At 47.4% G+C, this 121,896-nt stretch overlaps 12 protein-coding genes, 3 long non-coding RNA genes and 1 pseudogene across 21 annotated transcripts; 7 read left to right on the top strand and 9 right to left on the bottom strand.

Annotated features, from left to right (window-relative positions):
* Positions 1–1,501: 1,501 nt before the first annotated feature.
* LOC120706154 (EEF1A lysine methyltransferase 2-like) lies at positions 1,502–4,521 on the top strand. Its single transcript, XM_039990728.1, has 7 exons — positions 1,502–1,929; positions 2,149–2,274; positions 3,004–3,138; positions 3,214–3,310; positions 3,505–3,608; positions 3,790–3,841; positions 4,158–4,521. Exons 1-7 carry the CDS (start codon positions 1,649–1,651, stop codon positions 4,350–4,352), a joined length of 990 nt encoding a protein of 329 aa, XP_039846662.1. The 5' UTR covers positions 1,502–1,648; the 3' UTR covers positions 4,353–4,521.
* Positions 4,522–4,802: 281 nt separating this feature from the next.
* LOC120706155 lies at positions 4,803–8,562 on the bottom strand. Of its 5 annotated transcripts, none has more exons than XM_039990732.1 (9): positions 8,167–8,562; positions 7,981–8,089; positions 7,008–7,261; positions 6,233–6,304; positions 6,061–6,128; positions 5,825–5,975; positions 5,648–5,728; positions 5,463–5,552; positions 4,803–5,282 (listed from the first exon to the last, which is right to left on the bottom strand). In XM_039990732.1, the coding sequence occupies exons 3-9, from the start codon at positions 7,254–7,256 to the stop codon at positions 5,274–5,276; spliced, it is 720 nt and encodes a 239-aa protein (XP_039846666.1). In that variant the 5' UTR covers positions 7,257–7,261; positions 7,981–8,089; positions 8,167–8,562; the 3' UTR covers positions 4,803–5,273. The 5 variants fall into 5 exon arrangements, with proteins under 5 accessions (XP_039846666.1, XP_039846663.1, XP_039846667.1 ...); XM_039990729.1 differs by having other exon boundaries at positions 4,803–5,265; positions 8,167–8,544; XM_039990733.1 differs by having other exon boundaries at positions 4,803–5,265; positions 7,981–8,081; positions 8,167–8,396.
* A 5,002-nt stretch (positions 8,563–13,564) lies between these two features.
* Positions 13,565–19,464, bottom strand: LOC120706153. Its single transcript, XM_039990727.1, has 9 exons — positions 19,124–19,464; positions 17,031–17,227; positions 16,133–16,305; positions 15,655–15,939; positions 15,376–15,434; positions 15,229–15,265; positions 15,071–15,142; positions 14,451–14,754; positions 13,565–14,288 (listed from the first exon to the last, which is right to left on the bottom strand). The coding sequence occupies exons 1-9, from the start codon at positions 19,272–19,274 to the stop codon at positions 13,914–13,916; spliced, it is 1,653 nt and encodes a 550-aa protein (XP_039846661.1). The 5' UTR covers positions 19,275–19,464; the 3' UTR covers positions 13,565–13,913.
* A 5,267-nt stretch (positions 19,465–24,731) lies between these two features.
* On the top strand, positions 24,732–26,137 carry LOC120706152. The gene is made up of 2 exons (XR_005688211.1): positions 24,732–25,531; positions 25,838–26,137. It is a non-coding gene; the product is annotated as an uncharacterized LOC120706152 (long non-coding RNA).
* Positions 26,138–37,614: 11,477 nt separating this feature from the next.
* Positions 37,615–37,726, bottom strand: LOC120710881 (annotated as a pseudogene).
* An 8,861-nt stretch (positions 37,727–46,587) lies between these two features.
* LOC120710493 lies at positions 46,588–47,448 on the bottom strand. The gene has a single exon (XM_039996166.1). The coding sequence runs from the start codon at positions 47,255–47,257 to the stop codon at positions 46,745–46,747; it is 513 nt and encodes a 170-aa protein (XP_039852100.1). The 5' UTR covers positions 47,258–47,448; the 3' UTR covers positions 46,588–46,744.
* Positions 47,449–50,991: 3,543 nt separating this feature from the next.
* On the bottom strand, positions 50,992–51,766 carry LOC120706151. The gene has a single exon (XM_039990726.1). The coding sequence runs from the start codon at positions 51,635–51,637 to the stop codon at positions 51,152–51,154; it is 486 nt and encodes a 161-aa protein (XP_039846660.1). The 5' UTR covers positions 51,638–51,766; the 3' UTR covers positions 50,992–51,151.
* On the bottom strand, positions 51,755–57,998 carry LOC120706150 (ABC transporter G family member 7-like). Of its 3 annotated transcripts, none has more exons than XM_039990723.1 (12): positions 57,596–57,998; positions 57,100–57,296; positions 56,870–57,020; positions 56,664–56,796; positions 55,909–56,110; positions 55,139–55,415; positions 54,513–54,644; positions 54,120–54,340; positions 53,800–54,012; positions 53,623–53,707; positions 53,058–53,271; positions 51,755–52,194 (listed from the first exon to the last, which is right to left on the bottom strand). In XM_039990723.1, exons 1-11 carry the CDS (start codon positions 57,806–57,808, stop codon positions 53,095–53,097), a joined length of 2,001 nt encoding a protein of 666 aa, XP_039846657.1. In that variant the 5' UTR covers positions 57,809–57,998; the 3' UTR covers positions 51,755–52,194; positions 53,058–53,094. The 3 variants fall into 3 exon arrangements, with proteins under 3 accessions (XP_039846657.1, XP_039846658.1, XP_039846659.1); XM_039990724.1 differs by having other exon boundaries at positions 51,755–52,191; positions 57,596–57,971; XM_039990725.1 differs by having other exon boundaries at positions 57,106–57,296; positions 57,596–57,968.
* Positions 57,999–63,264: 5,266 nt separating this feature from the next.
* LOC120710492 lies at positions 63,265–65,860 on the top strand. Its single transcript, XR_005689908.1, has 3 exons — positions 63,265–63,440; positions 64,696–64,881; positions 65,738–65,860. It is a non-coding gene; the product is annotated as an uncharacterized LOC120710492 (long non-coding RNA).
* Positions 65,861–67,896: 2,036 nt separating this feature from the next.
* LOC120709663 (E3 ubiquitin-protein ligase SINA-like 2) lies at positions 67,897–68,268 on the top strand. The gene has a single exon (XM_039995336.1). It carries the CDS (start codon positions 67,897–67,899, stop codon positions 68,266–68,268), a length of 372 nt encoding a protein of 123 aa, XP_039851270.1.
* Positions 68,269–69,028: 760 nt separating this feature from the next.
* Positions 69,029–72,683, bottom strand: LOC120706149 (beta-glucuronosyltransferase GlcAT14A-like). Its single transcript, XM_039990722.1, has 4 exons — positions 71,943–72,683; positions 70,265–70,340; positions 70,075–70,190; positions 69,029–69,994 (listed from the first exon to the last, which is right to left on the bottom strand). The coding sequence occupies exons 1-4, from the start codon at positions 72,442–72,444 to the stop codon at positions 69,480–69,482; spliced, it is 1,209 nt and encodes a 402-aa protein (XP_039846656.1). The 5' UTR covers positions 72,445–72,683; the 3' UTR covers positions 69,029–69,479.
* A 6,123-nt stretch (positions 72,684–78,806) lies between these two features.
* Positions 78,807–81,643, top strand: LOC120706148 (protein INVOLVED IN DE NOVO 2-like; the record flags this gene model as incomplete). Its single annotated transcript, XM_039990721.1, has 5 exons — positions 78,807–79,505; positions 79,632–79,712; positions 80,333–80,608; positions 80,743–80,955; positions 81,057–81,643. Coding segments are annotated over 5 exons (1,497 nt in total), but the record flags the coding sequence as incomplete, so codon positions are not given.
* A 53-nt stretch (positions 81,644–81,696) lies between these two features.
* Positions 81,697–83,240, bottom strand: LOC120709662 (putative E3 ubiquitin-protein ligase SINA-like 6). Its single transcript, XM_039995335.1, has 3 exons — positions 83,055–83,240; positions 82,656–82,939; positions 81,697–81,754 (listed from the first exon to the last, which is right to left on the bottom strand). Exons 1-3 carry the CDS (start codon positions 83,238–83,240, stop codon positions 81,697–81,699), a joined length of 528 nt encoding a protein of 175 aa, XP_039851269.1.
* Positions 83,241–92,784: 9,544 nt separating this feature from the next.
* Positions 92,785–94,098, top strand: LOC120710489 (putative E3 ubiquitin-protein ligase SINA-like 6). The gene is made up of 2 exons (XM_039996164.1): positions 92,785–93,026; positions 93,188–94,098. Exons 1-2 carry the CDS (start codon positions 92,934–92,936, stop codon positions 93,923–93,925), a joined length of 831 nt encoding a protein of 276 aa, XP_039852098.1. The 5' UTR covers positions 92,785–92,933; the 3' UTR covers positions 93,926–94,098.
* Positions 94,099–101,607: 7,509 nt separating this feature from the next.
* Positions 101,608–102,796, bottom strand: LOC120710488. The gene is made up of 2 exons (XR_005689907.1): positions 102,182–102,796; positions 101,608–102,078 (listed from the first exon to the last, which is right to left on the bottom strand). It is a non-coding gene; the product is annotated as an uncharacterized LOC120710488 (long non-coding RNA).
* A 9,733-nt stretch (positions 102,797–112,529) lies between these two features.
* LOC120706147 (E3 ubiquitin-protein ligase SINA-like 5) lies at positions 112,530–114,492 on the top strand. The gene is made up of 2 exons (XM_039990720.1): positions 112,530–112,961; positions 113,121–114,492. Exons 1-2 carry the CDS (start codon positions 112,689–112,691, stop codon positions 113,838–113,840), a joined length of 993 nt encoding a protein of 330 aa, XP_039846654.1. The 5' UTR covers positions 112,530–112,688; the 3' UTR covers positions 113,841–114,492.
* Positions 114,493–121,896: the final 7,404 nt, after the last annotated feature.

Genomic DNA, 121,896 nt, shown 5'->3' with positions numbered 1-121,896 from the left:
AGCCATGCCGGATTACTCCATTTGAAGTGCGTGTTAGCCGGGATTACCTTTAGGGTGATGGTTAGCACACTTGAGCCGGATTAATTTGGGCGGAGCTGCCACACCCCCCCTCTCTCTCCCGCGGCGGCGCACTAGGTCCCCGCGGCGGCGGCCACCAGGGCAGAAGGGCTCGATCCACCTGGCGGCGCGAGGCTGTGGGCCCCGCCCCTAGATCCTGGCGGCGCGAGGCGGCGGCCCCCGGCCCCCTGGATCCCGGCGGCGCGCGACGACCTTACGGGCCAGTCGATGAGGAGGAGGCCTGGAGGAGTGCTCCCACCGGAGATGGGCGGCGGCGGCGGAGCAGAGGTGGGCGGCCGGGTGGTCTATTTCAGAGGAGGGTAGGCTACGGTAAAGGGCAGAGGTGCTTGACGATGTCGCGAGGAACCTCCTCGTTGGTGGAATCGGCACACGACGCCCTGTAGTGGGCGAATTCCATGGCGGCGCAGACAGAGCAGAGAGGGGCGGAGCAGAGCAAAGAAGCGCACAACGCACAGACAAGGCCGACGCCGGCGAGCAGAAGCTCTGCTCCGCCCCGCCGCGCGCCCACTGCTCTGACACAGCTGCCCGCCCGCGCCTCCCTCCCTCCCTCAGTCCCGCCGCGCCGCGGCTGCTGCCTGGCGCTGCGCCCTGCTCTGCTCCGCCCCGCTCCGCCGCCCGCTCCGCGCCTCTCGCTGGGGCTCATCCCGCCGCCCCCGGGGCCGCCCGCCGGGGCTCCTCCCGCCGAGGCCCCTCCCGCGGCGAGGAGACCACGGCGGCGCCGCCCGAAGGGGTTCCTCCCGCAGGGAGCAGACCACGGCGGCGCACGCAGGCCAGCAAGAAGGAGGAGAGGCGGCGTGTGGCCGGCACAGGGAGCAGCGGCAGGGCTACCTTGCGGCGGCATTGCAGCGAGGGAGGCAGGGGAGGGGGAGAGAGAGGGAGGGAGGGGAGGGATAGGATGACAGGTGGGGCCAGTGAGCTGACATGTGGGTCCCAGTGCCACCTTAGCGCCACATTAGCGAAAACCATCTACAAAACCAGTCAGGGGGGTTATTTACCCGGTTTCAAGAGTTGAGGGACCTTCCATTCCTGGTTTCGTAGTTGAGGGGGTAATCCGGATTCTTTGACAAGTTCGGGAAGGGGGTAAAATGGACTTGTTCCTTCTAAATTCCCGATTATGTTTTTTTAGCGGTACCAGCCTACCAGGCCAATTATGTAGGAAACCGAAGTCCAGCTATTCTAAATTCGGCCCAGTCTAATTAAGAATAAAAGGTCGCCCAAGCCATTTCCTAAAAAAAAAAATCGGCCCAGGTCTGTCCCAGTGACGAACGGCCTTCAACCCAATCTCACTCGCACAGGAAAATCTACCCAACTCACTGACTTCTCATCCCACAATTGTTTGGCTCCACATTTCAGTAGCGAAATCTCGAGCCACCCGTCGTCCCTCTCCAAGTACCCGCGCCGTCCCAACGAACCGGGACACCGACACGTAGGCCAATATCTCCGCGGACCCACCTGTCATCTCCAAGCCGCCTCGCGTCCTTCGTCCCCGTCCTCCCGGCACAACCAGGCCAGCACGCCAGCGTCACGGGAAGGCTAGGGTTCCGGCGAGGCGACGGCGAGGGCTAGCGCCATGGCGGGGATTCGGTGGCCGCCGGAGGACCCGGAGATCTTCCCGTCCCGGATGGTCGGCAGCGGCGTTTGGGTGCCCGTCGGGCCCCCGGGCGAGATGGCATCGGACGACGACCGGTCGGTGGCCGCGGACTCGTGGTCGATCAAGAGCGACTACGGAAGCACCCTCGACGACGAGCAGCGCTACGCCGACACCGCCGAAGTCCTCCTCGCCTCGTCCTCCGCCTCCGCCGCGGCCGCGCCGTCCGCGTCGGTCGCCGCCAACCCCTCCTCCGACTTCAGGTGAACTGATTTCACTCCATTTGTCTTGTTCCCGCGCCGCGAAATGGCGAGCTTCTGTGATCTGATTCCTCGTGTTGGGGAAAGCGAAGGGGATCAACCATCTGCCCCCCTAAGCTTAATTTGGTCCGATGATCTCCCGGTTATTGCATTTTAGTCCAAATCATCTTATTCCTCTGGGCCAGTGCATTCAAAATTGTCTTTGCTGTGAATCTTGAACAGCTTCGACAAGGATGTCCCTGACTCCAGCGACGTGGAGCCTCCGTTGCTGGTTATGCAGAATTTCCAGGATGGTGCTTATGCTGAGGATCTTGCTAATTTCCATGAGCGCAGCCATGCTGATGACTGGTAACATTCTTCAAGCTGTTTTCATGTAAATTTGTTTGTCGTATGCACTAGAATTTAGAGTGGCTGGCCCTGTTGCCCAGATGACGAGTGCTCTGTTCCATGCGCATTTATAACAAAATTTGGTTTGAGTTTGAGCTTTGCTTGGAACATTTTATGAGGAATCAGGGGCATTATTTTAGGAATTTAAGATAGGGTGCACAGACTCTCTGTTCCATGCGCATTTAGGTTTGGCATTACAATGGCTTTTCAAAAGCACCTTTTCTCTAGATCCTAGTGTCACATTTAGTTAGAAGTATCTCTTTAGGATCTATAACAGCAAAAAACTTACTGGAATCAGCAAATATTCCTGTAACAAACTAGATTCCGCAGCCGCAGTGCAGCACACCACAATATGGCAGCCGCAAATTGTCCCTTAGACCTGTCTTTCTAAGGCAATTCACTTCAGGATGTTTAAAATAAATCTTCTTTTATCCATGTTTAAACTTTACCATCTTTACTTTCAAGTTTATCCGGATATCATATATGGTGATTATTATTGTCTTTTATTTTATTGGAGGTTTTGCTGTTATAAGCCATGTTTACCACCCATTTGTGGAATAAGAGTCAAATCTTCTGAGTAGCCATTTTCCCATTCAAGAATAGATGCAAATATATATTGTGTATTTTTTTCTATATTTTATTATTTCAATGCTTATACTGTTGTTGACAAAAGCTTGTGTGAGTTTGCAGGTTTGGTACTGAGGTCATGGATATCCGTGTAGGCTGGACCAAAAATTTGTGCTCAAGCAAGGATTTGCCCAGCTGCAGCGTACTTGACATTGGGACCGGAAGTGGTAGGCTCTTGCAGCAGCTTGCAAAGCAAGGGTATGCTAGGAAATGTGATACCTGTGATTTTTCATTGTTAGTACTGGTACTGATGTGTTAATATGTAATATACAGGTTTTCTGATCTGACTGGGATTGACTATAGTGAAGGCGCGATTGAGCTTGCACGAAATCTTGCAATTCGTGACGGGTTTGAGCACATTAATTTCTTGGTGAGTCAGTCAGTCAAACATATAATGTGTATTCGCATCAGCATGCATATCCATATTGCATGCCCTTCTCGTGCTTCAGTTTATATTATAATATTTTCCATGACTATATGGTTGTATGTTAGGTACAATACCAGCCTCCATATCGAAAAAGCAGAAAAGAACCATTTCAGCTTATATGAATGGTCCTTTTGCAGGTTGATGATGTATTAGAGTCAAAGTTGGAGAGAAGATTTGAACTTGTCATGGATGAAGGGACTCTTGATGCAATAGGGCTCCATCCTGATGGACCTGTGAAGAGGTAAATGCATGCTTACTGTGTAGATATTGATATGTCCATAATCTTATCATAAATAAACCTTAGGTTTTCACACCAATGCTTACATGTTTGTAATCGCTTAAACTTTTTTAACATGGAAAGAATGAGATCACTTGTTTGCACACATGTCTAAATCTCTAATCTGTTTTCATTTGCATTTCAGAATGATGTATTGGCAATCAGTTGCTAGCTTGGTTTCCCCTGGTGGTATATTGGTCAGTTCTTCCATCAAAGTTGAAACTGGAGTTTTACTTTTCTTTATTGCTTGGACATTTGTGGCAGAATTATGAACTGTCAGTTTTATGTTGATAGTGTCACTTTGTATATCCCTATGTTATCTACTTGAAATTGCTATTTGCCTATCACATGCTGCTCTATTGCTATAGTCCTTCTGCTAGTTGCCTTTTCCCTTTCTATTAACTATCTGTTGGTAATTTATATGACAGAATAGTCTAGCATATCCCTGTAAGAGAAATATAGCTATTTAAAAGATAACATCATCGTCTGATGTCTCTTCGACCTATCTTTTAGGTCATCACATCGTGCAGCAGAACCAAGGATGAGTTGGCGCAGGAGGTGGAGAACTTCAACCAAAGAAAGCTTGGTGCTATGGGCTCAGGAGTGCTAGCCATTGATGCTGCGGTGTTCAGCTACCTTGACCACGTTCAGAGTTACCCTAGCGTGGATAGTTCTTCCATCACGACCGTTGCCTTCCTGCATAAGTGAAACATACATGTACGCCTGATTGCCTGGGTTATTGCCCCCAGAAAGATATCGTACCTGTTACTATATTAACTATGTACCCAAATCACTGATGTATCTGGATGGCATTTTAGTATTTTACTGTTGGATTGGTTCTTTGGGGTTTACTGTTGGATTGGTTCTTTGGAGTTTAGACGTTGTGTACTGTTTTGGTATTGCTGGATGCCTGGATTGTTCTCTAAATCACTTTGGTATTGCTCTCCCTGAAAGCGTGTCCAGATGCAATCCAACATACAAATGTATCAGTGCGTGAAAATTGGGTGCAACACCTGACCAGAAACACAATGAACTGCATGTATATTCATTAGCTATTAAAGTCGTCTGGGCATGTATCAAAGTAGATACAAAAAATACACTCTGACTGCGATCATTGATGCAAAATGCAAGATCCTAAAAGAATAAATCGCCAATAGATAAATTCGGAAACTGAAAAATAATTCCTTCCATTTGTAAGTACTTTTGGCAACATAATATCTTCAGTATACAAGGGTAGGCCGAACTTTCTGTAGTAGAAGCTCGCAAGTGACAAGTTAGTCTGCTACTTTCTCATATGTACAGGAGTAACAGGGCCACTGCATTCTTCTCTATGCGCATAGAAGCGAGTGGCTTCGGACTATCTTACTATGTCATCATATACTCATTTTTTTGGGTTTCTTTTTCTTGTGAGCATTCTTGCTTCTGTCAGCTCCAGAGGCGCTGGAATTTCCTGTCAGATTGGAGGTTGGAAGGCATGTTCTTGGTCCTGTCAGTAGACTGGTATGATGCGAGGTTGCAAGTAATTTGATCGTGCAGAATTGGTAACTGTGTCGTCTTCTTCCTCTTCCCCTTCCTCTTCCTCCTCGCTTTCTGATGATGATATATATGTTTCCCGTCTTTCCTGCAGTGTTAATTGATCTAGATCCGAGAGTTATGCCTGACAAAAAAACCTAGTCTGCTACTACTACAAATGGAGAAATCTTAACAAGTGTGACGTGCTATTATGCAATTTATGCTGCTGCTAAACTTAGCAGGAACAGGATCACGATTGCAGTTGGCATCGTGGGATTGTAAGCAGAGATTGAGTGATGAAATTACCTGCTGCTGCCGTCGACGATGGAAGTTTGCCAAGGCTCTGACCATCAGCAGGATTGGGAATAGGATTCCAGCGGTCCTCAGCACAAGAAGCTTTATTTCCAAATCAGAATGCACAATAAGAGGCATCAGGTCAAAGAACAATAACGTGATAAAAGATTCTGGCGAGTGATGATCATCCATCTTACTGAGAACAAGGCCAATGAGTACTCCCCATTTCCACCGACCATGAGAGGAAGAGTGTGGCGAAGGACTAGGAGTGCCATGAACTGTTCAATGATTCAATCAAAATGATGGATCTTCATCAGAAAGGAGATAAGAGTAAACCACATCAACTAGGGTCGGATTTGATGTCAGAAACACACAATTACGGCGACTGTCCGGCAACACAGAGTGCTGCTTCTTGTCCTAATAGGAAGGTAGTCCTCATAACTGTTCATGAAATCACGCTCTGTCGGCACCATTGTTATTATCTGGGCATCATCGAGATCTTGATGGGCTATCTCCCAGTTCCCTCTGTACGGAGATGGTAAAGCATTATAGAGTAAACAAATCAACAAGACAAACAAATTTGCTTAAGAATGCTTAAAAGGATGAGTACCTGAAGTTCATTGGTATGCTTCCATAGTGGAAAAGCTGCTGCGGGGCAGTATAACCTGGCCTGAATTGCTGAAGAAATATAGCAAACTTAAGTCCATAGGCATTTGTTAAAGCTGTACCACAAGCTATTCTTTTAAACTACAACAGATCTGCATAAATCTAAGCAGTTTTACCTGCAGACATATTTCGCAGATGGTGTCGCCTTTCTCATTGCACCAACGCTGAATGCATTTCCGATGTGCGTACTGCAAGACGGGAGCTACTAATTTAATTTTGTTTCGATCGTTGTATAGCCAACTGAAATAATACATTCCTTGCATCATAGTATATGACCATTTTCAGAAACAAGAATATGCAATAGGATCAACTCCAGGGTGTTTGTGTTTCCTTGAAGTTCCAAGTTCCAACTAACATTTTGCATTGTATCTAGCATAATCACACTCACAAAGATAGCTTTATCCATTTCCCGGGAAAAACAACACCTTCACCTTCCCTAATCATTCAGCACACTATTACGTCGCTGTCCAATAGGATGGCCCAATACATATAAGGCAGTGCCTTCCAAGCCACATTGTGAAAAACACAGTTGATTTGGGTCACATCTCGTGTCCACAATGACTCTCAAGTTAACATGGAACTCCCAAGTCCTAATTGTACAACCAACTACATCTAACCCTAACCATAAACGTCAACAGTTTTCATGCCGAGTCAACGATACATTAACTAGTGTAGAATTAGAAGTAGTATAAACAGACCCTCAAATTACAATCCAGGGACCACTAGTCACTTTCCCATCTTCTGCTGAAACAAGTAACCAACTTTTCATTTGCAAACAGGAACTGAAAACACATTTTTAACGAACTCTGAGAAACAATTGTCAGTAGCCCATAGATCAGCCGCATAATCCAGACCAATTATTTTGGTTCAGGATAAAGAGAGCAGGATTACCTTGAGGCTGCCACAGCAGGCGCAGGGTGCCTCCATGCTGGAGTCCCAATCCTCCTCCTGGCAAATCCTGCACTCCACCATCTTACTCGCTGAGCCGCCGCCGCCGCCGCCGCCTACGCCGCGATGGCAGTACTCGACGGCCACCGCCTCCGGATGCAGATCGACCATCCGCTTCGCGCCGCCGATCGCTGCTTCCAGCGTCGACTCCGTCAGCAGCCGGTCCACGAGCAACGCGAGATGGTCACCCATCAGACCTGCGCGCGCGCAATCCATGGCTCACTGAAACGGAACCCAATGGCGCCAACTCCCAAAAATTGCAGACACTCGGAAGAAAAATAAAACGCAATCGCAACTGCCAAATTTTGTTTGAAGCATTGGTAAGGGTGCCGAGGTGCACACCAAGAATCAAGAATCCAATGAGGAGCATACGGTTGCAGGACTTGAGGAGAGGATCCAATGCACGCATGCAATTGTTCCCCTATGTTAGGAACTGACTGACTGACAGAAACCAACTGCTTAAAGATAATAATAATAATAATAATAATAATAATAATAATAATAATAATAATAATAATAATAAATTTTTTTGTCTAGAAAAAGAAGATAATAATATTTTTTTTGCAAAAAAAACTAAATTGGCAACCGCAAGAAATGGAGATTGAATTAGTGGAATTATTATAGCAGGCGCAACGAGAGGGACCAAAGATTATTTGCGGTGGATAGGCTAATCGGCAAGTGTACCAAGAACAGGTAGTAGAACCTCCACATTTCCGAACAAGTCATGAATGGACGAATGAAATTGCCACTTTTTAAAGAGAATTTATTGATGAGAGCCGGCAGAAGAGCATGAGGAAAGCGCAATTATTAGTGTTGGATCGAAGAAACGCCACGAAAACAACAAAAGCATATTGCTCGAAAGAAAAACAACAAAAGCAAGACAAACAAGATTGACCACCAAGAAACCGAAACTCACCCGGAAGAAGATAACAGGGGGACGACCCGGGAAAGAGGGTGGCTATGCAGCTGGTGAAGATGGCCAGAGCACTCTCAAATCGCAATCGCAATCGCAGTGCTCTGAACCTCTGACAGGTTAAATCAAACTGAATAACACAGCAGCACCGACGAGAAGAACCAGATGATGGGGAAAAAAAATCTTTACCTTGTCCTAAGTACCAAGAACAGAGCCCCGGGAGGAAGAGGAAGCTTCGAAGGCTGGATTCGGGGCGGGGTTAAGGCACGGAGGGGATTGGGTTGGATTGGGGGAGGGGTTAAGGGACGCAAGAGATGGAGTGCCCTCGGATGTAATGCAGCGATGGAGGGGAGGCCAAGCCAAGGCAAAACAAACCCCTCTGTGCCTCTCACCACCGCTCTCTCCCTTGGGCCAGATTTAGATTAGAAGAGAGGCAAGGTAATAAAGGGGTTGGGAATAAGCACTGGTATCATCCGGCAACAGCTTCACTGATACTGCCGATCTTTTGTAGGTTTCCCTGGAGTGGCCTCCGATTCCTTGTCACTTTCGAAAAGCATTCTATTCTATTTTCTGGAGGTTCGGAGGGGGTGAAAAGGCTCGACCTTTTCCTTTGCCTCGTTTCTTCTGAATGCAGCCTTCCTTTTTCATTGGAGCTCAGGATTCACAAATGTATCTTCTCTAGACACCACCAGTAATAGTTCTTTAGTTTTTCACCAGGTCTGTACTCCCCCCTAATGTTATGCGTGACATCCCGGCCCAACAAAGATGTATTTGAGCTGGTCCAAGTATGAGTGGCATGACATATGTGGGAAGTTATCCCACCTTACTAGTTGAGAGTGAATCTCACCAACATATAAACTCAAGTGCCAAGTGCATTTCAACACCCGGGTTAACCCTTTTACGCGAAGCGAGGACGAAAGCGTAAGCGGTGTTGGTGCGAGTGCGTGTCTTACTTCAACATAAGAGTATGACTTAGTCATATTTGGGACTGTGGCGTTACAATTGGTATCAGAGCCAACTCTTGCGGTTATGTGGCGCATGGGTGTGCGGGTATGTTGCCGATGAGGACGTCGGGTCCTTTAGGGGTGTATGTGACATCCCGGCCCAACAAGGATGCATTTGAGCCCACTAGTAGCCCACTCTCGCGGTGTCCTTTAGGGGGTGTATGTGACATCCCGGCCCAACAAGGATGCATTTGAGCCCCACTAGTGGCCCACTCTCGCGGTTACACATACGTGTGCGTGCTAAGGACGCGGACATGTGGCGCATGGCACGTGTGAATCCTTGTGTGGTCGCACGACATGGCATATGTGCCGGTATTAGGTGCATGGACGCCGTGTGCTAAGAGGGAAAGTTTCTGGTCGATTACTCCAGTGTGTGTGGGTAAGTTGTCGACGGGGACGTCAGGGTTCTTTAGGGGGGTGTATGTGACATCACGGCCCAATAAGAATGCATTTGAGCCCACTAGTGGCCCAAGTGTGAGTGGCATGGCATGTGTGGGGAGTTGTCCCATCTTGCTAGTTGAGAGTGAGTCTTACCAATATATAAATCCAAGTGTCAAGTGTATTTCAACACCCGGGTTAACCCTTTTACGCGAAGCGAGGACGAAAACGTAAACAGTGTTGGTGCGAGTGCGTGTCTTACTCAACTTGAGAGTAAGACTTAGTCATATTTGAAACTGGGGCGGTAATGTCCTGGCGTGAGATTAAGACTTAGTCATATGGCATGTCCGGCGGTAATGGTACAACTATGCCTGTCCCTTGGTACAGGAGCTGTCGGGAGGTATTTCGCCACACCTTTTCTTGCGCAAACTTGCCGATAGTTTTTTTTTGCGGGTGAAAGTATTTTATTCAGGCAGATGAACCTACATGTTCTGTGATTTCAGTTCAAAATCCTTTTTCTTTTTGCATGAGATGAGAGCTGTTAAAGCTAAACCACTTGATTAGGAACTAATAGACGGCTGAGTAGTAAATAGCTGCATCATTAGCACGAAGACTTTTTTCCTGGAAAGAAGTTAGCATGAAGATTCTCCCTGTACTTGGAAGAAGGCAACGCAAAGCTCGAGGGAAATACGGATTCCTTGTAGATGGCCCACCACTGCTCCAAGGCAGACGGGTGAAGGAAGTTACAGGAGTGCCCCTGTGGGGACTCGGTAGCTCCACTGCCCTAGGGCAGTAGGAAGCAGTAGGCTACCCGCTTTGCACACGTTTGCCGCGACTGCTACGCCCCCTACTCCGTTGCCGCTAAACCACGATGCCCACTCCGCTCCGCTCTCCCGGAATTCCTTTTCGTTCTCTCCTCATTTCCGGACACGGGAATCCTCTATCTCTATCTTGTGTGTGCAAATCAGCAAATGTGCAATGTTCGACCATGACGTAGTCTCTGTTGTAAATCAAGCAAAAGTTTAATGTACTAAAATCGTATTTTTCTTTCTTCGAGGAGCCTGAAATCCTTTTTTTAGCCAATAAGCGATGGCAGCTCGACAAGTAGCAACTTCAGAATCTCGCTTGATGTATCTGAAGTGACAATTCATCCATTCAGGTATGCCCTACCCTAGCAAAAGCTACATGGCTGGTTGCTTTGGCATGGCAATTGGCAATGCAGGCTTGCAATTTGGTCCTGTTCTTCTCGTGGTGAAATGATGCTGTCCAGTGCTAATGTACTAGTATAGCTAGCGCTAGGTATTTCAACTAGCTGCGTATTCAGTCCAATAACTCCAAGTTCAGACAAGAAAATGTGGCCGCTCGACTTGTCCATTCCACAACCAACTCTCCCGGGAACTTATCTGCAACGTGCCAAACCAAAGCCATCTCTGAGCTTTATCGGTCAACTGAGGTGACCCAAGCGCTGGCCAAAATGGGCACTCGATTTCTAAACCGCTGTTGCAACTAGGTCAGTCTGGTAGTACTTTGGTTGGAGTTGGGTTGGTGAACCCCACAACCAAGCCTGTTGTCTCCTCTCACAACATGCGGCTGCCATATGGAGTCGTGCAGAGAAAACCTAGTTGTTTAGGTGTGGGTGATCTGGTTTGGTTGGCCTATACTCTGTCTCCGTGATCTCGTTTAAAACAAACACATCTTCTGTACTAACTGATGGCCTTTGCATATCCACCCCGAACACAGGGACTGTGTTTCCTCAATTGAAGTGCAAGAACGTGCGATGATTTTCTTTGAAAGTTTGAATGGTAGTAGTAGACAGAATTTGTTGCACTTGTTTCCTTCACTTTGTATACAGGTTGACTGGATCCACATAAAAATGGTTAGAATACAGATGGAGCAGAAGAACATCACCTATTTGTCAGTGAAAAGAGGTTTGAGAGCAGCAGCTATATTTTGGCCATGAACTAATATTTGAGTAAACTTTTTTTTTAAAAAAAAAACTCGACATCTGTCAAAGCCCTAGGGTAAGAAGATAGTGCTTGTTTGCGTGGTTATCCACTTGGTTTCTCTTCAGGAGCAAAAGATACATATAAAAGATCTGTGTTGCTCATCAATTCATCTACATACAACACATACAGGCAATGCTAGAGTTTTCAAGATTGGCCAGATCTCCACGCCCTCCTGTTTCCAAATGGTACCATTATCTATACTAGGATATCTCACACCCATGGATCCATATCGACTTAAATGTCTGCTATGTTGTTTCCGGAACACAAACATGCACGCTAATTATACTCATGTGATGTGCTAGTACACTTGTCAATTCCATCCGGACCATTTCGCCTCACAACCTATTAGCTTTCTCCAGCGTCTTATTTATTTGCCTGGTCCTGTATTTGCAGCAAAGTAATGTTGTTAGGCTGCTGCAGGTTCCTCTGAGAACGCAGAGGTTAGGTTCTTTCTTTTATGAAGCTAGGCTGCTAGCTAATCATTGTGCAGTCTCGTGCACTCCCTTGGAACCCTCATGTTTTGGTGGACAAGCACTAAGGAAAGATCGAAATTCTGCACACTCTTTCGATGCCATTTACTTTCTTTTGTTTATGCTTCAGATTGCTTCCCAGTTCCCTGTTTTTAGGAACTGTGTCATCACTGCCTTGGAAAAAAAAGGGAAAAAAACAGTAATCTGTGATGCTGGATATATATGGAAAAAAAAAGAAAAACGAATCACTATGTTTTGAGAGGTTCTCAATCGGTGAGAAGGAAACATACGGTGTGGTATGTGGCAGTATCAAAAATGGAGTACAGATCGTGGCGGTGATCGATGTACGCGTTCTCCAGCAGGGTAGATTGCAGATGGAGTGCTCGAGTATTGCAGTATCGGCCTTCTCTAGGTAATGGGAGACATACGGTACGTAGAAGCTAACGCCAATGCCGCATGGGTATCGTCAGATCGAATCATGGTCTAGAAAAGAAGCAGAATCATTCGTGCTTGTTCGGTGATTCAGTGGAGCATACCATGATATGCGGACTGGATCAGTTCTTCATACACTGCATTATGTCAGTTGTTCGGTCTTTTTCTTTTTGTGCCGCCTTGGCAAAGTCAACGTCCAATATCATGAGCTGTGACTGCTCAGCACCCCACACCTTGGAAATCAGACAACACAGCTTTTTCATCTCCTACGTATTGCATCCAGCTTTATCGTTGACCTGAGGATGGAATCCATGCAAACACAGTCCTTGATCTCCTATGTATCACACAGGTTGGTCACTGTAAAAATTAAGACCTAGAACCACAGGCCACAACCATCTCGGACTCGGATCGGAGAAATAAAACAGAGTAGCATAAAGTAAATAGGTCATCATGCTTTTCGCAGCTTTTGTGAGCAAAGACCACCAAGGGATGAACTCAGTTGTTACCAACGTAAGTAGGACTCTACTTACACTGACACGCTTCTAACACATTCTATCCAGCGCTAATGCCTACTAGTTCCATGATGCAGCGCAATCACTTCAAACCGAAAGAGAGAGGAAGAGGAGAGGCATGCGCACTTGGGGCACTAAGATATGCAACCTTGCAACTCACGGAAGTAAATTTCTCTGCCACCGCTACAAGTGCGCGCTTGGTGGTAAAAATTGTAAAGGCGTTTTACTTAAAGTTTACGTAAATAATAAAAAGATCCTTATATATATATTTTAAAAATATTCTCTTGTTGTTGCTCCAGCTTTTTTTTTTTGGGAATGCATGCTTTCTTGATGTCAACTTTTCCATTTGCCATTTCTGTCCTAAAAAAAAGATTGCCAGTTCGGGTGGCAACTGACATGAATGATTGTGTGTGAAGCAAGAGTAGTGCTCTCGCAGACTCGCACTGAGCACTTTTGATATTCTCGTTTTTTTTGCCGATGGTTCTGAGCCGGTTACAGGCCCAATCGGCCCAGAGAGACAGAGAACCTGATAGTTTAAAGGAAAAAAAATTCTGTAGTAGCACAGTGAAATAGAGAGGATCTCCTTCTGTACAACCTAGACCCCTGTGCTCATGAACTGAATACTCCGGAAATGCTCCGTGTCTAGCCGATCAGGTCCAATCAACTCCAAGCAGTCATCACTGCCTAACAAGCACTTCTTTCTCCAACCAAGGGATGAAGGGAAACACCAACAAAGCGTTCTACACAAAATAGGGATATGCGGACTATACGCTACACAGAACATGTGCAGCTGAACATCCAGAATAACTGAACTGAACTATTCTCATTAGGTATTAGCCGTGTGACAGGGGACTTGCTCCCCCTGATCGCTTATCCCATCGCTCTTACTTCTTACACCGATATATCATGCGCCACATCATGCGCCACGGCATCAACAATTCAACATACAACACAGAAGGAAGCCCGCACTAGACCTAAACTCTCCACTGCAAAATGGGGCTTTGCCCCACAGTGCTTCCGTCTCCTTACTTCTCCTAACTATCTCCAGAACCCACTATATACCGATACTATTTTACATAGCCATGGAACTGTACTAAATCTTGGTTTACCATGGGCGTAAGCGGGCTCACCCACTTACGGTAGTGGAGAGCTGTCTACTGGTGTGATCCTCGACACTGAAGCCAGGTCAGACACCTCCTCCCTTTGGGGGCGGTCCGCCAAGAGCATCCAGACGAGGTAGAGAATGAGGCCTGAGGCAATGAGCGCCAGGCCCGCGGAGACTAACTCGAGGTCGCGCTCCACAGGAGGGCAGTACTGTGAGGCGATGGCGCTGAAGGTGGCACGGACAAACTTGCAGTCCTGGAAGCTGAGCAGGACTGGAGTGTAGTAGTAGAGCGCATAGCTTACATTTGCAGCCAAGACAAGTTGTCCATAGATTTCAGGAGTCAGGGTTTTGTTGCCTGAGCACAGGTCGGTGTCTTGGGTCGAGCATGTGTAATTCTGCCAGGCCTGCAAAAATTAAGAAGAATGCTATGAAAAGACTATTTACTTGACCCTAGTCGATTATTTTAGGATTTCCAATCAAAGTTCAAACAATCCGGATTATGACAGAAACCTTCAGTGGAAAAGCATTGACAAAAACTGAATTGTCAGGAGGATATCAATACTTACTGTTGTTGCGTTTTCAAAGGTGACCTCCCTGGACTTGCACTGACGATCGTTAAAGTTTGAATCATATGGAGAACATAAGTAAGGCATCAATTGCCCATGATGATTATGATGTGGTCTTCTGTTTGAAAGAGCAGATATAGCCCTATTGACTATCCTCACAAGCATCACCACAACCTCTTTGCTCTGGTACAAGGTCCGATTTGTTGTACTTTCATCCACACATGGAAGGATGTTGCTGAGAGCTGTCTCTGCTTGAGGATGTTGCGCCCATTGGTCCATTGCTTCACAGGTATCCTTTGCAGCACTGTTGTGAGAAGATTGTAATAATGTTAATACCAAAAAATAGTCCTTACGACAGCATATAGTTATCTAGGTGTTTGGCAGGGAAAGCTATTGATGCGAGTTGCTAACTTATGAGCACTCAACATCTATCGACTGATAAATAAATTTACTAGCATACTGGTCCTGCAATATGCTTCCATTTCCTTTGATGGTTGCATAACAAAAGACTGACAAAACTGAAAAGAGGTTCAGTAAGAATGGTACACCATGACTATAGTCCCACCACTCCTAAACACATTCACATCACACAAGGAAGACAGGTCAAGTAAACAATATACCTGTTTAGTATCAGGAAAATTCCTAGAAGAATGAACAGAGCAGCCACCATTTTGCAGCATAAGATAACAAATCTGTAAAGTTCAAATGGAAAGATGTTAAAATTGCAACAGTACAGAACTTCAACACACAGTACTTGGCAGATGGGCAGAAAGTTTACATATAAACTGTATATCTTGGTCCATATAGCTCTAACACTGCAGAAGGGAGACAAGCGTGTTTAGAAATTAGAAGATAGTGGCAACACAGATAATGTTACAGAAGGAAAAAGGAATAAATTTGGATGTTGACTGATAAGACTGCATACCATATCCAAGGAATGCAAGAACCGGTAGCAGCACAGCTATGCAAATCAATACAACAGACCTGCAAGGAAATATGATTTAAATTTTCAGATTGCAATTGCAGGCAAAACATTACCAATATTGCTAAAGCAACGGCATCACTAGCCCAATTGGTATGTGATTATGTTTCTTGTCAATATAGTGGTGTCATTTTCTAACAAAGGTAGTAGCTTTTAAAATGCTGATTCCAAGGGTCAAGGAAACAAGACAGAATCTAGTGAAAGAGCAGCTCTCAAACGTACATGATATGGATAACTTTTCTTATCCTTTTGTAGTTTTCTGCTGTCTTCTGAGATATGGTATCAGCTGCTTTATTTAAGTCCCCCTTTAAACTGTCAATTTGACCTTGAACGTCTGATGGAAGATACAGTGCTGCCACGGTGATTGTCTTTGCAAATGACAAGTATTCCGTAACGTTCCTTAGGGACTGGATGGTGAAATCAGATTGATTTACAACAAAATCCAGAGTCCGTGTAGCTTCTTCATGGAATTTACTCTGCCCATACAGAAGGACAATGCACCCAGATCTGGTACAAATTGGATAATTATAAGAAATCAGAACCAGTTATGATAAAAACTTAACTATGAAAGAAGAAATTATATCTGGACGAAAAACAGCCATAAAAAAAAGATAGAACAATCATATGCTTATAGCAATAATCACCCAAAAAAATTACAAAATTAAAGAAGAAACAGTTGCTGAAATAGTTGGTGCATTACATTAACGTAAGTGCAAAGACCACGAGTAACACAGGTTGTACTATATCTGCACGAGAAACCTTTCTTTTGGTCATTCTTGATCCAAAATAGCATCGTACAACTGCAGCCATCCCAAAAAAGATGAACCACAAGGCAGCAAGAAGAAATCCAGATACTCCTGTGAATGAAACAGACTGAAACAGACTTGATTCAGCTAACATGGCATTGAATGTGAGTATTCTGCAAATTAGAAAAAGCATGGATGGATTGAAAAATAGCAGCCAAATCCTAAATAGAAAAACTGAACACTAACAAGTTTTTTTTTGAAGAAAACACTAACAAGTTTTATTGCGCTTGGTGAATATAGAAGTTCAGGCTTTGGCCTAGTTTAACTAAAAAGTATGCTATGTCATCTCATGAAGGCATTGCCATTTGAAAATTTGCACTAATATTGTATTAACAAGAGAAAGTTCAAAAATATAAGACAGTCCTAAAATATCAACTGCATATATCTGAGAACAGAACTTCTTCAGTTATTTCTGAACTCTAGACAGCTAAGTATGTAACTGAGTATGGTTCATGGACATGTGTCATCAGCACACTGTACCATCAAGTGTAAACATTATACATTACTAAATTAGCCAATCATAAAGATATTGTATAGTCTTGACTCTTGGGCCATGCAGTGGTTTCCTCTTACATGAAGGAAAGAATCAAGATAGTCCAGCTCCTCGATCTTCTAGATTACTCAAAGTATCAGCAGCCTACTGAATCTCTAGTTTATATAAAGCTTGTACTAATCCTACCTAACCTGCTTCCATCAGCCACATAAATACTACCGGCATGCTACAGTAGCATCTCTAACGAAATTGAAGCTTTATGCGCATGAGACTTTATAAAGTTTAACAAGGACACATACCGCCCAGTAGTGCTTGTTGGTGACATTCCACCCTCCTTCATACAATCGGAGATGACGGAGAACGTCTGGCCGCCGCGTCCTGTCCTCGGCCAGAACCAGTGGATACTTCGCACTAGGGGCCATAGCTGCCGGCCCCGCTGCAGCGTCTGGCATCCCATTCAACAGCCCTTTTGCCCATGGCCCCAAGTTCTTCACCTCTAAAATAAGACAGATATTTTCATGAAGCACAACCCTTTACCACCAGCATGGCTGACATATTTGGTTATTTGCAAGAACTGAGAATTAAAGTCCTACTTGCACGGAAGGCAGAAAGTGCATCAAAGTGCGCATAAATAAATTATGAAGATCTGATGTCGATGGAACAAGTGGAACGTAGTCTAGGATTTGACGGAGGAAATAAAAAAAAGACAGTTTTCAGTCCCACGAGGAAATGCGTCGTGTGAGCTCAAGATGAGAATGGGCCGACCCGGCCCTGGCCTTGGACCTGGCCTCGAGGCCAATTCTAGGAGTCATGGGTCGACCCATTTCTCCTAAATGTTATGGCTTTGATGGCACATTGGGTATTATGGGCCGACTCAAATATTTTTCTATAATTCTAAACCATGAATACTATGAACACTTTTAGAAAAGATAAGATTCAAGATTAACATATATCACAATAATATGTTAAGATTGTTAGCAATGCATCAAATTAAACATATTTACTAGTGGTCCATGATTTTAATTTTATCCATTTTCACTTCCAACGTATGATATTCCTCACTATATTTTGAAGTATATAGAATCTAACAACTTACGACCAGTTGTATTTATTCAAAAAAATGAAGAAAACTAATAAATTAAATAAAAAAATTATTAATATGATAAGTGGGTCGATCCATAATACCCATCGGGTCAACAGGTACCGGCCCTATTGACCCATTTTGAAATTTAGAGTCGGCCCCTATAACCCATTGGCCCTATTTTTGTGGGTCGGATCCACTACCCAATGGGTCGACCCGACCCATTTCCATCCATAGTGTGAGCCTGGCCCAGGCGCATGTGCATCAACCTGTGAATGCGACGGGAGAGAGGAGGCCAGAAGGGGCAGGTGGATCAGAGCACCGACATGACTATTAACTACCGCAATCGAAACAGCCAGAGCTTGACTTGTTCGTACCGAGGCACTAAAATTAGGCCCTCTTTAGTTCAAGCGCAAATTTTTTTTTTGGAATCTTACTAATTTGAAGTACTAAATGAAGTCTATTTACAAAACTTTTTGCACAGATGAGTTGTAAATCGCGAGACGAATCTAATGATGCTAATTAATACATGATTAATCAATAATTAACGGATGGTTACTGTAGCATCACTGTTGCAAATCATGAATTAAGTAGGCTCATTAGATTCGTCTCCCGATTTACAGCCCATCTATGCAAAAAGTTTTGTAAATAGACTTCATTTAGTACTCCATGTGTCAAAATATTCGATGTGACGGTTTTTTTTTTCTGTTTACGGTTTTATGGGGTTTATGGGGTGGGAACTAAACAGCGCCTTAGCATAGCCGAGGGGCATACGGGTTTACAAAGTGCGCCGCAGTCAGTCAGAGAAGATCTACAGACAGGATCGGCGGATATACATATATACGTATAAAACTAAAACAAGTGTACGCCGTACAAATAAACAGAATCCTCCAGAACAGAACAGAACAGTGTCCTCGCGCTGCGAAATCGAGCGGACGAAGAAACAAAAGCCGAATCATACGAGATTCCAATCGTAGAGACGCCTATCTCGAGTGAGCTGAGATCGCCAGAGCGAGTTTCTACAGAAGACACCCTACCAAAAGTAACCCATCAAAACAGTGCACGCCGCCAAAGCGCATCGGAACGCCGAAAACCCGCTCCTAACAAGTAATAACAGTCTTATTTCAAAAACACGAGTAATAACAGTACCACCATCACCCATATCGCAGCCCTCCTCCGCACCACTCGGAACGGATTGGAGCCTACGATCGAGCTCGCCCGATCAACCCGATCCCCCCTCGTGACTCGATCGCGCACAAACTGTAACAGCGGGACCAGACGGAGATCGCCGGCGGTGGACTGGGCGGTTACCTGGCGCGCTCTCGATCTCCCTCGCCGCGCCGCCGAGGTCGGCGAGCGAGTCCCCCGAGGCGTCGGCGCCGGCTGCCGCCACCAGCAGCGCCGCCGCCGCCGCTGCGAACACGGCCACCGCAGCGGCGGCGCGGCGGGCTGCTCCCGCCATCGCGCTCACGGCTCACGGCGCGCGGCGCCGGCCCCCACCGCGCATCTAGGGTTCCCGACGGGAGCCCGCGGCGGCGGCCCTCGCGAGACGGCGGGAGAGTGCCGGGGGAGCGCGTGCGCGCGCGCTGGGCGAGTGGGAGACGACGAGGCAGGGAGACCAGACCACCGCTAGTGACACTGCGCGCCGCGCCACTAGCCCCCGGGTCAGGGTGGGTCTTGTACTGCTACTGCCTCGAGGGGGGCGAGACCCCGTGTGTGCTCCGGTGTGTGGCCCTAGCGGGAGCGGGGGCGGATGACGTGTCCTATCTTCCCGCGCCGCGTGCGACGCGGTACTCGTTGCGCAAATGCTCCGTGGGTCCCACAAGGAGGACACGTAGGCGCTGGGTCCCGCATGTCGGTGAGTGGAGGAGAGCCCGGGGTGTGTCGGGGAGACGGGTGCACGTAGCGTTGGAGGCAGAGGGCGCGAAAGGGGCAGGACAGGACACAGGAGTCAGGAGGTGATGATGGAGCCGTGGGACCCAGCCGGATCTCGTGCGCCGCGGAGGTGGGGGGCTGGTTCTCGCGGGGCTATACACACAATAGGCTCCGATTTTCGGGTAATTACGAGGTGTGCCACTGGTGCGGATCCTTGACGAATGCCTAGTGTTTGCTGTGTGCTCTGCTGCTGCGAGGCTATAGCGGGGCAGGGGCAGTTTGGGGAGATGGGGGTCCGGCAACGTGGAACGTGCGTCTCTGTCTCGCGGGAGGCGGGCCCACCTGAACGTGTCTTGATTTCCAGTTACGATGCGTGTCCCCGTAGTGGGACGGTCACTAGTGCGGTGCAAACTTTTCAAAAAACTAGTGCGGTGCAGCAATGCTTCCTTTCCTTGCCTTTTTTGAAGTAAAATTCCTTTCCTTGCCTTCCTCAAGTCAAGAAAGGTGGCCACTCACATGGACACATTTGCCTAGCACTTGGCCCAGAACACGGAAGGGTGGCCGTTAACCCTAAAAAAAAGCTCCCTCGAAACACGCCATCAGGATGCAAAAGCTCCTTTTGACGAAAAAAATTGCGAGATCTGCTTGCGGCGTAAGCAAATCACTAGCTCACTAGCTGCTCAACAACAACGGAGCATGCATGCACGAAAAGAAAGGCCATCAGGACGGGAAAAATCACCAATGTAGCGGTATTTAGCTCCACGACAATGTAACAGTTTTGTGGACTCACTTTGCAGAATCAAAGTCGTGATCCAGGTCAGGTATGATCCTAGAACCGTGTGACAAGATCGAATTTTCGACCGGCAGTGAGAAGTTGCATGACCCATCCGGAGACCCGCGCCTGCAGCAACCGACGGAGACCAACGGCGACGGCGACGCCGCCGTGGGAGAGCCGTCGGTCCACGGCGGTGCCCATTTGTTCTGTTCTTCGTGTCATTATCTCATCCTGTGGTGATAGTTGCGTGCCATAAATGGTGCAGTGCTGTCGGGTGCGTCGTGCTTGTGAGTTGTGTCCGGGTGCGGCCACCTGCATATGCGGAGCTTCATTGGGGCCAAGGGGGCCATGGCCAATGAAAATCCCCACTGCATGAATAGTAAAATGGCTATTGTTCATTAATTTTTAAAGTACATTGTCATGGATGGCCCCCCTAGTTACCTAGTTAGCTCCTCAAGCTCCGCCACTGGCCACCTGTCCGGTGCCCAGCCTGCTAATGGCACCGCGGGCCAGTGGATCGACCAATCGAGCAGAGCATGATGATGGGTCGCTCAGGGCAGTCCCAAACCAAATTCTTCTATGGAGTTTAAATATATTTATAGTCTTCTATTTATAGTTTTTTTTTGAAGTGGCACTCTAATTATTGAAGAGAGAAGGAAAAAACAAGACTTGATTTCTAGATAAGACCTCAAATCTACACGTCCTTCAATGCTCAAGAAGCCAAAGAGATTCGTGTTATGGAGGGAGCGTGGAGTCCATGGATCTTATGATGGAAGAAAAATAATAAATAATTTTATGTATAGAAACTATTATTACACACTTTGTATTGGGAAGTATAGTTTCTTGTGATGGAGTCTTTGAGGCTTAAGATTCTACAAGTGAAGTCTGCATTGGGACAGCCCTGGTGAATGGCTGCCACGGCACGGGTAGAACGATAATGATCACGATGATTTTGGTTGTAATTTTGGGTTTTCTCATACCAGCGGTCATTTTTGTTTTCAGCTGTGTTTCATGGACACAGCCTATAGTTAAAGAGAGGGAGAACTTACACTTTCGGCCCAGGGACTTTACCCAATGTCAGTTTTGTATGGGCCATGCAATGCCAGCCCCGGCGGACAGGTAGTATTATGACAAATCCGAATTCCACTGCTGCGGGCCAATAGCTAACGAAACGGGCTAAGAACTTCTGGCCCAGTTGTGCCATTATTGGGCCACGAATTCTTAGGACAGGATTTTCGGCCGACTGTACTCTCCAAAGTCACTCCCACAGATGTTCTCCCATGAAATTCTCAAAAAGAAAAAAAGATGTTCTCCCATGACCCATCCATCAGCAATCCACATCCTTGGCCGCTCGATTGATTGGTACGTGAAAGCGGTGGCGCAGTAAAATATCAACGATTTTCTCGGGCGACTAGTTCATTGTCACACGCACGCACCAATGTCAGTCAACTCGCCAAGCCAATCAACGGCGCTAGTGTCTGGGTGCACGGCTGTCACAACGATAGGGCTCGCAGTAAAAATCCACCAGCCGCTGTCCGGGCTCCATGGTAGACCCGAGCTCCCCAGTCACCGCAAAGGGCCAAAGCACCCCGGTAGTTTTACCAGCACGCAGCGGCGCGTTCCACCGCCCGTCGGTGCCGGAAGTCGAGCAGGAAAGACTGTTTGGTTTGAGAGACTTTTGTATAAATTCCTAAAATTTGAGCGGCTAAACAGCTAAACAGAGAGATTTTTTGGGACTAAAAGTTTGTTGGGAGCTAAAACTTGAAAATTTCATCAAGAGATGTTTTTTGGGACTTATTCCGCCCTACCCTGGTTCACGCATGATTCCCAACACCCCCGTGACCCTCCCCTGCATTCCGCTCCCCGTGACCCCCCTCCTGCTCCTCTCTCCCGGTCCGCACCGCCGGCCGCGCCGCTCACACAAGGGCCGCCGCCGGCGCCCACACTCCACTCGCTCGTGCCCGCGCGCGCCCGCAGATCCACGTAGGTCCGGCGGCGGCGGTGGCGCTCCAAGCTCGGGCCCGCGGCCATGGCGCCCGTGCGCGCCCCGCGGAGCTCCTTTCCCCTCCATCGCCAGCGGCGGCTCTCCGAGCTCGGCCTGCTCCCTCCCCCTCCCTCGTTCCGGCGCTGCTCCGGGCGGCCTCGAGTTGATCTGTAGCGGCAGAGCTCGACCGGCCTCCTTCTCGAGCTCGGAGGCCATGGCGGCGGCGGCGGCCATGGCGGGCCTCGAGCTCGGGCCGTGGAGGGAGGCGCGCCAGCTCGAGGCTACAGCCCCGAGCCGAGGCGAGCCGTGCTGTCACCGCAATGGCCTCGAAGATCCACAGTTGCCACCATGGCCGAGAGGATCCGCGCGTGGCCTCCCTCCGCTCGCCTGCCCACACGCCCAGGCTCCCCGCGTCGCCCGCGCCCGCCCATTCTCCCTTGCGCCCTTCGCCTCGCGCTTCCGGCTGAGAGCGGTTGTGCCCTACGCCTCGAAGCTCCCTCCGCCGCTCCGCCGCCGGTGAGGCCGCGCCCTCCGCCGTGGCCTGCGCCATGGTGACGTTGACGCGGCCGCCCATAGCGCCGCCTCTTCGAGCGCTGTGTCGTTGCCCTTGAATGCAGGGGTATTTGAGTCCTTTCACCACTTCTCTAGTCCCTTTAGCACTTCAAATTAAACTGTAAGGAAAATTTTGTTTTAATTGAGAAACTAAAATTAGTCTGGAAATTTTTAGGAACCAAACAAGGTCTAAAAGATTAGGCAGGGAGATGTGGCGCGGAGAGGGACGTGCACCAGCATGTTGTGGAGCTGGCCCCCGGCCCGGCCGGACACGACAGCGGATAAAGCAGAGCCCTGATGGGCACGGGTTACGGGCACGCCACGCCGGAGCATCACATCACCGCGTCTGTATCCATCCGGATTAGCCCGTGCCCCCCGTGGTGCAAGGCGGTGATTAACGACCGCTAATCTTGGGAGATCAAGGACATATAATTAGCCCCACCGCTTTGACCCGTCGTCAGTGAGGTTTGTTTAACACGCTGCTGCCCAATGAGCATTTAGCAGCAGGACCGTGCAACGTGCGTGCATGCTGCTGAGCTCCTGTGCGCTCTACACTTCAGCACTTGTTGGTGTACAGCAGTGGCAGCGGCTCTCGGTGGGCGGGTTGGTGACCGTGCGAACAGTGAACCAGTAGTGTACTGTACTAGTGTGTGCATACCTAGAAGTGGGCCGTGGTGGCTTTTCTCCGGCTAGCTCCCTTCTCTCGGGGGGCCAAACCCTCGAGCTGGACAGTGCTCGGCGTCGCCGCCGGCACTGTTCACATTGACCCCGCGATCGATCCATCGCTGTGCTCACTGACGGGCTGGGCTCACTGTGCATGCATGGGGCCATGGGCTCGCCCACTGCGCGGCGGCACGGCGCTAGGGCATGGCAGCAGTAACCGTAGAGCAGCAGGGCAGGCAGACGGGTGGGCGGGTCACGTCGCTCTCGAGAACGCCGAGGCGGGCTGGGCCGCGGGTGGGCCAGAGGACACCCAATAGGATCGCACTCGCCGAGGCCGGGCCCGCCATTGACCGGTCAACATCCGGGCGGGGGCTCGGGCCCGGCTCGGCTCGTGCGCGTATTCATCGCGACTGACGCGCCTGCTCCCCCCTCTCGCCTCGGGAGAGAGCGACGTCTCAGCTCAGGCCGGCTCGCCCACCCCCGCGCCTCGATATATGCGTCACCGTGGCCCTGTTTGATTTTCTTAAAGATGAAACTGTTAATAATTTTGACTTTTAATTAGGAGCGTCAAATGAAAATACTAATTTACTAAACCAACTTTAAAACATTAATTTTAGAAATTATAATAAATTTAATGAGATTTTTGATCACATAATTAGAGAATTGTTACTGTAGCATTTATGTAGCCAATTATCGATTATATTCATAAAAATGTTATACAAATATATTTCATTTATTAATTCATGCCTGCATAATTCTTCTATAAATTCCTCCAAGAGGAACAACTTACGGCCACGCTGACGTGGAGGGAAGGAAATCTACCGTCCATCCATCGGCATCGCTTGGACGCTTCCTCCAGACGGTTCCACTCCCTCTCCATGGGAACCCGTTTATTTACTTTGGAAAATGACAGTATAATAAAGGTAAAAAATTACAAAAGGAAACTGACCTGCCAATGAAACGGTAAATTAAAAATGGAAGGAAATAATGGCAGGCAGTGAAAAAAAAAACTTCCAAACAAACGCCTCTGATGCCCTTCACCCTTTCTATAAAAGCAGCTCTTCCTCTCCGTCCCGTCTGTATCCATGAACAGCAGGAGAGAACAGCATAGTCCGGCCGCATCTACTCCCGGATTCCCCTTCTTATGGCTCTCCTCCTCTCCGCAGTCTCTGAAGTTCCCTCCTTTCATGTTTTGCGCTTCTTCTTCTCTTCGAGCTTCTGCATCAGTTAATTTATGGTGTTCTGCTTCCTGCAGATCTCCTGCGTTTCTTTTTTTCTTTCTGCATGTTTGATCTTTGTCTTTGGTCTGTCGGATGGTTGGATCCGAAGCGGAGCTCCTATCTTTCCAATGAAGGGTCGTTTTGATCGGGTGGTACAGCTGCTCGTTCATGGTTACCACTGACCTATCTCATCACATGGAGGTTTATCCGAGTGTTGGGGAGAGGGAGATGTGCTCAAATCAGTAGCCTGGTATTGAGATTGAGATAGGCTTGTGGCTTGCATGACTGAGGAACTGCACCATCCCATTGCTGGCCGCTCTTTGGATTGAAGGGAGCTCTGCGTCTCGATCCCACAAGGCCCCCCGCTGCTTCAGTTTGTGCGCCCTTAGTTGTCGCCACTTGGGATTGCTCGCTTAATCAGCGCTATTATTTGTTACTGCTCGAATTACTTTTTGATCCTTTTAGTCCATGCGTAGATCTGGGTTTAGTTTGTCATTTAAACATGTTCTGTTGTTCAGTTTCTTTATCGTCTACTACTGAAGCTTGCTTGGCCAAATCACCATCACTTGTTTGTTATCTTTCCGCCTGAATCAAGCAGCTCCCATGGACTTATCCGTGCTGCTGGATGCTTCCAAGTGCCAAGTAAGCAGGTATTTTGACGTCCCTTTCCTACTGCTATTCCCTTTGGCTTCCCTGTATAGTTGCTGATTGGGCTAGGCCTATTCCTTCTTGTCGTGCTCGCTCATCTCTCCAGACAGATTCACATCCTCTCCAGAGAGATTCTCTGGAGAGGATCCTCTCCAGAGAGATTCTCTGGAGAGGATGTGAATCTGTCTGGAGAGATGAGCGAGCTCGATCGGATCGGAGCATAAATAGAGAGCATGCATGTGGTGCCCTCGATAACCTCTCGTATTTTTATTTTTATTTTGCCTTGTCGATGTCGATGAGGTTTGCAGCTCAAATGCTCAATCTAGGCCAATCCTCTGCTGGGCTGTTGGCGCTGAACTGGTAGCTGCTAATGGAGCCCGAAGCCATGTACACAACTTTCCTTGTTCCATTTTTGTACGTGGTTTGTGCATGATGTGGGTGCACAACTATTCGGTCTAACAGAATTAATCATAGGCCGTATGGTTTTTCTTTTTTATTTGCATGATGTATTCTATGTGCAAAGAAAAAGGTATTATCACTGGTATTTGCATAATGTGTCGCCTTGTACCTGGGACGGGGGCAGAATGGAAAGAACGTGCCGCCTTGTACCTCGTTTGACGTCGTGATTCCCGGTTCTCGCAATCCATTTCAAACTGTGAATTTTAACTGTTCAATTAAAAAAACTGTGAACTTCGAACACGCTTGCATTTCTTCCTTACGTCGAGCAAGGTAGGCTCAGGAGCACACGGGGCGGTGCCGGGTGCAGGTGCGCGTGCACGGCGGCTCTCCCCACCGCGCACCAACCTGCGCTCCCGCCGCCCGTTGCCCTCCCTTCCGTGGGATCCATCGCCGGCGCTCGCTGACGGCGCTCAAGCGTGCACGTTCCCGGGCCGTCGGGAGCGAGGACAGGCCTGGCATGGGCTGCGTCGCCGTAGGCAGAAGACCCAGGCCCAGCGCACACGATGCGTAGGAGTAGAGCAGGAGGTCAGAAGACCCGGGTCTACAGTACTCTGAGCTCTCCGGCTGCGGCCCCAGCCCCGCGCGTTGGAGAAGAGCAGGAGGACAGACAGCGGGCTGGCGCGGAGCGGCGAGTCCCGTCGCTGTCGACCCGGCGGGGCGACGTGGGCGCGCGGCCTCCGAGGCGCGGGGCGGCCAGCACAGCAGGCACCCAATCAGATCGCACTTGCCGCGGCGGGGCCCAGCCCAGACCGGTCAAGATCCGGGTGGGTCCCGGCTCAGATCCCTCCCTCGGGAGAGAGCGACGTCTCACGTCTGGCGCGCCCTGCTCCTCCGCCTCGAGATACGCGTCACCGCGCCCTGGTGGCGCCACGGCCCGCCCAGAGCGGCAGCGGCAGAGGCCCCCGCCGCCTCGTGCTCGGCGCTGCCCCTCGCTGCGCTTCTGCCGCTCGCACCGCACCGCGTGCGTCTTGGCAGTTGGCAAGCGCCTGCATTTCGCGTGCACCGATGCGTTTGGCCAACCGGTCCGGTTTGGTTGCACATTAAATATAGATTAATTATAAAAATAATTACAGAACTCGTCAGTAAATTGCGAGACAAATCTAATGAGACTAATTAATTCATCATTAAATGTTGTTTACTGTAATATTACTGTAGCAATTTAGCATCTAATTACAGCCTGATTAGGTTCATTAGATTCGCCTCGCCATTTACAGACAGCAGTCGCAATGCGTTTTTTATTTCGTCTAAGTTTAAATCTCGCCGGAATTTTTTTTTGAAATTTTAGTTTTCGCAACCAAACACGGCGCAACTTGGGCGACTGCCACCGCCGTGCCAACCGGTGGCGCTGCGCGTGCTTCTGCTGCTGCGGCGACTGCGAGCCTGTCCGCGCGGACTTGAGCTCCACCAAAAGCCGCACAAGAATCCACTCTTTGCAATTCCTTTACCTTTGGCTGGATCAGATTTACCAAAGGTAGGCGCAGAAGCACACTGCGGTGCCGGTTTACGGTTAACAAAACGTAAAGATAAATAACTACGTCTACATTTTTACGGTTAGTTTCATTATATTCACAATGAAATGTGCCTTGCATTTACTTGGTTACATACATGGAGTAGACGACTATATATTCATCTAACAGTTTGAACGAAGTTAACCGAGCTTAACACTGGATAAAGCTAAAATAAACCATAATTTGGAACTCCACAGTGAAACTTTCAAACAATTTCGATATGGTACTCCTTTGTCCTTTGAAATATGAGTTGTACGAATCGTTAGCACGGTACATGCAATATGAGTTGAAATATGAGTGATACGATGTAATAATATCCAAATTAATTGAACTATGTATTGGATCTATATTTTGTAAGAAATCCAAAAAAAAGTACAATTAGTTTTTTTTTGCGATTACAATTAGTTTTATGAACTCAATTGAGAACCTCCTGCCTACAAGAACGCTAACAGGTGCATCAAGTTTTTCCTACCATTGATTGATAACTATTAAAATTCTGCAGAATTAGCAAATTTGGTTTGTCATTGTCCACTTTAGCTGCAGGACAATTGCTTTGGACTTCTCTTTCACATAAACTTTATGGGTCCAAAGTTTGGACCTGGGAATGTTTTAGCATGTTTCCTCCCAAGCATAGTTTGGACCTGTGAAAGTTTTAGCAGGTTTCCTCCCAAGCATATGCTACGTGATTTATCGAGACCAATCCTGACTGTCTAAAGCTCTAAACTGTGAAAGTGTGCCATTCTTACCATGTTTTGTGTGTTTGAAGGATGTCTTAACTTTTGCAGGCAGGTTGTTAGGTAAGGAACTAAGGAACGACTAACCAAGATGCTCTTGCCGATAGCCACAACTTCTTTGCCTTCTTCTGCTAACCAGTTTTGCCATGCGGGTGCCCATGTTCTTTACGGAAAGGGAGCAGCTATCCACGACCAGGGTTAACAATTTCGGCGAAATTTCGGAAAAATTTTCGTTTCCGCTAGTTACCGGGATCCGAAATTTCGGTATTTTTCGGTATATTTCGTTTTCAAATTCAAAATTCAACAAATTTCGACCGAAATTCAACGAAATTCGCCGAAATTTACCGAAATTTCGGAACGGAATTCCGTTTCCGCTAAACACCGGGATTTGACCGGAAAACGAAATGGTTAACCCTGTCCACGACTGGCTGCACTAGTGACTAGGATGGCAAAATTTTCCGTTCGCTTCACCTGGATAACTTCTATCGCTTTTTGAGACGATGGCGACGCAACAAAATATTGACGCAGGATTAAATTTTTATCCTTTGTCAAAATTTTATCGACAGATGTCTAAAGATTAGGCTAGTCTCGAGAGTTTTATTGAGGATTTCATGACATTAAATACCATCATTTTTTCTGACATGACAAAGAGAAAGAAGGCTAGAGTTCAAGAGATGTGACGAGAGTTTGATCACCATGAAACTCATCTGGCATAGTTATCTAGTTTTCAGTCTAGGTAATTGTGTCCATAAAACTCGCACTGAGACTGACCTTAATATACTTCTATTTTGTTTTGCAGAATAATATACTTCTTCGATCGCACATAACTACTCCCTCCGTCGCAAAAAGAATGCAACTCTCACTTCTCGAGAAGCCAAATTTTTTTTCAAGTTTGGCCAAATTAATAAAGAAAAATTACTAATATTTATATCTTCGAATAGATTCAGTATGAAAATATATTATATTATTAATCTAATGATATTTATTTTGTAACATAAATATTAATATTATTTTCTATAAATTTGACTAAATATAAATTTATTTCACTTTTCGGATGGAGATAATTGTATTTTGAGGGCACTATGCTCGATTTTTCAGGGCACTAATGCTCGATGAACAATCTGCATGACCATGTTACGACAAGAAACAAAAAAAAAAGAATAATACAGCAGCAAAAATCAACAAAATACTAAGAATATATACCCGTGAGCGATCGATTGATCTGGAGACGGGCAGATGTCTGAAAACGAGGTTGCATTCTTCTTTTATTTTTCGGAAAAGGACGTGAAGATGCAATGCCGATTGATGCTGCTGCTCCCTCACGATTACTACTTTACAGGCGTTAGATTCTGTGTGTGCCGCCGTTTTTTCGTTTTTTTGAAAAAGCATCACTTGTTGGCATCAGTGGATCCACACGATCCTCCTGACGAGACAGATGAAGCTACTAGGAGCTTTTTATCCTTGTCGTTTCTTTGCGCTTTCATTGGGGTTGCTTTTCCAGCCGGTCATATTTACCCCTTTTGTAGTCATGACCGTGTTAGATTTTCCACAAAGGATAACCGTGTTGCCCTTGATCTTTGCCAAAAAAATCCCATTTGGATCAGATATCAAATTTTAACCTTCCTATTTGGATTCAATTAGAAAGAATAAAAATAATTAATTGTACAAATAATGTTCAATTAGTGGTTAGAGCTCACTAGATCTGATCGGACCCTGACTAACTTAATAGCATTAGCTCTGATTAGTGCATATTTAACTAATTATATTTTTTTAGGTCCCTGGTTTAGCCCATCCAAAGCAGGGGCAAAGGTAAGCTTTGCATTATCCCGGCGAGAACATATCCAGTGTTACTGGTCATTTGGGTGTCACCGTATTACCAACTTTAATTATATTTAAGTTTGTGTATCAAAAATTCCAACAACAATACGAATGGATAGATCATGCAAGCATTTATCATCATGCAAAACTCGAGATGCAACTAAAATTTATGTAATGAGAAACCAAAAGAGAAATCAGCCTATGAATGGTAACGGGTTACATGCTCTATCCATTCATATTTTTGTTAGAATTTTTTATGCACAAATTTATGTGTAATTAAAGTTGGTAATAACACTTTAATGGTCGGTAACACTAGATATGTTCTCTTATCGCGACTAGTAAAGAACGGCATAATTCGTCGTAGTACAACTAAACAGCATCGATCCTCATCCAATCAACCAATGGATTAACACAAATGAACTACGGGCCCACCTGATAAGTCTATCCCTAGTTCCCTACCCTTCTCGAACGGCAATAATAACAGCGCACTGATCTTTACAAAGAAGATGAAAAGAAAAAAAATAGAAAAACAACAGAACATTGATTGGATGTATACATCGGTCAAGACGAACGGCATTTTTGCTGATGATCAGGTCGACTATCAAATCTCATACGTGCAATAAAGCAACCACGCGTGTTTAAAGAAAGAAAATCCCATCGTTTACAAAATAAAGTTGCAGTAGTATGTAATAGCCTCAATATGTAATAATAACCAAGAAAATGATAATAGCACTGGGAAAATTGGTTTGTGTGACGTTGAAAGATGACGACTTCCGTGAAATACTACTGAAAATGTTTGTTCCCGTAAAATACTACTTAAAGCTGAAAACGTTACCAGAAAATAGCATTCTATCGCGGTAAGAGGAACAACGTTAACTACCATCCAGTTTATCCCTTCTCCCGCTACTCACCATGCGCTTCGCTCCATTGCCGAGACGCGAGACCGCACCGTGTTGCTTAGCATCCACCAGCTCTGTCCTCCACCATGGCATCGTTGATCAGCTGAAGTCCGAGCTCCATGCACTGAGGATGCCAAGGCCGAGCGCGGGCATCGTTCTGGTCCTGCTCCCTACCGCCCTCACGCCATCTCTAATCAACTCAAGCAAGCAAGCCATCTCATTCAAGCATCCGTTGCAATCTCTCCATCGATTGGACCAGGAGGCGCTGATCTTGGTGCAGGAGCGGGCAGGAGCCTGGGGTTGGAGGGGGTGGCGAGAAGCCCTCGCCGGAGGAGCGCGACACTGCGCGGACGAGGAGTGGGGCGCATGCAGCAGGCCGGCGAGCGGCGGGGAGGGAGGCCGCGCCAGGAGGCGACGAGCGGGGCCGGGAGACCGCCACTCCCGCTGTAACGTTTCTAATTTTTTTTCGAAATGTTAAAGAATCAAAAAAATGTGACTTTCAAAAAGTTTTGTGACATTGTTGTAATTTTATCCACTTAAGTACGGATTCTACCTTTCTAAAATTCCTAGCAATTAAAATTTTGAATTAAATTTAGAAAATTATTTTGCTAGTGTAAAAATATTTGGATTTTAATTTGCTCTACCTTGTTTAAATTGATTTCAATTTGGATTTAATTTCTTGGTTGAACTGAGTGAAATTTAAATTGAAATGGGCCCTTCAATTTAAATTCAAACACTAACCATCTTGGGTGGGATTAATTTGAATTAAACCATTCAGATAAATCCAAACCTTAACCTATAACCCGATTGAGACCCGCGAACCCTAGGCCCTGACCCAAAATCTGGCCCAGCCCAACTTAGCCCTAACCCAAAAACCTAAGAGCCAATGAGGCTTGCTAACAGGCCAAAAACCCACCTAACCCCTCAGCCCAGCCTAAAACCTAACTATTGTATATGCTATTCTTGTTTAGTTGCAAAATTTCAAATTCCAAAACTATCACACTGAATAAAAATTTTACATGGAGTATTAAATATATACAAAATAAAAACTAATTGCATAGTTTGTTTGTAAATTACGAAATGAATCTAATGAGTCTAAGTAGACTAAGATTAGACACTAAAATACTACAGTAATCATGTGCTAATGATGAATTAATTAGTCTTAATAAATTTATCTCGTAATTTAGTGACGAATTCTATAATTAGTTTTTTGACTAGTCTATATTTAATATTTAAATTGTGAAAAATTTCTATTTTAAAAACTTTACATGTGCAACAGCAGGACACACCGGAAAAGAGACGCCACGAATTGAAGAGGATGACTGGTGTGGACCAATGGACGCGGGTCGACAGCACGCAGACGTCAGTGGAAATCTAACGTCCATCGGCGTCGCTTCCTCCAGACGATTCCACCTCTTCACATGAAACCCGCTATTTACTCTTGAAAATGACAGTAAAAGGAAACTGACATGGCAACCAAGCGGTAAAAAATGAAAGAAAGGAGGGATTGCAAATATAAATAACAGGCAATAAATACTTTCCCTACAAGCCTCCCCACGCCCCTTCTATAAAATCAGCCCTTCGGTCTCCCTCCCTTCCACCCATGAACAGCAAGAAAGAATAGTCTAGTCCGGCCTTCCCTCACAGATTCCCCCTTCTCATGGCTCTCCTCTCCGTCTTCTTTTGAGTTCTCCTTTTCAAGTTTTGCTTCTCTTTTTTTTTAATCTTGCTTCTCCATTAGTTTATGGTGTTCTTGCAGATCTCGGGCTTTTCTTGTGCTTGGTCTTTGGTCTGACGGATGGTTGGATTGGAAGCGGAGCTCCTATCATTCCAATGAAAGGCCCTTTCGCTGGGTTGGTACAGCTGCTCGTTCATGGTTCCCACTAGTCCTATCTCATCACCTGGAGGGTTTATCTGAAAGAGAGGGTGAGATGAGTCATGAGTGGCCTGGTGTTTGGCTTGAGATAGGCTTTGTGGCTTGCATGACCGAGGAGCTGCACCGTCCCCTTGCTGGCCGCTCTTTGGATTGAAGGGAGCTCTGCGTCTTGATCCCACAACGCCTCCTGCTTGCCTGTGTGTAGGTGATGAATAGAATTACAAGCTTAATCTGTGCTGTAACTGCTCGATCTATCTGTTTCACCATATAGTCAATCAAGTACGCTTGTAGATCTCGAACTAATAGGCCATGCAATTTTTTTCTCTTGTTAACCTGAACTTGTTTGTCCAAATCACCTTCGTTTGTTTATTCTGAATATATTCCTCTTGTCCTGAATCAAAGATTCACCCGCTCTCCGGGCTCATCTGTGCTGCTGGATGCTGGCAAGTAAGCACGGTACTTTAAGGTTGCTTTATTCCTTTGCTGGTGAGATGCTGTGTCACCCTTGTTTACTGTTATTCCCTTCGGCTTCTCCCGTGTGCATTTGTGGTGGGGCTCTTGGATCTCGCCCGCGACGTCGTCGTCTCCTCCCCATTCCACTTCCAGCCGCTGGTTGGCCGACCGTTTTCTCGCGCTCTCTTTCCACCTGGCAGATTTGCATCAGGTGCTCGGATTTCTGAGTTCGTGGATCCAACATGTGGTGCCCTCGACCACCTCGTTTTTGTGTTGCCTGTTGATGTCGCTGAGCTTCGCAGCTGAACAGGTATCTGCTGCTTAATCTGTGAAACAACCTATTGGGAAGCGTTTGACTCCTGTTAGGGGCCGCACCTTTGTTTATATGGGCAGGGAATAGCCCCTGCGTGGCTTACAAGATTACCGAGTCCTTATCTGATAGGGTCAAGCAACTACCTCTAGATACATACAACTCTCATCTTGTACAACAGATAGACTAACAAACCTAGCTCGACCCTATCACCAAGATACCCTATCACCAAGATATTCGGGATTACAATGAGGGTAACAAACTCTATCTTAACATTCCCCTTAATCAAAACTTATGTAAGTTTAGATTGCGACAAAAGTTCTTCAGCTTGAACACCGACTGTGCTTTAGGGAACCCGTCAGCAAGCTGATCATGTGTAGAAACAAATCTGATATGCAATAGCTTTCGAGCTACTCGCTCTCGAACAAAATGGTAGTCAACCTCAATATTTTCGTTCTTGCATGGAACACCGGATTTGCAGATAAATACGTTGCTCCCAAATTATCACACCAAAGTGTAGCTGATGGTGAGCTCGCTAACCTTAACTCCTTGAGTAACGTTTGTATCCAAATAACTTCAGCCGTTGCATCTGCCATGGCCTTATACTCAGCCTCAGTACTGGACCTTAGACCGTGCTTTGCTTCCTGGCACTCCACGATATCAAGTTGGAACCCAGAAAGACACAGAAGCCACTAGTGGATCGACAGCCCAATCGGCATCAGAAAATGCACTAATATTCATGGATGGTGACTTACAAATGATCAGACCATACCCCAAGGTTCCTTTGACATACCGCAAGATTCTTTTTACTGCTGTCCAGTGTTAGTTGGAGCATGAAGGAATTGGCATATCTTGTTTACTGGAAATGACAGATCTGGTCTTGTCAGCGTAAGATCTCCTACAATACTCCTGAAATTGGTGGAGTCTTGTGGAGCCAACTTTTCTCCCTCCTCGCTGGATAGCTTCTCTGATGTGGAAAGAGGAGTGGCGACAGGCTTGCAGCAAGACATGTTAGCTCTCTTAATAATATCAGCATCATATTTTTGTTGAGTCATGATAATACCATTCTGAATTTTTTTAACTTCTATACCAAGGAAGTAATTCAAATTACCAAGATCTTTCAAAGCAAAGTCTGTTCTCAAATCTGTGAGCACGGCTTCTACAGCTTTGGATGAGGAACTTGCCACAATGATGTCATCAACATAAACTAGCATGTAAATACTCACACCATTTTTATTGTAATAGAAAAGTGAAGTATCAGCCTTTGAAGAACAGAAACCAAGCTTCTGAAGCTTTGAACTAAGCCTGGAGTACCAAGCTCGAGGAGCCTGTTTTAATCCATACAATGCTTTATCCAATTTACAAACAAGAGGAGAGGTTGACTGTTGTTCATACCCAGGAGGTTGCTTCATGTATACTTCTTCCTCCAGAACACCATAAAGAAACACGTTCTGCACATCCAACTGTCGAAGACACCATCCCCTTGACACTGCAACTGACAAGATAGTTCTAATGGTAGCAGGTTTAACAACAGGACTAAAAGTATCTTCATAGTCAATGCCATAACTTTGTTTAAACCCCTTCGCAACTAGGCGAGCTTTATACCTGTCAATGTCCCCATTTGCTTTTCTCTTGATCTTGTAGACCCATTTACAATCAATCAAATTTTTACCTTTTCCTAATGGAACCAAGTGCCATGTCTTGTTGCCCATTAGAGCATTGTACTCCTCATCCATAGCATTTTTCCAATCCGAATTTGTGAAAGCCTCTGCAAGATTAGAAGGCTCTCCTAATTCTGTTAGACATCCATACCTGACTGTACCATCAGTGTAGGTTTTTGGTTTGCGAATGCCATGCTGGAGCCTGGTGACACGGCGCGGTGCTGCTTCAACTTGTGGTGTGGCCGCATCAGATCCAGGAGCCACAGAAGATCCCGGCGAATCTGTCGCCTGTACGTCGACGCGGTGGGATGGAAGAGATGCGATCGGGGACGCGGCGACCCCGGATTGGCCCGTCGGGTCCTGGGTTGCGCCTGCCAGCCCCGTGGCAGCCTCTGACGCGCCCTGTGTGCCGACCAAGTGCCGCCTGCACCCGACCAGATGCCGTCGCTGACTCCGAGGCTGATGCAGCCTGCTGCGGATCGGTCGCAGGTGGATCTGCAAGCGAATCCACTCCGTGCTCCGTGGCTGGACCTTGGGAACGGATCAAGGGCATTTCCTGCATGAAATAATGCCTGTTTTCCCTGAAACTTGCACCATTTTCGTTAGAATCACAAGGAGTATCGGTCAGCTGGTTTGGTGTTTGCTCCCGTTGATCGGATGGGTTGGCTAAGTGTTCAGGGAGAAGAAGAATTTGATATTTGAGGAGGGCTCCAGCATTGGGATGCAATTTAGAGAATGGAAAGATGTGCTCATCAAAAATAACATCCCTGGATATGTAGACACGTCCAGTGCTAATGTCAAGGCACTTGTATCCTTTATGAAGATTACTATAACCGAGAAAATCACATTGTTTGGAGCGGAATTGTAATTTTCTAGTGTTGTAGGGTCGTAAATTTGGCCAACATGCGGACCCAAACACACGAAGAAAACTATAATCAGGCTTCTTGTCATAGAGACACTCCATGGGTGTTTTGAAACCCAAAAGCTTACTAGGGGTGCGATTGATTAGATATACAGCAGCAATAAAGGCTTCGTCCCAAAATTTCAAAGGCATGGAGGCATGAGCAAGGAGCGCAAGCCCAACCTCAACAATGTGGTGGTACTTGCGCTCAGCCGACCCATTTTGTTGATGTGCATGGGGACAAGACACATGATGGGAGATGCCAATCTTAACAAAGAATTGATCTAATTTTTCATACTCGCCCCCCCAGTCAGTTTGCATGGAAATAATTTTACGACCAAGAGATCGTTCAACAAGGTTTTGAAATTCTTGGAATTTTTGAAATACTTCAGATTTATGCTTAAGCAAATAAATCCAGGTGAATTTGCTGAAATCATCGATGAAACTGACATAATAGTTCTTTCTGCCTACAGAATTAAGAGCGGGCCCCCAAACATCAGAGAAGACAAGCTCTAAAGGGGCAGAAGATTTATTTTGGGACCTAGAATAAGGAAGCTGATGGCTCTTGGCTTGCTGGCAAGCATCACACACTGACTCATGACTACTAGGAGTGGACACACATGGCAATTTATTCCTACTAACGACCTGACGAACAACGGGAGCGGCAGGATGACCAAGCCGACGATGCCATGTGTCCATGGAGGCCTTGGTGGCACTGCACACAACCTTCCTGGGATGGCTCGAGTGGTCAGGGAAGGGGTAAAGGCCACCAGTACATCTGCCTCTAAGGATCGTTCTCTTCGTGACCTGATCCTTAACAAGAAAGAATTGAGGATGAAATTCAAGGTAAACATTATTGCCAGTGGTGAAACGATGAACAGATACTAGATTCTTTTTTGCATCAGGGACATGAAAAATATTGTTCAAGGCAAGAGTTCGATCAGGGGCATGCAAAACACTATGACCAACATGACGAATACTCATACCTGTTCCACTGATGGTGTGGATCTGCCCGCCACCGTGGTACTTCTCACGCATGGAGAGCTTGTTCAGCTCGCTGGTGATGTTGTCGGTGGCGCCCGTGTCGGTGTACCACGCGGTGTCAATGTTGTATGCAGCATGTGCAGCATTGATGTGCTTCTCGTCGGGGACGTAGGTCTCATCAAGGCGATGCCAACATTCAGTGGCAGTGTGCCCCACCTTGAAGCACACCTGGCAGCGTGGGCGCTTGGAGGAGCCACCATTGTTGGAGTTGTTGAACCGAGGGGTGTTGTTGTTGTAGCCCCCTTGGTTCCTGCTGCTGCCGCCGCCGCCGCAGCCGTCACGACCGCGCTGAGGAGCACAACCACTGCGGCCAGTGCCACGACCGCCACCGCCGCGGCCTCGATTGGCCACATTCATAGAGGATTGGGAACCCCCAGTGAACATGGCCAGGCATTGCTTGAAGCTGAGAAGCTGGGACAGTAGATCGGCGAAGGAAGTGTCGTCGGGTTGAGCGAGGACGGCCGTCAGGACAGGATTGTACTCCTGATCCAAACCAGCGAGGATGTACCGCACCAGTTCGTCCTCTCCAATGGGCTTCCCGGCGCACGCGAGATCATCTGCCAGAGACTTCATCTTGGTAGTGTACTCAGTAATGGACATGTTACCTTTCTGAGTTGTAGCGAGTGCAATGCGCGTGTTGATAGCCCTGGCGCGCGAGTGGGAAGAATGGATCTTCTCCAACGCACCCCACACCTCGGACGCCGATTTGTACAGCGCCACTTGAGAAAGCACATCTCGGGTGAGGGAGGAGAGCAGGTAGGCGAGCACTTGCTGATCCTGTGCAAGCCATCTTGCGTACTCCGGGTTGGGCTTGGCGACGTCCTTGCCGTCGGCGCCCTTCTCCTTGATGATCTTGGGAGGGGCGACTTCGGTTCCATCCAGGAACCCTTCAAGCTGGGCATCACGCACAGCTGGGAGGATCTGAACTTGCCAAAGGGCATAGTTCGATCTGGTGAGCTTGTCCGTGATTGGTAGGCAGAGGGGGAATGTTAAGATAGAGTTTGTTACCCTCATTGTAATCCCGAGTATCTTGGTGATAGGGTCGAGCTAGGCTTGTTAGTCTATCTGTTGTACAAGATAAGAGTTGTTGTATGTATCTAGAGGTAGTTGCTCGACATTGGGAAGGGATGGGATGGGTAGATGGATGTTTGTTGGAGGTTAGGCTCTGATACTATGTGAAACAATCTATTGGGAAGCGTTGAACCCCTGTTAGGGGCCGCACCTTTGTTTATATGGGCAGGGAATAGCCCCCTGCGTGGCTTACAAGATTACCGAGTCCTTATCTGATAGAGTCAAGCAACTACCTCTAGATACATACAACAACTCTTATCTTGTACAACAGATAGGCTAACAAACCTAGCTCGACCCTATCACCAAGATACTCGGGATTACAATGAGGGTAACAAACTCTATCTTAACATAATCCTCTGTTGCGTTCTTGGCGCTGAACAGGTACTTGCTGCTGCTGGAGCCGAAGCCATGGGATGTTCTGGACTTTGCTGGGAAGCTGCCACTGAGGACGCCTGATTTTTCTACTTCAAGATTGGCCGTCAAATCCCTGGTCCTTCGTGGCAACCTGTGTATACATTTGAAAATTAATCCTGACCGAGTGTATGTGCTGCACTACACATAGTTTCTGTATGACGTGGTTGTAACAATTCGGTGTCATTGTTAGTCTACTGTGTCGTTCAATGTATGCTTTGTAGTAATTTATTCGTTGTGCATTTTCTTAATAGTAACAGAAAATAAAGAATATGATTGATTATCTCTGGGACGAAGATATGAGATTTGGAATTAATGCATCGTAAGTTGCGTAGTGCCTAGGACGAAATACGGAACCGAATGTCCCTACGTCCTGACCACGTATCTTAAGTGGATGACCTAGCTGTTTATACTTGTATGACGAAGCTTGATTCACGATTCTTTTGCAAACTTTATGTATTCATAATTCATAATAATTTGGGACAAGCATTGTAAGATATTTTTCCAATTTGGAACGTGCAATAGTTCTATGAATATCATCTATGCGGTGTAATGGTTAAGGAGAGATACTAATCTATTGTGCATAAAGACAGTGAACTAGTTTGATCGTGTTGGCTATGGATGAAGTTGTAAATTGAAAGTTCTTATAATAGGGGGTTCATTTTTGAGCTTTTCTGTATTCTAGGCAAAAGCATAAGCAGGGATAGTAACTATTAAAATTTAATTTAAATCAATAAGTAATTGTGGAAGTCAAAACAGAAAGTTCTTAAACCTGGCAAGCTTTTCCGTATTTTAGGTCATAACATAAACTAGAGTTGTAAAAAAATAAATGATCCAAAAGGGATACAAAAGTGAAAGTAGAAAGTTCCCAAAACATGGCTCGGTTTTAAACTTTCCGTATTTCAAGCAAAGTAAATGGAATGATAAAATGAATAGAAAGTTCTCAAAACATGGCTCGGTTTTAAACTTTCCGTATTTCAAGCAAAATAAATGGAATGATAAAATGAATAGAAAGTTCTCAAAACATGGCTTGGTTTTAAACTTTCCGTATTTCAAGCAAAGTAAATGAAATGATAAAATGAATAATTATGAAAGTGAAAACCGAAAGATCTTAAAACCCGGGTTCGTTTTTAAGTTCTCCGTATTTTTGGCTACAACGTAGACGTGAATGGTAACTGTAAAATGAAAATAAAATAACAATTAACAAATATGGAAGGTAAAAGAAAATTGATTTATTCTCATCAAATGGTTTTTGATGACTAGTTGATGTGGAGAAGACTCACGGTGTTTGTGCTTAAGGTTATGGGCTTACAAGTATTTCAAAGATCTGATTGTGTTTATAATGTGGTTACAATGACATAATCCACACGTTTTGAAACATGTATTTTAAGATTTTTCATTCTTCCGAGTTTTTCAGTTGGGAATTTTAGGGCTGAGCTTGGTCAAAGGAAACTAGACCCAGAAAAAAAAAACAACCCCCGCCTGAGCTCAATTTGACAATGTAACATAATTATTTTCAAACTGATGAAAAATAATGGTAAGCCCGAGCTCAGCTCATAATTCGAGCCCAACCGGCAAATATTCCAATGAGCTGCGGGTGTGGGTGATATTTTTTACCCTAATAAGACTAGGCTTCTTTTATGTCCCATTGAGCTCGGACTAGCCTAAAAAATGCTAACGTCTAGAGTTATCTATTGGCGATGGGAATGGTGGTTACGACCCACTCTTATAAATTGATTTACCAATATCGACACTATATGAAGCAATTTCTGATATGAGTCTAATGATGCTAAAGTTTATCTTGCAATCTACATAATTTATATTAAATGCTCATTAAGATTTTAACGCTTGAATATCAAATACTCCACCTATTTTCAAACTATAAGTTATTTTTTAGTTTTGTTCTTAATCAAACTTCTCTTATTCTAACCAAGTTTTGTAGAAAAATATATTTTTATAGTGTGTCTATTTGATATTATTATAGATGTTAATATATTTTTTATAGACATGATTAAGATCAAACATATTTAACTTGTGATGATTTTTTCTTGAAGTGGTCTTGCGATAAATTTCGAACCCCCGCACCGCACCAGGCCAGGATTTTTTCGGATTTTTCTTTAAGAGGAGCCTCAAGCTTCTGTGGATTACGGTGGGATGATGTTCCTATCACTTTGCACTTAGTAGACGTGTGTGTATATGTTGTAATTTCTAGTTAGATAGAGAGTGTGTGTGGTGTGAGTTTAGATAATACAGCTTGTTCTAGGACGAGGTTTAAAAACAAACAAGACGAAGATGCAAAGCATATATAGTTGAGAATTTGAGATGTACACATGGAAATGGAATGCGTACGCGCATCCCAAGCGTGCCCATTACTTCACCACAACTCTCCAAGCAAGCTACAGTTCTGTGCATGTGGAATGCTTCGGTATTATACAACGTAGCGTATAAGCGAAGCCTGCCATGCTAGACCAGAGTGTTTTCTGCTTGGATGTTAGCAGATGCTAACTTGCGGCCGTCGCCGGGCGAGGTTCTTCGTCAGACCTCCGCCGTCCCCGCTGCTCCGGCCGCGCCGTGCGTCGTCGTGCTGTTGTTGGGCCGACGACCATGGTATCCTGTGTGCCATGAAGTTCTTGCCCACTGGTATACCAATATAACAACATAAGGAAAATTATTTAAAAAAACAACAACAACATAAGGAAATAAAATAAAAGTAGCTTAAAATCAACATGAATGGCGGACGCCGCCATGAAGACGACTGTATAAATGTAGGGCAAGCTGAAAGCGAGATTTCGAACGAAATTTGTAAACGAAAAATATCATTCTTGCCGTTGACGTTGCGCGAGACTTTACTATTGAGGCAGCATATGGAAAAGGCAATAGCATCTCTAGAATACACGTCAAAAGGACCGAAGACACGTCACTACCAAAGATAATAGCATCCTTTTGCTAAGGATGAGATCGACTGCTAAAGCTCAGCAAATCCCACGTGGAATTTTCTAATGATGAAACAAATCCGTTCTCGAAATCTCAAATAGCACGATTTGAAGTTTCCCTCTTTCATTATGCTCTCTGTATATATGGAGATAATGTGCCGTAGGTTTCCTCCTGTATTTCTTATCTGATGAATCTGAAAAACATAAAGAGGGGAATCTTACGTCGACGTCGGTTCCACTGATCCATGCCTTACCAAAAAAACTCTCATTTATTCTGGGAAACATAGAAAAAGGAAACTGACCTGCCCTGCAGCCCTGCCAGCCCAACGGTAAAAAAAAGGAAGGGATGAATTGCAGAGGGCAGGAATTGAAAACCTTCCCTTCAAGCTACCCTCGCCAGCTCTATAAAAGCACACCCTCCCTCCCCCAGCAATCGTCATCCTACCGTCAATAGTTTCAGCTCCTCCACGGCCTTTCTTGATCTCCTTCTCTTCGATTCGATCTGTTTTGCATACTAGCTCTGTTTGGTTCTGATTTGAAGCTTCTTTTTTTTTCTAGCGTTAGCTAAGATCTATGATGCTGATGCCATGGTCCTGTGGTGTTCTTGGCCTGAGTTTGATGCTCACTAGCTGCTGCTTGGATTTGAAGCGGAGCTCCCTTCCTTCCAATGAAGGGTCGTTCTGAAGGGTGGTACAGCTGCTCGTTCATGGTTCCCACTATCCTATCTCATCGGCTTTGAGCGAGAGAGAGAGAGAGAGAGAGAGAAAGAGATTGTGAGATCCTGTGAGATGATTGGCTTGAGATAGGCTTGTGGTTTGCATGGCCGAGGAGCTGCATCGTCCCCTCTCTGACCGCTGTTTGGATTGAAGGGAGCTCTGCATCTCGATCCTCCCGTGTTGTGCGTATTTATTTGCATCCATCTGACAGTCCCCGTCGATTGCTCCGTTCCATCCCTGCCATGGCTGCTATTTTTTACATGCTTGTGCTGCATCTTCTGACTCTTGCTTTGTCCAGTTCAACATGTATGTTGTCCAGTGGTATGGTAGATCAAAAGGTATACCAGCAAACCATTCTTTATTTTTTTATATTAACCCCATGATGAGCTTGCTTTGTATTGTTTGTTATCTGTTGTGATGGCCGGATCCAAGATTCAGCCGCAGCTTGGGCCTTGTCAGTGCTGAGGCATGTTGGCCTGGTGGCTGGTGAGACTTGTGCCACCGCGTGCTGTTTCATCTTTCATTCTTGAGTTCAGGGCGGTGTGCTTTGAGGGCGGTGTGCTTTGCTCTTGGTGCTGCAGCGCTGAAGAGCAGACAGATGTAGCTGAAGAAACCGAGTCGGCCGCGTGTTGTGTTCCATCTGCAAGCCCGCAAACAAGATCCAATCGTCGTGTCTAGCGACATGTCTATGTACAGGCTGCAATTGATTGTATGCGCTCTAGGATTCTTGCTGTAATGTTCAGTTCAGTCTGCCACCCGTTGGCCTCTGCCTCTGCAGATGCTACATTACGGACCTAAAGGGCTGTACATGCTCCAAAACTTGTACTTGATTGCAAAACTTTGTGTAAGGAGATCCGTCTTCTGAATGCACACATACGTTCATTTTGAAGTTGTCTCCTTGCACATCTGTGCTCGTGTATACATGAGTTACAATTTCGAATAATATATAATTAAGCAGGTCTGCAGTGCTCGATCCTCTCTAGTATACTCTCTCCAGAGAAGGTCGCGTGCAAGCAGAAATCTGCGCATTGTATATCACGTGCCATCTGGTTGATACTTGATACTCTTTTCAACCACATCTGCGTAGATGTGGTGGATACTGCTGCTGCTGTAGGCAAGGTAGCTCTGGATTCAGGGCCCCATCCGTTACGGGCCGTTGGGCTGGTCTCGTCGCCCGTTGCTGGGCCGGTCGAGCTACGAAGCTGTGTCGTGCAGGCAAAAAGGCCGGACATATGGGCCAGCGGCTCGGCGCGTGCTGGGCCGCCGTTGCATTTGTCCGGTCCCCTCGGCCCCTCGTCACAATGGGTCAGGGGCGGAAATAAGAAGGCTAAGAAGAAAAACAAAAGGAACTACGAAACGCATGCAGACATGGAATGGAAGGGCTGCCATGTCGCCTTGATGCTGAATTGCTGATCATTAGAGGTCGGTGTCAACACAGTGAATGAACGTGTAGAATAATATTTTTTCACTGGTTTTGGAAGACGTTAACACGTAGCTCCGCCCCTGTCGTGGAGGGCACGTGCCTTTACTCCTTTTGAGTCAAAGCTTGTTAGTACAGTGTATTTCCACTTTAGGAGCGACATCGGTTCTCGAGTCCGAGGGGCTCTACATACGTGTACATATACAACATTATTATTTGCACAAAAGGCATTATTCGTGGAGAAACAAAGAGAAATTAATTATGATTGACTAATGATGATTCATCAGAGAGATTAGGAACGGTTGGGAAATGGGAATGACGACAGCTTCTCGAAGCTTACTCGCTCAGGCCTTTAGCAAGCCTATTCTTTGCTTTGTGCGAAAGGCCGGGCGGCCAGTTGGCTACCCCGGTCCGGTAGCGTCGCGCCCCAACAGGTTCTGAGTTTGATTCTCGCTGTGCTCGCCGCGAGGCTTGGCCCTCTCGGGCATGGGGCAGGGTTCGGGGGTTTTCTTTACCCGGGTAAGCCGGTGTGGCTTCCTCTTAATGAAAAAACGGTGGGGCCGTTTCCTCCCCGGGTAGAGTTTTTTTTATTCTTTGCTTTGTGCTTCCTGCGTGTTTGGACGCGACCTTTACCACCGGTCATGTGGTGGTTAACGCGGTGATTTAACATAATCCACTTGCGTACAGACCAGGCGCTATGGATACTTGCCATCGGCGTTCTGGAAGGCTAGCTATTAGCTTGCTTAACAATTTAGGCAATGTATTGGAAAAAGAAGCTTATCTCCTCTAATAAAACAGCCGCCACAGGACCGGACCAAAAGACGTCACTGCCAACGCTCAGATACCCCCACGTGTGAATGGGTGATTCTTCCCATAAAAAAAAATGCAGTTCTCAAATAGCACGAAATGAACTTTCCCTCTTGTTGCATCATGCTATATACATGCAGATGTTTGTTCTGCTTACCATATACTAGTACATTTGAAATAAGCCAGTAGCCATCCGTTTCGTCCTGTTTTTTTTTACGGCCTCTGATCTGAACGAAAAAAAATATAAGAAGGGGATCTTGATCTTAATTACTCCGATCCATGCCATACCAAAAAAACTCATCACTAATCTAAGGAAATGTTGAAAAAGGAAACTGACAAGCTGCCGGCCCAACGGTGCAGAAGGTAAGCAAGGGTCTGAATTAAGGAAGGGACGATGAATATAATCCCATACGGCAGGCAGGAATTAAACACCTTCCGAGTAAGCTCCCCTCGCCCGCTATATAAAACGACCACCTCCCTCCCGAAATCATCTACCGGCAACAACAAGAGAAGAGAAAAACTGTTTTAGATTTGTAGATGTAGATGTAGATAGATGTAGATGTAGATGTAGATAGAAGAAGAGAAGATCAATTCGTAGGTAGAAGACGGAAGAGTCAACCTGCTCCCGCACGGTTCTCTTTGTCTTCTCCTGTTCTTCCGTTTTGCATAGCTTGATGAAGCGTTTTCTTTTGTTATTATTAATCTGTGCTCGGGTTGATAATCTAGATGGTTGGATTTGAAGCGGAGCTCCCTTCAAGCCGATGAAGGGTCGTTCGAAGGGTGGTACAGCTGCTCGTTCATGGTTCCCACTGTCCTATCTCATCGGCTTTGAGAGAGAGATTGTGAGATCGAGCTAGCGAGATGATTGGTTTGAGATAGGCTTGTGGTTTGCATGACCGAGGAGCTGCATCGTCCTCTTGCTGACCGCTCTTTGGTTTGAAGGGAGCTCTACATCTTATCCTTCCGTGTTATGCGTATTTGCATCGGTCTAATTGTGATGCCCCCATTAATTGCTTCCTTCGTTCCTTACCTCTCTTGTCTGTTACATTTTTTTGTTATTGCTATAATCAAGTAGTAGATCATGCACACCAGCAAAAGTTCTTGTTATTGCCGTTCCTAACCATGTGGATCGCCTTTTTTTTTGTCCTTATGGATCCAAGATTCAGCAAAAGTTCCGTACTGAAGCATGGTGGTTGGTGACACTTCTGTCACCTCGTGATGTTTTGTTTTTCTTCTCGTTTCCTCGCGCAAGTGCCTTCCAAGATCTGTGTTTGCAGCTCACTCAAGAAGCCATCCCTGCGTTCATCAGGCCGGTGTGCTTTGAGGTGCAGGTGCTGTGCTACAGCCTGAAGCCTTTGGACTTGTACTTGCAGTGGTGTTCGGTCAGAGGTGCGGTGCCGCGAGTAGTGCCACCAACTGATCGATCCGTTGGCCTATGCAGATGCAACATTACGGACCTACATTGTATATCGATGCTCCAAAAAAATTTCATGAGAGCGAAAGCGACAACAGCGAGGAGTTTCATTTTGTCGGCATAATTTTGTCAAATAGTGAAACACGATCAATCATTTAAGAAGTAATCTACTTTGGATAACTAGCATCCAGTGGCGGATGCAGGATTAGAGGCAAGGGGGCTGAAACAATGGAGATGTTGATTTGTGTGAAAATTTAATGGTGATTTGATGCTTTTGCTACAGTGTTTTACGTGTAATTAGGGGAGCTTAGGGGGAGCTGGAGCCCCCCTAGCCCCCCTGCTGGATCCGCCGCTGCTAGCATCTGTGGTTGTACCTCATTACTCACTAGTAAACACCATGTTTGTGGCGACTTGTGTCTTGGTAATGAAGTTTTTTCTTCCAATATCACGACATGCACGGCGACTAATTATGTTCTGTTGGCTGCTTTTCCATCCAATCAATAGTATTTTTCTCTCACACCAAACCAGCCACCAGCCAGCAGTAATTTTCTCTCACAATCAATCTGGCATAGTGTGTGTGCACGTGAGCATTTGTTTTTACTATATCTTTTTTAAAAAAGAGAGAATATCAATCACCTTGTTATTATTGTTTCTAGCAATATCAAGCTTACACACACATATTCAAGATAATATTTGGGCGCGCGTGATATATACATAATACATGTCGTCGTCAGATATATAACGAACGAAAGAATAGGATCATCGTGTCGTCAGATTTGATCAGTGGTGCAGATTGGAGATGATCGCCCGTGAAGCATCGAGGAGGTGGGAGACGAGGGCGAAGGCGGAGGCCGGCACTGCGAGCACGAGCACGGCCAGGATCCCGACCCCGACGCCGGGGCGGGAGCTCACGAGGAACGCCTGGAGCGCGCCGACGAGGTCGCAGACGTCGGCGTCGTAGGTGCCGTACCACTCCTTCTCCCACGCCGCCCACTCCTCGGGCGGCTCCCAGTTGCGCTCCGCGGCGCGCATCTCGTGGATCCGCCGGCGCAGGACCACCATCCCCTCGTCCACCAGCCCGCCGCCGCCGCCGCAGCCGAACTCCGCCTCGTCGCGGCGGGACGACGAGCAGCGGCAGCGCGCGGCGCGCGGGGGCGACGACGACGCGGCGGCGGGTTTCTTGATGGCGACGACCGGCAATACGGGCGGCGACGGACGGCGGCCGGACCGCCGGCTGGCTGCCGCGCCGGGACGGCCGGCGGCGGCGGGGAGTTCGCAGCTCGCGAGTTGCATTTTCGCTGGCCGGATTAGTTCGAGATCACCGGCGATCGAGTATGCGTGTCACGGAAGATCAGCTTGATGCGTGTGACGACTTGGATTTGGAGTGGAAGCGCAGCGGAGAAGCGAGGGATCGACCACGCTGCACGCGACTCTAGCTGGGAGCCATTTGGTGGGCGAGCTACCATTATATAGGCGCTGGCTGGCTGCTGGCCGGCCGGCGTCGGGCTAGCTCGCGGGCCGCGGCAGGTGACGAGAAGATGGCGCGCATGTTCTTGTCCCTCTCGCGCGGGGGCGCGTGGGGGGCGGCGCCGGCGCGTGGCCAGGTCGTGCCGTGCGGGTTGCCGTTGGCTCGCGGTCAAGCGCTGGGTGGGAGTGGGACCCGATGGCCGTTGCAGTTGCCTACCTGGCAGCTGGTCGGCACGCACGCATGATGTGTACGGTGACGTCGACCCACACGCCAGGCCAGGGCCAAGGCGAGCGGCGGCGGCGGGGCGCAGGAAGGCAGCAAGTGCGGCGGCGACGGTGCCGGCGCGTGGCGCCGCCGGGAAACCCGCCCCGGGCGGGGGCGGCGTGCGCGCGAGTTTTACGGCACGAGCTGGATCGTGGCGGTAACGGTGATTAATTTAATCCACGAGCCCAGATCGATCAGGCATACCATCCATGCGTCGCCGCTGCCAACTACGATTCGGTTAGGGCAAGTTTAAAAATAGAGCAAGAGCTTGATTTTTAGTCAAATTGTAAGAGCTAATCTAGAGTATACAATAAATGATTTCTTATTTGTCTATATAAAAATTATTTATTTCATGGTCTATCTTCTTTTTTCTAGTCTTTTAATGTATAGCTCATAATCTGCATATGCCTCCATATCCAGCTTGGTGATTGCATAAGAGCCTCTCACCTCTGCTCTCTTCCTCACATCAGTATTTGCTCAACTGCAAGTTAATTATTGTACTTGAACTTAGGTCCTGTTTAGTTCGCACCCCATAAACCCCGTAAACATAAAAAAACCGTCACATCGAATATTTCGACACATGCATGGAATACTAAATGAAGTCTATTTACAAAAACTTTTTGCATAGATGGGCTGTAAATCGCGAGACGAATCTAATGAGCCTACTTAATCCATGATTTGCAACAGTGATGCTACAGTAACCATCCGCTAATTATTGATTAATCATGGATTAATTAGCATCATTAGATTCATCTCGCGATTTACAACCCATCTGTGCAAAAAAATTTATAAATAGACTTCATTTAGTACTTCAAATTAGTAAAATTCTAACACAAATTTTTTTTTTGCCCTCAAACTGTAACAGGGCCTTAGTTTCGACGCGGAATCCATCAACGCCACCATTTAATTCTCTGCGCGTCGTCCCTGCCTACGAGCGAGTCCAAGCTGCTGGCTCTGATGCTGTTCCGGTCCGGTCCGGTCCGGTCCTGGACAAATAAACGGGCCGGTTCGTTGACATCGTCGGCCGGCGGGCTAAGCCACGGGCCGGCCGGTCGACGTCAACCAGTGCGGCCCGATCCTGCATGCGCGTGCGCGAAACCTAGTTGCCTACGCTACGCATCGCACCGCAGAAACTAGACGCAAACGCGTCTCACAGTAGGGAGCACTTGCGCCGGCAATGGAGCCGAAGGCGCCAAGTGAACGGCCGGCCTGCGGCGGCGGCGGCCGATCTCTCGCGGGCGACCACCGAGTGCTTCCTAGCTAAGGAAGAGCTGTCAGGAGATTCCGATCTTCAGTTCTTCTCGATCGGCTGATCAGCAATAATATACTACTAGTGGAGTGGTTCAATTCATCTCATCAGGTGGAGTGGATCAATGCAATGACAGCGACAAATCAAAGAGGAAGCTTCGTCTTAAAGAAAACAGATAAGAAAAATGGCGACCTGACCTCCCCGGCCGGCTAATAAAAGAAAGGAAAGCTTGGCTCTGGTATTGTTTGGGTGATGGGCTGATGGCGATGCTCACTAATCTCAACATTTGCCGACAATCTATATGCTTTGATAGCCGTGCTGTGATGGTATGTAGTATGTGTTTGTTTGAACTCCCTTTCGTTTTAAATTATAATTTGTTTGAGTTTTTATTTACCCCAAGTTTGACCACTTGTATTATTCAAAAAATTGTGCAAAATGCCACTTCTTTTGATGTAGCTTTTTTTACTAATAAAATCTCTTCAAAAATGATTTAAATTTCAAATTTTGAATAAGACAAGTGGTCAAACTCAGGAGTTAACAAAGTCAAACAAATTATAATTTGGAATGAAGGGAGTAGTGAAAATAGAGAAATAGGAAAAAATATGTTGATCTTTTAAATATGTCTAGGGGTATTGTGCAGACGCTTCTAAAATTTTAGATGGAATTTTTTTAAAAAAGAATAAAAGAGATAAGTGTCACACAGTTCTTTTTTTGTGGCATAAAGGCCGATACATCTGAAATTGCCAGGTTTATTGGCCGGAAGTAGGGCGCGGCGTTGCCCGATCCATGATGGTGCGTCGTTTCCATGCTTCTTCCCTCCCAACGCGGTGAGCTGACGGCAACGTAATCGAGTGTGGTTTTTTCATGGCACTTCCGTTCGAATCGGGCACCGTTTTTGGTTCAGGTTCGTGCAGCCGACTCCATCGATCCATCGCTTCCTAGCCGCAGTTTTTGAAACACAGCATCTGCTGTCTGCTGACGCATAACCTGTGGGTTTCTTTGAAATCCCGCTGGTTTTTGTTTGAAGGATCGATCACCGACGTGCGTGCTGAAGTCGAACTTGGGGACATGGCTTCCGTCAGCATGAAGTCGATCGCAGGTTCATAAAAAAAAAAGAGCAGCCAGAGCCCAGAGGCGGGAGAGGTCATCTCTGAAAGTCTGAATTGAAAGGGATATCGTTTCCTTTTGGTTCCTTCAAAACTGAACAATCTCTTTTATTCAAAAAAACTGAACAATCTCTGGTTGCATTACGACTATGGAATTTCCTCCAAGTTTCCTCCGAACGATATGGGGAAAAATGCATATTTTATCGTGTCTTTTTTTTATGTCTTGTGCGTGCGGAAATCACGGGCTCTGGTTGACATTGAGCCCATCCCTGGCTTTATATATTCAAACATTGTCACAACATTTTTGTTTATGATTTATGAGTGAGAGCAAGAGAATTAGTGAATGGCTATTGATTCTGATGGGAGTTGGCATCATCTCGCAGTCAAACATTTGAATACTAAAAAGAAAAATCTGAATTCTACAGAACCTTCCATATGGTCGCACGTTCCATCTCGCTTCTGTTCGCCGGTGTCAAGTTCAAAAGTTGTGGTGCTATCCGACGAGCGACGACTGCATTCGCAATATTTTTTTTCCAGAAAAGATGACTACATGACTGTATCAGCTGGGAGCAGAGGGAATGGTCGTTATTTGGATCTCCCAACCTGGAACAAAAAAAGATGGGTTTCCAGAACGGCCAAAAAGGTAAAAAACAACTGGGAAGACTAACTCTGCAGAATTGCCATTCAACTCGATACAGCTTCTGTGGAAAAAGCAACAGTGCTGCTACTTTTTGTTATAGTTCTACGCCTAAACTCGTTTTGAATGTCTCGAATTTAGTATGTTACCATGTAACGCTTTACACTACTAGTCCAAAATTGGAGTACAGATATGGCAAGGAAAATGCGGGCGTTCAAAGTCCAAAACCAATCTTGGGTGGAGGGATTATCCATCTCCCCCAAATTTTGAAGCAGATTTCACTCGGAGTTGCATCAGAGATCGTGATCTGTCAACGCTAAAGAATCTTCTTCATATATCAATCAATCCGGGCATCCGGCTGCAAACGAACTACGCACAAATCCACAATAAGCTAGTGTATGTACGAGGGGCACATTTGCCCAAAGGACCCCAGAAAAACACAGGGCCTGACTGGCTGACTCGATCAAGCTACGTGCTGCACGGACTGCAGGACGGCCTCGGCCACCATCGCCAGATGGTGCGCCGCGGCGGCGGCGGAGACCGGCACGCTGACGAGCACGAGCGCGGCGGCGGCGATGGCGACGCTGGGCCTGGTGCCCATGAGGGCCAGCTGCAGCGCGCCGACGAGCCCGGACACGTCGGCGACGTAGGCGGGGTAGTAGCGCTTCTCCCAGGCCGCCCACTCGGCGGGCGCCTCGTAGTTGGTCTCCGCCATCCGCGCCTCCCGGATCCGCCGCCGCAGCACGGACATGCCCTCGTCCACCAGCGCGCCGCCGTACTGGCCCCGCCCGCCGCTCGTGCTCCGCCGGAACGCCGCGCAGCACGCCGCCGACACCGGCGACTTCCTCCTCGCCGGTAGCGCCGGGCCGTGGTGGCGCGCCCCGCGCCGGAGCGCGCCCGGCGTCGTCGCCGGGAGCGCTTGCGGGAGCGAGAGGGAAGATGCGGCCATGGCGAATCGGCTCAAGAGCTGGTTGATCTTTGCACCTCAGGCAAGAAACGGAGCACTTTGCAGTTCACAATCACAATCTACAGCAAGGGGTCGAAGGCAAGAAGAACCAATCAAAGCTGATGGATAGGGGAAAGAGGAATCAATCGAAGCTGATGAGATTTTTTGAGCCCAAATGGGCGGGCATTTATAGCCACCGGGGGGCTTCACGCGTCTGAGGCAGACGGAGCATTAGTTTAAGCGCGCAACCGCGTGATTAGTCCTAGCTCCAGCCAATCGGAGGCCGACGCGTGGATCGATCAGGCCATAAGAAAACAGTGCCACTACCAGTGCTGGTACTTTGGACGGTGATCTGGAAATAGTATAATCGCATCGGCATGGCCCAGGCAATCATGAACAGAAACAACGCCTCTGCTGCCGCCTCGAATCATTGAGCTGACCTCAACTGTTAACGTAGAAAACTAATCTGGGCGGCGGATTGTATATTGCTTCGTCCATACTGCTGGAATCATCCTCGCGTGGCCAGATGCTGCGCAGAAGCAGGGCGGTGCAGCTTCCTTCTGGTAAACAAGACAAGGGTTAAATATGAAGGGAAATTAGATGGTAAAATAAAATATGGCCTCGACTGGAAACGGATTTGTAATTTTGATGGCTGCATTTTTTTCCCAGGTAATTTTAATGGCTGTTGATCAATGGAACAGATCGTGCAGAAATTTGGGTTAAGGCATGGTCAAGGAGATATTAGCTTATGTTTCCTGATATAGCTACCAATACCTGTTACACTATCGTTCAGTAGGATTTGGTGTATTTTGTATGCCACCAATGTGTTTTAATGCAAATATAAGGTACAGAATATCCTTTTGCTTATATTTGAACGAGGTTATAGGAGTTTCAGGAGATACTAGCATATGTTCCATGCCTCCACTAGCAATTCTTCACCAGTTCTGCCTGAGTCCTATGAAAATATGCATGTGGGATTGCTTCAGGATTTGGATTTGAAACAACAAGGGCCTAAGGTGGGGTTTTAAGTTATCAATGCAATCTAAACAAGTATCCAACAATATGCGATGATCAACTAAACTGTAGCAATGTAAGAGAGGTATGACTTCACATACGTGGCTAGCAAGGTTAATCTCAGTGAGCCGTATAGACTGTCGAGCTAATCAAATTGTTGGTGACAACTATCCTCATGCCATTTCTTGACAACAACAGCAAACAATAGAGTGGCCAAACTCTGATAAGAAACTCTTACCAGGGTGACATAAAAGCAGCAGAGATAGGAAAATAACTAAGAATGGAAAGGTACAGGATCCTAAGACTCATCGTTGACTATGATTACGTTGCTAATTACGTCATGTTCCCAGAGACTCTTTTTACTGAATTAGGGCCATTACAAGAAATGATTGATGCAAAGATGCCCTACCTTATTTTATTTTTTGGACAAGTCTCCGATGAGATGCTTATTCCACCTGCTGCTTTTGTTGATCTTCTTCCAGTGGGGGCAGGAGTGGCTGATACTTTGGTCTATTTTTCTTCAGAAGAAGGTAGGTTGACCAGTACCAGAACATTAGAATCCTACCCTGTGCAACCAGCGTATCAGCAATACGAATTCCTCCTAATGAAAACCTCTCCAGGGCCTGCCACATAAAAGTAATGCATCAAAACTATAACAATTTCTTCAAACAAAATTATAAAATGTTTATGGCACTTGTTTCGAACTAAAAAAATAGAAAACGGTAGGTTTACCAATATCATCAATTCAATATATAGTTTTTTTTCCATAAAAAGTAAATAAGCAGTATAATTTGAAGTTATCGTGGAGTTCAAAATTAACCACAATCATTCTATTTATTGACATCAGACGACATAAGCCATTTCTTTTAATATAGATAACAAATTTTGAGGCTAAGTGATTTTCCCTTGCATTTGACCAATTTTTATTTGTATTTGTTAGGGTAACAATTGTGTTTCTGGAGACTAATCAATACCTGTTCACCAGTTTGAATGTCATAGGAATGTTGTTGCTCAAACTGCAGACCTTTGAACTCATTAATACAAAGCCCTTGAAAGGCCCTGAAAATTAATGACAAAAGAACAAAACCCAGTTGTTAGTATGCTCACTATGCTAGACCCATCTAGGTATCACAAGAATAAATGAAGAATACCATCTAATGAGCGATATTCTTGGGATCCACCGAAATATGACTGGAGTATTGTCAGGGTTAACATAGTATCCTCCAAAGACAATAAACACTGTCATAAGGGATGGGCCAAGAGCCATTGCAGCTTCAGTTGTAGGAGCCATTGCTCCAACAGTGAGGCCCATCGCTGATGCAGCAAATGACTCTACAGTCACAATACCACAGAATTTGGCGAATCTGATGCAGAGTTTGAAATATTCTTTAGATAATCATAAGCAAAACTGTCATAAATATGCACAACATGATTCTGAGCATTGCCAGATAAGATTCAGAGTTACACTGACCTAGAAAATGTAGGATGGAGTTTAGCCATTGGATAAAGAATCGATCCAAATATCAATGGAAATGCTGCTCCAATGGGAATCTCAGCCAACAACTTGGATGAAAGATATGGTCCAAGCGCATAGGAACCTTTTGCACGTTCTCTGTCAACTATAGTCCGTTCTTTTGGGAAAACACCCACAGTCTTTGTCAGTGCAGCCATAGCTGTGTTTATGGCAGCCACCTTAACTCAAATAATGAAAAGCAAAAAGATCAAACTCGAGAAATGTTATACAATCGAAACAATATACGAGAACCTAGAAGACAATGAGTATATCACATATATCCTGAATGCAAATTATGTACAAACTAGCAATTCAACTCGAGGAGTCATCAAGGTTCACAATATATGCTACCTGAAGCAGTCCCATCCTATCTTGTATGGACGTTTGAGATTTCCCCATTCGCCAGAACACCGATCCAAATATAACTGCTGAAGCAACAGACATTCGTGCTCTCACTTTGTTTGTTGGTCCATCACGAAAAGCCTGAACACAAAAGGCCCTATGCATCATAAGAAGCAATCGATGACAAGAGATAGTCAAGCTTCACCCAAACACGTGTACTCAACTGTCTGCAAATGTCTTACAGCTATGCAAGTACCAGATTTCAGGTTCTGAAAATTAATGCTTCTCCAATCTCATTATTATCATGGGTTTACTGTCCCATTTATTTCATGTGAACAATAAACTGTCTATCACAGAAAGATCAGAATTAAGTAATGGGTGGATGTTACAGATATTTTAAGGTACAGAATATGAAATCACAGTCAACTCAAGTCATATGCTAAACAAGAAAATTCTGAGTTGGTAGTCTACAAAGTTAAATTACTAGGCTAAAATCAAATGTCAAAAAGGTAACTCAAACACAAAAAGATGAAAGTGTCCACTTGTGTCAAGGCAGCAATAGAAAAAGAAATAATCAACGTAAAAAGGTGAAGCTGGGAAACACAATGAAAACAGAGAAATTTATTGAGATGAACCTGCATCCATGCTCGCTTAAAAAGCAACCGAAATTGCCTCCACCAACCACCCCTTTGCTTCATGCTAGACTTCCATACAACTTTGGCAGAAAATTCAGATTCCTGTGGTTTTGCAATTGAATCGTTACATTCAGTGACCAGAGCTTTATTCGAAAACGTCTCAATGAGGTTCTCAATCCTCTTTTGCGATGATTGCACACTTTCAGCTGAACCATAATCAACGGAAATGAGATCAGCCAAGAACTCAGCAGGGTTCATATGATCTGGACACTGATACCTGATAAAGTATCAAAATTTAATTTATTAATGGTCCATAATAACAAATCTAAGATAAAACAACATGACATAGCAAAAAAAAACAGTCGCCTTAAGTAGACAAAGAGGCCAGAAGCATGCTGCATGGCATAAACAGGTAACAATCAGCCGTTTAAAGTTCTAGCATAGTTAATATTAAATCTTGATTGTTACAATGACAAAGGATGAATGTAATAAGTGAGTCAAAGTATTAGTTTTATTGAGAAAATGCACACGTGATGCCTAATATATTGTTTTGTTATATTCAAAATAAAATAGGTTTGAGTAAGAGTGTTTGTTCACTGTTCAGGATAAAAAAAAGGTGAATTATTTATTATGCACGACCAGGCAAGTAAAAAGGCGAGCACACAAAAACATGCAGGGCAAACATTCAACTCATGCAGAAATCATGATAATTCATACTTAAGAATATATCAAGAAAGACTGAAGGAATGGGAAGGGTATAGCATAACAACCCTAATGATGAGAAGTATGTTAGAGGTTCTTCTTTTGCAGGCCCCATGTATACAATTTCTCCCTCTGACAGTAGTACAATGTCATCAAATTTGCCATAGACTGAACCTCTTGGCTGATGTATAGAGCAGATAACGGTGTGCCCATCCTCAGCAAGCTGTCTAAGAGTCTCCATGACCTTCTCTGCTTGGAAGGCATCAAGGCCTAAAAGAAAAATCACGAAAATGCAAAAATTTATAACTTCACATTTGGCATTTCCATCTTGTCAAATGGCCAAATAGATCTTGATGGCTAATTTTTAAAATGGACTTCTAAATTTTATGCTAGCTCCCATGGATATACAAATAGAAAGACTGTAGAACATTCAACAATAGGATTGAGTGGCCATGTCTCAAGATGATTAGAGAGGAACAAAGTAACTCTGAATAAATAACAAAAAACATATGATGATATGATGCAAAACACTAGTCAAAGAAGTAATATTTCGGTTAAAAAAAGTAAGTTAAGCTCTTTACGATTCACATTTACATATTTTGAGCATCTTCAACAAAAATGTTTATGATAATACCGACAATTTATTTTCATATGATCTGGGGATCATATATTAGAGGAATTGTTGGATTTGTAAGACGTGATAAAATAAAATAGAACATATAGCTACATGCAAAAAGTTTCAGGCCTAAATTCAAGCCATAGTAAGTGATGAAGAGAAGCCTTGTTCAAGTAAGGAAGGCAAAGGGTAAATCAGGTAAAATACCTGTTGTTGGTTCATCCGCGAAGATGACTGAAGGGCTAGCAATCAGTTCACATGCGAGTGAGAGGCGCTTCTTCTCACCCCCACTTATACCGCGAACTTTCGCATCACCAACAATAGAATCAGCACAATTGACCTATGCAACAATCGAACCATTAGTACTGTTCGGTTCAATTTCTTGAAACATCAACCAAAATGGCGGCACTCACCAATCCCAGACGAAGCAAAAGATCGCTTACATAGCGCTCCTTCCTCTCAGGATCGCACGTGTCAGGAAGCTGGAGTTCAGCAGCAAGCGAGAGCGTCTCCCGCACAGTGAGCTGCGAGAAGAACAGGTCTTCCTGCCTCACGAAAGCAATCCTTCACAAGGGAACAGTCACCAGTTATCTTCCATGAACAAGGGCAGAATTAAGACCCGGACCGCAAGAATATAACTTACTTATAGTTATATCCGCTCTTCGAGATAGGCCGACCATTGACATACAGATACCCCGAAAGATGCAGGGAAGGCGATGCTGTGAGCTGCCCTGCCAGCACATTGAGCAGAGTTGTTTTGCCAGACCCGGATGGTCCCATGAGCGCTAGCAGCCTCCCTGGTTTTGCCTCCCCAGACACATTCGACAGCAGGAACCTTGCCTGGCAATTGACAAATACAATGACATGTCATAATGGTAAAGTAGAATGCAATTATCTACTACAGATACTTCAACTATACGAATCATGCAATCTGTTCTACGGCAGGAGCGGCGGTCAACGAGTCAGCGGCCCCATTGCAGCCAATCATCAGCGTACACGTGGCTCCTCACTCGCGGCACTATTGCCAAACTGGAAACCAAACGAGGGGGGAAGACGATTGAGGCCAATGCGAGGGTTTCGCGCGGGCTGCGGCGAGATGGGGGACGAGGTGGTGCCACGGCGGCGGGACCGAGACTCACCACTTCCCCGCGCTTGTTCTTCAGCGCGCACGTGATGCGGGCCCACCGGATGGTCACGGGCCGCACGACGCCGCCGCCGGCCGCCGCGTCGGTCTCGTCGTCCTCCGTGTCCTCCGCCGGCGGGAGGAGGGCGGGCCCAGGCCCGGCGATGGCGCGGACGAAGAGCGCCGCGGCCAGCGCCGCCAGGAGCTGCCCCAGCCCCCTGACCTCCATCGCCCTCGCCGACGCCGCGGACGACCTCCCCCTACAATCTCAAAGGTTCCGGAACGATCGGGGAGGCGGCGGAAGGCGCCGAGTGGTGGCAAGTGGCAGTGGGGGTCAGAGGGGGGTTTTAGGCTCTGCGGCCTTCGGTGTGTGAGCCTGTGAGGTGAGGAGCAGTTCGTGACTTCGTGTGGTGGTGGTTAGTCTGTTGCGGCATCAGCACGAGATGGATGGGGGAAGGAGACGGATGGGTGGCTGAACTGGGCCGTTTCTGGTGTTGGCCGAAGCTGAAGTAGCTGTTGGGCTGGCTGTGAGGCAGTAGTGGGCCAGGTTGGTGGGCGGGTGGGCCAGGATTGGGTTCAGGTAGGTGGGCCTTTGATATAGACTAGAGTTTACGTTTAAATGCAGCGAGCCGACCCGTCGTCGTGAGTCGTGCCGCAGTAGAGGGCGACGGCACGTAGGGCTAGGCGCTGATTCATGCGCATCAGCAGGGGAGGAGGCGCGGTTGCAAGGCTGCGTAGGCAGCAGGGCGCGGAGGAAGGGCGGGCAGGGCCGGCGTCGCCCCTTTTTCCATGCTCACCGGGGGCAGTGGTGCTGCGGCGCTCGTCCCTTGGCGATGGCTCTAGGGCCGGCGGCGCAAGCAGCAGGGAGCGCGAGGGAAGGGGCACAGGGGCTCGAGCATGCGCGCTTTATAGGCACGGATCAGAACCAGGCACGCACGTCTAGGCTCTTGGTAGCGCCGGCGTGCTGTGCGAGATTGAAACTAGGAGGCAAAGGGGTAGCAGCGGAGGCTACGAGGGAATCGGCCAGAACGTGGATCTTGCGATGAAAGGGCGTGCGGAACGAGGATTGGATGGCGGCGGCAGGGAGGCCTAGCGCTTTATACGTTTTAGGGCCAGGGGCTTCGGCTCGCGTGATGCACACACGCACAAACTTGCGTCCAGCGTTTGGGCTTGGTTTGAATCCAGGTTGTGCACGATAGAAAGGAGATGGAGGATGGCTAGCTGGTCCCATGAGTCAGCAAGAAAAGATATGAAGGAAATAGAAGAGGGTGTCGGCTGCAGAACAGAGAGGGAATTGTGAGAGCAGAGAGCAAGGTAAACACGTGATTATGTGAAGGTCCTCACCCACGTTGAAGCAGCATGGACAAAGCTGAAGACTTTGGTACAAAGTGGCGATTGTTCTGGTCATTGGTGACGATGAAGCTTCTCAGCCATGAATTGAAGGCGGGGACCAGTGGCAGGGCTGCCGCACGCCGTGAGGATTTGGCGGGCGGGCAAAGGAGTGCGAAACGGACAGCCAACAATTGGCGGCGCTCGGCCTCGGCAGGCTATGGTGGTTGAGGGAGATTGAGATGGAACTAGTATTTCAGAGCGATGGTACTGGTCGTTGGAACTGACGGTGATAACAGCGAAATATCGCCAGAAAACACCGAAATTGAGATAAGACTCTGTTTCGGGCGTGGTTTGGTCGAGCCGAAAGATTAGAGAACAGGAAACTCGATGGGGGCAAAACAAGTTGAATCCAGACTGGGAAGAAAAGTGAAAGGATTTCAATTGCCCAGAATATATTTTCAGGTTTAAAATAAATATAGAAAAGTCTAGATAGATCTTTAAAACCATAAAAATATATCTTGAAAATTTGAGAGATTCTGGGAGATAAATTTGGGACATGAGAAGTCCAAACAAAATACTAAGAGCTCTTGAAAAAGGTTTTAGAACCTTCAAATAAATGGTTTTAGCTCCAGAGAAGATGAGGATCAATGCCAGAAAAAAACTGGACAATTCTCAAAAAGTCCAAAAATGGATAAACTCATTTTAAAAAATATTCACATCCTAAAATTAAATATTTTAGGGTGTGACAGCCGAGCCCACAGGCCACCTTTCCAAACACGCCCTGGTAGATTGGAGGCTTGAAGGGGTGGTTGCAGCGGGGGCAGTGGAGCTGGGCCTTGTCGATCCTCGCCACGAGCTGTGACAGCCGAGCCCACGGCCACCTTTCCAAACACGCCCTGGTAGATTGGAGGCTTGAAGGGGTGGTTGCAGCGGGGGCAGTGGAGCTGGGCCTTGTCGATCCTCGCCACGAGCTCCTCCCTGGCCGCGGCGGCTTCGATGTCCACTGGTCCGTTGGCTGCGCCGGTCGCCTCTGGTTCCGACGCATTTTGCCTCACTCCATCCATCGGTAACTCCAACCACGCCTTCTTGACGGTACTCTGCTGCTCGAGCTTCTCCATCGGCTGGGCTGCAGATCTGAGTCTACCTACAGATCTGCAGATCTAAAGCAGATTTGGGTGTGTTTGGTAGTCCAAAAGCTGTAATGGTGGCATGTGACTTCTGTAAAGTTGCAATATAAGTAACGTTATCGGGAAGTTTTTGGTTGAGCAGCCGTGGTTTTAGATAAAATTTCTTTCACTTACGAGTGGATCCCACACATCATAGAGACAAATAATCTTTTCCTCCTCTCTCACCTCATCTTCTTCTTCCTCTCTCTCATCAATCTTCTTTCTCTCTATCACTGAGGCGGTCACTGTCGCAAGCTGCCAACGCTGCCTGTGCTAGAGCTGGCCGCGCCGCGCACGCCGCACCCGCGCTTGGGTAGCTCGTCGACGTGTGGCTGTTGTAGGTGGCGGCGCCCTTGGGGAGCTCGTCGGCAATGCAGCGAAGCGAGAGGGCGCGTGGCGCCGGAGAGTGAGAGGAATACAACGATAAAAAGTAGGGAAAAGAAGCTTTTAAATGTATACTAAAGAATAGCTGACTTTGGACAATAGCAGATGTGGCTTTTGGATTCTTTGATTGATTTTTAATATTTGTAAAAAGAAAAAGCAGATTGGAAAGGTTTTGAAAACCTCTCCGAGTCTTCATGTACTCACCTCCCATAACAACGCGCTTATTAATTTGACTACCAGTAGAAGTTACTCCCACTAGCTCAAGAGTCAAGAGTATAGTTGAGAGTTAGGCCATGTGGTTGGGCCCACACATCAGTAGAAGAGACGTCCAAGTTGGAATGTACACTCAGTTTTTACCATCTACTTGTTTGCATGTTCAAAATGTTTAGGATTTAAAACAATCGTTTTATCTTTTCATTCTAGAAAAATACATATCTAAAAATATAAAAAATATTTTGTGTGATGTCATAATGCAAACAAATAATGTAGCTAAACAAGCAATTATTTGACTATAATTCAGGACCAGGAGCCCCATCAGATAATTTTAATGTATATTTTTCTCTGAATCTGTCCAAGACTTTTTTTTAAATTAAAGGCAGGAGCACTGCCATGTCATATAAGAAGAAGTTGCCTCATATTAAGGGAAACGAGGCCAAACCATACAATGCTCAGTTAATTATGGAAAACCGAGCGAAAACCCAACACGACGCCAAACCACCATACCCTAGGAAAGGAACCAACAAGAAACTACCAAAGCAAACGCCGTCATGCAACGCCGTTCCACGCCAAAACCGACGCAGCCCGGTGCAAGCTTGAGTAGAGACCCACAGCCCCTTCACCATAGCGCCGTCAACCTCGAGCCACGCGCCCATAGTCGTCGATCTCCCGGCCACCACTGCTAAGCAAAACCAAATCTTGACCCTCAAGACACCTCAAACACCTCATACTCATGGGGGCCTCGCCACATCCACCTCCTCACAACACAGAAGCATCCACCTTGAAGCGACGCACCACCGCGGGACACTGCTTCGCCAAGATTTGCTAAGCCGTCGTAGCTCAAAGATAACATTGCCGCCACCGGGATCACCACCGCACCACAAACGCCGACCCACAGCCAAACAGCAACCATGAGCCCTTAGCACATCCAACACAGCCACGAACGAATCACCACCACCCTCGGATCACTTCCACCCAAGGCCGCCTTCCCCCACCAATGGCGACGCACCGCCGCAAGCACAGACCCGGTCTCGAAGCGACGCCTTCAAGAAGGATGCGACGCCATAGACGCCGCCGACGCTCGTCCACAAGTGGACAGGGTTTTCACCCAGAAACCTCTCATGCAACAAGTGGAACGGCTCCGCCTGGCACCCCCAACGGGGAGAATGACGCTCGAGGGCGCTGTCACCATAGCTTTCGCCCGGAGCGCATCCCAGCCTGCAGCACAAAACGGCCCGCCCAACAGCAATGAACCGGCGGTCAAAACCTGCGACAGGCACCGCCGGAGGAGCGACCGGCATGCCCCGCAACACCACCATGGTGCCTCGGAGCACCACCAGGTCACCCTGGCCCCACCACCACGGTAGAGCCGAACCATTTACTGGAGACCCGCTGTACGCCGCGCCGCCGCCACAGCACGGCCGGAATGCGTAGATCGAGGTTCGGGGGCACCAAATCAGACCACCTGGGCGGCGGATCTGGCGCCCCCCAAGCCCCCGTCGTCCTCAGTGTCCCCGCCGCCGCGCCACCAACCGCCTTCGCCACCGCCCGTTGCCGCTGCCTGCACGCGCAGATCCGGGCCCCAAGCCCATCTCCGACGGGACCAGACGGCGCCGCCGCGCCACCAAATCCCGCCGCCGCCACTGTCGAAGGAGGCTGCCGCCGCACGCCAACCCCATCCACCTCCCGGGATCCTCGTCCGTGGCCCTGCCGTGTCGCCGCCGGGCCCCACCGCGACGCCGCCGCCATGGCTGCCAAGCGCCCTAGCCGCGCAAGTCACCCGCACCCCTCCCGGCGAAAGCCTCGCCGCCGCCTTCCTCGGGAGCGCGCACGAGGTTCCGGCGGCTCGTCTCCGGCGGCGGCGAGGTGGTGGAGGGAGGGGAGGGGGGGCGGGGGCGGGGCGACGCTAGGGTTTCGCCCTGGTCGCCCGCGCGGGGGGCGACCCAGGCAAAACGTTTCTCATGCTCAATCTGTCCAAGACTAACGCCGTCCATTTCCACCACCACTGTCTTCCTTCGTCAGCCGTCACACTCTGGTCGATTCTCTTGCTTACAAAAGACGGCAGTTTCCCTGTCGCTCTCCACTCAATACTTTCTCTGCCATCGGCGGCCGGTATTATCATTTCTCGCAGCTCTCCTCATCGCCTGGCTTGGCCTGACGAGTTGGCTCACAGTGGCCTCCATTTTGAATCCGCAGATTACAATTCGACGCGAATGATCCTCATTCCGAACTTGAAAGGAGATTTAGCCGGAGGAGTATATGCAGACTACACCGGGTTGATGTTTGCCTTGAGCGAGACCGTTTGCAAATTGCAAGACCAGTAGTTCCTGCCTGCAAACATTCGAAATTTGAATTAGCTCGTTATCGTATACACATTTTTTTGCGTTCTTTTTTTTTTTTGAAGCTTTTGCGTTCAATAAAGGCTTTTGAACTTGCAAATTCCAATCGGCACATGTAGTAGGAGGTGGGAGTGGGCCCCGCGAGGCTAGGCCCAAATCGCCTCAGATGGGCCGTCCGGATCACGCTAAAGCCCGGCCTATTAAGATCACGCCTTCCAGGCTCCACAGCCAGCCATGGCGGTTCCGTTTCCAGTTTCCAGCCGAGATATGATCGTTGATCTCATCCAAGTAGGTCACAGCGTCGAGCAGTAGAGCACGCATTCCATCGAAGGAAGAACAGGCCGGGCGGCACGGCGGCGGCGGCGCGCGGCGCTGATCTCAGGAGGCGAACCGGGGGATCGATCGTCCACATCCACCCGTTGAGGTGAGTCCTCTCGACGCCGCCGCAACCCGATCAAGTTGTTTGCGTGTTCCGATCCCCGTTACCGCGGCCTTGCGCGGCCAATCCGGGCGTATGGCCGGGTACTGCGGGTCGTGGAGGTTCCGGGGAATCCTCAGGCGGGGATCCATGAACTGCGGTTCAGAGAGGGAGGGGGAGATCCATGAGCCGCGTAGTTTTCTCATCTGCGTTTGTTTGTTTGGACTTCGGAGGGAAACACTACCTGTCGAACTCGAACTGAAGTTCGCAAGCACGCAGTTGGGATGCAGTTGGTGTCGTGTGTTATTCACGCGGATTCTTCAAAAATCGATGATGATTTACGCTCGGGTGATCTGTTTTTGAAGCAAACAGGACATTCAGCAGACACGATTCACCCTAATTCAGACCTTAGACGTACGAGCACTGGCGGAGCCTTTGGAGGCCAACCTGCGCCCGGCCCCCCTCCTCCCAAAAAAATTATGAGGTTTTGATTTAGTTTGCTAGTCCGCTTATTACAAGCAACTCACGGATCTAAGTTTATCCATGGATCTGCAGGACTATCCAGAGAGGACTACGTGCAATCATGTCTATTGCTTTTCTTGCATTTTGCATCGTTTGACTATGATTGCTGGATAATGCGTCGCGACGCTCTCTTTTTATTGTATTCGCTAGCTGTTGCTACCTCACCGGCTGTGGAGCTCGCCAGGCACTGTCGCCTGGACATAGAAAGAAGAGCACATGGCTCCTAAGGGGCTGCAACTAGTCCCTTTGTCAATTCTTTTCTAAAACTTAATCTTGCAAGTTCATAGATTCATAGTTTGTTGCTGATAATTTGATTTTTATGCTAATTGCTACCCTCAAAAGCTTAGGTAGCTAGATTTATATTATTTGATGCCTCACACATACTTATCTAATATCATCGCCAAGCTTTCTCTCCATTGCGTTCTAGTGCGCCATGACATATGGCATTTAAAACTTGCCTGCGGTGTGGCATGTCGGCCTTTGAATTTGAGCCTTCACAAATTGCCCCCCCCCCCCATATTATCTCACGCTCCGCCACTGCGTACGAGTATGCAATCCGATACGACACGCATACGTAACACTGATTGGCGCCCAGTACATCGCAGTTTCGATTAGGCTACTGAAACCTCTGATAGATCATATGCTCCGCCGCTATGTGCATTTTACAAACCGTAACAGTGATCTCTGGACAGATTAGTAGATTACTGAATCCTGATACACGGCAGTGCGCGGTGCGCAGATGGGTGACAAGAGGCCTTGGCCGCGGGTGTTAAGACAGCTTCCCGGCATGAAGAGGCCCAGGGGGGAAGATGAGACTCAAACCGTGACGAGCCAACACCGAGCGGAGAAAATCACTGTCGACGTGGACGCCGATCTGCTGCAGTGCTGTGTTTGTTCTGGTCCATTGACTGCGCCCCTTTTCCAGGTATGTGTGTGCGAAATCAATCTCTCATGATCAATGTTTTCAGTACTCGAAAATTTTAGTTTGTAGTTATTTTGCATGCGGTCTCTTGTTTGTTTCTTTAAGTTCACCTGTTGCAAAACATTCATGTCTTTTATTATCTAAAAAAGGAGAAAAGGCAATATGTTCATCCCTAACTTTTCAGTATCTTTGAGTCTCTTACCTGAATTTGGTAGTAATGTAGAGTGTACAAAATAAATGGGTTCACCACGTTTGTTTGTCGTATCCAATCCTATAGTGACTCTGTAATTTTGTTGATTTCTGGACTAATGAAATTCGGGCATAGCCCACAATGGAGAAAAAGGCTAATCTCATGGTGTTTATTAATGCCACAAATTCTTTACATCCGATCTGGTTAGACATTCTTACATAACAATTAGCCAATATTAGTAGGATTTCTAACACACTGTCATACTAGTATTAAGTCACATGGCATCTGCGGTGTCTACTCCTTGGTATGAATACTCTTTTTTTTTTTAATAAACTGCAGATACTCTGAACACCTTTTTGACTACCTTGTACCACTGATTCGGATTATACAATTGGCATTTTCATGAAAGGTTAGGAACATTTTGTTGCAAAAAGAAGCAGTTAAAAGGCATGCTTGGCATAACGGCATCAGAAACATTTCATTGCAAAAAGAAATGGTTACAAAGCATGCTTAGCATCAGAATCTCAAACAATCTAAATGAGTCTGTCACTGTAGAATCCAGCAAAGGGGGTAGTGGTAATTCTAATTCCCTGCAATGCCAACGTTGTTACTGTTCCAGTGACACCTCGTTTGGTTTGTTCCCCGATTCTATTTTTGGTTGGCATGCAGTGCACGAAAGGCCACATCTCATGTTCAGACTGCTGCACGGACGCGGCTATGGCCGACGAGTGCGAGTGCCTGATGTGCCGTGAGCAGGGTTCAACTTTTCGGTCGAATTTCGCCGAAATTTCGGTGTTTTTTTCGTTTTCACTAGTTACTGGGAAGAGAAATTTCGGTATTTTTCGGTATTTTTCGTTTTCAAATTTAAAAATTCAAAAATATTTATAAAAAATTCGAAAAAATATGATAAAAAACTAGGTGTTCTTCTGAGCAAATAGGACTAGAACACACTCAAATCTAAGATCATTTGCTAGGCTAAAATTAACATTTGAAACCGTAATTTGAATGACTCGTCATTTCATGTGCAAAAATTTGTTTTCTCACTTTGACTTCAACTAGACTTTGGTTTATCATGATGTTGGTGAGGTACCTATTCAATTTCATACGCACATAAACGCTTCTTCTTTATTTGTCAGGAATTTGCTTGTGGTTTGGACATGACTAGAGATGGCAACGGGTACACACCCATCGGGTATTGGCCACCCATACCCGTACCCGCTAGAACTAAGTTTTACCCGTCGGGTTACCCGTACCCGTACACGGGTAGGAAAATATTTCCATACCCGTACCCGGCGGGTAATTTATACCCAACGGGTAACCCATACCCAAAAAGCATACCCGAGAATTACATATAAATATCACATATTCATATGAAAAATAATTCATTTCAAACTAAAATTGGAGTGAGTGTGGAGTAGGATTTGAAGGAGAGTTCAACAATATATATACTAGGAGGGATTAATTGGATTTGGGCCAAATTCATGGGCCATATGGGCTAAAATGAGTTAGACAATTAAGATGGCTTATTTTTTTGTGCGGGTATTTCTTACCCGCGGGTAGGCGGGTATGGGTAGTATACATCCGTACCCGTACCCACCATACCCGATGGGTACAAGATTTTGCCCAATAATATACCCACGGGTAGAAAACTCATTCCATACCCATCTTCTTATACGGTAAAACCCGTCGGGTACTCGGGATTCGGGTACCCATTGCCATCTTGAGACATGACATGGGCAGGTGTGCAATACACACGCACGTTTACTCTTTAATTATGTCGCTTCTGCTAGCTATACGCAGAAACCATGAGAAGTTGTAGTAATGTAGAATTAACTCTGACGATGAATCCGTACGTATCATGCATGTGAATTGTTTTTTTCCTGTAATAATTATTTTAGGATGGCAAGTAGTAGGAGTAAAACAGATTGGAGTATTTGAGAACTTGAAAATTTTAACCAGCTATTAATATGTTTTTCATGACCGAACTCACACTTTAAAATAAAAATTTATCTGGAGATTTGACTGCTAGGCTTGTACTATATAGGTTGCTTGCCTTGTACGCACGAATAAAGTATCTTTGTCCTATCAAGAATGGTAAACTACCGAGACAGATTAGATTCGTTTTCTTATTTTACAATGTATGCGCAGTCAACAGAATAATTTCTAACATTGTTACACAAATTAAGCTTCCTTGTCAGATGATGAATATATATAACAATTGGTGTACTCTGTTGTATTTAAATGCAGAGAATATGCTACATGGACTTAGTATGGACTATGCCTTTGCCTCTGTTGTATCTTTGGATTGTAATAATTCTAATATACTTTGGATGTATTATGTTGTAATAATTTATAGGCATATCCGCAATAACAAGAATAATAAAAATCCAATTGAGGCTTAAGAGAGAAAATGGAAGTTGTCACACGAAATGAAAGACTTTTAATTGGTAGTTTTTGAAATAATTAAATAACTTTCAAACCATTACTCAAATGAAAAAGTTCGTAAAACAAAAGTTGTAGATCTCGAAAAACTGAACAAAGTTGGTATTCAAAAGTTTTTCATTTGACCTCGGGAACAGTAGGAAAAACACAAATTACATAATTTTCCGGTCGAAAATCACCGAATTTCGGTCGGAATCACCGAAATTTCGGTCGGAATTCATCGAAATTTCGTTTTTTGAATTTGAGGTCCCTTTCCGTTCGGAATTAGCGAATTTCGGTGAAATTTCGGCCGAAATTTCGTTTCCGGCAAACGGCGGGATTCGGAAAAAAAAAACGAAAAGGTAAATCCTGGCCGTGAGCCGGAGACAGCCACCCGCTGCCGCGCCATGGAGCGCGTCCTCGCCGGCGTGTCCGTGCCGTGCCCGTTCCGGGAGCACGAGTGCACCGAGATGATCCCCTACGCGAGCAAGGAAGCCCACGAGGGGTCGTGCAGCTACGCCCCTTGCCACTGTCCCATCCCCGGCTGCGCTGGCTACGCCGGCAAGTCCCTGATCGACCACGTCCAGGTGGACCAGCCTGACGTGCGCCGCACCCGCGTCAAGCAGGGCTGCCTCACGCCGCTGAGGATGCGCTCGTCCGAGCAGGCCCGCGTGGTGTGGCTCGACAGCAACTGCGCGGAGCTCCTGCTCGTCGCCGGCAGGGACGTGCCGGGGGGCCGGTCGCTGTCCATCTTGGAGCTCATTGACGAGCTATTTTGAGGTTGAGGATGAGCTCAAGTACAGGATCGAGGTGGTCGGCAAGGACGGCGTGCTCTCACTGTCCGGTCCGACCAAGGTCGTCGAGCGGTTGGACAGGCCGTACCAAGCCAGCGCTTTCCTGTTCGTCCCGGACGCCATCTGGGACTCCCATCCGGAGGACATCCCCGTGTTCATCCACCTGAAATGAAGTCCCCAGGGGTTTACCGTAGTTTTCGCAAGAAATTAGAATATATTCCTTCAAATTCCGCATCCAATCTTTTGCAGTCCAGAAAGACTTGAAACGGTGCTCCATAAGAGGTTAAACTGCCAGCCATGTGCTATTTCGATCTCTGCTTTTAATATGTAAACAGTGTCCTCAGTACTGGAAACTCCATCAGGAGGTCCGTTTGCTACGTGTCAACTATTAGCAAGCTTTTGCACAATCTGTGATAATCATGCATTGATTGCTGCATGAACAGCTACTGGCAATCCATCTATTTTAAGTCATGTATTTTAGCTTGTTTGACTAGAAACAGTCTTAGACTACTACACTGCAGTTGGACTCTGGTGAAGGTCACAATTCACCCCAAATAGGGCAGTTCCTAAAGGGGCACGGATGCTATATTCCCATTGCTCACATCCAGTTCATTAGCTCGCTACAGCCCTGCAAAAGGACTGGCGCTGCATCACTGCAAGAGACCAGAGTTGTTAGTATTTATACAGAGGTGAGATGAAAGAACAGAACACCAGGAGGAAGCATCAGATGACGAGAATAACTGCATGTCAAGAAAAAAAATCTGTAAGCATTGTATTAACCACACGTCCACAACAGCAACAACCATGACCAACCAACAAGATTCCTCCGTTCTTTGTTTTCTCAATTTGGATGGAATCCCCAAGAATTCCATCAGTTCTATAAACAAAGGCACAAGTCATTCAACTGATCGCTACTAATTACACTGCCTATTAGCTTCATGTTCCCACTGTAAGCTCTCTTGGCTTCCCACAATGCTTGTATTATGCACTAATCCCTTGAAGCCATGACAGTAACCAAAAAATCTGGAAAGAATAAACCCATCCCTCACCTTGGCCGTGTGCTCATACCCCAGGTGCAAAAATGCCTGCACCCGAAGCCATGAAATTCTTGAGACATGGAGAGCTCCCTCTATGCAAAATGAGACAAGCTCAACCTTCAACTATGGGAACTGAAGCCTCATGCTTGGATCCTACTGCTATTGCTTGCAGGAGTTGTTGCTTGACTTTGATTCTTCAAAAATCTGGTTTATATATTTGCGGAACTTCTCAGCCTGAGGGCCAGGTCTTACAATGTTGACATTGCTCCACTGGGAACAAGGATCACTAAACCACCTCTTTCTGCCTGTGCACCAGGCACCAGGAACAGGTCTGTGATACCAACGTCGAAGTATTTTATCATCAATCTTGTCCAACAGGGGTTCATTCTCCTTAAACTTCCGGGCAAAAGGAACTCCACTCCCCACTAGCTCATCATAATGTGTAACATTTAGGAAATGGGGTTCCATCTGAGGAGGATCATCCCACACCATATACCGCAAGTCGTCGTTCACTGTGAAATTGCGGAAGTCCGAGTTGCATGCAACTGAGTGGAAATACCCCTCCAGAGGTAGCATCACGTTTGTGAAGTACATGAGGAGTGTTCTAGGGAGATTATCCCAACCAAAAACACAATACTCAATGAAGCGTCTGTTTAAAATGACCCATGGAGAACCTAAAAGAAAGCGAATGCATGTGTTAGGAAACCATTTCATCAATCTGAGTGAAAAATAAAGTGCAAGTTGAGAGAAATGCCTGTGAAAAATTTGAAACCATCTGGAGTATCCCGTTTCTCTGTGGCTTGGAAGAACTGATTCCTCCCTGCCAAATATATTCCGGCATCTACTATAATTGGTTGCACTCTCTGAGACCTGCAAAAGAATTTATTCGTGAAACTAGGAGTCAACTGTGCCATTCAGTATTGCTATGTTCAGATAGGACATACTCTTTCCATCCAATGTCACTGGTGTGATCAATAAAGTTGAGATGCCTTGGAACAGAGGAAAAAACATGAATCAAGTCTGCAGCAAGGGACAAAAGAGAAAAATCATGAGCACAAAAGTCAAGAACCCCAGAGAGCTGTCAGTTGGAATACACGAGAAACAAGTAAAATCAGAACATGCTGAAAGACTTCATCACTTCAATAAGAAACTGTGTGACCTAGATATTAAATAGTTGAAGCAGCACATAACACAAATATAAAATTACAAGATTTACCATGTAAAACATAAAAAGGTTATGAAGTACAGGTAGGTAGGAGGAAATGGGGAATAAAGGACCATGTAAATTGGAGTGTCAGATTGGGTATGCAGAGTTGATAATTCAGTTATGTACTTGGTAAAAGCTATCTCAATTGTTAACTACAAAATGAAGGGTTAATTGGTTGGTGTGTTAAGTCTAAAATGCTGTGCTCAATGTGTTTAAATGTTATGTCTTTGTGCCCAAAGATCACCGGACCCCCAAACTCAGTCAAAGTGTACATTATGGCTGATAATAAATGTATGCAATTTGACATGCCAAGCTTAATGCTACACAAGCTCAAGGCAAGTATGACTATATGTAGAGCAAGAAATGGCAAATGATCTTTGTAGATTTCTTCCATCTTTTCTTATGTATTTCAGTGTCTCTCTTATGATGGAGTGCATCAAGAAAATCAGGAGTACGGTTCACTTGGAATCTAGAGCAGTAACCACTGCTAGCTACAATCTATGCAACACAAAAGAAAAGGATTTAGATTGCCCTTAAAAAGAGTTAAAGAAAAAGGTCGCCAAGAGGAGAACTAACTGCAAGTCTCCAATCGAACTTTAGCTAACCGACCACACGAATAAGCTTAGGACTCCCTGATGCTAGTTAAGCAGCGTCCTTTGGCAGTGTGTAGCATTAAAATAGACATGTACACCCATAGTTTACATAAATTGAACGGACATATGTGTACAGACGCACACAGCAAGATGACAGAAACAAAGCCACAGCAAGAGTTGCATAGCTCATTGCTGACAAACCCTTATTGAGGAATTTCAGTATAAGGATGGGGAGCAGAAACTAGTCACAGAGTGGTTGAGCTGGTAGGAACATAGAAAATGAAGAAAACAGCATGCCAATCTAGTAGCTGTACCATATTTCCACCTAAGGCAGCTACCATAACACAGTCCAACAGGATTCGAAACAAGCAAGTTCTTCCAGAATCACCTAACCGAAGCAGCAGCACCATACGGCTTTCAAATCCTTGTGGGGTACTGGTGCCTCCGTCCTTCGAGGCATAATGATGCATTGAATTATGCAACTTGACAGATAACATTAAACGCCATTTTAAACGAAGTCAGCAACATTTTAAACGAAGAACACAAGTCTGATTTCCCTAGCTACAGCGACCCCTCAACCGAACAGTGGCGGCTGATCCCCTTGCAGTTTCCTGATCTGTTCGTACAGAGTGCTCTGCCACCAATTCAAGAATAGGAAGGCTCCCCAAACTTAATTTTGAGCAAGCGGACTTTCCTTATATTGTATAAGGACCCAGTAAAGAGCCCAGATTTGTCTTAGATCCGGACAAGACCGTGCGGCAAAAACGCCCATTGCTGAAACAGATCAAGCTAGCAGATGGAAGCCGAGCATTTGAATCTTACCGTCTTGCGTGAGAAGGGGGTAGTCCGCGGCGTTGAGCGTGACGAACCAGTCCCACTCCGCATCCAGCCGGAGCATGGCGGCGGCGGCGCGGAGCGTGCCGGCGAGGCCGGAGGACCCCATGGGGGTGCCAGCGGTAGGCCTGCCGACGACGTCGACGTTCCCGAAGGCGCGCACGGCGGGGGCGGCGCGCACGGCGGCGGCGGCGAGCTCGGCGCGCTCGGAGGGCGGCGCGTCGGCGGAGAGGTGGAGCAGGTAGCGGTTCCTGGGGTGATAGACCGCGAGGAGCAGCCGCAGGAGCTTCCTGCCATCCCCGCGGCCGCCGGCCAGCAGGTAGGCGAAGGAGGGCGGCGCGGCGGCGCCCCGGCGCACGTAGGAGGGCGGCGGGAGGCGCGCGAAGAGCGAGGAGGAGGCGGAGAAGCCCGAGAGCGCGGAGAGGAAGAGCAGGAGCGAGACGAAGGAGACGGACACGAGCGGGAGCAGCCACTTGTCGGCGGCGCCCATGGCGGCGGCGGGCAGGATGTGCCGGCCGCCCGGCGCGCCGAAAGCCGCGGTGGCGGGCGGCACTAGCCCCGCGCGTCACCGCCGCATTCGGGGCTAGGGATCCGGCGCGGCGGGGCGGGGGATTAGGGTTTGGCGAGATCGCATCGGGGGGGGGGGGGGGGGGGTGGCGAGATCGGTGTGCCGCCGCGCGGCCGCTCTTGTATTTCTTCTCGCTCTCGGGTGCGTGCGTTTCTCTCCCTCTCTTGCTTGCCCAGGAGCCGGAGGAAGGGGAGGGCCGCGACGCGAGCGTGAGGCGCCTGTCGCTTTGTACAACCGCAACGCGACGGACCGCCGCGCGGCCCGGCGCTGCCGCCCGCGCGTCGCTGGCGGCCGGGGTCCACGAGGGCGGGGCCCGCACGGTCAGTGGGAGTCACGAGGGCGACGTAGGCGAGGCCCGCGTGGGGGGTGGGGGCAGGGCGCGGGTCCCGCTGGTCAGAGTGGCAGTGTGCACGGAGTCAGCTGCCGGATGCGGCGCTCGCTTCGCCAGTTCGCCCTCACGGCTCTTTGCACCCGCCCGCGCCCAGTGACGCGACGCTGACGCGTGGGCTAGGGGAGCGCGGTAACAGTCGGCCGCGGGGGTAGCTGGTGGGGAAGAGTGGGATGGAGGGAGGGAAAGGATTTTCCTCGCTGGCCGGCCGCGGACGGGAGTCCACCTGGTGGGCCCCGGATGGCAGAGTCCGGGCCCACGCAGGCGAGGCGCGCCGCTGACGCTTCTAGATAGCGGCGGCGTCACCTTCCCCGCCAGCTTGGGTTTTTTAATTTCGTTAAATCTCCTGCGCCTGGGCCAAGCGCTTAGCGAATCGTGGTTGTGATGAAGAAGCTTCCGTCTGAGCACCTTGCTTGAGCTGCACACTAATTTGCTTCCTTTTGGGCGCGTTTAGTCCCAAAAATTTCACCTCGAAATTTGTGACTTTTCCTTTGGACACATGCATGGAGCACTAAATATAATTAAATAACAAAATTAATTACACAGTTTGGATGTACACGACGAGACGAATCTTTTGAGCCTAATTAATGCATGATTAGCCATAAGTGCTACAGTAACCCACACGTATTAATGATGCGGTCAAATACCTCAAAAGATTCGTCTCGCGGTTTCCAAATGAGTTCTGAAATTAGTTTTTTAATTAGTGTCCGAAAAACCCTCCCGACATCTGGTCAAACCGTTGACTTGACACCCAAAATTTTTTTGGTTGGAAACTAAACGGCCCCTGGCGAATCGTGGTTGTAATGAAGAAGCTTCCGTCTGAGCACCTTGGTTGAGCTGCACACTAAAGCCATAAGACCCTGTAAACGCAAAAAAAAGTCACATCGAATATTTAGACACATGTATGAAGTACTAAATGAAGTCTATTTATAAAACTTTTTGCATGGATGGGCTGTAAATCGCGAGACGAATCTAATGAGCCTACTTAATCCATGATTTGCAACAGTGATGCTATAGTGACCATTAGCTAATTATTAATTAATCATAGATTAATTAGCATCATTAGATTCGTCTCGCGATTTACAATCCATCTGTACAAAAAGTTTTGTAAATAGATTTCACTTAGTACTTTAAATTAGTAAGATTCCATCGCAAAAATATTTTGCGTTTCATCTAAACAAGGCCTAATTTACTTCCTTTTCTTGGCTGTTTAGACAGCAGGAGAAGCTACCGGCAGAAGACTTCGTACGGTATCTAACTAAAAGCCAGGCGACCCGGAAGGAAGTCAGCTCAGAATCCGGATCCAACGTTACAGGCTCAACGATGCTGCTACTAGTACTTTAGAAATATGAATCCTGCAGACGAAAAAGGTGGTGTGAGATTAAAACGGACTTTAAATTGGAGCTAGGTACACTTAAATTGGGATACGAAAATCAGTAGTACATGTTCTTAAAATGTACTACAGACTGACAGACATGTTGCAACAAGCCAACAAAAGGCAGGCCTGGTCGATGATGTATCGCGACGTGGCTCAGATGTCACCAATCACTATTATCCTCACCCAATCGACTTAAAATGTCCAGCATCTCTTCACGTATTCGCTCAGTCCATGAAACGGAAGAAAAACATTGGGAGAGTCCACGAACGGAAAATAGTTTGCTACGAATTGAGCTGTGTGTGATAGCTCAGTCACGAGTACTGCCCCGACGCCCCCCACCCTGCGTGGCTGCGTGACGCCAACGACGCCAGGTCTGCTCGCCCCTGTGAGTCGTCGCCAGGAACCTCCGTCACCGACCAGAACACCGCCCACATCTTCCGGCTTCGTTTCTCGTCACCACGATGCATCGCCGCCAAAGATAAGCGGTAAAACGGATTCACCTCGATCTCCTCTTATTTTCCCCCACTTTTCCCTCTCTCTCCCATGGGCTTAGTCGCTGCAATTTTGCCAGCAGCAAGCTCTGTACGGCAGCCATGGAGAGATGGAGCTTTAGCAATAGCCCCTGGAGAACAATGTAATTTCTGCTGTTTTTCATGTGTCTTGCCAAATCTGCAGAAAACACCCTAGATCTATTAGTTCTTTTCAACCTAGCCCCACCCGTGACGTTTTTCGGATCTACCCCTAACCTTTTCTGAAATTGCGAGCTCAGTTTTCTGGGTCTAGTAAAAATCAGCAGCTAGTCCTCGCTGTCTACGGTGAATCGCGACTAGATACCTACGATCTAGTTTCATCCATAGTTTTCACGTTTTAGATCCGTTTCGACCCGTTCTTGTTGCGCTAGTCTTGTTTTAGCGTAAGCCATCGTCAAGCGACGTTGTTGTGCCATAGTTCATCTTTTAAAATTAAATATAGATTTAATTTGATTAATATTCTCTCACCTAGTTTTGCTAAGTAAAAGCTAATTAGATGTTTACTCCGGTTTTCATAATTAATGTTAATTTGTTTAATATCAACTCAAATGTGTTTTCAAATTAATTTGTTAGTTCCACTCGAATCATATAAAGTTGTGCATTTAGATGTTTTCATATGTTTCTTTCTAATTAATTGTTTAATTAGTGTAATTTGTACATAGATAATTGAATAAAATTGGACTAAGTTCTACTTCGCTTTTGTAAATAAGTATAATATGAGCTGATCATAATTGGCATATTTCCTTAAAATATCCTTTTCACATGTTTTCTAATTAAAATAAATGAAGCTTATGTTTCTTTTGTTCCATTTATAATCATGTAAATCTTCTGATAGATGTTTCTTTTCAACCCTATCTTCGTTTTCCGTGTTTCTTGCGCTCTCGTAACCGTAGCAGCGAGCCCTATCCTTTAGTATGCTCTTTTAAAGCTTTTCTTTGGTTTTGGTGTTTTGTTCTTAGTTGTACTTCTTGTTTGCTTGTATGGTTGTCCGATGATTGCTTTGAGTAGAAGGATCGCCGTTCGAGGATTGAAGATCAAGTTTTTCAAGTGAACAATAGCTGAAGAGCAGTAAGAGTAGCTTTTCATTGGAGAAAGGCAAATGACCCTAACCATCCTTCTATCTATGCTTATTTATGAGAATACTTGATTTAATTGGAACATGGAGAACTACCTAAGAAAACCGTACAACCACAATACCATATGGCTCTGGTCTTGGCTAAGTAATTAAATGATCTATATGTCATGCCTGGGGGCGTTTGATTGGTGGATTTTGGGTTATCGAGCTTTGAGGAGCGTGTGAAGAAGTTTCGTCTTCTGAGGTACCGCAGAAAGTAAGGGACCACTGCATACATATAGTGATTCTTTGGAAAAGCCTCGTAGCGTCCCTATGCAGTCACACCTAAGGAAGTGTGATATGGTGCTTGGCCCACACTTGCATGGTTGGGTTTAAAGTTCTTTAAACTTTTACACAAATTGTGGTGAAAGTGTACAACCTCTGCAGAGTGTAAAACTGATATATCAGCCGTGCTAACGGTTACGAGCGGCTTGGACCCTCACATGATTAATTTAACTTAAAGATGGAATTAAATTATTTTTTGGTTATTTCTTGTGGCCTTGCTGAGTACCATCCATAAGTGTACTCACCCTTACTTATTGCTGCTCAGAAGAGAAAGTTGCTATGAAGTCTCCTGAAGATGTTGCTCAGTTCTAGGCGTACGCAACCCCCAATCGATTGCCTGTGAAGTTTGGAGTCTTCGTTTCCAGGATAAGCTGTATAACTCTGATAGTCTTTTAATTGTTCTTTATTTTCTCTTTTTCGTGATACTGTTACTGATTATTCACTTATAATGTCTCTATATATATAAAACTTGATCCTGGCATACATATAGATATGTAGATATGCATTCGGTTTTGTTCTTAAAACTGGGTGTGACATCGGCTGCGCCCCCGGGAGCCCATTTCGGTGTTTGGGTCCATTATCCCCTCCCTCGGCTTGGCCTCCGAGAGCCAGATCCGCCTCCTCCTGGCTCCACTCGTACGCCATTTTCCTTCGTAGCTCGGGGGCTCGGCTCCGCGCGACGCTGGGTGGGCGATTTTGGGGCGATTCCCGCCGGCGGTGGGTGGCTTTGGCGGGCTCGCGCGGGACAGCGGAAACTTCCTTTCGCTATTCTCCGCCGCGAAATCCGTTGCCTATAAAGCCGACCGCCATCGCCCCCTCTCTTCTTCGCCGCTCGCTCTCCATTTGTGCTAACCCGTGAGACACCAGCTAGGGTTCCGTAGTGGTGTGCGGCGAGCTCGGTCTCCGTTCCCCCGCTGCGGATCTGCTCCGTCTCGCCGACATGCCTCACTTCCTCACTGGGACTCCGGGCGGTGCGGTTCTTCTTCCTCGGTGCCGGCGTTGACCTAGGGTTTGCTTCCGACCCGATTTGCTTCCTCTTCCCACTGGTCTTCTGTGCTTGCTGTGCCTCTTCCGAGCTCCCCAAGGTGAAATCGGTCCCCAAATCCCCATCCTTATTATGGATTTCTGACGTGTGTTGGATGATTTTGTTTCGATGCGGTGCTTTTACTCTTGTTTTGATGCGGTGCTTTTACTCGTTTAACTGTGGTCGATGATGTTGTCCTATGCACTGGGAGGCTTGTTCAATCAAGCAGCCGTGCACAAATGTTTTGAAGCATGCAGTTCCTTGTTGATGCTAGTCAGGGCTATCTTTACTTAGATATTCTTTGAATTACTATGCATGTAGATGGATGTTTCTGATACCCGTGATATGATGGTGAGGCAAGCTACTGGCATGATAGTGTCCATGGTGTCAGTGTTGTCTCTACTCTGAAGAGATTGGGCAGAACTTGGTATTGTAAGACTATTTGAAGCCTCTGTTAGCTACATGAACAACTTATTGCAATGTTTTTTTGTTGTCACTTTGATTTTGTTTCATTGCTGTTAATATCTTGGTGGATCATGAGGAATTGGAACTGGCCTATGATGCAAACATCTATACTATAAGATTCACAGTCACAATTCACAGGTTCACAGTCACAATTCACAATTCACGGAGAGGTTCACAGTCACAATTCACAGTCACTTATTCACGGTCACAATACCAATACCAAGTTTTCACAGTCATAATGTCACAATTCACAGTCACAGTCACAATTCACTCACAGTCACAAATTCACAATTCATAGTCTCATACCAAGTGTTCACAGTCACAATTCACAGTCACAGTCACAATTCACGGTCACAATATCAAGTCACAGTCACAATTCATGGTCACAGTTCACAGTCACAGTTATTGTGATACATAAGGTGGCTGCTTTTTTTATCTGTTAGCTGCTTCTTTTATGACTGTCATCAAGCTATTGTGATACACTCAGTTGCAACACGAAGCTGTTGCTTGAGATGATGGCACTGAATGATGTCTACAGGAGTTCCATGACAGCCATGAGTTCTGATTTGCTTCTTCTTGGATCTTTGTTAGCAACCACCAATGAAAGCAACTATGCAGTGAGTCCACCCAATCACAAAAAGCTGAGGCCTCATTTTATTATCATCTGTGTTAGAGTCAAATGTGTGACATTATTATGTTCATATGAACTTGTGAAATTGTAATTGTGATGATGAATTCATATATGAAAATGTGTATGTGAAAGAAGTTGTTTTGATCATGTGTATGTGCTCTTCTGTGAGAGCTGGCAGTTGGGCGGCCTGGCCTGGTGCCAAACACCAGCCCGTATGAGCGGTTGATGGCAGTTGGGCTGCCAGCCCGACTCCCTAGTGGTGCCCAAACACCAGCTCATCGCGGCCAGGCTGGGCTGGGCCAGGCAACCAAACAAGGAGAGAGGTGGCCCGTTTTAACCTGCCTCTGGCTGGCCACCGCCTGGACGCTGGGCCGGGCTGGCCAGGGCCACCTTTCTAAACACGCCCCAGTTCCTGCTATGTATGCTTCAGCGTCACCGGCACCAGCTAAATCGGTAAATCGCTTGTTCTTGGTTGCATTCTCATGGCTACTCGAGTCTATTTGTGCAGTGCGATGCCGAGAACTTGGTTTGCAGCAACTGCCTTGCCCAACTCCCAAAGGACAAGTGCTACGCGTGCGGGCACGACGGCGCCTACCGCCGCAACACCACTCTGGAAGACGTCGTCGGCTGGCACAGGGTCCTCTGCCCCAACGGCGCGTACGGCTGCCAGGCCTACGTCCCCTACCACCAGTGCGGCGACCACCAGCGCGAGTGCCCCTGCGCGCCGTGCGGCTGCTCGGAGTCGGGCTGCTCCTTCGCCGGCTCGCCGCCGATGCTCCGCGACCACCTCAGGGACGCGCATGGGTGGCCCGTGGACAAGATCCGCTACGGCAGGCCCCAGGACCTCTGCCTGCCGGAGTCGCAGCGGCGCCGCCTGCTCGTCGCCGAGGAGGACGGGCGCGTGTTCCTCGTGGTCGCCGTGGGCGCGCCCGGCGAGTGCCACGAAGTCTCGCTGGCGTGCCTGAGAGCGAACGCCGCGGCGGGGCCGCAGTACACGTGCAGGATGTGGGCGGTGGGGGAGGCCGCCGGCGCGCTAAGCGTGATGATGAAGATGGAGGTGCCAAGCTGCGGGGTGCCCGGCAAGGCCGCGGTGGTGCCCCTGGTTGTGCATCGCAAAATGCTTCACGGGGCCTCCTCGGAGATCCACCTCAGCGTTCGCATAGACGAGGTGCGGACATGAACGCAATAAAGAAAATTTCAAAAGTTTTGATTAGGGTTAGAATTTAGTTTTTTGTCCATAGCAATAGCTTGATTAGATCTGATAGCTGCGTTCTTTCTTGTGCGAAAAATGCAGGAACTTGACTCAAGATCCAACGAGCTTGATGAGCTACCTATGCAAAGGATTTACCATGAAAGCGACAGAGACAAGGAAAAGGTCTGATGGTTTATTGCTACTCTCACGTTCTCTCCCATAAAAATGCTGAAGTTTTCTCTCTTTGCTATTTCTTTTTGGTTGCATGATATTCCTCGTTTACTTCTCGTACAATTGTTTGCATTTTACAGTTGCATGCGGTTTAGCATTATAGGAATTAGGGTAAAAAATGCAGGGAAGCTGTACAACTTTGTATTTTCTTATAGAATATTATGGAACAATCTAGATGGTTATTCCCAAAAAACCAACCAAAGCCATGGAGGTGAAAGGACTGACACACTGCTCAGTTAATCATACTTATCTAAAGAACCACAATGCAGGTGCCTTAACCTTGGGCCGTAGAGTAAGAAAAGCATTTAGTCATTTACTTTGTTGGGATACAATGATGCTGTTGCGAAATGCATGTTCCTGTTTAGTAATTTCCCTGTAGTATACTAACTATTTTGAAAACTTACCTCAGGCATTTGTTGTTGAATGCAGAAAACAAAATTAAAACTAAGCATATTAAGATGGTGACATTGGGGCAACATTGAGCCATTGCCCATTGGTCACATATTTATTGTTTCATGATATGTCATTTCTTCAGAAACTAATCTACGAAATGTTATCATGTGGAAATGCAGAGGGACAAAGAAGCTGCTCTAGAAAAGGTTCTCAATTTACAACAGCAATTAGATGCCAAAGAGAATCTTGAGTTAGAAATACAACAACTGCAGGGAAAATTGGAAGTTATGAAGCATCAAGGTTTAGAATCAAAGGAGAAGATAGATGTACTGAGTCATGAACTACAGGATAAGTACGATGAAATGGAGTATCTGGAGTCAATGAACCATGCTCTGTTTATCAAGGAAAGAGAGAGCAACGATGAGTTGCAAAATGATCGGAAGGAGCTGATAGCTGTAAGCTACCTCATTGATTAACCGAGTGTCCAATATTATGTTTTGTGTGCCTTTTCAAATCAATTGACACCTATTTATGCTTTGCTTTTGCTCACATTTCATGCCATTTCCCTTCTGGTTGGTGCATGCTGCAGGGCTTTCAGGAGCTTGCTGCTGGCCGATCAAATATAGGTATCAAGGAAATGGGTGAACTTGATCTGAAAGCATTCGGAGATGCTTGCAGGAAAAGGTCATCGAAAGAGGATGCAGAAGTCAAATCTGCTATGCTTTGTTCAGAATGGCAAGAGGAAATTAGAAACCCGAACTGGCACCCCTTCCGGGTTAAAGTGGTTGATGGAAAAGAAATGGTATGGCCCTCGATCAGTTACAATTACTTTCCTGCTTCCCTAAACGTCTGCTAGTAGTTCATTGCTACATTGTAACATCTGATGGGCACTGTCTGGTGCAGGAAGTTCTTTCAGAGGAGGATGAGAACCTTTGGAAGCTGAAAGAAGAGCATGGCGAAGAAATATATGCACTGGTAACAAAGGCATTGGTTGAGATCAACGAGTACAATCCCAGTGGCCGCCACTCCGTACTAGAGCTGTGGAACTACAATGAGGGCAGGAAAGCAACCCTGAAGGAAGCCGTCCAGCATGTCATGAAGCAGTGGAGGACTCACAAGAGAAAGCGTTGATCCATTTGGGTTCATCTGCCTACGCTCGCCTGAGCTGGGGCACTTGAACTAGGCATGGCGTCATTTAAATTTAGCCTTAGTTCGTTAGTTGAAATTAAACTCTTAATGATGATTAGCGTTAAGTCACTGGGTTTCCATCTGGACTTCCCTAATATAGCATTGACATGAATGCTGCTATATATATTTTCAGAACGTGAACAACGTCATGGATCCGCAGTCCAACTGCCGCAGAGGCATGTAAGAGCTTGCTGTTCATGCATCTTAGATGTCGGGGCAATGATTGGCAGCCATGCCCATGCAACACTCTTGAACGGCAAAAGTTTCTATCAGGTGTTAATTAAGTTTGCTGCTGAATGCTATTAAGGTTTTAAGATTTCCGAGTGCATTCTTGTTGATCGCTGAATGATATTGCTCACAATACAATACTACTAGCAGAAGTACTGCAGAACACATCTATTAGACGGTATTGACTGCATAAAAGAATAGAAAGCAGAGGCTATACTGCCGGGGTTACAAAGAATGCTTAGACATTATTCACTTCATATAACCGAATACAATACGATATTCTTGTACATTATTCACTTCTTATAACCAAATACGATACGTAGCTATTCGTATACTTGCCAATCATTGGCATGGTAGAAACAGTACGAGGAATTTACTAAATGAAAATTTATACATATTAAACCATTAGTAAAATGTACCGGTGGTCCCTAAACTTGAAAGGGTGCATCACTTAGATCTATCAACTCCAAAAATGCATTTCTGTGTCCACAAACTTGTAACGGTCTGTCGTGAGACGTATAGTATCTTGGAGAAGGCAACACATACAACACTCGTAATGTCACCAGCACCACTGCAGGTTTGGGCATTTTGCAGACGCGAGCTGAGGAGTTGGCTGAGGAGGGAGGGTGAATTGATGTACGTAAGTATTGAATGGTGAACTTGATGTACTAAGTATTGAATGGTTTGCACATCAATCCATTTAAATGAATGAGATTTGCTCCCTATCAATCGTATTGAATGGTTTGTACTTTTTAGTCATGGCCTACCAGCTTCCATCCATTTTCATTTCATTTCCTTCATAAATTTGATACTGTAATTTGCGTTCATCACAGTCTACACTCAACAGGGTTGTAATCATTCTGTACTTGCTCCTAAGTTTATTAGAGATTTCCAAACCTGTTGTTCACATGTTTGGGGGAGCGGATAAATATATTTCCAGGAACTGAATTCGAAAGCTTATCCGTTGATTGGCACCTGGAACACCTTGTTCCAGTGCAGCGTCATCGTCACCTCCCGAGCGAAGCCGACGGCGGCGCCGTCGTCCCCGCTGCCGGTGCCCCCCCCCCCCCCCCCCCCCCCCGGTGCGCGTCGCGGATGTGGTCGTGGAGCAGTAGGCCCGAGTAGGCGCAGCCCGGGAGCGGGAACGCGCACGGCGCGTGGTGGCAGAAGACGTCCTGGTGGGCGCGCTTCTCGGCGATCCGGAGGCGCCGCCCGCACCCGACGGGGCTGAACGCGCAGGGGAGCAGCATCGCCGCGATGGCGCGCTCCAGCGGGCGGCACCGGCTGAGGCCGGTGGGGACGCGGCACGACGGGCACGTCCCCCGCATGCGGTCGCAGCAGCCCCGGCACACGGCGTGCCCGTTCATGCACTGCTCAGGTTAAGAAACGCGCATGGATCAGCAGCACAGCAACATAGTACACAAGACCAAGAGAGAATAGAAGATGGACGACGTGGCGGCCGGCTTATGCCTAGAAGATCGCGGCCTCTAGCAGCGTGGAGCAGAGGTGGCACTCCAGCACGTCCGGGGCCAGAAGGATGACTTGGAGGATCGTTGGCTCCTCCCTGGATGCGGGGGCTCCCCGCAGCGCGGCCTTCGCCTTGTTCGGCGTGGCGACGCCGTCGGCCGCCGCCGCAGCCGCTGTGGCCATGTCCCTGCTCCGTTTCTCCATCGCTGCCCGCCCTCACGCACAGAGCTCACTCCAAGCAGGCAGATTAGGGCCGCTAGGTACAGCACAGGACGAGCAGGTTTACTGTTCGAAAGCCACAGACAGCACTGGGTAGTGGGTGCCACGGGCTTTATAGGTGAAAGATGTGTGTTGCGACTTGCCGATGCGACTTGCTGGGTAGCGGGTCTGTGCAGACCGATGCCGAAACTGCAGCAACCGTCATTCAGCCATTGATGCGCCCCCATCAGCATCTTCATCGTGGGCAACAGAGGGTGGGTTGTGCCAAGAAGGGCATAAGTAGTCATAACCACAAAGCACAGAGGTCGCCCTTATAATTGCACGGCTGCTTGAAAACTAGTACGTAGTTTGAATCAATTCTAGAACCTACCGTGATTATTACAACTCTCAGTCATCTGTTCTTCCTCTTGCAAACTAGTACAATTTGAATCAAGTATGGCCCTGTTTAGTTGGTGAAAAGTTGTTGACTTTAGTACTGTAGCATATTTCATTGTTACTTGACAAATAATGTCCAATCATGAACTAATTAGGCTTAAAAGATTCATCTCGTGCTAATCAGTTAGATTGTGTAATTAGTTTTTTTTTCAACTGCATTTAATATATGTGTTCAAATATTCGATGTAACAGGTTCTAGTTTTACCTAGGTTTTCAACTTTCAGTTATAGTACTGTACTAACAGCGAGATCAACTTCTCCCCAAGCCCGTGTCTTAACTCCTCCTTTTAGTATTCCTGATATGGTTTCGTGTCATCATCCAGATTATAAATTTCCATGGTTTCTGAGCGTCAGATGTTTCGTTCACTTATTCTGAAGAACTAGGTGGGCTACCCGCGCATTTGCACGGCTAAATATTATATAAAATTACATTTGCACAAAGGCGAGCCACGTTGTGGAACTCTGGCAGCGAGTCCTACAGATTGATTTTATGAAGTCAACCTGTTCTTCTCATATGAGTTCTGTTTATATTTTTAAAAAGGTAAATCTGTATTATTTATGAAAACGTGATGATGATGTCAACACGTTTTCCTCATATAGTTTCTGTTTAGATATGTGATTAATGTATTCATGTGCCGGGTGTTACGTACATTGGTTGCGATGAGGAGTATTTTTGACGAACTTTATTATAATGGTAGTGGTGGGTAATTTAAATTTCTCTTATTTTCTCGATAAGGGGTATTTTGGACTAACTTTATTATAATGGTACTGTTGGGTAATTTAGATTTCTTTTATTTTCTCCAATTAACGTGAGAATTTCTAAGCCTTGAGAGCGATTATAGAGGCTCCGTTTGTTGGCCAAATAATAAGATAATAAATTATGTGCAAATTTATAGGTGAAAAATGGATAGACTGTTCGAAGCCACACGCAGCAGCGTTGGGCAAAGATGTTGACCAAGATGTGTGTCGCGAGCCTGCAATGTGATGAGGATTTGACATGTGAGACAGACCTGTAAATGAGCCTAACCTTTGGGATTGGGTGCCACGTCTTGACACTAGCCATGTGTTTGGTTAAGGTGTTGCAACGAAGTGGGATTTCTAAATCTTGCTCGTCTCAAAGTCCATCACAGTTTTTTTACAGCCTCTCAGTTGATCGCTTCGCTTGCATGGCAATCCTACAGCGTAGAGCCGCAGGAGCTCCAAGAGGCGGCACTCTGAAGCTTCATGCCGTAATTGGGTATTCTGATGAGCTGTCAGCCTCTAATGGCAGACCGCATTGTGTTTAGCATACAACACAACGGCTGCAACTCGTTTACTGCAGAGCAGCATCGGTAGCTGAACTCGTAACTCAACTGTCACTTACAATGAAGTGGTGGCGCTGAAGTGTGCAACTGTTGCAGGGGCGGAGGGCCTGTTATGGCCCACTATGGCCCGCGCCATACCTAAAGCTCAATGGAATTTTTAGTACCTCTGCATTTCAGCCCAGTCCAACAAGCAAAGAGCAAGGAAACTGCAGGGAGTCAGCCTCCTTGGCTCCTCCAGCGCTCCACCCGGCGCTCCCTCCGCAGCTCCACTCGACCCCGATCCCCGAAGCCCTAGCCGTCGCGCGCCCATCGTCCACACGCTCTGCGCGGCTGACTTGTTCTCTCGCCAAGCGCCCGAGTCGCACCGCCGCCCGCCGTCCACTTGCGGACTCGCCCCTCGGCGGCCACTGGCCGGCCTGCGCCCGGTGGCCCCGCGCGGTCGGCCCTGCCCCCCGCCCCCTTGGCCCCCGCCCTCGCTGCTCCCAAGTCCCAATGGACTCCGGCAGGGGTAGCAGCATAAACAAAAAGGGAAAAAGGAGAGCAGTACGTTATGGAAGAGGTACTAAAAAGATATTCTTGTTTGCAAATTGCAATCTTTATTCAATCAATCAATCAATCTCTTGTTTGCTGTGAAGAGCTTGATTTACTTCAATGCAATCTTTTGTTTGCAGATCTGAAGGGCTCAGAGTTTGTCAAGATTTTGCAAGCCTAGCACTAAAAATGATTGAGCTCAACAGACATACGATGTTCCCATTAGTTTATCGCCTAATTGAGTTGGCATTGCTACTACCAGTAGCGACCACATCAGTTGAAAGGGCTTTTTCAGCCATGAAGATAATTAAAACTGAGTTGCGGAACAAGATGTCTGATGGTTGGCTTAATGACTTAATGGTTGTGTATATTGAGAGGGAGATATTTAAAGGAATTGATCTTCAATCTATCAAAAAGGCATTTCAAGTGAAGAAAGATAGGAATATGAAATTGTCGAAGCATCCTAAACGCAACTAGACTGAACGCAACTAATAAATTTATCGGTATAACTCTATACTCTAATTGTATATCTCGTATTACATTTAATATTTTAACTCTAATGTTTCACTACTAATTTATGTTTTCTCTTTGTTTAACAGTTTATTTTGGTCCCGTTGTTGATTTGATGTGTAATCTATATGTTTTTCTTCATTTAAGTTACTTCTAAACAATAGTCTTATTGTGAACTTTTATTTCCATACAATATATGAATGTAGTTTAGAAATGCACCGCCACACCTAAATTTTTGGTTGTCCTCCGCCATGGTTGCCACTCTGCCAGTACTTGGTCCGCAGGCAATGAACGCAAACATCTGCACTTTATCTCATCACCTATCTATTATTACAGAAGATTGAGAGGACGAGAAATTGCAAAACACGATTCTCTCGTTGAATGAGCCGACTCTGGATTTGACTTGGCCTCAACGCTGCGCCGAGCAGACCAAAATGAAGTTGCGACTCGAAACAAAACCGAGGGATCGGCTCAGACGTAGGTATACTCCAGAGTCCAGATCATTAATTTCACTCAAATAATCTTTTGTTTAGCTATTTTTTTAGTTTGCATTATTACAACACCCAAAATACTCTATTTTTTTAGGGAACAGGAGAGGGCATGCATGTTTCTGTACAAGATAAATCGGGTGGTGTTGGGCAGCTCGAACGTGTGTTAAGGTGGTGCTAGATATGAAAGAAAAAAAGATTCTCCGGTGTAATACATTGGAGCGCAGGTGCTAGACTAGCACCTTCAAACGTTTGTATCTTATTTGGGCACCCCGTGCTAGAGGAGAGAAGGGTGGAAAAGCTGCACTTGTGGACCTCATGTCAATCCATGGTGAGGTGCAAGATGGTGCGATATATTAGATCAAAATTGGTTAATCTAGCAACTATGATGTGGCTTGATCTGGACACCACCTCAGGTTCCATACATTGTGAATGCCCTTAGAGCTACATCTGTGTTGTTTTGCGCGTGGTACATGGGCAGGATGGTTGGTAGCCAACTAGCCATGGCATGGGCTGTTAGTAGGTAGCTCCATGCCTCCATAGCTGATAGCTGTGACTGTTCTAGTTTGTGTGTAATTTCATCAGAGGTTAACAAATGGACGCCGTGGTTATAATTGATGGAGTGTTGATTCTCTGCATGGCAATGTTAGATGAATGGCATAAAGGCCTGGACTATGTTATAGCTCGATCGCAGCAGTTTGCATAATTTTATGATTTCCTTCAAAAACAAAAATGGATAACAACAAAGTGTTCTACTGTAGAAACAAGCTCGGTGCTATGTGCCTTGTCGGTGCTATGTGCAAAGTTGCAGAACCTTCGTTGGAATCTTGCCGTGTTTAGTTCCAGCGCAAAAAAATTTTGTGTTGGAATTTTGCTAATTTGGAGTACTAAATAAAGTTTATTTACAAAACCTTTTGCACATATGGGTTGTAAATCGCGAGACGAATCTAATAATGCTAATTAATTCATGTTTAATAAATAATTAGCAGATGGTTACTGTAGCATCACTGTTGCAAATCATGGATTAAGTAGGCTCATTAGATTCGTGTTGCGATTTACAGCCCATCCATGTAAATAGACTTCGGCTGTGTTTAGATCCGCAAAAAGTGGTAAAAAGAGCCACATCAGATTCTGTAGCACACTATAGCACTTTTCGTTTGTTTGTGGTAAATATTATCCTTCCATAGGCTAACTAGGCTCAAAAGATTCGTCTCGCAACGTACATCAAAACTATGTGTAGTGCACCCGTCTAAACCCAGAGGGTGAATACTCGGGGGTTAGCTAGGATTAGCCCAATCTCAGAGGAAGAACACGATGAACACAGTTGGTTTAGAGTGGTTCGGGCCGCCGGTGCGTAATACCCTACGTCCACTGTGTGTTGTATTGCTTGCGCTCTCCACCTCAGTCTCGAGAGAGTCTGAGGATCTATGTGTATATGTGTTCTAGCGGGCGTGCTCTCCCTTTTATATGTCCAAGGGGAGCACGTATACTGAGCGGGGCCTCGACATGTGGACCGGCGATGTATTATAAACTACACTTTGGCCTTCAATGCCTCAGATCCGGAGAGGCTTGCGCCTTAATGCGGGTGGGTGAGGGAACTTCCAGTGGAAGGCTTGCGCCCGCGCCCGCGTCTGTGTGACACGTGGCGGCTCCGGACCCCTCCTGAGCAGCTACCTGAGCCGAGAGCTCACGGGGGTCCGGATAGGCACGTGGAGGTCCCGGACCCACCTGCGGGGGTCCGGGTCCGCGGCCACATGTGCTGAGCATTTCCACCTCTGGGACACGTGGTGACACCGGACCCGCTTCCCGCTCGGGGACGGGTCCGGGACCGTTGGTCCGTTGAGATGGAGTTGGACCCCAAGGGTCTGGCTGCTCAGCTCCTTAGGGCGTAGTTACGGATAACTACGCGAGTCTTGACACAGTAGGAGTGGGTACCCTAGCTGCAGGGTACCGACAGAGGCCCCGGGCCCGTCTCGGGAGAGGCAACGAACCCGCAGGTGGGGCCACTACTGTGAGCAACTTGGCTGCTTCTGGCGCCCAACGGTGCGCGCCGCAAGGGTCTTGTCCTGCGTCGTCCATCCTTTGGGTCACCTGCTGCATCATCACGTTTGGACCTGCACATGACTCAAGGTAGATGCTTAGTAGCGTGCCCATGGGTCCCAAATTCTGTTGGCTGTAATCCTTTGAGATAGACAGCTAGGTTCAGTGAACGGAGCTCAAGGGGCCGGCCTTTAGGTTAAGAGAAAGTCCGGACCTCCAGGTTCCCAGTCCTAGGTACTACGGCACTCATTCACAGGAGGTGGTGCGTGCAGGCTTAGGGTACGGAAACAGGCTAAGCGGCTACACCGCTCCGGACCTCCCCGGAGAATGAGTGCGCTTCCCTGAACCTGCAGGTTCCCAGGGGTCCGAACCCCTCTCTTCCATAAGGGGTCTCGAGTTAAGTCACTAACTAGCCAACTCAATTCGGACCATAATCACCGCACAAGAGTAAGAAGCCACGTGGGGTTTAGCGCAAATAGAATGCGTATATTAAAATTGGAATTTAACATACTTAGAGGCGAACTGAGAATAAACTTTTCCTTTATAACTAGATGTACATGAGATGTGCGATGTAAGCCAGAACACGGGTTTATGAGACTGGAGCTGTCCGGACCTCTGGGCCTCCAGTCTTAGGTACTACGGTACTCGCCCTAGGGAGGTAGAGCATGCAGGCTTAGGGTACGGAACCAGGCTAAGCTTCTACACGGCTCCGGACCTCCCCGGAGGGTGAGTACGCTTCCCTGAACCTAGTTCGCAGAGGTCCAGACCCCTCCACGGGGGAGGCTCACCGGACTGGACCACACGGAAGTACTACCTAGTTACAAAGGAAAATGTTTTATTCCCTGCTGGGCCTCTAAGGGTAGGACTTACAGAGATGTAGAGTCGGGGGTGCGATCGGAGTCGGCTTTCCGCCGGAGAGAGCCACCAGAGTCGGTTTAGTGCAACCGGAGTGGGCTTTCCGCCGGAGCGGGCTTGGTGCGACCGGAGTCGGCTTTCCGCCGGAGCGGGCTTGGTGCTACCGGAGTCGCCTTTCCGCCGGAGCAGGCTTCCTCACATGAGTGAGGTATGCTGCGAGCTGGAATTTGTTGAAGGTGTGCTCCCCCAGACCTGCTTGATGACGAGCTGGGAGAGCATGACCCGCTGTCGCCATCCTGCTGACGCGGGCGCTTGCCGCGCGAGTTCTGGCCCCCGGGCGCTCGCCACCTGAAACATGGTGATGGCGAGCCGATGATCAAGCGAAAGCCAAGCACCCCCTACCTGGCGCGCCAAATGTCGTGGTGTGCAAACCCACAGCCAGGTGGCGTAGTGCACCCGCCTAAACCCAGAGGGTGAGTACTCGGGGGTTAGTTAGGATTAGCCCAATCTCAGAGGAAAAACACGATGAACACAGCTGGTTTAGAGTGGTTCAGGCCGCCGGAGCGTAATACCCTACGTCCACTGTGTGTTGTATTGCTTGCGCTCTCCACCTCAGTCTCGAGAGAGTCTGAGGATCTGTGTGTATCTGTGTTCTAGCGGGCGTGCTCTCCCTTTTATATGTCCAAGGGGAGCACGTACACTAAGCGGGGCCTCGACATGTGGATCCGGCGATGTATTATAAACTACACTTTGGCCTTCAATGCCTCAGATCCGGAGATCTTGTCGTCGGCTTCCGTGCGTAGCTTCTGACCAGGGATGGTCTTGAGCTGTCCTGTCAGAGTAGAGTCTAGCCTTTGCAGCCGCGCGTCGAGGTCATGATAAAGCGACGAACTACTGACTCAGTCCACTGTAGCAGCATGCACTGTTGCTCCAGTCAGTAGCTGGTCATCATAACTCATCGCCCATGCGCGCGGCGCTGAGTCTTTAATGCTTGCCTTGGTAACTGACGAGCCGCCTCGGTAACTGGCGTTCCACAGTGTGGACTGACAAAAGCTGCCACGTGCCCAGAGGCAGCAGAGCCTGCATCAACCAATCGAACTTAATGCGGGTGGGTGAGGGGGCTTCCAGCAGAAGCCTTGCGCCCGCGCCCGCGTCTGTGTGACACGTGGCGGCTCCGGACCCCTCCCGAGCAGCTAGCTGAGCCGAGAGCTCACGGGGGTTTGGATAGGCACTTGGAGGTCCCGGACCCACCTGCGGGGGTCCGGGTCCGCGGCCACAGGTGCTGAGTATTTCCACCTCTGGGACACGTGGTGACACCGGACCCGCTTCCCACTCGGGGACCGGTCCGGGACCGTTGGTCCGGTGAGATGGAATTGGGCCCCAAGGGTCTGGCTGCTCAGCTCCTTATGGCGTAGTTACGGATAACTACGCGAGTCTTGACACAGTAGGAGTGGGTACCCCACCTGCAGGGTACCGACACTATGCAATTAATTTTTTTATTTACCTATATTTAGTACTTCATGCATGAGGCAAAAAATTTGATGTGATAGGTGAATAGTGAAGTTTGGAGAGAAAGATTTTGTAACTAAACACAGCCTTCATTCACCCTGTTCGGCTGCTGGGCGGCTGCGGCTGCTCGGCTGCGGCTGGCGGCTGCGGCGTGAGTGCAGAACCAGCCAGCACCAGCCGGCCGGGCACCAGCCAAAGCACCAGCCGAACACAGTGATTTAGAACTCCATGCATTTGTCGAAACATTCGATGTGCCGTTTTTTTTGCGTTTACGGGGTTTATGGGGTGTGAACTAAATAGGGCCCTTCCATGCGTGTGCCTTTGCTTATCCATCTGGCTGCTTCTTTATCTTGGTTGTATTTAGATCCGTAAAATAGTGGTAAAAAGGGGCGCACCGAACACTGTAGCACACTGTAGCACTTTTAATTTTTTTGTGGTAATTGTTGTCCTACCATGACCTAACTAGGCTCAAAAAATTCGTCTCGTCGTGTACATCAAAACTATGCAGCTGGTTTTTTTATTTACCTACATTTAATGCTCCATGCATGAGGAAAAAAAATTAATGTGATAGGTGAATAGTGAAGTTTGGAGAGAGAAATTTTGAAACTAAACACTACCTTTTTGAACAACTCCCTTCCATGCGTGTGCCTTTGTTCTACGTGCAGTGGCCAGTTTCTTCCTGGGCTTTGTTAGGTGCAAAAACTTTTGAATATAAAATACTGTAGTACTTTTATTTGTATTTGGTAATTATCGTCACCTCATAGATTAACTAGCCTCAAAAGATTCGTCTCACAAATTACAGATAAACTGTGTAATTAGTTATTTGGTTTAGTTACATTTAATATTTCATACATGTATCGAAAAATTTAATGTGGTAAAGAATCTTATAAAATTTTGAAATTTTAAAAGAACTAAACAATCCCCTGGTCTTGTCCCAGTCTCCCTCTCATGTCAGAATGTCAGAACTTGCATGCAAAGTTTTTTTTTTGAAAGCTAGCCTGCAAAAGTTCACGCGGTGCAGTTAATGTACCGCGAAAGCGAAAAGAAAAACAGTAGTATTTTTTTTAAAAAAAGAACAGTAGTTCCTGCGGAACAGTACTTCAAAGAGTTACAAAATTTGCAAACTGTTGACCCTTTGATGATTTTTTTCAAAAAAAACCTACTCTTTGATGAATGAAAAGAGTAAACTGTTTGCAGTTTTGTAGCCTATTCTCAAGATGCATTTCAAAATCCCAAGTGTCTCGCCTCATCTGAGTGAGCTCAGTGGAACTTGGAAGAACTGGTAAACCGTAGCAAATGACGCGTTTATCCCGTGACCAGCGGATCATAGCACTGTTCGTTTATTTTTGGGTTCGGCTACTGTAGTATTTTCGTTTTTATTTGGTAAATTGTGTCCAATTTTAAATTTTAAACTAATTAGGCTCAAAAGATTCATCTCATCATTTACATCTAAACTATACAATTGATTATCTTTTTAAATTATATTTAATACTTCATGCATACGTCCAAAAATTTGATGTGACAGAAAATCTTGAAAATTTTTAGGAACTAAACATGACTATGATATAACATCTAGCAACTATGGTAGGTAAATATTTTACGATGTATTAAATGTAGGTAAATAAAAAAACTAATTGTATAGTTTTGATATACACGACAAGACGAATTTTTTGAGCCTAATTAGATCATGGTAGGACAATAATTATCACAAACAAACGAAAAGTGTTACATTGTGCTACCGTGTCCAATGCAATTTTTTTTACCACTATTTTACGGATGTAAACACAGCCTGCACAAGAGATGGCAGAGCAGCAGCACAAGAGGGGCTCGCCGCTGGACAGTAGTAGTGGCCGCCTGACCCAGGTCGCCGAGAAGCTCAGGGAGCCGGAGGCCATAGTACCCAGCTGCGTGGTCAAGCAAGAAAAAGAAGAGCCATAGGAAGGAGAGGTCGGCCCTGTCGGCGTCAGGAGAAAGGGAGCTGTGGCGCCGGCGCCGTCGGCGGCGGCCATGGAGGACGAGCCGCAGGTCAAGCTGCGGTTCGGCTTGTCCTTGTTCCACTGCCGCGCTTGCCTCCGCCCCCTCAGGCCTCCCACGGCCAAGGTGAGCTCTCCTGCTCCTACTGCTCGTCCTCTTCCTCTCCTTGAGATTGATGGATGCAATGATCTTTGTTCCCGGAAATCTTGAATATTTCTGCACCTTTGCCGCCTTTTCGATTCACTGGTAAACGCAAAAAAACTCTTTGCCGCGTTTTCTGGTCGCAGTGCAGCGCCGGGCACGTCGTCTGCGACGCCTGCCGCGGCAGCCACGCTCCGGAGTGTGCCGGCGCCGCCGCCTTCGTCCCCAGCCTCGACGTGGACGTCTACGTGCGCGGCGCCAGGCTGGCGTGCCCCAATGCGGAGTTCGGCTGCGAGAGCTGCTGCGTCTACTACCAAGCCCGCGACCACGAGCGCGCGTGCCAGTGGGCGCCCTGCTACTGCCCGGAACCGGGCTGCAACGCCTCCGACTCGCCGGCGAGGCTGGCCGCCCACTTCGCCGCCACCCACGCCTGGCCCGTCACCGACGTGAGCTACGCGAAGGTGCACAGGATCGCCCTGCCGCGGGGGTCGGCCCTGCACCTCCTCGTGAGCAGGGAGGACTCGCAGGTGTTCGTCGTGTCCTCGTCCGCGCTCGGCGCCGGCGCCGGCGCGGCGGCGGCGGCGGCGGCGGCGGCGGCGCTGGCGTGCGTGCGGGCGAACGGCGACGCGGTGGCGGGGGCGCCGCGGTTCCGGTGCACGCTCTGGGTGCAGGACGCGCGCGGCGGCGGGAACGTGGCGAGGGTCACGTTCGAGGTGCCGAGCAGCGACCTGTCCCGCGGGTTCGTGGCCGCGGAGCAGGGCATGTTCCTGGCCGTGCCGCCGGAGCTGCTGCGCGACGCGCCCGGCGAGGCGCCGGACCTCATGGTCCGCATCGACAAGGCTGCGTCCGCCGCTGCGAACTCCCCCATCACTCCACCAGCTTAGGTGAACGCCCGACCTTTGTGTAGCAGCGCGTGAGATCTTCTCCGGGTTCATCACAGTTTGATATGTACTGAGATCAACTCTGGAAAGAAAGGAAGATCATCCAAACCAGGGATGCTTTTGCATTGTACGCTCCCTAATGGAGAATTGTGATTAAATGATGTTACAATGCTGCCTGTTTGCTTTCCTCGCGACGCATCAATCGTTCATGAAGCGCGCACCCATGTCTTGAGCAGACATGAGCATGAGCTTGGGGCACCGGGCACGCACATGTTTTGGAGCTAGGAACAACTCTGCACATCGTCACGCTTCCACTGGCCTAGCAGCCTACTGCCGCAGAGCTATGCACAGTCCAGGGCAGCTCAAAAGGCTGTTCCCCATTTCCCCGTCATGGTTCTGACCATAATCACAAAGTTCCTGGGTCGAGAAACGGGGTCGAGGGTCGTCATTTTATAAAATTGTGGTACGAAAGGGGTATACATCTATGGAACGATAAATTATTATGTGGGACGCGACCCTGATTCATTGTGGTCGATATCTTCGGATCGATAAAGATAAAAACTATATATGTGCTACTAATGAAGAAATTAATCTGAACATGCATATAAGAAACATATAAAAAAGTACATTTAGACCATGCTATACGTACTCAGCTCATTGTCTAACAAAAACCACACCAATCCACTGTCCTTAATCTCCTTATCCCAATTAAATCTGCTAGCAATGGGGCTGCGACCCCTTTCAAACCGGGACACGATCCAACCTTGAATGGGACACTGACCCTCTTCGACCCCGACCCTCGAATCGGAACGACGTTCCCGGGTCGAGGGACGAGGCATCGACCCCGAATCCTGTGACTATGGTTCTGACCGGCTTCCGTGAGCTCCTCCAAGGGCCGTAGCTGGAGGCGGTGGACACGTTTTCTGGCTCCAGTTCGCCGGAGCATCCTAAAAAGAGCTTCCGCCTTCAGCTCTCTTAATTTTGTTTTGAACGTAATTCAGCTCTCTTAATTTTTTTTGAACGTAATTCACCTCTCTTAATTTTATGCTGGTGAAGCTGTCGATGGGGGGGCAACAGCAGTGGTTGAATCGGTTTCTGCCAGTTCATAGGTCCCACGAGTCCCATCAGATCAGACTGGTGGTTAAAAAATTAGAAAAGCAAATCAACGGACAGTGCGTGCAGAATAGAAAAACGTTGCCCACCCAAGGAGCTGCTTCCACGCTAGCTCTGGCTCCCATGTTCAATTTTTTAATGGGCGATGATTCGACTCTCAAATATGAGTCGACTTCTCTCTCCCGCAGGATTCGTGCGCCTTGTTCGACCAACGAGCTAATCAGCAGTGTTTTCCAAATCAGCCATCCAGCCAGCCGAACAAACCCGTGTTCTCCAGCAGTTGCATCGACTTCTCCCGATGCCATGTAAAATGAAGATTCGGTCACTGGAGAAGTCCTTACTCAAGCACGTCCTTGTCTTGTCGCCTTAACGCCAATGTCTTCCTTTCCTATCGCTTTCGCTTTGCTCCGGCTAGTCTTCGTCACATCGTGAGGGCAGCCGCAACCGGTCGGCAGTCTCTCTTCCACGTAGATGCAGGCGTCCCAATACCGAGCGGACCCCGATGATGCAGGCGAGCTGGACGTGACGACCGGGCGAGAAGAGGAGCGCGGTGGCCACAGGCGGGAGCTCGGTCTGGCCGCTCGACGTGTCGACTGGTCGAGCCCGACGATCAAAACATCCGAGCGAGGCTGGCACGGCCGCAGGTGCAGGGTAGCGCAAAGGTAGCCAACATCGCGCGAGGTCGACGCGGGCCGCCGGCGCTACTGGTGTGGCATGTTCCTGGCCGTGCCGCCGGATCGGAGCTGCTGCGCGACGCGCCCGGCGAGGCGCCGGACCTCATGTCCTGTGTTCCGCAGCTCCACCAGCCTCTAACTCAACAGTGTTTTTCTCTCACACTACTCCAGCACCAACCACCAGCTCTGGTCCAACAGTGTTTTTCTCTCACACTACTCCAGCACCAACCACCAGCTCTGATCCAACGAACATAGTGACGTCCGCGTCGACAAGGCTGCGTCGGCTGGAGGGAACTCCATCACTCCACCAGCTTAGATGCCCGACCTTTGTGTAGCCGCGTGAGACCTCCGGCTTCATCACAGTTTGATACATATGTACTGAGATCAGCTCTGGAAGATCATCCAAACCGGAGAAGCTTTTGCATTGTACGCTCCCTAATGGAGAAAATGATGTTACAATGCTGCCAGTTTGCTTTCTTCACGACGCATCAAGGTTCATGAAGCTCCCATGTCCTGGGCGGTCTTGAGCGTGAGCTTGGGGCACAGCTCTGCAGTCTGCACATCGCCAAGCTTCCCTGAAGCCTAGCGGCCTATCGTCCACTACTGGCCTAGTGCCAGCTACTGCACAGCTTTGCTTGACTTGTCCCAGTGAAGAAAAGATTTTACTCGTACGTCCTTGTCTTGTCGCCTTGCAGTTGATATTACATCAGGGCGAGTACCAACACCGCGTCTACAGAGGGGTTCGAATTCCCGTCACATTTAGAAATGGTAACGGGCGATAGTCTTAGTGGTCTCTTCCCGGTCTAATAAATTATTTAAATTTTTTAGCTTAAAATTATATAAAATTAGAGTACAGTTCTTTTAAGATCCGGTTCTTAGATTTTCTAATTTAAAATCTTGAGTCCTTTAACACCCCTAGTTATATTAAAAAATCTTATTATTTAAAAGTATTTAATAAAATTTTATTATAAAACTAATTGCAAAATTCTGGGATTAAACTACGAGATGAATCTAATGAGGTATAATATTCTATAATTACTATATGGTTACTATAACATCACTGTTGCAAATTATAGATTAATTAGACTCATTAGATTAATTATCCATAATCACATCAAATATTTGATACTGATTATAAAAACTAAATATAAGTTAACTATAAAATTAATTGCATAAATGAATACTAATTCATGAAATGAATCTGTTAAGGCTAATTAATTTATCATTGACATCGAATTATAACCTAATTAGATTTAATAGATTCATCTCGCGAATTAGCTTCTATTTAATCTTACTATTACTAATTGGAGGCTCCTTTTGAGTCTCCATGTGAAGCCACCTAAGATCCTACGTGGATACTCTAAAAACAATAGAGAAATTCTATAAATTCTCACAAAAATAAAAAACATCTGGCCATCAATCCGACAACTCTAATTATAGTCATTGAATCTGTTATATTTTTTAATAAATTACCCACCTCTGTCATTATGAAAATAGACTAAAGTAACCCTCTAAATATTTATCTAAATTATCCACCTCTGACATTATAAAAAGTATAATGTAACCCCATAATCTTTGTAAATTACACACCTATGCCACTGTATAAATAATACACATAACCCTCTAAATTTGCATATAAATTATCTAATTATATCACTATTAAAAGTTAAAGTACCCCTAAATTTGAATCTAAGCTATACAATTATAACATATGATTGTTTGTGTAAAAATACTGCCATGATATGTGTCACAATGTATTCATGTACGATGGAAGAGATAAGAATATCAATTCACAAACAAATAGTTCAATTAAATAACTCTATATTAAATACACATGGAGGTGTGATGCAAAATAAAATCTATTGTAGCTAGATAATAATAAATATGTATTTTAAAGCATGTGTTGGAATATTTATTATTTAATAGATGAAAGAGGACGTGAGATAGATAATTATAATTATTAGCTATAAACCTCAGCTATTAATTCTAATGAGTCGGTATGGGAGCACGGGTTGATAGGATAGTATTTTTTAATTGGTGTTTAAATATTTGATGTGACGGGTACTAAAATTTAATCACACTGATCCAAACGGGCTCCTCTGCGATTTGTGCTCCGGTTAGTATTTGTGATCATGTTCTGTACTTGATGGTGCCGGAGCAGCAGAGAGCAGACCAGCAGCTGCTTCGCAGCAACAATCCATTGAAGGAGGACTAGCGTCTGGGTGCGAATCCAATGGATGAGCACTAAAGATGAAGAAGAAGGAGAACACAGGCAGGTGCCCAAGGCCTCTTTTCACACAAAAGAAAAAAAGTGAACCCGGCAAGCTGTGATGTGAGTACAGGACTCGCATGCACCGGTACGACCGACTAAGTGGAGAGAGAGAGAGAGAGGAGGAGGAAGAACGGTAGGTTTATGTGGGAAAAATCGTTGGATCAACAATCACAATTGGGGATGTATTGTAAGGCTTAGGAGTTGGGCTGCGGGTTGCGGATGTTGGAGGTTTGTGTTGGGCCCATCTTAGTTTACTGATTTAGCCCAATAAATGTCCGATGGACGACGGTGATAGTGTGTGCTTCTCTCTTCCTGCGTGTTCCTTTAATTTGGCTCAGTTTGAACTTGTTTACGTACTACCGTACTCTATGTGTTGCATGGAGAACTGCGTGTTCCTTTACGTTTTCTTTTGGGAATAGTTTGCATGGACATTTAGGTTTCATGCGTTGAATAATTCGTAATGCTCGTGCTTGGTGGTGGATTTCCTTGAATTAAATAAAATATAGTAGACTAGTAGGGGTTGTAGCGTCGGCCGAGAAAAGAATAGTTAATAAGACTTGTGCACGATAACCTCTCCTCTCTAACATGTCTTCTTCTGCAAGGATTCGCAGTGCTATCTGTTTTCTAAGGTAAAAGAAGGAGCCGGCCGAATCAAATGGGGTTGTTGTGTCGTTCCTAATGGTTCATAGGACTACAAAGGTGAAAAGACAGGATGATGACGAAATGCCTTGGATGTGATCGGGAAGAGAAAGATGGAATTTGGTATCAATTTGATTTTGTTATGCCATTAAGAAAACACTATTATTGGGGTTACAATACCTATTTTAGAATTAGAACCGTTCACTACTAACAAATAATATAGTTAATGGTTCCATTGTCCTAAATTTGTCAGTTTGTTTTCATCAAATAGTTGAACAATGAAGATAGATGACAAGCCTCTCGGGTATTAGGATGGAAAAGGCAACGAGGAATCAAATACTTCCAAGTCTAGGGTGGATTAAAGTAGCTGGTTTCTTTACCACTTGGGAATAATGTTGCCGATCTTAATAATCTAGAGGATGCTTTTCCATTCAATGGACGGATCTAATACAAGTAATGCAGCAAGCATGCAGCACCGTACCATAAAACGTTCAGTTATCTTTTCTTTTTTTTGGCCATGCCTGAGCATGTTTTTTACTAAGAGAGAAAGCTCAGCCATCTAACCAGACCATCTAGCAGCTTTTAGCAGTGTACCGCGTGAGTCCAATTCTTGTGGACAGGAGCCCACTTCTTGTGCAGCAGCAGCAGGCATCGACTTCTTGCTTTGCCTGGGTCCTCGTCCTGAACTCAGTGCCGAAACCCCATTAACAAAAAGCAGCTCGTTGATTTGCAGGGTAGGAAATGATCAAAGTTCAGATAAGAAAAAGTAAGTGAGGAACAAAGGCTCAAGAAAAAAAATCTTCGAGAATGAGAGAAAATTAAATTGGATTGAAACTTTTGGGTTTAAATTTTCATCTAATTGTGTGGCATACACTAGTGAAGGGAACATCAATTATATGGATGAAAACATCTGTTGGCTTAAAACTTTTTGAATCTAAGTTTTTGTTGAATTTAAACAATTGGTATTCCAACAAGTATATTTTCACTTAAAAACGGTGTCCCCTAGTTGAAATTTGCTTATTTCGGCCAATGAGATTCGGAAATATGGCCCACATGTGTCTAAGACAATGAGGATCCGAAAAAGGTTAAGGTAGGGGGGATACAAGAAGAAGTAGAGGCGTCAAGCCACCCATCAAAGGTGGAAGAGCGCACAAGAAAGAGGGTTCAACTACCTAATTATACTAGAAATGGTCGCGGCGTAGCCGCGTGTGGCCAGTGGACGGCGTGTAGTACATTTGTGGGTTCGTTGTTTTTTTTAACTCCGTCTTCCTGGTTGGCCATCTATGCCTCCTTGGCAGGCACCATCTTTTCCTTATGTAACTATATCTATCACATAGTGTAGTTGGGGGCTTGGAGCCCATTGCTGTTTATATACTTGGTCTTTCTGGTGGAGTAAAACTTTTTTTAAAACAAAAAGAACAGATGCTATAGTATGGATCTCCTATTTTCTCGTAGGAGTGCCCGCAGGTCACATGCTGTAAATTGTAGAAAAAAAAATTCTGAATAGCTGCTAGATCCACTCTCCGTGAGTTTACTTATTGTATGTTTTCACACACCAATCACAAGCTGGTCTGGAGCTTGATTGAGGGGAATGAAAATATTTTTTCTTTTTTCTTGACCTGTCATTAAAATGGCAGAAATCCTCTATGTGTGGAATGCCAAAGAAATCGCTCTCATGTTACTATTTTTTTTTGGCATACCACATATGGCAATCCTAAGAAAGTGAAGCACCAAGAAATACTACTTAGCATGATGTAGCATGCCACTGAAGGCTGAAGTTGTCAACTTTTGAGAAAGGCCGAGCAGCTTAGCTCGAATGGATGTATCCATTATGCTTGTATTATCTCCCTATCTAATTTGGCGGCTCCCTGTAGTATGTGTGTGATTAACAAAAAGTTTGCTCAGGTGAGTATAATAGAAAGTTTCTTTTATGCAGGTTCACCTACAGCAGAGCTCTCGAGAAGATGAAGTTTAATACTACATTTGCTTGAATTGCAGTATCCGCAGACCTCAGGAGGACCTTGTGAGGAAAAAAAACAAGATAATAGACATAAGATATAGCTTTTGCGCTATGAACTACGTGCAATCTGCCTTAAGTATATCGATTAGGAAATTATGAGGGAGCAATGCAACCACAGATCTATCCTTCACCAGTGCAGTAACTTAGTACTATGCAAATGAGTAGTGTATTATGATGTTCTCTAACTTAATCAAACCTTCAAAAATCATGTAATTCACGTACTGGCAGATAGTTACAGACATATACTTATGTGCTAGCTAGATCTACGTAGAGTACATCAGACATCAGTCTCGTTTTCAATAACAGTTACTACATAAGGCATGTTATGCAAATACAGGTTACAGTCTCATATCCTATTGTGCATTATGTAGTTGGGATAATAATGATATGAGTATACTCATTTTCAATGACAGTCATGTCATGCATGTAAAGGGTCTAGTTTTAGAATCTACTGTAGCCTATGTAATTCAGATAATAATCATAGGAGCATATTCATTTTCAATGATAGACATGACATGTAAGTAAAAAAGCTTCAAAACCAGATCATTACAATCCCTGCATTACACATTTCTTTTATGTCTTTGACAGTACAATAAAATGTTTTAATAACATGTTTACTTGCTCTGTGCAATTTCTACAGTTGACAGACATTTGACTTGTGTGAGTAAAGCTAAAAAGACTTAGATGAAAAAGAAAACTACTTGTGATAAATGTGTACCTGTTGAGTATTTTAGGAGAGGCACCCATGCTTTTGTAGTGCAGAGGCATCTGAGTAGGCATGTCTCCTTGAGGCAAGTCCCCATGGAAACCAAACTCAAGGCAATTTTGTTTTAAAAGCTCTGAGAAACATTTAGTCAAAAATATTGTATGTGTGCAAGTCCTCTCATAGTCTACAATTCCTTGAGAAACTTTTATTATTGATGGTAATGTATATACTGCAAAAGAATAGTTCTTTGTCAATGTCTAATAATAGTACTACTCCAAAACTCATTTTTTTGCTCAACAACAAGCAAAGTAGTTGAAACTGAAATAGGGATTGGTGAAAACAAAATTGATAGCAAATCAATGACCTCTCAGCAGCGGGATAACCATGACAATTGGCCAATACCAAACACAGAATACGACTTTTGATAGCAAAGCAAAGGGTAGGAAAGAGGGTTGATTGGATCCTAGTAGCCATGTTCCCGGAACCGGAATGTTCCCGGAACGAGGAACAACGGTTATGAAGGATTTTTACACTAAATTGTTCACGGAACGTTCCCGTTCCCGTTCCCGTTCCAGAACGAGGAACATGAAACGAGGAACGTGGCCACGTTCCCGGCTTCTATGGATTGGATTTCGGCATTGAGAGACTCCTGATTGCCATGAGCACGGCGATAGAATTGTTGAACCTGCAATACAGTCATGCCACCACTATCTCATCATGGTGCAGACATAGCTGACAAATAAACATAAATCAGAGCTGATTTAATCTGTGTGGATAGAGGGGGTGATGCAATGCATAATGCTAGCGTGGTTGGATGGAAAGGCGAGAGGCGCACCTATGCCGTCGTCTCCGTCGACAGAGGCGGCGGCCATGTTGGATGTCCATGCTAGTATTACGTCAAACACGTTGCAGGCATTAATATGCAGCTCTCCAGGTTGCTCCTTCCCGTCGCCTTCCTCTCTACAGGAGCCATGGCGGCGGCAGAGCGGGAACCGGATGTCGAGGCAGCCGTGGTGCTACTCATCTCTCCCGCCGTCCTCCTGTGCAGCATCGGATTCATCACGGCGTCTGCACCGCCCATCACTTGAGGATTAGGCGGCACCGCCTGGGCGTGGGCTCGGACGAGGCTGAGGCTGAGGCCGAGGCAGCACCGGCAGAGGAGTCGTCGAGGGAGGACGGAGGAGGAGATGGAGGAGGCGGCGGCGGCGGCCGCATCGCCTGGCTTGGGCCTGCCCTACGCAGCTACGCTGGTTCGCGTGCACCGCCGTGCTGTCGCTAGCCTCGACCTGGCCTCGCGCGGGCCTGGGGCCATTGCGGGAAGGGAGTCACCGCCCAGGAAGGCGACATTGGTGGGTTGCTTGGCAGGGAGGACAACAGCGCGGGTGCTGGAAGCGGAGGGTGGCGCAGGGGACACGATTGGCGAAGGGCGGCGGGGCAGGCGGAGAGGCAAGAGGCGGCGGCTGAGCGGGTTCGCGACGATTCGCGAGCGCCGCGGATCCGTGGCTTAACGGGCGTGAGGCCCGCGCCCACCTAGATCAAACGGTCGATATCACGATTTCACGAGATCTAACGGCTAATGGGTTAGCAGATGATGTGGCATGATGGATTTGTCCGATTTGGTGCAGGAATCGTATTTAGAGATATGCTATGTATTTCAAAATAATAATAATAATAATAATAATAGTCAAAATAATGTCTGAGAGACCATGTGATTATTTGAAAGAAGGTATATATACCTACCATATATACAACCATTTTAACTAATCGTGGGATCAAGCCAGGGGTGGCGGCGTCGCTGGCATGCATGCGAACGGCGACGCGGCGGCGGGGGCGCCGCGCTTCCCGTGCACGCTCTGGGCGTAGGACGCACGCGGCGGCGGGAACATGACATGTGTCACGTTCGTGGTGCCGAGCAGCTACCTATCCCGTGGGTTCGTTGCCGTGGAGCAGGGCATGTTTGCTGGCCGTGTAGCCGGAGCGCCGGACCTCATGGTCCGCGTCGACAAGGCTGCGTTCGCCGCTGCGATCCCTGCCGCTCCCACCAGCTAGGTGCCCGACATTTGAGCAGTCTCAGATCACATCTGGAAGATCATCCCAAGTTCGGAACCAAGGATGATTTTGCATTGTGCACTCCCTAACGGAGAGTTTTGATTAAATGATGTTAGTACAATGCTGCCGCCAGTTTGCTTTAAGCTCTGTTTTCCTCGCAACGCGCCGTTCAAGATTCGTGAAGCGCCCATGTGTTGGCGAGGAACTCCTTGCCGTCGTGCACTGCCGTGATCCGCAGGTGGGGCAGAGCGCAATCCACTGCATCGGGTTGGATCTTGGAGGCGCCATTGGAGCAGAGCAGGAACCCACGCGGAGCGGGAGGGAAGAAGGGTATGAATGTTATTTTTCACAAGCCTTTTCCTCTCAACTAGATTGGAAATGAGTTTTTCAATGGGATCAATGTGCCCCATACAAACACTGATTTGATAGTGTGTGAGAGACAAATTCAACTTTGAAAGTGTGCAAAAGCAAAATCACCCTTTTACGGCGTGCTACAGACTAAAAAAAATCCAAAGAAAAAGAAGCTACGCCGTCTGCGCATTGTCACGCTTCCCTGTAGCCTAGCGGCCTATGCACAGCTATGCAGAGCTAGTGCTCAAAAAAAAAAAAGCTATGCAGAGCTATGCACCGTGCCGGGCGGGGATGATTGTAAATTCTTTCCTTGACTAATAAAGTCTCTCTTTTCCATGGCAAAAAAACGTAATAAAGTCTCTCTTTTTCACGGAAAAAAACGTATCATATGTAAATCAATCTTTTTGTACAAACTTCAATATGGATCAACGAATCAACATCCAAGAAATACGAGGGATTGTATAATTTTATAATTAATCGCCCGCTCTTGGATTGGGTAACTTGTAAATCTCCCTCTCACTTCCCTGCGCTGTTAATTCGGTGGTTCAAATTGAAGTTTGCACGATTTTATGGAAATGTTGATTTGCAGTGACAAAGAGGAGGATAAGTTTGTGTGAAAAAAATCGTTGAAAAAATATCAGTTGGGCATATGTATTGTACGGATTGGAAGTTGGGCCCGAGCCGCAGATGCCGGAGAGTTTGGGTTGTCCCCACCTGCGTGGCTTTGGCGGCTCCGGTGGAGCCAGATTGGGTGCCTTTACTCAGCAACGTTACGTTGTCACTTTCGTGCGATCTCCACCCTCCAACCACCATCTGATGGCTACAGTAACTTTCCCCAAACTAGTACTCACTTTCCAACCCACCCCAGTGCTAATAGATTGGATTTCAGGAGCAGAGACGCGGGAACGGCGCCACAACTCCCGCCCACGCGCTCCGCGCCGCCCGCGCTTCCTCTTCCATCGCGACGAATCCACGCTGCCGCGCCGCACCGCTTCCTTGCTGTTGCCATGCTGCTGCGCCGTCTTTCTTGTTGCTTCCTCGAGTGCTTGACTGCGCTGCCCTTCGTCCAGTGCCCGGCCGCGTCACCCTTCATCCGGTGCCCGGCCGCGCCACCCTCCGCGCCTCCCAGGGGAGGTGGAGGCAGCGCCGGCCGGGAGAACAGGCGGCCTACCCCGATCGTGGAAGAGCTCTCCTGCGTCTCGCCATATCCAAGTACGAGCTTCACAGCCCCTGTAATGCAGATCGCCGCAAAAATTTTCTTTTGTTTTAGTGCCCAGCGTGCATGGATGCTTATTAATCCACCTCAATTATCTAGCAAAATGCAAAATATAATGCAGCCACATGTTTAAATGTCATCCGATTTGAGAACCCATGAGCAACAAATGATTATTTTGCTGAATTTCATGCCAGGACTATTAGCTATTGTAGCTTGTTTCATATGTTCTGCTGTTAAATTTAACAAGAGGAAGCGCAAGCCAACAAAAAAAGGAGCAAAGGTATGTTTATAGTGTGCAACCCATATATGCTACTCTAATTCATTCCTAAACTAATTAACTAAATTTTCATTGCCAGAAACAAAAAGGAAGTGATAGAGTACAACCCCAAGTAGAAGTAGAGAATGGTTGCAGCAAAGGAACAAGTGTGGAGCCTCAAGAATGCAATTTTATTGACAGTTTCGGAAGTTTTACCCAGCTGCTAACATCCCCAACTTATGATGATGATATTCTTGAAGATCATGATCTGTTCTAGCGTGAACAAGATGGTTATATAGTCTTTTGCATATGGCTAACTATAGCCTTTTGTGACCCAAATATAGTCTTTTGTGGCCTAATTGTATAAGTGAAATGGCCCAACTATATTCTCTTGTGGTCTAGCTGTGGTCTTTTGCTGTATGTATTTATGTTTTGAACCTGAAACTCTCAAACCAGGAAATGCCTACTGATAATTATAATATAGATGGTCCCTTGTATTTATTTATTTTGCAGTCTTGAGAGTACCTGCTGGCTGCTGCTGTGTATTTTTATTTTTATTTCTAAAGTGTTGGTAGCTGTGACTTGCAGGATTGGTTCTAAAAAAGAGAGGCCGGCTGCTGGCCTGGCTGCCTGCCTGCAATTTTGGCGGGTAAAGGAGGTGAGCTGCAGCGTCTGTGCTTCTGGATTGGGCTGAAAAGTAAAGTCCAGGGAGTAGTCATTGGATGCTATCTGGACGATTGAGATTGAGCCAAAGTGACAACGTAACTTTACTCTGTAAAGGCACCCAATCTGGCTCCGGCTCCGGCTCCGGCACCCTCTGATTAAAAATACTGTAGCAGTACTGTTTATTCTCAATTCAAGCCTGGTTTGGTTGAGGCAACGAAATTTTTTTCAAAAAAAGACGAATGTATGCATGGAGTTCTAAATGAAGTTTATTTGCAAAATTTTTTCATAGATGTGTGTAACTTTTCGAGACGAATCTAATGACGGTAATTAATCTATAATTTGCTACAGTGATGCTACAGTACCATCCTCTAATCGTGTGGTTAAATGACTTATTATATTGGTCTCGCGAATTTACCAGAAATTCTGCAGGTAATTTTATAATTAGACTTTATTTAATACTCTAAATTAGTGGTCAAAAATGCTGAAAAAAATTTGCGAAATTTTTTTCAGCCTAAACCAAACACGACCGGACCCAGTTGCTGTAGCTCCGGCTCCGGGCTATATGGGCAACCGGAGCCGGCGGGAGCCCGCCAAAGAGACCCTTCGTGCTGCTCTGTCTCTGTCACATCTCAGAGATCTCCACATCTCACTTCGTGCCACGTCGTTTGCCAAAGCATCAACAGTAGTAGCCCGGATTGTCTCCCCCATCTTGCAAAAGCAGGAAAGCAAGAGTTCGAGCCTCTCTCACCCCAACATTACTGTCGACACCGATCTGATTGAACTGATACAAATGTGGCACTGTTTGTGGTGCGCAGTTCCCACTGGCCGTGAGCGGCCACAGTTGAGGGGGTGATGCTGCGATGGCTTTGTAACTAGGGCAGCAAGAGATGCAAAAGTGAGTGAACCAATGCCACTGCTAACACTGCTAAAAGCTACTCCCCGTCCCTAAATATCAATAGTTTTCATTTTGTGAGAAACAACATTAACTAAATATATATTAAAAAAAGTAATATATAATTAGCATCATTAGAAGGATCTTTGAATCTAGCTTTTTAATAAATTTATTTACAGATATAAATGTTACACGTATTTTCTACAAATCAAATCAAACTTGTGCCACATACATCAATGTTGGTACGAAGAGAACCAAATCAACAAAACTTTTGCAAAATGCATGCGCATGCTACTGTTACTTTTTTTCCTCAGGGTTGTACTTGCATAGTCTAGGGCCAAACTTTTTCCTTTATTTTTCTTTCGAGAACAGTTTTGAGAACAGTTTTAGGATTTCCTGTTTTGAACAACAATGCTCTTGGCATGCAGCAGCTCCCCCACGGCGGCGGGCATCCTCCCTCTCCTTCCTCGCCGGCCTCCCCATCCCACCCTCCCCGGCGCGCGAAGCTTGGCCGCTGCGGCCGGTGCTCCTCCATCCCCTCCCACGCCGGTGCTCCTCCACCCCTCCCACCGTCGGCGCCCCTTCTCCCCCTCCATCGCCGGGCCCTCCGCCCCTCCACTCTCCTCCCCTGCCCCGCATCCTCTCCGCTCGCCGCTCCCTCCGCTCGCCGCTCCCTCCGCTCGGGCGAGATCCAGCCCAAGCCGGCGGGAGCCGTGCCGGCGTGTGGCGGGCGGGCTGGGGCTGTGCCGATGTGAGGTGGCCATGGCAGGGCGGCAGCGGCCCGCGCGCAGTGGCGGCGCGGGCGCCTCCCTCCCCTTCACCCCAGATCCCGACGTGCGGCGGCGGTGGTTGGGATGGCGCGCACCTACGCTGGCCCCACGCCCGTCAGCCGATACCGTCGTCCCGCACGCACACTGGGAGTACCGTGCGGAGGATGAAATTGAATCTTACTGCGCCGGATAGAGACCCCGCTGCAGCAAAAAAAACTGTAAACATGAGCGGTATGTTGTTTACCGTGCCTTTTAGAGGCACCGCTGCGGACAGCCTAAGGCTCGGCCACTGACCAGTCATGTGTAGTCCTAGAGCGGGCTAGATTTTAGCACTATACTCCTACGCGTGTGTGTGGACTCGGGAATTCACTTCTTGTCGACTTCCGGCTTTGCCTGGGTCCCCATTCGATCCTGACCTCAGCATCAATTGATTTGTAGGGTAGGAAAATGAAAGGTAGCTTGTTGATTTGTTGGGTACGAAATGATCAAAGTTCGGATTAAAAAAAGTCATGTGAGGAACAAAGTCTCAAGAAAACCAAAACGCTTCTAGAGCACGAGAGAAAATACAATTAGATTTAAAATTTTGAATTTAAGTTTTCAGATAATTTTGTTAACCACTTAGAAAAGGAAATGTCAATTTTATCGACTAAAAACTTTTTTTATTTAGAACATTTTGAATTTAAGCTTTTGTTGAATTCAAAAATTGGCATTTGGATAAATATATTACTAAAATACATGTATGCTACCTGATTTTTTTTATTATGGCCCACATGTATCTAAGCCCATGAAGATCCGAAATGGTTGCCTAAGTTGAGGGAGGGAGGTTAAGGTAGGGGAGGTACAAGGTGAAGAAGTAAAGATGATAATCAAGGTGGAAGAGGTGGCAATAAAGTGGGTTCAAATGCTAATTATGCTACAATAGTAGATGTAAGAGTTGTGATTCATTATTCATTTTGGAAAAGGGAACCCCTAAGTCTTAATATTGTTGCATTGTGTGTTAATTCATGGCCAGTTACAATCATCACAATTACCGATTGTATCCAACGATTAAGTCGAGACTCATGGCATGTGAAATTATTCCCTTTAATCACAAATAATTGATGTCCTTAGGTTGTCTTATGTTAATCATTTGAAATTTTGATTACAATACTTGTCATATATTGAGTTCTGATACGAATAGTTTTGTGTGAAAAAAGTAGTTTCTGATCATAACCATATAAATTTGCTATGTATTCTAAATTTTTATAGTATAAAAAATGGTTGTCAAAGTTATGTTTGAGAGATCATATAAATGTTCAAAAACTTCAACCAAACAGAGTACATATACTATACACATACATATATTTGAGCGTTTTAACTAATCATGGGATCCATGCCCTTTTTGAACTTTTTTTATGACACGGGAGGGCATTCCCCCTTCTGATTTTATATTAAAGAAACCAAGATAAAGGAAGAAAAACATGTTCAAAGCGGTTTAAGAAACAAAGAAAAATTGGGGAAAAATTAGAAAAAAAAATATACAAGAGTTTCTTCTTATTTTTGAAACGAATCAGCAGGAGATCTGCACATTATATTAAAAAGCCGGAGGAGCCCGACAGGCCAAAGTACAGAAGTGGGAAAAGTCCCCAAAAAAAATTAAACACTGCTAATTAGAAGGTCTAAGTATTTTGCATCAACCAAGCTCAAGATCAATGCTCCATCCTTGATCTTGCTGATGATTACTGTGCTACGTCTCTCGTCGGTAAAAAAAAATTGTGTGTTGCGCTCTTTCCAAATATTTCAAGTGGTTAGGATGATCAGTGATCGCACTCCACGCTGTACACAAGAGCTTCTAGCCATTGAGATATTGGTGGTTTGAGTCTAGCTTTTGCTCTTTAGGATAACTAAGGCAAATTCCAATTTGAAGCCACGAAAGAAATTTTCCTGATGTGGCTGCACACCCTTAAAAATGAAGTCATTTCGTTGCATTCAAATACACCAACTCATAATGATATGACCTCCATGAAGAAAGGAACCCCAACTGGTATTTTCTCGACCGAAGGCAAAGGCGCCCAACTTTATATTGAAAGTGTATCGCGTCTTTACAATGGACGACACATACCAGGGAGACCGATTTTACATGGAAAGCGGGAGAGCACAGCACGCCCCCCTGGCACGGGCACAGTCAAGCAACATTTGCAACCATAGCAACTCTACCAAGACATCTCTACACAAAGTAACACGATGAACTAGAAAAAGCTGACAGCAAACAAAAGGCTAACACGGTGGATCACACCAACAACACAGTCGGGACTAAACTGACAACACACTCGCCGACATCTCCCCGATCATCAGCTCCATCTTAGCTTGCTCTTTCTTCTTCAGAAGAATCTTCCATTGTGAGAGCAGAGCGATGGTCTTGTGAATCACCACCACCGGTGTTGGCACGAGCTTGGCGTTGAAGACGAGATCATTTCGAGTTTTCCAGAGCGTCCAAAGAGCACCTGCACACATAAAAAGAAAAAGTTGTCTAACTTTGCCTTTTCTATTTACAAGGACATTTTCCAGCAGCTCTCCAAAGGTTTTTGGGATTTCAGCCCAACCAAATGTTTGTTTTAAAAACACCCATAGGAACAACGCCATTGGGCATTGGAAGAGGATGTGATCAACCGTTTCTAGCTCTCCACACAGTTTACATTCCTCAGGTCCAGCCCAGTTTCTCTTTTTCAGCTGTACCGCAGCTTGGATTCTATCGTGGTACGCCATCCACAAGAAAATTTGAATCTTTTGTGGAATCATTGCTTTCCAAATGTCCTTGAGAAAACCAATCTCTACGCCCCCCAAAAGTTAGAGCTTTATATAGAGATCTTGTAGAGTAAATACTAGATTTTTCAAAGGCCCAGCACATCTCATCTCTACCGTCATAGAGAGATACAAGGGACAGCCTCTCTACCATCCGCACCCATTCACTGAATTCCTGTTGGTTTAGTGATCTACGGAACTCCACGTGTACATGACCATCACCCAAAACCTGCTCCACTGTGACTCGAGTGTCTCGACAAAAATTGTACAGTTGATCAAATTCGATCTTCAGTGGACAATTACCTATCCAAATGTCATGCCAAAATCTTGTTTGATCCCCACTTCTGACCCTAACTATCCTGCCCCACTGAAACCAGTGTCTAATCGACAATAAACCTCTCCAGAATTGTGACCCCCCGACATTCTATTGATTTGGAAGATGCTTCTGTTCCCCAGATATTTTTTCCTCAATATCCCGACACATAAGCTGTCCTCCTCTGTCTCTAGTCTCTTCAGCCATTTAGCTAACAGGCAGATGTTCATTACTCTCACATCTAGAAAGCCCAGACCCCCCCCCCCAATCTTTTGGTATGGCCAAAGCCTCCCATTTAACTATATGGTATTTCCTCTTTTTGTTTGACCCCTGCCAAAAGAACCTCGATCTGATATTGTCCAGGTCCTGATAGTTGCCTTCATATAGTTGGTAGACCCCCATTGTGTACATTGGTAGGCTGGACAAACATGAGTTAATGAGCATTGCTTTGCCCCCTGATGACAGTGAGTCACATTTCCAAGTTGCCAGCCTCCGGCTAGCTTTGTCTGCCACATAGCTGAGTTGTGCCTTGGAGATTTTAATGTCACTTACCGGCAGACCTAGGTAGATTATTGGCAGCAGGCCCACTCTACAGCCAAAGATTTTAGCCACCTCTTCTTGCAACTCAGGATCTATGCCAAAACCAAAAACCTCGCTCTTGTTATAATTTACTTTCATGCCTGACATCGCCTCAAAGAAAAAGAGGATAAATTTCATGTTAGAGATGGTTTCTGTGTCGTAGTTCAGAAAGATCACGGTTTCGTCTGCATATTGCAGGTGAGTTAGGCCACCTTCAATTAACTGCGGAACTAATCCTCTGATCTCCCCCCTCGTACTGGCCAAGTGTAGCATGGCTGACAGGGCATCCCCCACCGAGTTGAACAGAAGAGGGGATAGTGGACCGCCCTGCCGCAAGCCTCTGTAGCTACTGAAAAACTCTCCTCTTTCCCCATTAATGTCAATTGCCACCTTGCCCCCTTGTACCATTTTCATTACCCAACCAATCCAAGTGGTAGAGAAACCCTTTCTTAACAAAACCTCTTCAAGAAAAGACCAATCCACCCTGTCGTACGCTTTTTCGAAATCCAACTTGAGAACAATGCCTTGCTGGTTCTTCACTCTCAACTCATGCAAAACTTCCTGCAGAATGACCACCCCATCTAAAATATTTCTCCCCGGGATGAAAGCCGTCTGATTTTTGCTGATGATTCTCTCGGCAATCTTGGACAATCTTATAGTCAGGACTTTGGTGATGATTTTGTCGATAACATTTAGCAGGCATATCGGTCTGAATTGCTTAATGTTGTTGGGTAATTTCAGTTTTGGCAACAGAATGATTACTCCATAATTTAATCTTCTCAGATCAAACGACCCCAACTGGTATCAAACAGCTGAATGATCCATTTGCAACTTCTTTCCTGTTTAGTTCTCAAAAAGTTTCCTATAATATCTGTCACATCGAATCTTTGTATAATGCATGGAGTATTAAATACAGTTGAAAAAATAATTAATTACACAGTATAACTGTTTGATACGAGATGAATCTTTTAAACCTAATTAGTCTATGATTGGACATTAATTGTCAAATAACAACGAAATGTGCTACAGTACCAAAACCCAAACGTTTTCGCGAACTAAACACAGCAATGTTCGTTGCAACCAGCCAACAGTGTCTTTCTCTTACATCAAACTAGCACCAGCCACTAACCACCAGCCAGCCAGCAATATTTTTTTTTTCATAATAAATTAGCACCAGCCAAGAAGAACGAGGAGGACAACACATTGAATGAGTCCTATTGAAGCCCAGCCATCTTGTGCAAAAGGGCAATGAATAAAAAGATGCGCCAATATTTCCTCCCCCGCAAGAGGACAACACACTGAACTCGGTTTGCTCATCAGCTTCGTTTCTCATTCACACCACACGGCCCGGTTGGGCCCACAACGAGCTTCATTCGTGTGGGAATGTGGTTACTGCCGAGCTCACCTTTCACTTGTTCTCCAAATCAAAAGTTGATTCGGTAGGAGCACTTGACTCCTTGAGTGAGAGGATGGGTGAACAGGGCAAGAGAGGCGGAAAGAAGGCGAGGGCGCAGGCCATGCCCGACGGCGTGATCAAGCAAGAGCAGCAAGAGGTCGGAGAAGTACAGGAGGAGGATGAACAAGAAGAGCAAGTGGAAGGAGAAGTTAGCAAAGGCAGCTGCTCGGGAACCATGGTGGGTGTTGAAGCCATGGAGACCGAGCCGCAGATCAATTTGAGGTTTGGGCTGACTCTGTTCCAGTGTCGAGCTTGCCTCCTTCCCCTCAAACCTCCTACGTTCAAGGTAAGGTTGCTTGTCAGCTTGTGCTGATTTCATATCAGTTTCGTCGAGTCGAGATCGTTTCCAAGTTCTGTTTGCAAGAAAATTTTGGATTTTTCTTATTTAGACAAACATTTGAGAGAGAAATCCTGCCTGTCCATGTGGTCGTGTTTCTGATCGCAGTGCGAGGCCGGGCACGTGGTATGCGCCGCCTGCTGCCGCAGCCACGGGCAAGCGTGCGGCGGCGCCGCCACCTACTCCCCCTGCGTCGAGGTGGACGCCTTCGTGCGCGACGCCAAGCAGCCGTGCGCCCACGAGGAGTTCGGGTGCGAGAGCTCCGTGGCCTACTTCGAGGCGGCGGATCACCGCCGCGCGTGCCCGGACCCCGGCTGCGGTTTCATCAGCTCGCCGGCGAGGCTGGCCGACCACTTCGCCGCCGCCCACTCCTGGCCCGTCACCGAGGTGAGCTACGAGAAGCCGCACAGGCTCCCCGTGCCGCCGCCGCAGGGCTGGCACGTCCTCATGGGCCAGGGCGACCGGTGTGTGTTCCTGCTGTCCGCGTGCGCGCTCGGCGAAGCCGCCGCCGTGGCGCTGGTGTGCGTGAGGGCGAACGGCGCCGCGGCGGATGGGGCGCCCCAGTTCAGGTGCAAGCTCTGGGCGGAGGCCGCGAGCAGGACGGAGAGCATGACGATGATGACGTCCGCGGTGAGGAGCAGCAGCCTGGCCGGCGGGTTCTCGGCGGCCGACCAGGAAATGTTCCTGGTGGTGCCGCCGGAGATCCTGCACGACGTGTCCGGCGAGGCGCCCTTCGTCATGGTTCGCATAGATAGAACCGGCGCCGCTGGTGCCGCCGCCAGGTCCACGACTCCACCGGTGAGGAGGAGCTCAAGGAGAACGCAGTGATGGCTTTCTGATTGCCGGCGTGTTCTTGGTGCCAGCGGAGTCCCTGGTTGTGAATTGACCTCGTGCGGTGCCGGCGAGCTATCCACTCTGCATTGCTTTCTGGTTGCCGGCATACTGGCAACCATATAGCCATTGCAGGCGTGCTGCTGCTTGCAGCTAGGATTCAAACTTGGGAAGGAGAACTTTTCACAAAAAAAGAAAAAAAAAACTGGGAAGGAGCTACTAGTTCTTTGTGTGCGTGCCCCGCTTGTGTGCTTCTCCTCTCCTCTCATATCATCTGACTTTGTAGATTTGAGCTTCAGTTTTTTTTTATTTCTTGTGTGTTGTTCCTCTTATTCTGCTGGTAATACAGGTTATGCATGTGCTTGTAAATCTTTTGTAGTCCTTGTTTGCCTATCCTACTGTAACACCTTGCCTCGTGGACAGTCCGTTTGGGGGGCGGCGGACGGTCCGCGACGGCTCTGTTTCACTTGTTTTGTGACCGAGGATCGTCGGTCGCCGCCACATGCCGACCATCGATCTCTTCCCCGGCCACCCCGTACGCCGCATTGAAGGCGAGCCCAACCTCCTCCACCCACCCCGCGCCCACTCGCTCTCTCTCTCTCAGTTCACTCTCCCTCTCCCTCCCGACGTCTAGTTAGGGGACTTCTCGTTGTACACTTGTGGCAGATGTAGGCCTTTTACATCTGTTCGAACTCTAAATTCGGTGATGTAAAGTTTGTAGATTATACAAGTATTTAAACTTGGTTTGAAAAACTTATGGCAGACTTTCGTGTATATTGTTGTATTTTCAAATATGTGTCGTGCTTGTACCATCTGCACTCACCTTCGCGTGAGACTATCGGCGATGTTTCGATCGGGACGTGGACTGAGAAAGGACTGTCAAATAAACCATTAAGCTAATGCGCCCGATGTATTCAAATGACGGCCATTACGCTTAATTGAGAGTTTTAATTTGGCGGTTCCGTCACAGCTGGTATCGGAGCCGAAACGCACCGAGGGTGGTACGGGCATGACTAATTTTAAGATTTTCCAAAAATATAAAATTTTTATTGGAAAAGACGTAGGGCGGACATGCATCTCATTTTTGTAGTGCTTTTGGGATTTTTTCCCCTAGGATTTGATAGAGGTGTGAGTTTAAGGCCATAAGGACCTTTGTAGAGGAAGTTCGGGTCGTAAGATTTTATAGGCGTGGCGGAAATGCATTGTGAAAGTGTTGTCGGTCGAACCGGAGACACCGTCTGGCAGTTCAAATGTGTTTGCGCGGACAATCCGGTCATGACACGCGGACGGTCCGCCGGCCGTTGAGGAAAACCACACAGAACCATCTGAAACTGAGTTGGGTTGACATTTTGTAAAGCGGACTGTCTGCAGAAGCTCAGCGGACGGTCCGCCCTGGTACACCGGACAGTCCGTAATACATTTTTCGGTTGGACTAGGGCAGATCGGTCAGACCGACTGGTTGAGCCGATCGAACCGCCTGGCCCTGCCTGCAAGCATTACACTGAATTGTTTTTAAAACTATGCATTCCGCAATGTATCATGTATAGAAAGATTAGTTACTATCGGGATTGTTTTAATTAACCTGGATGATGGAACTAATCTTGTCATGGTTAAATGCAGAATGACAGCACCCCCGAACCCTCCTGATTTGGCCCAGGCCATTGCGGCCATGCTCACCGGACGCGACGAGCAGACGGCTTTCCTCCGGGAGATTGTTGAGCAAGGCAGAGCGCAGCGGCATGAGCATCACCACCAGCCAGCTGTCCCTGGATATGAGCAGTTTTTGAGCACCCAGCCACCGCTGTTCCATAAGGCGGATGAGCCACTGGAAGCAGATAGCTGGCTCCGGACCATCGAGTCAAAGTTCACCCTGCACCCGTACAATGATGGGGACAAGACAGGATTTGCAGCCCAGCAGCTCAGGGGTCCCGCACGCACTTGGCGGGACAATCACGTGGCCATGTTCCCCGAGGGCACTCGGTTCACCTGGGCCCAGTTTAAAGAAGCCTTCAGGGCGCATCACGTTCCAGCGGGAGTGATCAGGAGGAAGCTCACGGAGTTCTTGGCCCTAAAGCAGGGCAACAACAGTGTGATGCAATATGCCCAGAATTTCAACACACTATCACAGTACGCTGGGTACCACGTGGACACGGATGAGAAGAAGCATGCTTGCTTCAGGCAGGGGCTTAGCAGCAAGCACCAGGACCGCCTGGCAATGTTCAAATTCGACACTTTCAGTGAGCTAGTCAATGGGGCTATTGTGTAGGAGGATGCCCACCTAGCTCATAAGGCAGAAAAAAAGAAAGGTACCGGCAGCGGGGTCTTCTAGCAGCAACCCACAGAGGTTTCGTATAGTGCAGTCTGGGCCACAGCGAGCCCCCTTCCAGCACCAGTCGGTGTACAGGCCACCACAGCAGCAGTGGGGGTATCGGCCACCCCAGTACACACAGCCTCAGGGGACGGTCAGACCTCCTGATCCTCATCAGAGCGAGCAGAAGGTCTGGGTGCAGCAGCCGGGGGTACGCCCCAATTTGTTTCCGTGTTACAACTATGGGCAGCCGGGGCACTTTGCTCGAAACTGCCCGATGCCACCAAAACAGGGCCAGCAGTCCGGTCAACAGAGCCAGAAGCAGAACGTGGCTCATTTCAAGCCGGGGCAAGTGCACTACACCACCCTCGAGGGTATTTCTGAGGGAGCTCCAGTTATGGCGAATACATTTTCAGTTAATAATCATCCCGTTGTAGTACTATTTGATTCTGTTTCATCCCATACATTTATTAGCAAGGAATGTGCAAGTAGACTTGGGTTGGAAGTAGAAAGTATGTCAAGGTCGTGCCATATTAATTCACCAGGGGGATAATTAATTACAAATCAGATTGTTAGGCGAGTTCCTCTAAAGTTGCAAGGGAAGATTTTCCACACGTTCCTTATAATTCTTCCAACTCAAAAGGTGGATATTATTTTGGGCATGAATTGGATGGAAGATCCGGGAGTTCTTTTGGACACTGTCGCGGGATTTCTAGGGTACCCACAGCCGGGTGGCGGAACGCACCCGCCTATTCCCAGAGAGGGAGTGCTCGGGAAGGTACTAGGCGATTGGGCTGATCTAGCTCTGAGATAAGCACACAAGAACACGCGATCTAGAGTGGTTCGGGCCGTCGGAGCGTAATACCCTACATCCACTGAGAGAAGTTTTGATCTCTGTTGTGTATGAATCTATCCTCTGCCGGGCCTTGGCTCTCTCCCAGCCTGAGTTTTCCTTCTAGCGGGCGCCCCCTTTTATAGACCAAGGGGGCGGATACATAGGACGTTGGGGCCCCGACAAGTGGGCCCAACGTGACTGCGCAGCATACTGCGTAGAGTATTTAAATGGCTACAGTGGTTACGAATCTTTCCTCCGATACGCTCCCACGCCCTGCTAGCGCTATGATGAAAGGTGGTCTTCTCTTGTCCCGTCAGCAAGGTGTCCGTTGGGGGAGCGTAGCTTGCGGCGTGGCCTGTGGAGGCTATTATGTAGGTGTCATAATGGGTGAAGCCGAGCCGTCGTATCCATCTGTTATGGCAGACTGGCAGGCGCGGCGTGGGCGGCGCCAGCAGCTCCACTATCTTGGTAATACATGATCAATAGTGTCCCCTGGTCAAAGTATCACCTCGGCTTCTGCTACATCAATGCGGACGTCCTCCTGTCGTAATGAATGCAGCGGTAGGTGAGCCTTAATAAGGAGACCAAGCGGCCTTATATACGTGTCTGGGCCAGTTGACACGTGGTGGCCCCGGACCACCCCGAGGCGGGGTGACGATTCCTTTCCTTGGAGAGGGGTCCGGTTACTATACAGGGGGTCCCGGACCCCATGGGGGTCCCGGATTCCCTAGGGATCCGGTCCTCTTCGGGAGGTCCGGAGCTTCCGGCCGTTCGGGCTGACCGCCAGCTTTTCCCGGGACACGTGGTGCTCCCGGACATTTCCCAACCAGGGGACGGGTCCGGGACCGCTGTTGGGTGAGCAGGGCTCCGGACCGCAGGGGTCCGGCTGCTGGACGTAGTTAAGGATAACTACAAGGCTCTTGCCTAGACGCAGCAAGAGGGGGTACCCCAGTCCTGGGGTACCGACAGTGGTCCCCGGGCCCACCTCGGGAGAGGCACGAACCCGCGGGTGGGGCCACTAACGAGATGTGTTTCCACGCAAACTTGATTGCGTCGGTGTGCTCATACAAAGAGCGGGTGCTCCGGACCCCTGAGGCCGGTACACCGGTTGCCAGGTTCAGGCTCTAGAGTGCTCTCCACAGGGCGACGAAGGTGTAGGCTTAGGGTGCGGAACCAAGCTAAGCGGCTACACAGACCTCGGATCGCTCAGGGAACAAGCACCACTTCTCGGACCTAACTCTAGGCGACCGTGGCGAGCGGTCTCCGCCGGAGCAGGCCACCGGAGTGGACTTGAGTCGACCGTGGCGAGCGGTCTCCGCCGGAGCGGGCCACCGGAGTGGACTTGAGTCGACCGTGGCGAGCGGTCTCCGCCGGAGCGGGCCACCGGGGTGGTCTTGAGGCGACCGTGGCGAGCGGTCTCCGCCGGAGCGGGCCACCGCGGTGGACTTGAGGCGACCGTGGCGAGCGGTCTCCGCCGGAGCGGGCCACCGGGGTGGACTTGAGGCGACCCTGGCGAGCGGTCTCCGCCGGAGCGGGCCACCGGGGTGGACTTGAGGCGACCGTGGCGAGCGGTCTCCGCCGGAGCGGGCCACCGGGGTGGACTTGAGGCGACCGTGGCGAGCGGTCTCCGCCGGAGCGGGCCACCGGAGTGGACTTCAGTCGTTGCTGATGATCCGATGAAATATATCACCGGATCTGAGAGTAAGGTGCGAGAAACCAAGCCTTATACTAGAAGGGAGCTCGGGACCTCTAAAGACAGCAGTTCTCGGATACTAGAGTACTTATAACAGGGTAGTGAAGTACGTAAACTTTGGGTACATTACCAGGCTAAGCCACGCGGAGCTTCTCTACCCCAGGATATGAGTACTATTTCTCCGGACCAGGTCCTTAGGGGTCCGAACTGCCTTCCAGCTTGAAGGGGTGTCCCCACCTGGCCACAAGCCAGCAACTTATCTTGGATTGTTAGCAATAATAGGAAGATTCCGTTTTAGAGGAAAGAATAGCTAAACCAAGGCGAACAAATGTAAGCAAGATGGAGCCTAGATAAAACTGAGAAAGTTCTCCTTTATTATTGTGGTTGTCACGGTATACATCAGAGGTCGGGATTACGAGGTCGGACCTCTACCACTCCGGACCGTAGCTTGCCTGTTTGTGCGATAGGGCCAGAGGTCGGGTTTACAAGGTCGGACCTTGACCGCTCTGGACTCACAAGTAGGCGCCACGTTATTACAAAGGAGGAATTTTCCCAGCCCTAATTTAGGAGTAACCTTCGGCTGCATTCTATACAGCATGTTCTTCTTTTGATTGGGAGTGGTATCACTACTTCGGGGTTCTTCATGGTCGTCGGAGGTGAAGGCGCCCTGGATATGCCTGAACTGCATCATCCAGCATCACCTCGGGAGCTCGGGGGGCCACTCCTTGCCTAAGAGCTGTCATATGCTTAGGTAGCATGAGACAAATTCTTTGGCTTTGAATGGGAGAGGCCCCCTGCCGCCGCCGTCGTCTGTCGATGGAAGCCTGACGCCCTTGCGCAGCAGAAGGACCGGTGCGAAGCGCGGAGAGGTGCGGTCGTTCGCCGGCTTGTCCTTGGTGCTAGCGCCAGGGGCCCCCACGCCTGGCGGCGGGGCCCTGTCTGCAGCAGCACCAAGCTCCTCGGGCGGTGCTGGCGACGGCAGGACGACACGGCCAACTTCCTCCGGGATGGCCGTCGGCTCCAGGCTCCATGTTGAGAGAAAGCCTTGAACCGACGTCATGCCGCCGGAGAGGAAGCATGGCCGTTGCTTGAGAGAAAACCTTGAGCCGACGCAGGGGCGGCAGCGCCCAGCAACGCCTCCGCTGTGCGTTGCCTCGCCGGCTCTGAGGTGTCGCAGTGGCGACGCACAACAAACGCCGCTGCCGCGCGCCGCCGCATCGTGGGCGTTGTCGCCCCAGTGCCACAGCATGCGGCGTGGGTGACGCCCTGCCTTCCTTCATCTTCTCGCTCGTCGTTGCAGAGGATGAACACGGCCCCAGAAGCCTGAAGATCCAGCCAGCGCCTGATCCTCCCCACGGACGGCGCCAAATGTCGCGGGATTTCTAGGGTACCCACAGCCGGGTGGCGGAACGCACCCGCCTATTCCCAGAGAGGGAGTGCTCGGGAAGGTACTAGGCGATTGGGCTGATCTAGCTCTGAGATTAGCACACAAGAACACGCGATCTAGAGTGGTTCGGGCCGCCGGAGCGTAATACCCTACATCCACTGGGAGAAGTTTTGATCTCTGTTGTGTATGAATCTATCCTCTGCCGGGCCTTGGCTCTCTCCCAGCCTGAGTTTTCCTTCTAGCGGGCGCCCCCTTTTATAGACCAAGGGGGGGGATACATAGGACGTTGGGGCCCCGACAAGTGGGCCCAACGTGATTGCGCAGCATACTGCACAGAGTATTTAAATGGCTACAGTGGTTACGAATCTTTCCTCCGATACGCTCCCACGCCCTGCTAGCGCTATGACGAAAGGTGGTCTTCTCTTGTCCCGTCAGCAAGGTGTCCGTTGGGGGAGCGTAGCTTGCGCCGTGGCCTGTGGAGGCTATTATGTAGGCGTCATAATGGGTGAAGCCGAGCCGTCGTATCCATCTGTTATGGCAGACTGGCAGGCGCGGCGTGGGCGGCGCCAGCAGCTCCACTATCTTGGTAATACGCGATCAATAGTGTCCCCTGGTCAAAGTATCACCTCGGCTTCTGCTACATCAATGCGGACGTCCTCCTGTCGTAATGAATGCAGCGGTAGGTGAGCCTTAATAAGGAGACCAAGTGGCCTTATATACGTGTCTGGGCCTGTTGACACGTGGTGGCCCCGGACCACCCCGAGGCGGGGTGACGATTCCTTTCCTTGGAGAGGGGTCCGGTTACTATACAGGGGGTCCCGGACCCCATGGGGGGTCCCGGATTCCCTGGGGATCCGGTCCTCTTCGGGAGGTCCGGAGCTTCCGGCCGTTCGGGCTGACCGCCAGCTTTTCCCGGGACACGTGGTGCTCCCGGACCTTTCCCAACCAGGGGACGGGTCCGGGACCGCTGTTGGGTGAGCAGGGCTCCGGACCGCAGGGGTCCGGCTGCTGGACGTAGTTAAGGATAACTACAAGGCTCTTTCCTAGACGCAGCAAGAGGGGGTACCCCAGTCCTGGGGTACCGACAGACACTCTTTCACAATCTGTGCACATCAAATTTTCTCCTCATGGTTCTATGACTCTGCATCTTATGGACCATGGATCATTGACCCATACGGTGAATCAGGTTGAGAGCAAAAGTTTGGCAGAAATTCCAGTGGTATATGACTACCCGGATGTATTTCCAGATGATTTACCCGGTATGCCACTGGATCGTAACGTGGAGTTTGCCATTGAATTGCAACCGGGAACGGCTCCGATCTCCAGAAGACCTTATCGGATGCCACCAAATGAACTAGCGGAGTTAAAGAAGCAGCTGCAGGAATTACTTGATAAGGGGTATATCCGTCCTAGCACTTCACCTTGGGGCTGTCCAGCACTCTTTGTAAAAAAGAAGGATCAAAGCCTCAGGTTGTGTGTGGACTATAGACTTCTGAATTCTGTCACAATCAAGAATAAATATCCACTTCCCCGGATTGATATTTTGTTTGATCAGCTATTCGGGGCCAAAGTATTTTACAAGATTGATCTCCGCTCGGGTTATCATCAGATCAAAATCCGAGCCGAAGATATTCCTAAGACGGCTTTCTCTACCAAATATAGACTTTATGAATATCTGGTGATGTCCTTCGGGTTAACAAACGCTCTGGCACATTTCATGTATCTCATGAACTCAGTATTTATGCCCGAGCTGGATAAGTTTGTCGTGGTTTTCATTGACGACATTCTTATATTTTCCAAGAATGAAGAAGAGCATGCAGAGCATCTTCG

This window comes from Panicum virgatum, chromosome 5K, assembly GCF_016808335.1.
Source record: "Panicum virgatum strain AP13 chromosome 5K, P.virgatum_v5, whole genome shotgun sequence".
In the NCBI taxonomy this organism is placed as follows: Eukaryota; Viridiplantae; Streptophyta; class Magnoliopsida; order Poales; family Poaceae; genus Panicum; species Panicum virgatum.
This window is presented reverse-complemented; position numbering and strand designations above follow the sequence as displayed.

Coding starts and splice junctions, on each gene's coding strand:
- LOC120706154 (XM_039990728.1), top strand. CDS start 1,649: ATGGCGGGGATTCGGTGGCCGCCGGAGGACCCGGAGATCTTCCCGTCC. Junction 3,139..3,213: donor CAGCAGCTTGCAAAGCAAGG/GTATGCTAGGAA, acceptor TGTAATATACAG/GTTTTCTGATCTGACTGGGA. Junction 3,842..4,157: donor TTTCCCCTGGTGGTATATTG/GTCAGTTCTTCC, acceptor CCTATCTTTTAG/GTCATCACATCGTGCAGCAG.
- LOC120706155 (XM_039990731.1), bottom strand. CDS start 7,256: ATGGGTGACCATCTCGCGTTGCTCGTGGACCGGCTGCTGACGGAGTCG. Junction 6,129..6,232: donor TCTGCGAAATATGTCTGCAG/GTAAAACTGCTT, acceptor ATATTTCTTCAG/CAATTCAGGCCAGGTTATAC. Junction 5,729..5,824: donor GCCGGACAGTCGCCGTAATT/GTGTGTTTCTGA, acceptor ATCATTGAACAG/TTCATGGCACTCCTAGTCCT.
- LOC120706153 (XM_039990727.1), bottom strand. CDS start 19,274: ATGGCGGGAGCAGCCCGCCGCGCCGCCGCTGCGGTGGCCGTGTTCGCA. Junction 15,940..16,132: donor GTCTTTGCACTTACGTTAAT/GTAATGCACCAA, acceptor AATTTGTACCAG/ATCTGGGTGCATTGTCCTTC. Junction 15,143..15,228: donor CCAAGATATACAGTTTATAT/GTAAACTTTCTG, acceptor TGAACTTTACAG/ATTTGTTATCTTATGCTGCA.
- LOC120710493 (XM_039996166.1), bottom strand. CDS start 47,257: ATGCAACTCGCGAGCTGCGAACTCCCCGCCGCCGCCGGCCGTCCCGGC.
- LOC120706151 (XM_039990726.1), bottom strand. CDS start 51,637: ATGGCCGCATCTTCCCTCTCGCTCCCGCAAGCGCTCCCGGCGACGACG.
- LOC120706150 (XM_039990723.1), bottom strand. CDS start 57,808: ATGGAGGTCAGGGGGCTGGGGCAGCTCCTGGCGGCGCTGGCCGCGGCG. Junction 56,111..56,663: donor CGCGGATGAACCAACAACAG/GTATTTTACCTG, acceptor TTTTTCTTTTAG/GCCTTGATGCCTTCCAAGCA. Junction 53,708..53,799: donor AGAATATCGCTCATTAGATG/GTATTCTTCATT, acceptor ATTAATTTTCAG/GGCCTTTCAAGGGCTTTGTA.
- LOC120709663 (XM_039995336.1), top strand. CDS start 67,897: ATGGAGCGCGTCCTCGCCGGCGTGTCCGTGCCGTGCCCGTTCCGGGAG.
- LOC120706149 (XM_039990722.1), bottom strand. CDS start 72,444: ATGGGCGCCGCCGACAAGTGGCTGCTCCCGCTCGTGTCCGTCTCCTTC. Junction 70,191..70,264: donor AGTGACATTGGATGGAAAGA/GTATGTCCTATC, acceptor ATTCTTTTGCAG/GTCTCAGAGAGTGCAACCAA. Junction 69,995..70,074: donor TGGTTTCAAATTTTTCACAG/GCATTTCTCTCA, acceptor GCTTTCTTTTAG/GTTCTCCATGGGTCATTTTA.
- LOC120709662 (XM_039995335.1), bottom strand. CDS start 83,240: ATGGAGAAACGGAGCAGGGACATGGCCACAGCGGCTGCGGCGGCGGCC. Junction 82,940..83,054: donor TCTGCTCCACGCTGCTAGAG/GCCGCGATCTTC, acceptor TAACCTGAGCAG/TGCATGAACGGGCACGCCGT. Junction 81,755..82,655: donor CACGACCACATCCGCGACGC/GCACCGGGGGGG, acceptor TCTTTTATGCAG/TCAATACCGTCTAATAGATG.
- LOC120710489 (XM_039996164.1), top strand. CDS start 92,934: ATGGAGGACGAGCCGCAGGTCAAGCTGCGGTTCGGCTTGTCCTTGTTC. Junction 93,027..93,187: donor TCAGGCCTCCCACGGCCAAG/GTGAGCTCTCCT, acceptor TTCTGGTCGCAG/TGCAGCGCCGGGCACGTCGT.
- LOC120706147 (XM_039990720.1), top strand. CDS start 112,689: ATGGGTGAACAGGGCAAGAGAGGCGGAAAGAAGGCGAGGGCGCAGGCC. Junction 112,962..113,120: donor TCAAACCTCCTACGTTCAAG/GTAAGGTTGCTT, acceptor TTCTGATCGCAG/TGCGAGGCCGGGCACGTGGT.